At 46.0% G+C, this 144,179-nt stretch overlaps 2 protein-coding genes across 7 annotated transcripts in view; both read right to left on the bottom strand.

The window, feature by feature from the left end:
• PTGIS (prostaglandin I2 synthase) overlaps positions 1-19,722 on the bottom strand; it is a 125,453-nt gene extending 105,731 nt beyond the window's left edge. Inside the window, exons 1-2 of one of the 2 annotated variants that reach the window (XM_073580512.1) lie at positions 19,650-19,706; positions 8,848-8,938 (exon numbers count right to left, since the gene is read on the bottom strand). The gene's annotated coding sequence lies outside the window, so the exon portion shown is untranslated. Of the gene's footprint in view, positions 1-8,847; positions 8,939-19,649 lie in introns of both variants that reach the window. The other variant, XM_073580513.1, reaches the window with a different exon arrangement.
• A 19,932-nt stretch (positions 19,723-39,654) lies between these two features.
• Positions 39,655-129,424, bottom strand: B4GALT5 (beta-1,4-galactosyltransferase 5). 5 transcript variants are annotated; one of them, XM_073580505.1, is made up of 9 exons: positions 127,591-129,422; positions 62,545-62,682; positions 55,552-55,665; positions 55,305-55,426; positions 55,065-55,181; positions 53,057-53,244; positions 52,833-52,955; positions 52,483-52,584; positions 39,655-41,866 (listed from the first exon to the last, which is right to left on the bottom strand). In XM_073580505.1, the coding sequence occupies exons 1-9, from the start codon at positions 127,709-127,711 to the stop codon at positions 41,719-41,721; spliced, it is 1,173 nt and encodes a 390-aa protein (XP_073436606.1). In that variant the 5' UTR covers positions 127,712-129,422; the 3' UTR covers positions 39,655-41,718. The 5 variants fall into 5 exon arrangements, with proteins under 5 accessions (XP_073436606.1, XP_073436609.1, XP_073436607.1 ...); XM_073580508.1 differs by lacking the exon at positions 127,591-129,422 and adding an exon at positions 69,199-69,340; XM_073580506.1 differs by lacking the exon at positions 127,591-129,422 and adding an exon at positions 64,927-65,433.
• Between the last annotated feature and the right edge of the window lie 14,755 nt (positions 129,425-144,179).

Raw genomic sequence — 144,179 nt, 5'->3', positions numbered from 1 at the left:
CTATTTGTTATTTTTGGCATTTTACAGCATTTCAGGTCTACTGTCCTGAAAGTGGAAAACCCTTTACGTTTATAACAGAATTGACTTCTTGGTAAAAATATGTGCTCCCTTTTACAGATTGTTAGCAGTTGTATGTGACTAATTAGTGGCTTACAGTCAAGAAAGCTGCTGAAGTTAATCTTTTGTAGCAATGGTTACATAATGAATTCCCATCACATATCGCATCTACAGTAAGATCAGTTATGTGACATCACTATGGGTAGAGACGCCATAGCCCAGCAATGTCTCAGTGTTGTCCTGGAAAAACCTCTTCTCATCTGCAGTAAAATCTGTTTCCTCCCAAACATCGGAAATTTCAGGGCTGCATTTGTTCCATTCCCACAGTAAAATATATCGATATCTTCATCTCCACCAAATGGCTCCAACAACATCCGCTCTACAATATACTACACACTGCATAAAAAACAACAAAAAAGTGGTACTCTGTTTCTCGTACCTACAGAATAAGATAAATTATAATGTGCAGTGCCTTAATACAGAGACAGGTACTAAGCACTATGCTGAGAACTGCAACCACCATACAGGACAGAAGAGGTACTGTGCAGTGTATATGTAGAAAGATGGACCGGGCCGGTGGTACCTCTCTGGCGTCGGTTCATGAACTATTGGGGCTGTCACCATTGTTGCCGGGGGGAAAGCTTTCTGACCCGGACAGACCTTTGCACACAGACTACTCCACGTCACGTACACTGCCCCGGGAACGCAGGACCTCGCCTAGGAGAGCCAGGATAGGCTGCTTCCGTCAGGAGACAGTGCCTCAACTTTCTTCATGATCGAGCCAGAGACTTCACGTGTGGCGCCCCTGAGGCTCAGTCACCACAGAGGTACTGCACCTTCTCCTAAGCTGTAGTGCCCCACCAACTAGGTAAGTTGGGAACTCCTTTCTGTAGTGTCGTGATGTCGGCGATAAAGAATTCAGAGACGTACACTGATGTGCTGGTGCTTGGCTGCTAGGCCGTGCTTTTCTTTATTCCTTACTTCCTCCTTCCTCTCCACGTCCCTGCCCCCGACTCCTCCTCTCCCCTACATCACTGTTACTAGGCAAAGAATGCAAACAAGGGCAACAGCCCACAAACAACAGGAGATGTGACAACATCACACCTCTTCTTTTCTCACGACACAAAAAAATGAAACATTTGAAGAATATTGTCATTCAAACATTAAGTCTCACTGCAGAACATAGTCTGTAAGGTGGGCAGGTGGTCTGCGATAGGTCCTAGTCGGATAGCGGTGAGACAGCCCATCACCAGATAAGCCCTGAGTATCCCCGGAGACATCCCCTGTTAGGCTTACGGCATCTCCAGTCTCCGCTTCCTCAATAGGCGTGGTTTTTGGGACGTGGCCCCGGAGTTTTTTAAAGTGGGACACATTTCGTGTGACCTGACGACTTTGATTCCGGGCAGTAACCATGGTGCCCTTAACGCCTATAACTTGAAAGGGTTCCGGATGGTACGGTGACGCAAACTTGCTAGTCGCTTTTAACCTTTGTGCCAGGACCCAATCGCCCACCTGTATGGCCGGCTGTCTGCCTCGATGGTTGCGCTTATCTGCATACCGTTTCATCTTTTCCTTTGATATGGAGTCATTAATAGAAATCGGGGTCTGGACGGAGATTGCTGGAATGCTTGGAAGTTTGACCCGTAAGGGCCTGTTGAACAGTGCCGTTGCAGGTGGTATTCCCGTTGTAGAGTGGGGTGTAGCCCTGTACTGTCTGAGGAATGCGTTCAACTCTTGCTGTAAGTCCTTGTGCTCCATGGTAGCAATCCTTAGGGTCTTGTTGAGCGATTGCATGAATCGTTCGACTTCACCGTTGGCCTGAGGCCAGCAAGGAGTTATTTTCCGGTGTGTGAAACCCAGGTAGGTTGCGAAGGACTGAAAGTCTGTACTATTAAAAGGCGGTCCATTATCAGATTTCACGATCTCAGGTATGCCATATGCCGAGAAGATCTTGTCTAATTTTGGTAAAACAGCCTTGGCCGAGGTTGTAGAAACATGTTCGATGACTGGAAACCTTGAAAAATCATCCATGATCGCCAGCAGGTAGGAGCTATCTGGTAGACTGCAGAAATCGATGCTAACAGCTATCCATGGGCCGGCTGGCAGGGGTGTCATTTGTAATGGTGCACGTCTATGGGCAACTGTAGTGGCTTGGCACGGTATGCATGTTTCAACGAGTGCCTCCACCTTTTTGTCAAGTCCGGGAAACCACACTTTCTCCCGCAGTAGCTGCTTCATTTTCACGACCCCTTGATGATCTTCATGCGCCAGATCCAGTACCCTGCTCTGAAGTTTCTGAGGTATCACCAGGCGATTATCTCTTAAGAGCATATTTGAGTCTGATACTGATAGTGAATGTCTCGTGTTAAAGAAAACCTCCAGGTACCCAGCTTGATCAGTAGGGTGAAGGCGGGCCTCAGCGAGAAAACTGCTCCAGTTCTTAGACCGAACCGTCTCTATCACAAATTGAAGTTGGTGATCGGCATCCAGCGCTTGCTTAATTTCCTGTATGGTCATAGCTTTCGGTACCGAATGGGCGACGACAAAGTTGACATGCTCCTCCGCCAGAATCGTCGCGGGGATGTCGTCTGTGGTGGGCTGTGGTGCTGGGTGTCTCGAGAAATAGTCTGCGGGATTTCCAGCTCCCGCCTCGTATCTCAACTGGAGATGATAGTTCTGTAAGCGGAGCAACCAGCGTTCAAGACGCGGGGGAGGCTTTGAAGAGGGCTTATTGAAAATTGGAACGAGTGGCTTGTGGTCAGTTATCACTGTGAATTGATGTCCAAAAAGGTATAAATGGAAATGAAGGCACCCCCACACAACTGCCAGGGCTTCTCTCTCAGTTTGTGAATATCGCTGCTCTGTATCCGTTAGTGTCTTGCTGGCATATGAGATTGTGGATATGTCGCCTGCGCTAGACACTTGTGTGAGAATTGCCCCTAGGCCTACTGGACTAGCATCCACCAGTAGCTGTGTGGGTTTTGACGGGTCAAAATAGGCCATGACAGTGTCGCTGGTTAGGTTGGTTTTCAATGCGTCAAAAGCTGCTTGCTGCTCAGTGCCCCATGTCCACGGAGAGTCTTTCTTTGTGAGTTGTCGCAGAGGTTCAGAAACAGTGGCTAGGTCAGGTATAAATCGCCCACAGTATGTGACCAGTCCTAGGAAGCTGCGAACATCTGACACATTTTGCGGTGGGCTAGCCGATTTTATGGCAGCCACTTTCTTTGGGTCAGCTGAAACTCCTTGTTCAGAAAATATGTATCCAAAAAAAGTTAATGATTTTTGGTTAAATTCACATTTTGACGGATTGACAGTGAGATTGCAGGCTTGGAGTCTTTGAAATACTTGTTCTAGGCGATTGTCATGTTCCTCTTGGGTTGTGCCATAAATGAGAATGTCATCACTGACGTTGAGGACTCCTGCAATGCCAGACAGAACCTGGCTGACGATATTCTGAAAAATTTCTGCGGCCGATGAGATGCCAAAGTTCAATCTCTTAAATCTGCGCAGGCCCACATGCGTGCTAAAAGTTGTAATGTACCTGGAGCCTGGATGCAATTCAAGTTGATGATAGCCTGAGTTTAGGTCAATTTTTGAAAATACCTTCGCACCATTCAGGTCTGCGAGAATGTCATCAATAGTGGGCGTGATGTGCCTTTCTCTTTGGATCGCCCGATTGGCGTGGCGCATATCCACACATAGTCGGATTTTACCTGGCTGCTTCGGTTTAGGTGCAACAACGATTGGTGAAACCCAGGGGGTCGGGCCTTCAACTCGTTTGACGACATTGGACGCCTCCAGGTCTTGCAGTTCTTGCTCCACAAGCTTGCGGACATGAAATGGAATGCGCCTGTGGGGCTGAATAGAGGGCTGTACTGACGGATCTATATGCAATTTTATTTGAACATCCTTTAGCTTACCTAGGCCTTTAAAGAGATTTGGGTACTTCTGCATAATGTGGTGGGCCGAAGGACCTGTAATGCTGTTGACAAGGTTCACAAGACCCAGAGATATTGCACTGGTACAGCTGAGAAGTGTGTCCGCAGAGCATTCTACCACATAGAAGGTGTCAGTGATGGACTTTCCTTCAGCTGCTACTTCTGACTGAAATTTTCCGCACAGGGGCAGTGCAGCTGCTGAGCCATAAGGAAAAATCTTTATATTAGTACTTTGTAGAGTAGGTTTGTTTAGGAGCTGGTTGTAGACTGTATGACTGATGACGTTGACTGATGCCCCCGTGTCCACCAGGGCTTCTATTGGATTGCCATTTACTAGGATTACTCGTTTTGGATTAGTAACTGCGTGCACAGTATTAGATCCCTCTTCCGTCACGGAGAATAAATAGGTGCTGTGGGACTCGTCATTAATCTGCAGTGTTTGGATCTTCGGTGACCTAGGTTGTGCGGTGGTATGAGGAGATTGTGGCTTGGATCTACACACCTTTGCAAAATGATTTTGCTTTCCGCAATTATGACAAGTTCCTCCCTTTGCTGGGCAGACATTCTGGTGAGGATACGATCCACCGCAGTTGTAACATGTGGCTGCCTGCGTGCGAGGCACATTTGGTTTCTGTGTAAGCTTGGCTATAGAAGATGTCGCGTCTGGCTCATGCTCGATGTTCTCTATCAGTTTAGCTTGTTTGTCTGCAGCATCATTTATACGCGCTGTATCTAGCAACTTCGCCAACGTCATGGTGGGGTCTCTGAGTGCTTGTCTCCTTAACTTGGAGGAAATACATCCTTGTACGATCTGCATTTGGATTTCTTTGTCTACCTCCGCAAATTCACAGTGCGCTGCAAGATGTCGTAGCCGGACATGATACTCAGCCATGCTTTCTGTTGGCGACTGCTTTGACTGCCTGAACTTAAAAATTTCAAATGCCGGATTTCTGTGAGGGGAGAAGTGCTTGCTTAACGCAGCTTTGCTGAGCTCATAGTCCTTGTCCTCCCCTGTATTCGGCAGAGTAGTGAATATATCGTAAACCTGCTCCCCTGGGTAGTGTAATAGCATGGCTTTTTTCCGGGTATCATCAGAGACATTCATGGCTTGCAGAAATATCTCGAATCGCTTTAGCCATTTATCCCAAGATACTGCCAGGTTTGCTTGGGACTGATGTACATCAAAAGCGGGAAATGCGGGTAGACAAGCCATAGTGAGTGTTGATAGCCTTGTAGACTGTTCGTGGGACTGAAATACCTGTGGCTGATAAATGAACGCTTCCTCGTCGCCAGTTGTAGTGTTGTGATGTCGGCGATAAAGAATTCAGAGACGTACACTGATGTGCTGGTGCTTGGCTGCTAGGCCGTGCTTTTCTTTATTCCTTACTTCCTCCTTCCTCTCTACGTCCCTGCCCCCGACTCCTCCTCTCCCCTACATCACTGTTACTAGGCAAAGAATGCAAACAAGGGCAACAGCCCACAAACAACAGGAGATGTGACAACATCACACTTTCCACACTCCAACACCTGCATCCCACACACAGGATAGTTCAGTAGGTCCACCTAGCAGCTTCAGGCTGGGGGTAGCAGAGCACCCTTCGTGGAACCCTGCTTCGTAACACGAGATGTGCTGGGAGGTGGGTGGAGTTAGTATAAAAGAGGGGGAAAGTGGAGAATTGTAGGTCAGTCTGACGGGAGGTCAGGCGAGAGGAGTTCAGTTCTGAAGTTAGTTTTGAGTTCAGTTTGAGTTCAGTTTAGAAAGAGTGCTGCAGCTGCCTCTGTGATCTGAGCCAGCTGGCACGGGAAGGAGAAGAGAAGGAGAAGGACGTAGACCTGCAGCCTCAGCTTCCATAAGAGAGAGAAGGAACAGCGCGGAACGAAGGAGTAGGAGAACAGAGAGGAGTTGTGGGTTGAGAGAGTACCCTGCCTATAGGTTCTCAGCGCAAGGCCGGGGCCCGGTCCCCGAGGTTGTATGGAGGACACTTATGGTTCTGCAGCAGACACCGGTGGAGTGGTTGGCTGTAAATGCACTACTTCCATCAAAGACTTGAGACACAACAGCAACTGGATAGAGAGCCAGGACTTCTGAGAAGGAAGTCCCCGATAGAGGCTACAGCTGTCTGTCATACAAGTAAGGTTCTAGGAACATCTGACAGGAGGAATTCCAGAGAACTACGGTACTGGAGTTCTTCACACTAAAATAGAGGAGTCGTTCAGGAAAGGCACATGTTGGCGGAGTGTTGGAGAGGAGAACCCTGACTTGCCCGGGAGGTTGATTGAGTCTCTACCCCGGAGGACACGGCACGGAGGCGGGCACCAGTGGGTACCACGAACTGTGAGTAAAGCTTTGAAACTGCAAGCCCTGGTGTCCTCCATTCATTCGCCGTTAACACCTTCAGCACCGCTACATCTGGGTACCAGCATCTATACCATTCTGCGCATCTCCTCATCCATTGCACCTACACTGCCCTGGGACTACAGCTCCACCTGTGGGGAGCTACACCATCTTTGCTGCACCAAACCATCAGTCCCAGCGGATCTGCATCCAGCGTTGGCTTACCATCTGCCTTGCCAAACACCACGGGTGGCGTCACAAACTATTCAAATAAACTTTAACACCATTAACATCACCGCCATTGATATTGGGCGCCCAGGGCCACGAACCGGGTCACTGCTGCAGTGACACATTTTCCCCTGACACCGGCCCGGTACCGGGTACCCCGCTGCCCTGGGTGTGAGGGCGACCCACACGCGTCACTTGCGGCGCCACCGTGGGATTTAAAGCTTCCACAGCCCAGAAATCATTAGACTGATAAGTTTACCTGTTTCATAAACATTTGTTCTTACCCTGTTACAATACTCAGTTTTACTCTCCTCATAACTTATTCTCTCCCTGCGTTGAGTATCCCCTGTAATAAACCCTTTACTCTTTCTCTGCCTCCTGCTCGTCACTGCATCCCGCATACCTGCTATCTCACATAAACAGTATATACAGGATAATACAGATACTGAGAATTACACCCAGTATCAGGGCTGCCACTAGGAATTTCGGGGCCCCATTCTGGCAAAATTTTCGGGGCCCCCTTGAGACTCCGCCCAGGCTCCATCCAGTTCCGCCTCCACCCCTCGAACTGTCCACAGTCCTACCACCCTCTCGGAAAAACTCCACTTCTCACCTATCACACATTTACAGTTCCCATCTCCAGATCACACATATAGTCGGCAGCTTTTGTTTTGGCCAAAAGATTTTTTTAACCCGCCACCATAACACGGTAGACACTTTTGGCCAGGCTCTACTCTACTGTAATCACAAAAATTGCCCAGTAAATCACATAAATCCCCACTCAAGGGTAATATACCACCAAAAATTCAATATAACCTTATGGTAACCAATTCATTCAAAGAAGTCTGGTACCACACAATGGTATAAAGTTATAAAAATACATCTTTATTAATATATAATACAATACAACAAGAAAGGTGTCAGACACTAATTAGGGATGAAAAAAAGTCCATAGAAAATCCCACTATAGCAGATTAACAGTGACATATGGCAAACCTACATAGTATGAAAAATACTGGGGCAGTAGGGACGTCCATGAATCCACACCAGCTGACACTCACAAGGTATTTTATCCTTATTGCTCACTCTGCCTGCGGCTTGCGCTGGTTGAGCATAATTTGTTAGAGGGGGTCCTTCATCCAGCCATTAGTATACATATATGTCTGTTATAGACAATAATAATTGCTATATTGGCGGTATGTGGTGTTTCTTCCCCCCTCATTATTGCATACTATGTGGGTTTGCCATATGTCGCTGTTAATCTGCTACAGTGGGATTTTCTATGGACTTTTTTTCGTCCCTAATTAGTGTCTGACACCTTTCTTGTTGTATTGTATTTTATATTAATAAAGATATATTTTTATAACTTTATACCATTGTGTGGTACCAGACTTCTTTGAATGAATTGGTTACCATAAGGTGATATCTACTCTACTGTAACCTATTAAATATTTGTTAAAATATGCAATACAATTTAGGTATATTTTTATTTATTTTTCAATTTTTAAAATGAGCAATAATATCACATAGGCTAGTTTCACACTAGCGTTTCTGAGCGCAGCGACGGCCTGCGCACGGCCGCCGCTAAGCCCCGCCCCCTGCCGCGCCTCCGCCGGTAGCTCCGCCTACCGGCGCATGACGCTGCATGAGCCCTGCGTCCCCTATCTTTATCACTGGGGGCGCAGGCCGTGCGCAGTATGTGTTTGGCGGCGCATGCGCCTTTTTGACGGTGCGCCGGCGCAACCAAACTGCAGCACGGCCTGCGCCCCCAGTGATAAAGATAGGGGACGCAGGGCGCATGCAGCGTCATGCGCCGGTTGGCGGAGCTACCGGCGGAGGCGCGGCAGGGGGCAGGGCTTAGCGGTGGCCGTGCACAGGCCGTCGCTGCGCTCAGAAACGCTAGTGTGAAACTATCCATACAAGGAACAAATACCGCTACACCATGTCCAGACTACATATTACCACCACAGTGACAGAATAATATCACATACAAGGAACAAATACCACCACACCATGCCCAGACCACATATTACCACCACATGGTGACTGAATACTACAATACTGATCACTAATGAAAGAACATAATACTATCACCATAAGTGGCATTATCCACAGGAGATCTGTACTTAGTATGCAGCGTCTGTGTACAGGTAATACAGTGAACAATGACATTATATACAGGAGCTCTGTATATAATATACAGGTAATACAGTGATCACTGGTGGCATTATACCTTTGTATATAGTATAGAGTGTATAGTGTCAGTGTATAGGTAACACACTAACTCACCAGTGACGTCTCTAGGTGAAGTTCTTCATCTTCGCTTTTCATCTTTCATCCAGCACAGATCGCCATCACGTCTTCCAGCCAGGGCTTGTCTCTGCAGGAAATAACAGTTATCTAAAGCTCCGCTTGCAGAACATATTACTTATAATAATAATAAATTTTATTTCTATAGCGCCGACATATTCCGCAGCACTTTACATTTCAGAGGGGACTTGTGCAGATGATAGACATTACAGCATAACAATAATCACATATATTATAACAAATACCAAGAGGAATGAGGGCCCTGCTTGCAAGCTTACAGTCTATGAGGAAAGAGGTAGACACGAAAGGTGGGTGGTAACAGTTGCCATGATTGTATGGACCAGCCATAATGTTAAGTGTGTAACAGTACAGACACATAGGGCTAATGGATGCATAAAGCATGTGGGAACATGATGTGGGGAACATGGTTATGGTAAAACTTTTGGCTGTGCCACACAGGGATAGATTAGGTTAATGTGTTGAGACGATAGGCCAGTCTGAATAAATGCGTTTTCAGGGCACGCTTAAAATTGTGGGGATTGGGGACTAATCGTATTGACATGGGAAGTGCATTCCAAAGAATTGGCACAGCACGTGTAAAGTCTTGGAGATGGGAGTGGGAGGTTCTGATTATTGAGGATGCTAACCTCAGGTCATCAGCAGAACAGAGGGCATGGGTAGGGTGGTATACTGAAACAAGGGTGGAGATGTAAGGTGGTGCTGAGCCATGGAGGGCTTTGTGGGTGAGGGTAATAAGTTTATACTGAATTCAGGAGTGGATGGATAGTCAGTGTAATGACTGGCACAAGGTAGAGGCATCGGTGTAAAGATTGGTGAGGAATATGATCCTGGCTGCAGCATTCAAGACAGATTGGAGAGGGGAGAGTTTGGTAAGAGGGAGACCAATTAGAAGAGAGTTACAATAGTCGAGACGAGAATGAATAAGAGAAACAGTAAGAGTTTTTGCGGAGTCAAAAGTAAGAAAAAGGTCGGATTCTAGAAATGTTTTTGAGGTGCAGATGACAAGATCAAGCCAGTGATCGAATGTCGGGGGCAAAGGAAAGCTCGGAGTCAAGTATGACCCCAAGACAGCGGGCATGTTGCTGGGGAGTAATAGTGGAACCACACACAGAAATGGCAATGTCGGGTATAGGTACATTAGTAGTGGGAGGAAACACAAGAAGTTCAGTCTTTGACAGGTTCAGTTTCAGATATAGTGAGGACATGATGTTAGACACAGCGTTTAGACAATCGCCGGTGTTTTCTAGAAAGGCTGGCGTGATGTCAGGAGAAGAAGCGTGTAATTGGGTGTCATCAGCATAGAGATGGTACTGGAAACCAAATCTAATGATTGTTTGACTAATAGGGGCAGTGTTACTGGGGCAGTGTATTACTTATTTTTTCCCAACTTCTACATTACACCACATGAAGAAAAAAAGGCGACATAGTGTCGCACAGTAACAGGACCGCCCCCGCCCAGTATACTCAAAAAATTAAATACATCAATGCAGTAATAATATCCCTTAATTAGCCCCTATGGTAATAATATCCGCCATCCTGGCCCCCGTGTGTCTCCTGGCTTCAGCAATATGTTCTCCCATCCCACCCTCATGAGTATCCATTCTGCCCCATATGATCTCCCCATCTGTCTCCATCGTATCCATCCTGCCCCATGATCCTGCACAATCTGTCTCCAACCCTGCCCCATCTGTCTCCAATCCTGCCCCCAGTGTCTCCAATCATGCCCCCATGTCTTTCATCCTGCCCTGTGTCTCCAATCATGCCCCGTATCTCCAACCATGCCCCGTAACTCCATTCTGCCCCATGTCTCACATTCTGCCCCCTCCTGTGTCTTACTGTCACATTCTGCCCCCCCCTGTGTCTCACTGTCACATTCTGCCCCATGTCCTGCATTTTGCCCCAGTGTCCACGATTCTGCCCCCATTTCTGTATTCTGCCCCAGCGTCCAGCATTCTGCCCCAGCGTCCAGCATTCTGGCCCCATGTCTGCATTCTGCCCCAGTGTCCAGCATTCTACCCCCATGTCCTGCATTCTGCCCCAGCGTCCAGCATTCTGCCCCAGTGTCCAGCATTCTACCCCCATGTCTGCATTCTGCCCCAGTGGCCAGCATTCTTCCCAAGTGTCCAGCATTCTGCCCCCATGTCTGCATTCTGCCCCAGCTTTCAGCATTCTGCCCCAGCATCCAGCATTCTACCCTCGTGTCTGCATTCTGCCCCAGCGTCCAGCATTCTGCCCCGGGCCCCCCAGATCGCCGCTCTCAAAAATAAACAAGTTCTTCTTACCTGGCCATGCTCCAGCTGCAAAGCTCCGTCCCTCTACACAGCTGAAGAGCACACTCGCCGGCGACTGAGAGTGACAGACACCAGTGATGTGCGGCTGGCGTCTCTTAACTATTGACGTGTGGGCCGGTGAGCCCGAATGTCAATAGCATTTAGCTGCCGCAGCACCGTGCTAAGGGCCTGGTTTACCTGCCGGTAGGGGCCCGGTGAGCAGAGGAGACGGGCCCGATGCGAGCCCCCTCTGCCCACCGGGCCCCATACGCCAGTCAGGGCAGTAATACCCTGATGGCAGCCCTGCCCAGTATAAAGAACAGGAGAAGTGGTACTGTGCAGTGTATATATACAGGATAATACAGATACTGAGAATTACTTCTAGTATACAGGACATGAGAAGTGGTACTGTGCAGTGTATATACATGACAGGAGAAGTGGTACTGTGCAGTGTATATACAGAATAATACAGATACTGAGAATTACACCCAGTATACAGTACAGGAGCAGTGGTACTGAGCAGTGTATATATACAGATACTGAGAATTACACCCAGTATACAGGACAGGAGAAGTGGTACTGTGCAGTGTATATATATACAGGATAATACAGATACTGAGAATCACACCTAGTAAACAGGACATGAGAAGTGGTACTGTGCCGTGCATATATACAGGATAATACAGGTACTGAGAATTACACCCAGTATACAGGACAGGAGAAGTGGTACTGTGCAGTGTATATATACAGATACGAGAATTACACCCAGTATACAGGACAGGAGAAGTGGTACTGTGCAGTGTATATATACAGGATAATACAGATACTGAGAATCACACCTAGTAAACAGGACATGAGAAGTGGTACTGTGCCGTGTATATATACAGGATAATACAGATACTGAGAATTACACCTAGTATACAGGACATGAGAAGTGGTACTGTGCAGTGTATAAATACAGGATAATACAGATACTGAGAATTACACCTAGTATATAGGACATGAGAAGTGGTACTGTGAAGTGTATATATACAGGACAGGAGAAGTGGTACTGTGCAGTGTATATACAGAATAATACAGAAACTGAGAATTACACCTAGTAAAAAGAACAGGAGAAGTGGTACTGAGCATTGTATATATACAGATACTGAGAATTACACCCAGTATACAGGACAGGAGAAGTGGTACTGTGCAGTGTCTATATACAGAGAATACAGATACTGAGAATTACACCTAGTATACAGGACAGGAGAAGTGGTACTGAGCAGTGTATATATACAGGATATAAAGATACTGAGAATTACCTGTAGTATACAGGACATGAGAAGTGGTAATGTGCAGTGTATATATACAGGACAGGAGAAGTGGTACTGTGCAGTGTATATACAGAATAATACAGATACTGAGAATTACACCTAGTATATAGAACAGGAGAAGTGGTACTGAGCAGTGTATATACAGAATAATACAGATACTGAGAATTTCACCTAGTATAAAGAACAGGAGAAGTGGTACTGAGCATTGTATATATACAGATACTGAGAATTACACCCAGTATACAGGACAGGAGAAGTGGTACTGTGCAGGGTATATATACAGAATAATACAGATACTTAGAATTACACCCAGTACACAGGACAGGAGCAGTGGTACTATGCAGTGTATACACTCACTGGCCACTTTATTAGGTACACCATGCTAGTAAGGGGTTGGACCCCCTTTTGCCTTCAGAACTGCCTCAATTCTTCGTGGCAGAGATTCAACAAGGTGCTGGAAGCATTCCTCAGAGATTTTGGACCATATTGACATGATGGCATCACACAGTTGGCGCAGATTTGTCGGCTGCACATCCCTGATGCGAATCTCCCGTTCCACCACATCCCAAAGATGCTCTATTGGATTGAGATCTGGTGACTGAGGAGGCCATTTGAGTACAGTAAACTCATTGTCATGTTCAAGAAACCAATCTGAGATGATTCGAGCTTTATGACATGGCGCATTATCCTGCTGAAAGTAGCCATCAGATGTTGGGTACATTGTGGTCATAAAGGGATGGACATGGTCAGCAACAATACTCAGGTAGGCTGTGGCGTTGCAACGATGCTCAATTGGTACCAAGGGGCCCAAAGAGTGCCCAGAAAAAATTCCCCACACCATGACACCACCACCACCAGCCTGAACCGTTGATACAAGGCAGGATGGATCCATGCTTTCATGTTGTTTACGCCAAATTCTGACCCTACCATCCGAATGTCGCAGCAGAAATCGAGACTCATCAGACCAGGCAACGTTTTTCCAATCTTCTACTGTCCAATTTCGATGAGCTTGTGCAAATTTTAGCCTCAGTTTCCTGTTCTTAGCTGAGAGGAGTGGTACCCAGTGTGGTCTTCTGCTGCTGTAGCCCATCTGCCTCAAAGTTCGACGCACTGTGTGTTCAGAGATTCTCTTCTGCCTACCTTGGTTGTAACGGGTGGCAATTTGAGTCACCTCGAACCAGTCTGCCCATTCTCCTCTGACCTCTGGCATCAACATGGCATTTCCGGCCACAGAACTGCCGCTCACTGGATTTTTTTTCTTTTTCGGACCATTCTCTGTAAACCCTAGAAATGGTTGTGCGTGAAAATCCCAGTAGATCAGCAGTTTCTGAAATTCTCAGACCAGCCCTTCTGGCACCAACAATCATGCCACGTTCAAAGGCACTCAAATCACCTTTCTTCCCCATACTGATGCTCGGTTTGAACTGCAGGAGATTGTCTTGACCATGTCTACATGCCTAAATGCACTGAGTTGCCGCCATGTGATTGGCTGATTAGAAATTAAGTCTTAACACACAGTTGGACAGGTGTACCTAATAAAGTGGCCAGTGAGTGTATATACAGGATAATACAGATACTGAGAATTATACCCAGTATACAGGACAGGAGAAGTGGTACTGTGCAGGGTATATATACAGAATAATACAGATACTGAGAATTACACCCAGTATACAGGACATGAGAAGTGGTACTGTGTAGTGTATATATACAGGATAATATAGATACTGATAATTACATCCAGTATACAGGACAGGAGAAGTGGTACTGTGCAGTGTATAGATACAGGATAATACAGATACTGAGAATTACACCCAGTATACAGGACAGGAGAAGTGGTACTGTGCAGGGAATATATACAGAATAATATAGATACTTAGAATTACACCCAGTATACAGAACAGGACCAGTGGTACTGTGCAGTGTATATATACAGGATAATACAGATACTGAGAATTACACCCAGGATACAGGACAGGAGAAGTGGTACTGTGCAGGGTATATATACAGAATAATACAGATACTTAGAATTACACCCAGTACACAGGACAGGAGAAGTGGTACTGTGTAGTGTATATATACAGAATAATACAGATACTGAGAATTACACCCAGTATACAGGACAGGACCAGTGGTACTGTGCAGTGTATATATACAGGATAATACAGATACTGAGAATTATACCCAGTATACAGGACAGGAGAAGTGGTACTGTGCAGGGTATATATACAGAATAATACAGATACTTAGAATTACACCCAGTATACAGGACATGAGAAGTGGTACTGTGTAGTGTATATATACAGGATAATATAGATACTGATAATTACATCCAGTATACAGGACAGGAGAAGTGGTACTGTGCAGTGTATAGATACAGGATAATACAGATACTGAGAATTACACCCAGTATACAGGACAGGAGAAGTGGTACTGTGCAGGGAATATATACAGAATAATACAGATACTTAGAATTACACCCAGTATACAGGACAGGAGCAGTGGTACTGTGCAGTGTATATATACAGGATAATACAGATACTGAGAATTACACCCAGTATAGAGGACAGGAGAAGTGGTACTGTGCAGGGAATATATACAGAATAATACAGATACTTAGAATTACACCCAGTATACAGGACAGGAGAAGTGGTACTGTGCAGTGTATATATACAGGATAATATAGATACTGATAATTACACCCAGTAAACAGGACAGAAGAAGTGTTACTGTGCAGTGTTTATATACAGGATAATAGAGATACTGAGAATTACACCCAGTATACAGGACAGGAGAAGTGGTACTGTGCAGTGTATATATACAGGATAATACAGATACTGAGAATTACACCCAGTATACAGGACAGGAGAAGTGGTACTGTGCAGTGTATGTATACAGTATAATACAGATACAGATAATCACACCCAGTATACAGAGGACAGGAGCAGTGGTACTGTGCAATGTATATATACAGAATATTACAGATACTGAGAATTGCATCCAGTATACAGGACAGGAGCAGTGGTACTGTGCAGGGTATATATACAGAATAATACAGATACTGAGAATTACACCCAGTATACAGGACAGAAGAAGTGGTACTGTGCAGTGTATATATACAGGATAATACAGATACTGAGAATTTCACTCAGTATACAGGACAGGGGAAGTGGTACTGTGCAGTGTAAATATACAGGATAGTACAGATACTGAGAATTACACCCAGTATACAGGACAGGAGAAGTGGTACTGTGCAGTGTGTATAGACAGAATAATACAGATACTGAGAATTTCACCCACTATACAGGACAGGGGAAGTGGTACTGTGCAGTGTATATATACAGGATAATACAGATACTGAGAATTACACCCAGTATACAGGACATGAGAAGTGGTACTGTGCAGTGTATATATACAGGATAATACAGATACTGAGAATTATACCCAGTATACAGGACAGGGGAAGTGGTACTGTGCAGTGTATATATACAGGATAGTACAGATACAGATAATTACACCCAGTATACAGGACAGGAGAAGTGGTAATGTGCAGTGTGTATATACAGGATAATACAGATACTGAGAATTACACCCAGTATACAGGACAGAAGAAGTGGTACTGTGCAGTGTATATATACAGGATAATACAGATACTGAGAATTAAACCCAGTATACAGGACAGTAGCAGTGGTACTGTGCAGGGTATATATACAGGATAATGCAGATACTGATAATTACACCCAGTATACAGGACAGGAGAAGTGGTAATGTGCAGTGTGTATATACAGGATAATACAGATACTGAGAATTACACCCAGTATACAGGACAGGAGAAGTGGTACTGTGCAGTGTATATATACAGGATAATACAGATACTGAGAATTAAACCCAGTATACAGGACAGAAGAAGTGGTACTGTGCAGGGTATATATACAGGATAATGCAGATACTGATAATTACACCCAGTATACAGGATAGGAGAAGTGGTACTGTGCAGTGCATATATACAGGATAATACATATACTGAGAATTATACCCAGTATACAGGACAGGAGAAGTGGTACTGTGCAGTGTATATATACAGGATAATACAGATACTGAGAATTACACCCAGTATACAGGACAGGAGAAGTGGTACTGTGCAGTGTATATGTACAGGATAATACAGATACTGATAATTACACCCAGTATACAGGACAGGAGAAGTGGTACTGTGCAGTGTATATATACAGGATAATACAGATACTGAGAATTGCACCCAGTATACAGGACAGGAGCAGTGGTACTGTGCAGTGTATATATACAGAATAATACAGATACTGAGAATTACACCCAGTATACAGGACAGGAGAAGTGGTACTGTGCAGTGTATATATATACAGGATAATACAGATACTGAGAATTACATCCAGTATACAGGACAGGAGAAGTGGTACTGAGCAGTGTGTATATACAGGATAATACAGATACTGAGAATTGCACCCAGTATACAGGACAGGAGAAGTGGTACTGTGCAGTGTATATATACAGGATAATACAGATACTGAGAATTACACCCAGTATACAGGACAGGAGAAGTGGTACTGTGCAGTGTATATATACAGGATAATACAGATACTGAGAATTACACCCAGTATACAGGACAGGAGAAGTGGTACTGTGCAGTGTATATATATACAGGATAATACAGATACTGAGAATTGCACCCAGTATACAGGACAGGAGCAGTGGTACTGTGCAGTGTATATATACAGAATAATACAGATACTGAGAATTACACCCAGTATACAGGACAGGAGAAGTGGTACTGTGCAGTGTATATATACAGGATAATACAGATACTGAGAATTACACCCAGTATACAGGACAGGAGCAGTGGTACTGTGCAGTGTATATATACAGAATAATACAGATACTGAGAATTACACCCAGTATACAGGACAGGAGAAGTGGTACTGTGCAGTGTATATATACAGGATAATACAGATACTGAGAATTACACCCAGTATACAGGACAGGAGAAGTGGTACTGTGCAGTGTATATATACAGAATAGGGGAACATACTGAAAAATACACCCAGCATACAGGGTAAGCGTAGTGGTTCTAGTGCAATGTCCAGTCAAATTGGATAAATTGTAATTTATTAATATGATGTTGGGATGCTGCTAGTATGACTGCATGCATGGGGAGGGAGCAGTTAAGTTGTGGCAGAACACATATGCCACTTTGCTATGTAACCTGAGGATCCTGTTAGAAGCGCGGACTGCAGACCATCTCCTAGCGGTCACAGAATAACCAGGCCACACTAAGTAGAATTAATTTACAATTATGGTCACAATACAAATATTGTGGGTGGGTGCAGCAGTATATCTAGACAAGAAGACTCCATTCGGAAGATTCTATCCAACCTGATTCAAACAAATTAGTCTTTATACAGAATTACCTGAAAATGTCGGACGCAAGGCAGGTGTGCAGTGTCCTTACGGCTTCCACTTTTGGAATTGTAATTCTCCAGGGTATGTGATGGAAAGCTCCTACCTCATGAGCTGAATGAACCCATAAGTCCCTACTTCTGCGTATACAGAGTCCATTATGTCAGGAGGTATTTTTATTGTTTGGACTATTGTAGTCTGCTCTTACTGATATAGAAACATCCTGCAAAAAAGTATAGTGCCCACACAACAGTATATCTTAATAGCTGTGGTGCACACTGCAAATAGTACAGTGAGCATACACTATTTTTTTAGTGGGTCATCCATTTAAATAGATTGGGAACGGCCACACTACGCAAAGAGCGCTGCCAGTCACCGTGTGGACTGCTACATGAGTCCCTCCGACAGAAGGCTCAAACCTGATTTGCACTGAACCTAATGTTGCCTAATCATCTGCCCCACAAGCCTGACCTGCTCCAGTACCTATCCTACCTGCCCCCTCTAGATGCCAACATTGGTGTTGTAAATTGATGGCTGCTTTAGTCAAGTACCGTTTGTTACAGAACCACTCAGCACCCAGAATATGTTGTGCAGTTATATGTATATATAATAGGTTCCATGTGAAAATGCATCCCTAATGTATCAGCAGTGTTTGCCCTCCCCCTACCTTTGTAATTCCCACAGTAAACATCGGCAGGCTCCGGCCACCTGCGGCTTTTGTAATGCATGTCTTGCCTGACGCTTTTCTATTGGCCGGCCCTCTGTATCTGTGTGATATATTCTGTGTCCTGTGAGTAAAGTGTTGTCAGACTGGAAATACATGGAGAAGCAGTGATCTTTTATATGCGTCCATGCACTCAGAGGAATTCCAGCCAGCATCCTTCATTCAGACTCCAGCCAACGCAGAGCGGACCTCCGAAATCACGGGGTGGTACTGAAAGAGGTACCCCAGCTTGGAAGACCCCGTTACACCGTTCTTCAAGGGACTGCCTCAATTCCATAGGAAACGACGCGCTCTCGTGCGCACCAGGAGGGTTTGGGTTGGCTGCTTGGCAGCTCCCAACTCAGTGGCACCTGTGGGAGGCCAGTGGTCTGCTTAATGCTTCCATCCTTCTGACAGGCTTTTCCCAAGTGTTTCCTCTGGTCATAGTTTTGACTGTAGCCTCGTCCACTCCAGCTGTTCTTGGCCACAATGTAAATACAGCCTGTATCACTTCCCGCCGGTCTTCCTTCCACACTATTTTCCACTAGCAGTACACGATTCCTACACTGCTCATCCAATAATGGGAGGAAATAAGTGTGCCCTACTGAGGACAGCACAAATGGTAATTCTGCAATGACACCTGTCAGTGAAAGTCAGGTTCATTCACAGTCTGAGGTTCTGTTATTTTTAACTCATCCTTCCATTATTTCCCATTCCCTTTTTGCTGAGGCTATATCACATCCTTTATCATAGAAGCTGATAGCAGAGTCTATTACTACACATCAACTCCCTCGCCAACTATCCCATCAACCACCAATTACTACATCATACCAGTGTGTATGTTTTTCATGGTGCACGTCCCCTTCTCCTTGTATCCTCTTGGTCGATACAGCTTTTGAAAAATAACTTTCCGATTAAAAAAATCTGGTTTTGGACAGATAAATACGTGAATCAGTTTCCTGTCCTCATTATTCCTCCAAGTATTGTAACAACCCTGCTGGCATCACTACATGGCCTCCCATCCCCCGCACACCAACTTACTTTCTGCTTCAAGCCATGCTGTGAATTCTGTCTGTTGCCAGCTCTGTGCCTCTGCTCTCCATGTTTCCTGACTGTGTGTATAGGGGGGCGGCGCCGGAACTCTCTGGCTCTTATGCAGTCAGGGTGCACCTGGGTAATCTGTCCCTGACCAATCACCTGGAGCCCTTGACTATGTAGTTTCACCACTCCCACTGAAACATTGCCTGTGCAATGTCTAAACTCAGTTAGCTCCTTGCTGCTGAGCCAGCGAGGCCCTGTTCTGTATCTTGCCTTCTCTGAAGGCTCTTACTGTGTACTCTTGTATTTTGGTACCTTGCCTAGCATTTCTATGTCCGCCTGCCAGGAGGCAGAGTACCCTGACCCTTGAGTCTTGGTTCTTGTGTCTTTGTCTGTGTCTCTGTCTGAACTCAGTCTTACCTTTGTCTATCAGTCTCCCTTTCTCCTTGTCCGTGGCTCCCTTCCTTGCTGTGTTTTTCCTTGTGTCCTCCCTGTCTGTGCGTCTGCACCTTCGCAGCTTTATCTGTGCGTCTGCACCTTCGCAGCTTTATCTGTGCGTCTGCACCTTCGCAGCTTTATCTGTGCGTCTGCACCTTCGCAGCTTTATCTGTGCGTCTGCACCTTCGCAGCTTTATCTGTGCGTCTGCACCTTCGCAGCTTTATCTGTGCGTCTGCACCTTCGCAGCTTTATCTGTGCGTCTGCACCTTCGCAGCTTTATCTGTGCGTCTGCACCTTCGCAGCTTTATCTGTGCATCTGCACCTTCGCAGCTTTATCTGTGCATCTGCACCCTCACAGCTCTGTCTGCACGGCTCCTTAGCCGCTTTGCCTGCTCCGCACCTCCCGTGTGAACAGGTCTAACCTGTTCCTTCATATTCTACTCCCTCCTGCCTACACCTGCTGTGTGAACAGGTCCAAACCTGCTCTCTCATACACCACTCCCTCCTGCCTACACCTGCTGTGTGAACAGGTCCAAACCTGCTCTCTCATACACCACTCCCTCCTGCCTACACCTGCTGTGTGAACAGGTCCCTACCTGCTCCTTCTCATACCACGCCAATCTGTCCTGTGTCTCCAAGCCGTGCCCGCCTGTCCTGTGTCTCCAAGCCGTGCCCGCCTGTCCTGTGTCTCCAAGCCGTGCCCGCCTGTCCTGTGTCTCCAAGCCGTGCCCGCCTGTCCTGTGTCTCCAAGCCGTGCCCGCCTGTCCTGTGTCTCCAAGCCGTGCCTGTCGTGTCTACCTGCCTGCCTGTCTATAGCCTCTGTCAAAGTGACTTGTCCCCGAGTGGGACCAGCAGCCACAGCCAGATACCACCCTGGAGTGGCACCCGACAGCTATCTGCCGCACAAGCCTGACCTCACTATCAGAGGCTCCAGTGAAGACCGAGGTAGCTGTCATAGTCACGCCCCTTCCAGGATAGTCTGGTTTGTGGCACAGTGGGGCCACAACCCCCCGGCTCGCGCCATTCAGCCAAGGCGCGAGCGTGACAGTTTGCACAGGCCATGGTCCCCGCTGAGTCCCATGTCCTTCCGCTTGCAGAGCATGATGAACTCTCTTCCTGCCAGTATGACCAACCGGAAGAATTTGTTCCGCCTTGCGTGGTTCCAATTGTTGAGACGTCTGAACCACTCATTGTCTCCAGGGCTATGTATGAGCAACTTCTGGCCTATGAGGAGCACAACCCAGATGACCCGCCTAGGTTCTATGGGGACCCTAAAGAGTGCCAAGGGTTCCTGAAAAAGTGCCTGCACCAGATCCTGCAGAATGCAGCCTGGTTCCCCTCTGACCGGTTCAAGGTGGGATACATCATGTCCTACCTAGCAGGAGATGCTCTGATATGGATTACTCCCCTCTGGGAAGCAGGGGATCCTATTGTCATGAACCTAGGGGCCTTCCTGGTGGCCTTCCGTAAAGTCTTTGATGTGCCTCGTCCAGTTGCTCCTGTAAAGTCTTCCCCTCCAAGCTTCCAGAGACAGACCAGACAAGAGGAACCTGTGGGTGAAACGTCTCAACTACCTATGACCGTCCAGCCATCACCTGTTCCACAGTCTGCCGGTGCAGCCTCCCGTGCAAGATCCAAGAGGTCTAAAAAGAAGAAGCGGGCCAAGTTGCAACCGGAATCTGGCCTCTGCCCTGTGAAGCCTGTACTCCAGAACCCTGGGCCAGTAGAAGAGGCTGCCCCTGGCGAGAGTACTCCCTCTCTATTAAACTCTTTGACTGTTTGTCTGCCTTCAGGGAGCTTTAGTGTGTTTAAGTCACCAGTCAGACTGAGTCAGTGTGTGGTCTCTGTCATACAGCTCCCGAAGCCAGCGTGGGCGTTGTCTCGGGGTGGCCGAGCCCTATTGGAGAACAGTCTAGTCCTGCAAGGACAACTACAGCTCCAGGTCGGAGCTTTATACATGAAGAAGTTCATCTTCCATCTGCTGACTGGTATGCCCATGGGTCATTCTGAACCAGAGATCCTGATGCCCATTTATGTTTGGAGACCCAGCAAGGCACCACACTTGAAACAACCAAGGGACAAGAGGTGTCTGGTTCCCTTGCGTCGCATTCAGTCAGCAAGGTCGTCTTCTTCGCCTGGTTTGCTAGTCGCCGAGTCAAGGTGTGAGGATGCCTCTGAAGAGGGGGAGGTGGTCTCAGTCTCCTCACACATCCCCAGTGACTATACCAGTGTTCTGCTCCCAAGAGCACCCCTGCCTCTTGATTTTCTTCCCCAGGATAAAGGGCTGAAGATGGATCCAGAGTGTATGCCTTCAGCTCCCCTGTGGCCTAGGGGTGAAGGTCCCAAGACAGAGCTTCACTCATCCTCTAACCAGGAAGATGTGGTCCAGTTTTTTCAGGGTAACAGGCTGAAGTGGCTCCCTGTATGTATGCCTCCAGCTTCCATTTGGCAGGTGGGTGAAGAGGTTGGAACAATGACCTACGTATCTTCATTTCTCACCAATCGGGAGGAGGAGGTCCAATTTTTCTGGCATGTCGGGCTGAAGTTGGACTCAGTGAAGGTGTCTGCTGTTTCTAGTTGGCCGGCTGATGTAGGGGTCAAGTCTGAAGCTTCCAGGTCCCTGCCTTCTGCCAATCAGGAGGAAGAAGTCCTTGTACCCTCTGTGTTGGAGGCTGTTGGGCACCAAGAAACTTGGCACTCGGTGATTCCGGATGGCACACCTACTTCGTCTCACCAGAAGGATGCCCTGTCAGCCTGGACTGTGTGTGGTTCCATACTCCTTCTTCAGGTCATTCTGGCAGGCTTGAGGAAGAGGGGCCGTAAAGGAGGGGGTACTGTAACAACCCTGCTGGCATCACTACATGGCCTCCCATCCCCCGCACACCAACTTACTTTCTGCTTCAAGCCATGCTGTGAATTCTGTCTGTTGCCAGCTCTGTGCCTCTGCTCTCCATGTTTCCAGACTGTGTGTATAGGGGGGCGGCGCCTGAACTCTCTGGTTCTTATGCAGTCAGGGTGCACCTGGGTAATCTGTCCCTGACCAATCACTTGGAGCACTTGACTATGTAGTTTCACCACTCCCACTGAAACATTGCCTGTGCAATGTCTAAACTCAGTTAGCTCCTTGCTGCTGAGCCAGCCAGGCCCTGTTCTGTATCTTGCCTTCTCTGAAGGCTCTTACTGTGTACTCTTGTATTTTGGTACCTTGCCTAGCATTTCTCTGTCCGCCTGCCAGGAGGCAGAATACCCTGGCCCTTGAGTCTTGGTTCTTGTGTCTTTGTCTGTGTCTCTGTCTGAACTCAGTCTTACCTTTGTCTATCAGTCTCCCTTTCTCCTTGTCCGTGGCTCCCTTCCTTGCTGTGTTTTTCCTTGTGTCCTCCCTGTCTGTGCATCTGCACCTTCGCAGCTTTGTCTGTGCATCTGCACCTTCGCAGCTTTGTCTGTGCATCTGCACCTTCGCAGCTTTATCTGTGCATCTGCACCTTCGCAGCTTTATCTGTGCATCTGCACCCTCACAGCTCTGTCTGCACGGCTCCTTAGCCGCTTTGCCTGCTCCGCACTCCTGCGGCTCTGCCTGCTCCGAACCTCCCGTGTGAACAGGTCTAACCTGTTCCTTCATATTCTACTCCCTCCTGCCTACACTTGCTGTGTGAACAGGTCCAAACCTGCTCTCTCATACACCACTCCCTCCTGCCTACACCTGCTGTGTGAACAGGTCCAAACCTACTCTCTCATACACCACTCCCTCCTGCCTACACATGCTGTGTGAACAGGTCCAAACCTGCTCTCTCATACATCACTCCCTCCTGCCTACACCTGCTGTGTGAACAGGTCCCTACCTGCTCCTTCTCATACCACGCCAATCTGTCCTTTGTCTCCAAGCCGTGCCCGCCTGTCCTTTGTCTCCAAGCCGTGCCCGCCTGTCCTGTGTCTCCAAGCCGTGCCCGCCTTTCCTGTGTCTCCAAGCCGTGCCCGCCTGTCCTGTGTCTCCAAGCCGTGCCCGCCTGTCCTGTGTCTCCAAGCCGTGCCCGCCTGTCCTGTGTCTCCAAGCCGTGCCCGCCTGTCCTGTGTCTCCAAGCCGTGCCCGCCTGTCCTGTGTCTCCAAGCCATGTCTGCCTGCCCTGTGTCTCAGCCGCGCCTGTCGTGTCTACCTGCCTGCCTGTCTATAGCCTCTGTCAAAGTGACTTGTCCCCGAGTGGGACCAGCAGGCACAGCCAGATACCACCCTGGAGTGGCACCCGACAGCTATCTGCCGCACAAGCCTGACCTCACCATCAGAGGCTCTAGTGAAGACCGAGGTAGCTGTCGCAGTCACGCCCCTTCCAGGGTAGTCTGGTTTGTGGCCCAGTGGGGCCACAACCCCCCGGCTCGCGCCATTCAGCCAAGGAGCGAGCGTGACAAGTATGATGTCTTGTCATGGTTAGGACATGGTTAATGTCCTGTTCTGACAGGGTTAACATTGCCGGCCTCTCTTTGGATCTGGGAGGGGTATTTATGCTCACTCCATACAGGCATTCTCTGTCAGTTATACTGCTATTCTGGTGTGTCTGACCCCTGGTGTGTGTGTACTCTGCATTGTTTGTTTGCTTCCCATGTATGACCCGGCTTGTTCCTTCACTCTGTACTCCGTCTCTCGTTTTTGGTACCATTGTCTTTTCTGGTTCTGACCTCCTGGCTTGGCTATCGTTACTCCGTTACAGTTTACCCCTATTGTACCGTCTAATACCTGTTCTGGTTTTCTGATCTATTGCTACGTCCTGACTATTCTTTCTGTCTAAGCCCTTTGGTACTGTCCTGCTATCTCGTGCTTTGACCCGGCTTGATCTGGTGTCTGTCTCTGTCTATCCTCCTTGGTAACATTGTCTTGTAGTTACCCTTCTAGGAGTTTCCCTGCAGCTCCTAGCTCTGTGGAGCTTAGGCCACGCCCCCAGCAGTCACGTGATTCAGGTCCTGGAGCATGCATTGTCACCACTGCTGCTCGCTCCGCAGGTATCTTTGTGCACAGTCTTTGTACTCAGGACACGCGCCCTGGCTCAGTGAGCAAGTGCAGTGCGGTGTTCCTGACATTATAACTGACCGTTTCAGTTTTTTTTTCCTCTGAAAGAAAAAAAAAAAAAAAAAAAGTGTGTGTTATCCTCATGGATCCCATACAAGCCTTGGATGATCAGGTCAAGCACCTGACCCAAACGTTCCATAAACTCAATGTGGAACAGCGCACGATGGCCCATACCCAGCAACAGTTGGTGGTTACTGTGCAGGGGGCTGACGATGCAGGGGCTTCTAGTTCTGGGGGTAGGGATGTGTCATTAGCGTCCCCTGAATCTCCAGTCAAATTGCCCGATCCCTTCTCAGGGGATAAAAAGGAGTTCAGGTCTTTCAGAGAAGGATGCAAGCTTTCTTTTTCTCTAAGGCCCCGCTCCTCCGGGGATGAGTTCCAGAGGGTGGGGGTCATTATTTCCCTACTTCGGGGGGCTCCGCAAGCATGGGCTTTCTCTCTGTCTTCCTCTGCTCCTGAACGTATGTCAGTGAACTTGTTCTTTGAGGCTCTGGGGCACATTTATGACGAGCCTGATAGAGTGCGTCTGGCAGAGGATATGGTGATGAGTGTGACACAGAGAAGGCACTCTGCTGAATGGTTCTGCTCAGAGTTTAGACGTTGGACCGCCGAAGTATCCTGGAATGATGCCGCCCTGAGGGGGTTGTTTTGCAGGGGCCTTTCTGACCATCTGCAGGACGCTCTGGCATTATATCCGCCTCCTGATACCCTGGAGGACGCCATGATGCAGGCGGTCCGTATGGACCGGAGACTCCGTGCTAGAGGAATGATGCAACAAGAGACTCCCTTGTACCTCAAATTGTGTGACACTTCACCCGCATCTGAGCCCATGAACGTTGGGTCAGTCTTGGTTAAGGAGAAAGAGAGAAGGCACCGCAGAGACAACCTACTATGTTTTTACTGTGGAGCCTCTGGACATTGGAAAAGGAATTGTCCCTCCTGCCCTGCTTCAGAGAAACCTTCAGAGAAACAACTGAGTATAAAAATGGTCCTCCAGGTTGAATTGGAAATTGCTGGCGGTCCTGTTATGACCACCGCCTTTGTTGACTGTGGTTCCTCCATTAATCTGATTGATGCCCAAGTTGTGACTCTTAATAAGATAGGGACAGTCAGGTTAAAAGACCCTGTTAAAATTGTGGCTGTGGATTCATCCCCTCTTACCCGGGATGGAATTTGTTTTATGTCTGAAGTTTTTTCTATGAAAGTGGGTTCCACTCATGTGGAAAATTTAAGTTGTTTCGTTATGAATAATCTGCCTGCAGGACTGGTATTGGGAATGCTCTGGTTGCAACGCCACAATCCTCTTATTGATTGGGTGAAGGGGGAGATCACCCGTTGGGGATGTAATGATAATGGTCTGTGTTGTAACCCGGTTCCTTTTGTCAATCCGATAAAATCTGTATCTGTGTCATCTGTCGGTCTGGAGGGTATTCCGGAGTACCTGAGAGACCTTAAAGATGTGTTTTCCGAAAGCGAGGCCGAGGCGCTCCCACCACATAGACCATATGATTGTGCTATCGATTTAGTACCTGGAGCCAAATTACCCAAGGCTCGTTTGTTTAATTTGTCCGGGCCTGAGCGCCAAGCTATGAAAGAGTACATTAAAGAAAGCCTTCGCAAGGGGCATATTCGGCCCTCGGTCTCACCCGTGGCAGCGGGGTTTTTCTTTGTAAAGAAAAAAGATGGTGGGTTGCGACCGTGCCTCGACTTTCGAGAACTGAACAAAATTACTGTTAAGAACACGTACCCTCTCCCGTTGATTCCTGATCTATGCAATCAACTCACGGGGGCCAAATGGTTTTCTAAGCTCGATCTACGAGGGGCTTATAACCTTATAAGGATCCGGGAGGGGGACGAATGGAAAACAGCGTTCCTGACAACTGAGGGGCTGTTTGAAAACCTGGTTATGCCCTTCGGCCTCACTAATGCTCCTGCGGTTTTTCAGAACTTTATTAATGTTGTTTTTTCTGACTTGATTGGACGTTATGTAGTCATTTACCTGGATGACATCTTGATTTACTCTGAGGACAGTCAGTCACACTTGCATCATCTGCGTACGGTGCTTATGAGACTCCGGGAGAACCATTTGTATGCTAAGCTGGAGAAGTGCTCATTTTTTATGCAAGAACTGTCTTTTCTGGGTGTAATTGTATCCGGGGAGGGATTCCGCATGGATCCAGGGAAGGTTCAGGCCATTACAGATTGGGTGCAGTCTCATGACCTGAAGGGGTTGCAGCGATTTCTGGGCTTCGCTAATTATTATAGGAAGTTCATTAAAGGGTTCTCGCAGGTGGTAAAACCCTTGACGGACCTCACTCTTAAAGGGGCAGATGTAAAAAGTTGGTCTGTGGCCGCAAAAAATTCCTTCCTGGCATTAAAGAAGTGTTTTACTACAACCCCTGTGTTGGTACAACCCGATTCGTCAAGACCTTTTATCGTCGAGGTCGACGCTTCAGAGGTGGGGGTGGGGGCAGTATTGTCACAGGGTCCCTCTACCCTGACTAACCTCAAACCCTGTGCATCTTTCTCTAAGAAGTTCTCGTCGGCCGAGAGAAACTATGATGTCGGTAACAGGGAACTGTTAGCAGTTAAATTGGCCTTTGAAGAATGGAGGCATTTTTTGGAGGGGGCCGCTCATCCCATTACGGTCGTCACTGATCATAAAAACCTGGCCTATATTGAGTCTGCTAAGAGATTGACCCCCAGACAGGCTCGGTGGGCACTTTTTTTTTTTCTCGATTTCAATTTACCATCACGTTCCGACCAGGGTCTAAAAATGTAAAGGCAGATGCCTTATCCCGAAGTTTTGATTCTGTGTCCCCTCCAGAACCTCCTTCCTCCATTCTTCAACCGGGAGTGGTTGTAGCCGAAATCTCCTCTGAGTTACAGAGAGAAATTCTGGAAGCACAAGCTCCCAGGAATAAACCCCCAGGTAAATTGTTTGTACCCAAACAATTCCGTCCCACACTCCTCCAAGAATTTCATGACTCTATGTTAAGTGCACACCCTGGTATTGCAGCTACCCGGGGGGCAGTAGCTAGGGGTTTTTGGTGGCCCTCTATGGGTACTGATATAAAAAGGTTTGTGAATACTTGTGGGGTGTGCGCGCGCTCTAAAAGCTCTCAGGTCCGTCCGGCCGGGGAATTGGTGCCTTTGCCAATTCCGGATAAACCATGGACACACCTGTCCATGGACTTTATCACTAACCTTCCACCTTCCAAGGGCAACTCAGTGGTATGGGTAGTGGTTGATAGATTTTCTAAGCAAGCCCACTTTGTGCCATTACCTGCGTTACCATCTGCTGAAACCTTGGCTCGTTTGTTTATACAGCACATTGTTCGACTGCATGGAGTGCCTGTGAACGTGGTGTCGGACAGGGGTATGCAATTTGTGGCCAGGTTTTGGAGAGCGTTTTGTATGAAGTTGGGGGTCACGTTGTCATTCTCCTCTGCCTATCACCCGGAATCTAACGGACAAACGGAACGCACCAACCAGTCATTGGAGCAGATTCTGAGATGCCTGGCCTCCTCCAGACAGGAAGACTGGTGTGAGGTATTGCCCATGGCAGAATTTGCATTCAACTGTCGGGTTAATCAGTCTACCGGAAAGCCTCCCTTTCTGGTCAATTATGGGTTTGTTCCGCAGTTTGGGGAATTTTCCCGTATGGATTCGGATTGCCCTGGTGCCGAGGGGATGGTACAACAATTAAAAACCCTCTGGAAGGAGGTACAGGGGAACATCTCCAAAGCCCAGAAGATGTTCAAACATTTTGCAGACAGGAGAAGGGGGGTGGTTCCTGCGTTGAAAGTGGGAGAAAAAGTCTGGTTGTCCACTCGTAACATCAAACTTAAAATACCCTCTATGAAGTTGGGCCCCAAATTTATTGGCCCATACAAGATTGTAGAGGTGATCAACCCGGTGGCATACAGATTACAGTTGCCCACCTCCTTCAAAATCTCTAACGTCTTCCACAGGTCCCTATTAAAACCTGTGGGGACAGTTAGAGAAAATCCCTCATCCGTGGCTCCACCAGTGTTGGTAGAGGGTCAACTGGAGTAAGAGGTAGGGTGCATCATTGATTCGCGGTGGGTGCGCCGGAGACTTCAGTACCTTATCCATTGGAAGGGATATTCCGTTGAGGATCGATCGTGGGTTCCGGCCAGTTCGGTGCACGCTGATCGACTGGTGCGGACTTTTCATGCCAGGTACCCTGAGAAACCTGGGGGTCCGGTGGCCCCCCATTAAGAGGGGGGTACTGTCATGGTTAGGACATGGTTAATGTCCTGTTCTGACAGGTTTAACATTGCCGGCCTCTCTTTGGATCTGGGAGGGGTATTTATGCTCACTCCATACTGGCATTCTCTGTCAGTTATACTGCTATTCTGGTGTGTCTGACCCCTGGTGTGTGTGTACTCTGCATTGTTTGTTTGCTTCCCGTGTATGACCCGGCTTGTTCCTTCACTCTGTACTCCGTCTCTCGTTTTTGGTACCATTGTCTTTTCTGGTTCTGACCTCCTGGCTTGGCTATCGTTACTCCGTTACAGTTTACCCCTATTGTACCGTCTAATACCTGTTCTGGTTTTCTGATCTATTGCTACGTCCTGACTATTCTTTCTGTCTAAGCCCTTTGGTACTGTCCTGCTATCTCGTGCTTTGACCCGGCTTGATCTGGTGTCTGTCTATGCTCCTTGGTAACATTGTCCTGTAGTTACCCTTCTAGGAGTTTCCCTGCAGCTCCTAGCTCAGTCACGTCCCCAGCAGTCACGTGATTCAGGTCCTGGAGCATGCATTGTCACCACTGCTGCTCGCTCCGCAGGTATCTTTGTGCACAGTCTTTGTACTCAGGACACGCGCCCTGGCTCAGTGAGCAAGTGCAGTGCGGTGTTCCTGACAGTCTTTTACGTCACTTTGCTCTCCGTTGTCTTGAAAAACATTTATTTCAAGGCTTGCCATATGCCTGGCATTGTAAATGTGGTTGCTAATTCACTGGCTCATTTCCACTTCCAGGAATTCCATCTTCTTTTCCCCAAAGCCAATCCAGAGGGCTGTATTTGCCCCAAGGTTATGTGGAACCTAGTGGAGACCAATTGATACTACTCTTGAGATTTTCAGTTTCCCCTCCAACATGATACCTACTGTATATGGTAAGGCCTAGGCCACAGCCTTGGCTTCCCAGGTTTTGTAGTCCAACGACGTCTAGCGGGTATAGCATTCCATTTTAAAATGTTAGGATGGTCAGCCTTACTGTCAGCTGCCTTTAGTCTTTCCTTTTTGGGGGCCCGACATATTAGTGAACTGTTACCTCTGTCCAAAACAAAAGCAGGTGGCCTTCAGTATAATGATATTTCCCTCACGAAGTCCTGTTGACATATTTACATTTGTAATTCAAAACTGATAAATCAGCCATGAGTTCATGGACACTTGTTTCCTCAATATCATGCCATGCTTGCCCCATCAAACACTTATTACAATTTTAGCATTCTGCAAGCATGGTCTCACACTGTTTGTACATGGGGACGGATCTCCAAAGAATTTCAATCCCTTTTTTGTCGCTGCCTCGTAACGAGTGGTTCCGTTTCCCGTTTTATGGACTCTTAGAATTGGCACTGCCACAGAGGCAACCAGGGTGGGCCACCAAATTTGCACAATCAGCATATTAGTCACTGGCATTTAGCTTGCTTCATCAAATATGTTCACCCAGACCTTTTGCATTGTTAATTTTAATGTAACCTTACTGGTTCCTTAGCTCCACCAGACCCATCATGTGGATTCTTGACTACTCCTATGTATTGTGGGCTGTCCAGAGGGCTAAAGATCGACCTAGAGGCAAAAATGTGGGTTTCTACAGCTTGGAAGTCTCATGATAGTGCATTAGGGGTCTCAGATGGATGCAGGTCTTCTCAGAGGTAGTCAATATAAGCAGTCGTTTTGGAAAATGACATGCCAGGGGAAATGACCTATGTATCGTGAAGCTGGCTGAGCTCCTCACCGATACCATTTTGACCTAGACAGACCATTTTCCGTTTTTTTTTTTTTCTCCTAGCTCAGGATTGCGTGGTTGGAGATAGATCCTCAGTTCATCTGGCATGGTTCCCGAGATGCAGATTCTATCAAGCGGGCTTGCAGAACTGTGAATGCCCATATAACTCATTATATACTGTAAATTACATCCAGGTATGTTTTCAGGTATCGCTAAATGGACGGTGACAACAGTCATTTGGGTAAAAGTTCACTGAAGACAGACTTTATCTGTGAATTGATAATTTTCAGAATGAATTATCACTCCAGGACTAGAAAGAAACTTATTTCCCTAATACGTTACATTAGAACATTTCTTATTTTCACGAGTACTATTGATTTATGAAACAAAATAAATAAATGAATAAAACTATATACCAACCACCCATAATGGATAAATAGTGACTCACCATTTTTCACCCTGAACGTTTCGACCAAGCTTCATCCAAAGGTCCTTATGTTTTAAACTATTTGGTTCATATTAATTTTTATTACGATCATGAAGCTTTGACCAGTTATTTATATATTATCTCTCATTTTTACTGTGCCACCTAGTGGTCATACTTGATATTTACATCCTATATTATCTGTACTTATGCCACTGCTTTACATGAACTTTTTTTCCTCTCATTTTGAATTGATTTTAATTGCTGTGTTATGCTTTTTTTTATATAATAAATGACATTTTGCCATGCAATAACGTGCTAGTCTGTATATAATTTATAAAGGGAGTATATTTTTGGAGGATTGAGGCCTTATTTTTTTTTTTTTTTTGGCCAATTCCGAAAGCCTAATCTACATCAACATATTTCCAATTCTACAGTTTTTTCTTCATTTCTGTCACTGATTTACCTGAAAAGAGTTATTTTATTGCCTTCTTTGACTTATTCAACTATTTCTTCCTCTTTTGGAGTATTTTGTATTATGTTTTACAACTTTGTTAGCTTCACTTCTACTTTTTTTCAGACTTCTGTTTTTTTATTACTGTTTTAATTGTAGTTTATAAAATTGCAAACAGGGCAGAGAAGAGTAACCTTGTCATTGATGAGTTACACGGTAGCGTGCGATACAAAGGAATTGTAATGTAAATTGACCTATAGCCTAGGCTCTTTACTTGGGACCTGAGAATCATTTTTTTTACTATAGCACTTAGTAAACCAATGTGGTTTCCTCATCACTTTACTTCTGCTGATTTTGCCATTTACAATAAAGTCTACTGGGCTGTTTTATCTTACATTTTAAACATTTCCCAACATAGGACGCATTATGAATTTCTACGTGAGGTGCAGGTGTATAGACTTAGGAGTCCAGGCTTGGACTGACCCACAGGAGAACAGTGGAATCCTCCGGTGGGCCACCAAACTCTTATATGAGAGGTATTTGGCACTATATACTTGAATCACTATGTACTTTTACAAAGGCAGTCTACCCAGTTCATGGCTATCTGAATTTGTGATTAAGGATAATGTCACATTTCCATGAAGCTAAAAAGTGGGGCCTTGGCACTGCAGTCTGACACTGCTGCAGCCCCATACCCAGTAGGTGCCATCTGTGTTATATAGCCAGCAGGGGCGTAACTTGAAACTTGTGGGCATCAATGCAAAATTTTCATGGGGCTGCAATAGTATTGGTTTTGATGTATGGGGCCAAAGATACTAATTTGGGTCTCTTAGGCTCCGAGGTCCAGGTATGATGATAATTACGCCCCTGACAGCCAGCACCTGCAGCAACCAGGGCTATTAACCATTTAAATGCTACTATCAATCTCTGACATCAACATTTAAATGGATCTTTCATGAGACACAATTGTTATAGCGTATGTACCCAAAATTGGTTTGGATAAAATGTGAGCTCTGAACATAAAAAAAACCCTAAGCCTTCACAGAGCTCCATCGATGGAATAGTAAAAAGAAGTCAAGGATCTCAAAAAATGACTCCACAATTTATTTATCTTTTACAAACTCTGATTTTTTTTAAAAAAATTCTAAAAATATTAAAAAAAGAACTATACAATTCTTCTGACCTGGAGAACAACATTGCCAGATTATTTTCACCATACAATGAGTGGTGTAAAAAAAAATCCTAAAAATAATGGTGGAATTTCATTTTTTCCCCCATTTCACAACCTCTGGATTTTTTTTTACAGTACTTTATATGATGTAATGAACTGAGTTATTCAAACCTACAACTCGTCCTGCAAGAAGATTAGTCCTCATTCCGGCTATGCTGATGGAAAAATAAAATAAATGCCGGTTTCGGAAGAGGACATGAGGGGTCTGCATACTCATTGACTTGAGTAAGGAACCCAAATTGTCTCCTCCTGATACAGTAGTATTAGACCTGGGGTTCATTGCTCAAGATTTACTGTCCCCAACCTGTAAGCGCTCTACAGAGTGTGGAGTTGTGACGGAGTCAGCTTTCGCTGAGTCGTTTTCTTTAGAGTAGACCCTCTGGGTCGTGGCACCCACCCACCTAGGTCTAACCTTGTGAGGAACCACCCCCTATACAGGGAGTGTCAGGGGAAAGACCAAGGGGGTGAGCCACCACGACTGCTGGAACCAGACGGCTGGCTCAAGGAAGACACGAGTGTCTGACGACAAAGGACATGCAGGAAACAAGACAAGATGTGAATTCAAGGTATCTTCATTAAGGCAAACTCAGGGTAACAACAGGTGCAAAACGTGATAACAGGAAAACACAGCAAGGTACGTGCATGGCACGCCAAGGTCCATGGCATAGTACGTGCTAGATGGCACGCCTAGGTACAAGCAAGGCTCAATGGCATCGGACTCCGGACAGCTGGCAATGATCGTCAGGATCAGGGCATCAGGCTGCGGACATCAGCTCCGGACATCAGGCCGCAGTCGTCTGGCTTACAATCTCTGGCAGCGATCGGCAGGTTCCGGGCATCCGGCAGGCAAACCAGGGTTCAGGCAAGGAGGCACGACAGATCTCCAGACATGGTGCGTGTTAGGGAACACGCCAAAGTCCAAGGCAAAGTTCCAGGCAGGGTGCGTGCTAGGGGCACACCAGGGTCCAGGGCAAGGTGCAAGGCAAGGTACGTGTGTAGGGGACATGCCAGGTTCAAAGAACAAAACACGGTGCATGTGTAGGGGACATGCCAGGGTTCAAAGTTCAAAGTACAAGACATGGTGCGTGCGTAGGGACACGCCAGGGTTCAAGGTCCAAGGCAAGGTCCTGCGCGTGCCAAGGGACACGCCAGGGTCAGGGTACAAGGCAAGGTCCTGCTCGTGCCAAGGGGCAAGCCAGGATCAGGGTACAAGGCAAGGTCCTATGTGTGCCAAGGGACACGCCAGGGTCAGGGTTCAAGGCAAGGTCCTGCGCGTGCCAAGGGACACGCCAGGGTCAGGTTCAAGTCAGGGTGCGTGCTAAGAGACACGCCAGGGTTCAGGCTAGGGCCTGTGCGTGCAACAGGGCACGACAAGGTACAAGCTAGGGCCTGTGTGTGCAAGAGGGCACGACAGGGTACATGGCAAGACCTGCGCGTACTTTTACAGAAGCACGGGGAGGAATGCCAAGGAGCAGGCTAGGGCCTGCGCGTGCTATTAGAGAAGCACGCAAAGCACAGTGCAGAGACAGCGTGGGTGCAAGGAAGCACAGAGAATACGGCTGGGGCACTGGCTAGCTGGTCGGGCTGAGGCACAGACAGACGGGCAAGACTGAGGCGAACCCGGCTGAGGCATAACAGGCGACACAGCTGTCACTGGCCGACGAGCACGGCTGAGGCATAAGCAGGTGGGCATGGCTAGGGCGGGCACAGCTGAGGCACAGACAGGAGGCTAGGAAGGCCAGGCGCATGCAAAGGGCACACGAAGAAACAAGGTACGGAACAAGGAGCGGAACGTAGGCAGAAGCACAGAGCGGGGTCAGAGAGAGAAATGGGCTAGCAGCGGAGCGTAGGCCGAAGCCCAGAGCCGGGTCAAGGGAGAACCTTGAGACTAGCCATGAAATGTGCTAGAGAGCACGATAGGACAGAGTCTAGCAGCGGAGCGTAGGCCGAAGCCCAGAGCCAGGTCAAGGCAGAACCTTGAGACTCGACATGGAATGTGCAAGAGAGCACCATAGGGTAGAGTAAGGAAAACCAGGCAGAGACAGAGAACATGGAAGTACTACAAGGCTCAGAATAGCAAAGGCCAGACATGGTGAAACAAGCAAGGCAGAGAACAGAGGAAGGACTACAAGTCAAAGAATAGCTAAGGCGAGACATAGCAAACAGGCTAAGGCAGAGAACACAGGAAGGACTACAAGTCTAAGAATAACAAGGACAAACATGGCACAAAAGACAACACAAGACATGACATGAGACAAGAGGCAGAATACAAGCACAGAGCGTGTGCAGAGAAGCACTACAGGGCAGAGTGCAGGGGCACAGAATACAGGGAGCGACTGAGCAGACGAAGCAACCATGCAGGGAAGCAACACGATACTCAGGCCCCTGACCATAGGAAGGGGTGGTCTGATATAGCACCATAGCACCTGCACTTCCGGGTCAGGACCAGGGAAGGACTTCCGGTTCAGACCCACCAGGATCATAGAGAGCATTGCTAGATCAGACTGGGCTGGACCATAGGGAAGGTCACATGATCAGGGGCTCCAGAAACACTGAGAGGTTAGCTGGGTCAGACAGTGCTGGAACATAGGAAAGGTCACATGATCAGGGGCAGAACCACAGAGACAACCACAGCAGGCAGAGACGGGCGCACACACAGCAACGGCGTGCAGCCATGAGGTGTGCAGGCACACAACTCCAGGGATCATGCAGCATAGCAGACATGAGGTACGCGTGCACACTGCTCCAGGGATCTTGCAGCATAGCAGACATGAGGTGCGCGTGCACACTGCTCCAGGGATCTTGCAGCATAGCAGACATAGCGGGCATGACAGGAGTCAGCCTGGATGTCCACCTGTTCTAATCACACCGCCTGGGCATAAGATCTTTAGAGCACATAGCAAAGGTACATGAAGAAGGCAATTGTTTACTAGGGACTGACAAAACCCAACAGCAGAACTATAGCAAAAGAAAGAAAACTATTTTAGGGGTCCCCAAACAAGACCAGGACAAGTGATGGGCTGCTGTATGGGTTGTTACTTATGCATTACACTAGTGGTTTAAGAAAAATGCGCAAATGTGGAAGTTACAAATGACAGAAGTAGTCAGATATGTTGTGGAGGAACGCACCCAGACCCATTCCTCCCACGTCACCACCGTGACATAACTACACAGGCACAGCTCTCCGACGCCCCCTTTGTCTCTCAGGTCAGTAAGGGGACTGCTCCTAGAGCAAATGGTTGCCGGGGAGGAGGTCCTGTTACCCGCTGGGGGTTCTAACATTCGTGATCAGAGTAAAAGCATCAGCCCAAGATTAAGTTTATAGTTTAATTGCCTTAAGAGCGCACTAGATAATTACAGAAATATACAGTAAATTTGCAGTCAGAGAAAATATATAACAATAAGGGTACAAGACTTAAGATATTAAGCTGGAGGTCAATTTACCAGATTGTAGGGTCATGTGGGTGCTGGGGAGCTCTGCAGTCCACAGGTACAAGAATCTTAGTTGCCGGACAGACCCCCAAAGCATGGGCCGCTGCTCCCCTCGGCAGGTCTGTCCCCAGGTCCTTCTTAGATCGTCATCGTCTGGATCTTCCTTTTGAAGGAATGAATGTCCGCCAGGGCCTGCTAGTCCTTAAACATGCTAGGTTCCTCCCCCTGTGTCAGAGGGTGGGCTAATAATCCATGCTCCTAGGATGGAGCCAAAGCGTCTGAGACACACAAAGGACGTATATTCCTGCATCTGCTAGCAGGTACATTCTAATTTAAGCCCTAGGCTTTTTTCCAGCCCCCTGCTGGCACGGCTCCGTACCTGAGCTTTGAAGCTCTGTTTTGGGCCTATCCTCATTATCACACCAATGGCCCTGGCTATTTAGCATTGGAACACTAAATCCTGCTTGTATTTACAAAGTACACAGCACCTGGGTGTATAGAAGGCTTTAACTGCCTGTAATTCCTGAACTTAGACCAAAATGGATGCCAAGCTCAGACATGTGGCCCCATATCTAAGATGGCGGCTGCTCCTTCATCACATATGTCACCAACATTCCAACTATATTCATTACTGTAGGGAGCAAAGGCCATCGGGGGCGACAAGTTTCTCTGTACTAACATTTAGTGTAATACCACTACCAGCCTGTGTAGGTGCTGTATCCAGGGTTTTTGAGGCACTCCACAGGTTTGGTTAGGTGTAACGGAGACAACTTATTTGAAAGGTGGTTACATCACTTAGCTCTCTCTCTAGCTGTAAAAGTCGTAAAAGAATTGACTAGTTTTCTGCTCATGATCACATTACTCCTGGTCAGTGGAATGGACAGTAGTCATCACTGAGATCTATCAAACCCTTGTGTCCCCTTGGTAGGTGACTAAAAGGTTTAGGATACTGTTGGGAGTCTGGAGCCCTAGGTTCATTTCCATGAAGTTGGTGTGTATTGTCGCTTGTTTTTGTAGATCCAGGAGGGGCATTCAGGAGCCTGATGGTGGGAGTAGGAAGAACTTAGATTTGGAGCTTTCGTGAGCTTTTTCATGTCTGACCTTCTTTTTACAGTATTAAGACTTGTGTTTCGACATTCATAGCGGTCACTGGCCCGGAGAGCAGTAATTTGGGTGAAGCTGTGACTGCATGTACATATAGTGTATACAAATTGTGACTCTTATACACTGATATTGAGTATATACTGCATGGATGTAAATTCCACGTGTCTCTTACTGTGTTTAAGAAGGGCAAAGAGCAGGATTTGTGCTCATTCTCAGGGGGCTTGCAGCACCACATGCTTGGTTTGTGCCATCTGACATCAGCTTTTTACCACTATGAAGACACGTTCATTACAAACATGCACAGCGCCGCCCCCTTGAAATATATGATGCACATTTCCAATAAGGTTAAGGTACAAAAGTGATTTCACATTAAAACTTTACATTCCCTAAAGAATGCTTACTAAATTTACCTGTTGTCCTTTTGCATGTTTCTGCTTCCCGTCCTTCAATTCCAAGGCCTGTCTTCTTTCCCCCCAACATAGCCAACAATGCTTCTGAGCCTGTCCAATACTGCCAGCATTGGCCTTTTCCAGACTGACATCACTGCTCGAGGGCAGTCACTAGACTGGAGTGCTATTGGGGTTATTGTAGTTGGGGCATCTTAGTGTGTGTGTGTAGGTGAATTGAGTTGGCCGCCTGTTCCCTATGTCGTGAGCACATTAGGATTTCCAAGTAGGATCTAACTCAGTGGGTAAGGAGACTGAAAATCCTACAGCGTGCACTGTGGGTTCACAAGTCTGTAGTCAAATAGAGTGGCTGCAGCCTTATAGCCTAAGGTCGGACAACCCTTTAAAGGAATGTGCTCTTCTGACCATTTGGGGGCATCAAAACTCTAGACTGGACTTCAATCGGTGGACAATAGATCATTCACACTCCTCATCTATGAACTGTTCCAATATATACTTCCACAACTGTTTTTTGCCACCTCATTCTGATAATTCTGCTTCACATCGCTTGTCTTATTACTGCACTATTCTATGTTTCTGTTGTGTACTAGTATTTGACTCTTAATAGTTTGTGTTGATGTCAAATTATCAATTATCTGGGGTTACATGAAGGATTTGGACAAGCAACACCCACAGAAGATCTGTGGTTAGTTCCCAAGATGTTGGGAATAATCTCCCTACCGAGTTCTTTGGCCATGTGTACTTAGAAGAAGTGATGAAGGCAAAGGCCGGACACACCAAATATTGATTTGATTACGATGTTTCTTTTGTTCATTCACTTTGCTTTTTGTTGATTGATAAAAATACACTAACACTTCTATTTTTGTAAGCATTGTTACTCTGCAGGGAAGAAACAGTGGACAAGTGAGGGGGCTGCAGAAGACAAGGCAAGCATACCTTGCCTTCCTCTTAAGATAAGATAATCCTTTAATCGTCCCACCATGGGGAAATTCCTCTTCACTACTACACTGCATGTATTATCTGATCATCTGATAACCTGTAATTCAAGGGCACAGCACTTTCCACATTCCTGTAGCTGTGATAGCTCGCTCTGTATGTAACATATAATGGCTGACATTTACAGACTGGATGTTTATCTCTCAGATGGAGTGATCACATGTCGTTAAGATAAGGCTGCTCAATGAGCATAGAGTCTGGAAACTGAATAAAAATACTTCAAACTTTGGACTTGTTTGGAGTTTCGACTTGGGTTAATGTCCTTCACACCTTAGATACAGCATATATAAAGAGAATACCAGCGGCTATAAAGCAGGGAAGCCGCCCATATAAATATCTGCAGCTACAAGGCTGAGAACCCAATCGTACAAAGTATGGAGCAGCGGTGGCATCCCATGAGTTCACTGTATACTAGCCTCTTTTTTGGGGGGCACTGTGGACCCATCTTGAGGTTACAATAAAGAAAGTACACATCTTAACATAAATGATTTTGTCAATAAGAATTTTACTGGAAAACAAATTCATAAATTACAACATTTTACATTTCAGTGCAAGTCCTCCCCAACATTTGTCTTTAAATGCAAATGGTTGGGGCACAATATAAATATGTCACACAGGAGATGACCCCAAATGCCTAGAAGATCATTTATGGCTTGTTCAAGCATCAGTGTCTCTCCATGAACCTGGAGACTAACTGCATGTTCCCCTTCATTGGTCTGTGATGATATTGTGTAATGTAGACACCGCAGAATCTTCCATTATCTCGTATTTTACACATTGCACAGTCATAAGCACCAGAAAATGTAGATGAATCAACGGTCGAAGTCACTCCGAAAGAGTCACAGCAAAACAAAGCTCATGATCCCAGGGCACTGCAGAAAATGAATCACCTAAATTCTACTACATCCAATATCCTGCTAATCTCTGTGTTTACCTGGAGCTGGGTCCCCACTCATGCCCTGCTGATCCCTGCATCTACCCGAAATGTCCTGCTGATCCCTGCATCTACCTCAAATGTCCTGCTGATCCCTGCATCTACCCGAAATGTCCTGCTGATCCCTGCATCTACCCGAAATGTCCTGCTGATCCCTGCATCTACCTCAAATGTCCTGCTGATCCCTGCATCAGCCACTTAAGTCCTGCTGATCCCTGCATGAGCCACTTATGTCCTGCTGATCTCTAGATCCAACCTCTATGTACTGTTAGTCTCCAAGTTTCCCCCACAATCCTGATGATCCCTACGTTCACCTTGAAGTTCTGCTGACCCCTTCGATCACCCTTTATGTGCTGCTCTCCTCTGTGTCTCCCCCCAATGTCCTGATAAACACTGCTTGCACCCCCATTGACCTGTTAATCTCAGCATTCACTGGCAAATTAAAATTGCTTTCACCCCGATATCCTCCTAATCCATGTTTCCACCCCATAATGACTGTGTCTATTCCCAATGAACTACTAGGTCCAGCAGTAACTCCCTACTTTCCAGCTGAGAAATGCCTTCACCTCTAATATCCTGAAGATCCCTGTGTTCGCCCCAACATTCTGAGGTTCCCGCATCTACCCAAATTATCTGCATATACCTATACCATATACCATATATATTCTTTTCCTGCAGTATTGTCACAGAATTATCATTAAACCGAATACCTAAGCATACAATCATCCCAGCCGGGTTAAGGGCGGAAGCCGTTCCCTTAATTTTGGCTAGTGAAGATGGGGTCGTCCCGCTCCTGTCAGGAGGATCATTTACCCAGAAAAAAATAATAAAATACATCCAGTAATAACCTAACAGCACAGCACATTAATTCATCTTATATTACCCAGACATCAGTGCTTCACAACTATGACACAGGACATGTACTTCTAATACAAGTAAGGGGGTCCTGTCCGGCCATATTGTCATGCAGAGGGCTCAACGGAAGCTTACACTATGTATGTGATGTTCTTCAGAGCCTTCACTCTATAACAGGCAGCAAGAATTATGACATCATACCCTGCATGATGACATCACAGCCCTGTTAACAAATAAACATAAGTGAGGAAATTATTTGGCATTGCACAATTTGGGTAAGATACAAATGAAGACCCTGATGGTTGACAGTCTCATGGAGAAGCCAAACCTCATGATTGCAAATGAATGGAAAGGAGGACATGGGTCAGCACCAGCATCTCACTACATAACAGACAGCACTGGGGGGGATATAAGTACATGGGGGTCACCATTCAGCCAGCCAGCAGTAGTAAAATGCACCAATCAATGAGAAGACATTAATCAGCTAGGATTGATCCGGGAAAGTTTATCATGATGTTGCTTCTCAGTCCTAGTCACCCCCACAAGTCATAAAATGAATGTGGACCCCCTAATACTGATAACTGTAACCGGACACAGGGAAAAAAGCAGAGTGATGTCCGTGTAAACAGCAGGGATGAGAGGATTGTCCATATTCAGGGATTTTATACTGATATTGCCGGTGAACTGGAGATCTTTACTCGCCCTCATCATGTCGGCACAGCCTGCAGTGATGGAGGAGACACTGATTTCTAGGCCACATTCAGTAATCGCTCACCATGGCCAGCTCAGGGCTCAGATCTACGGTGATGTTTTTGTACAGGGCATCATACATGATATTTGGGTAGTAGTTCAGGTTATTGAGGCCATCCATTTTCTGACGTTCTTTGGATCTTCTCAGCAGTCCATACCTGAGAAGAGACACGTGTCACTGTTATGGAAGACGAAAACAATGGACACAACCATGAGCTGCACTTTAGTCTCTATTGTATATGTTGCCTGGTGCTTATAAGTTTGTAGAGGAACAGTCTAAAGTGTAAGACAATAAATTCATTTTGCATGGAAGGCACAGAGTGGGATTGTGTGCACCACTCTTTAACTTTCAACAAAGATGTTAATTTTTAACTGTTGAATATATAAAATTACAGAATTTGTATTGTAAAAACTGCGGTGTTAGATAATGAATTTTAGCCGACAGCATTATTCCCAACCTAACCATGCAAATGCACACTCACCTCACTCGGTGTGTATGTGTTTACTATTGGAAAGAATGACTAAGCCTATTAAGGGCTTACCTTCCATGAGAGCAAAATTATTGGTTGAAAATTTTTGGCAAATCCGACTCTAATGTGTATTTTGTGTCTGAAACCTGTAGAAGACAGTTAAATTTCCTTGCCAAGCAAAAGATCTGTTAAAATGGGAGATGATTGACCTTACATTGACAATCTACACTCGTTTAAAGGGTCAATGCAACCTGTATGGCGATGATAGTTGATATGTTACTTACTTTTAGAAAAAATACACTATATGGAGAAAAGTATTGGGACACACATCTTAATTATTGGATTCAGACTCTTCATTCAGACCCATGACCCTCAGTGTATAACATCCAGGACCTCGTCCTTAGTGTACAACATCTGGTCCACGCTATGCCGTCTGCCTTTACTAACATGTGACAGAACTACCGGTGGTACTGAGCTCCCTGATACCAGCGTGGTCGTAATAGGAGCTACTTGTGTAACAAGTTAGTTCATGACATTTCTTCCTTCTAAATATTCCCCCATCACCTGTGAGTGATATTATTGAGAAATGGAAAGAACCGTAACAGCTCAGCCATGAGGTGGAGACCACATAACGTTACACAGCAGGGTCACCGAGTGCTGAGGAGCAGAGGGCAGAAAAGTGACCAGCGCTCTGCTAAGTCCCTAACTGCAGAGTCCAAACCTCCTCTGGTATTAACATCAGTACAAAAACCTTGCCTCGCCAAGAGCTTCATAGCCGAGCAGCTGCATGAAGCCTTACATCACCAATCAAAATGCCGAGAGTTGTTTGTTTTAGTTTTAAAGCCGCCACCACTGGACTTTGGAATAGTGTAAACGTGTTCTCTGCAGTGGTGAATCACACATTATCTATCTGGCATCTGATGGACGGGTTTGGGTTGGTGCAAACCAGGAGAATATTACCTGCCTGACTGCATTGTGCCAGTTGTAAAATTTGAAGGAAAAGGTATAATGCTATGGGGGTGATTTTCAGGTGTTGTACTAGTTCTCTTAGTTCCAGGAATGGGAAATCTTAATGCATCAACATTCAAGACATTATGGAGAATTGTAGCTTCCAGCTGTGTTAATACAGTTTGGGAAAGGAATCTTTTCTGTTCCCCATGTATCTGCCCCAGTGCACAAAACAAGGTTAATAAAGGCACGGTTGGTAGAGTTTGGTGAGGAAGAACTTGAATGGAGATTGCGAGTCCATCCGTTTCCTCCAACATTAGTCTCTGACCTCACAAATGCTCTCCTGGATGAATGGGAAAAAACTCCCACAGACACCTCCAAACTCTTGCAGAGAAGACAGGGAAGACAGGGAAACCAACGCTATATTAATGTCTGTGAATTTAAAATGGGAGGTCATAAAAGCTCTGATAGGTGTAATGTGGGGGCACATAATCTTTATGTAGAAAAAAAGGATTTTTGGTTACTCACCATAAAATCTGTTTCTCTGAGCCTTCATTGGGGGACACAGGAAACCATGGGTGCATGCTGCTGTGTATGCTGCTGCCACTAGGGGCTGACACTATGCACACAAAAAATTAGCTCCTCCTCAGCAGTGTACACCCCACCGGCACCAGGTTAATCAATTAGTGAGAAAGCAGTAGGAGAAGCAACAAGTAAAAGAGAAGCAAACACACACTCAAACCATAACAATATAATACAGTAGAGATGTTAAACTTAGGAGGGTGCTGTGTTCCCCAATAAAGGCTCCGAGAAACAGATTTTATGGTGAATAAACAAAAATCCTGTTTTCTCTATCGATTCATTGGTAGATACAGCAAACCGTAGGACGTCCCAAAGCAGTCCCTAGGAAGAGAACAGCAGATACTCCATTCAGGTCAGAGAACTAACCACTGCCAACTGCAGCAAAATCCTTCTACCAACGCTGGCATCCGCCGAAGCGTATGTATGGACCCTGTAAAATTTGGCGAACGTGTGGATGGAGGACCAGCTTGCCACTTTGCAGGAGGCCCTCTGTTCATGATCCGGTATGCCTCCAAAATTGCTGTCCAGATCCAGCGAGCAATCGTAGCCTTGGAGGCTGGAAGGCCTCTATGAACACCCTCAGAAGTGAAAAAGAAAGAGTCTGTCTTCAGAAAGGGGGCGGTCATGCCAGATAGACCTGTATCGCCCTGACCAGGTCTCTTCTGTTCAGGGAACGCTCCAGAGGATGGTTCGAAGTCGGGCAAAATGAAAAGAAGACAATATACAGTACTTATTCAGGTGAAAGGCAGACACCATGTTGGGAAGGAAAGAAGGTAAAGGCCGCAAAACCACCTTGTCCTGGTGGAGAACCAGGAAAGGGGAATGACAGGAAAGAGCTGACAACTCCGAGACGCGAATAATGGAGGTGATGGCCACGAGAAACACCACCTTCCAAGACAGGACAGAGACATCTCGAAGTGGTTCAAAAGGGAGAAATCCTAAGGGCATCCAGGACTAAACTAAGGTCCCAGGGGTCCACAGGTGACCAGTACAGGGGTGCAGTGTGGGCTACCCCCTGGAGAAAAGTTCTGACCTGAGAATGGGAGGATAAGTTCTTCTAAAAAAGGATGAAAAGCGCTGACACCTGGCCCTTTAGTGAACTAAGAGCAAGGCCAACGTCAAGTCTCGCCTGAGGAAACGCCAGAAAAGAGAGAGCAAAGGACATAGGCGCCATATAATTAGACTCACAACAGCGGAAATAGGCTTTCCAGGTCAAATAATAGACCCGAGACGACGACAGCTTTCTAACCCTGATTTGAAAACCCGGACGCTTTTAGAACTGCGTTTCAACAGTCACGCCGTTAAATCGAGTGAGCGATAATTCTTTTGAAAGATCGAGCCTCAAGGTTGCGTCCAGGAAAAGATTGACGACCTCTGCGAACTAAGACCTCCTGTGCCAATCCAGTGCTATTAAAATGACCGGCACCACTTCCTCCGCCTTGTTCTTTTTCAACAGCCTGGGAAGGAGGGGGAGGGAGGTAACAGATAGGGAAGGGCAAACCGTGCCCAGAATATCGCCAGAGCGTTGGCTCCCATTGCGAGATGATTGCAAGACCTGGAAACGAACTGTGAAACCTTTCTGTCCAGCCAGGATGCCATGAGGTCTACATCCAGAGTGCCCCATCAAAGGCAAATCTGATGGAAGACTTCCTGATGTAGAGACCACTCTCCCACCGCAAGACCCTCCCGGCTGAGAAAGTCGGTGGCCCAGTTGCCCATGCTGGGGATATGCACTGCAGATATCACTGGTACCCTCACCTATGCCCAGAGTAGAATATTGGACACCTTGGCCATTGCCAAAGGACTCAAAGTTTCTCCCTTCCACCCTGGTGATTGACATATGCCACAGTCTTGGCAGAGTCTGTCTGAACTCCAATTACCAGGCCCCTGAGAAGCCTCTCCCAGTGGCAAAGGGACAGAAGAATGGCCCTTATCTCGAGAATGTTGATCGGCAGGGAAGATTCCTCTGCGGACCAACATCCCAGGACAGTCAGGTTGCGAAAGACAGCACCAAAGCCGATAAGGCTGGCATCCATTGTCACCACCTACCAGTAAACTGGAAGAAAAGTCTGACCCTGGAAGATAATAATATTTATTTATAATAATCTTTATTTTTATATAGCGCTAACATATTGCGCAGAGCTTTACAGTTTGCACACTTTATCACCACTATCCCCGATAGGGCTCAGAATCTAAATTCCCTATCAGTATGTCTTTGGAATGTGGGAGGAAACCGGAGTACCCGGAGGAAACCCACGCAAACACGGGGGAGAACATACAAACTCCTTTCAGATGTTGTCCTTGGTGGGATTCGAACCCAGGACTCTATCCACTGAGCCACTGTGCTACGGGGATGGCAGCCAGCACCTGTGAGACTTCTTGACTAAGAAGGAGATCCAAACCAGATGGCCCAGAGAGAGAATAGACTTGTTCCACTGTGATAGGATGGCCTGCTGAAGCAGTCTGGAGTGGAATTACGCAAAAGGAATTGCTTGCAACGCTGTCACCATCATTCCCAGGATCGCCATGGCCAAGCGGAAAGATGGAGGCCCAGGACCCTGCAGAGAACCAACCCCCTGCTGGAGGGTTGCCCTCTTCTCCTTGGGATGGGAAACCCTTGTCTGACGGGTGTTGAACAGCATGCTTAGAAAAATGAGGCGCTGAGTCGGGACAAGGCAAGACTTTTCCCTGTTGATTAGCCTGCCGAGTCGAGACAGGGTTTCGAGAACGATGGACAGACTTTCCTGGGCCTGGTTAAAGGACAGAGCCTTGATGATAATGTTATCGAGGTACGGGATGAGCACTACACCTCTGATCTGTATAGAATGGCCTTTACTGCTGCCATGAGCTTTGTGAAGACAAACTGAAAATGGTCCGGCCTCACCACAAAACGCAGGAATTTCTAATGCCCTGAGAAAATAGGGGCACGGAGATAGGCATCTTGGATAACTAAGGAGCACAGGAGCTCCTGCGACTCCATGGAAGCAATTACTAATGCAAGGGACTCCATTCTGAAATGTCACAGACACACCCTTTTGTCCAGTAATTTTAGATCGAGGATGGGTCAGACTGTGCTGTCCTTCTTCGGCAAGACAAATAGGTTCGAAATAAAACCCTGTGAAATGTTCCTAGGTTGGGACGGGAATGATGATTCCTAAACTGAGAAGGGAGGCAATGGACGTGAAGAACCAGAGAAGAATCTCTTGGAGGACGGGATTCGAAGAATCTATCTCAAGGCCGCAAAACAAATTCTATATTGTATCCTGAAGGTACAGTCATATGTTAAAGTTTGGGCACCCCTATTAATGTTAACCTTTTTTCTTTATAACAATTTTGTTTTTTGCAACAGCTATTTCAGTTTCATATATCTAATAACTGATGGACTCAGTTATATTTCTGTATTCAAATGAGGTTTATTGTACTAACAGAAAATGTGCAATCTGCATTTAAACAAAATTTGACCGGTGCAAAAGTATGGGCACCCTTATCATTTTCTTGATTTGAACACTCCTAACTACGTTTTACTGACTTCCTGAAGCACTAAATTGGTTTTGTAACCTCATTGAGCTTTGAACTTCACAGCCAGGTGTATCAAATCATGAGGAAAGGTATTTAAGGTGGCCGCTTGCAAGTAGTTCTCCTATTTGATTCTCCTATGAAGAGTGGCATCATGGGCTCCTCAAAACAACTCTCAAATGATCTGAAAACAAAGATTATTCAACATAGCTTTTCAGGGGAAGGATACAAAAAGTTGTCTCAGAGATTTAACCTGTCAGTTTCCACTGTGAGGAACATAGTAAGGAAATGAAAGAACACAGGTACAGTTCTTGTTAAGCCCAGAAGTGGCAGGCCAAGAAAAATATCAGAAAGGCAGAGAAGAAGAATGGTGAGAACAGTCAAGGACAATCCACAGACCACCTCCAAAGACCTGCAGCATCATCTTGCTGCAGATGGTGTCACTGTGCATCGGTCAACAATACAGCGCACTTTGCACAAGGAGAAGCTGTATGGGAGAGTGATGCGAAAGAAGCTCTTTCTGCAAGCACGCCACAAACAGAGTCGCCTGAGGTATGCAAAAGCACATTTGGACAAGCCAGTTACATTTTGGAAGAAGGTCCTGTGGACTGATGAAACAAAGATTGAGTTGTTTGGTCATACAAAAAGGCGTTATGCATGGAGGCTAAAAAACACAGCATTCCAAGAAAAACACTTGCTACCCACAGTAAAATTTGGTGGAGGTTCCATCATGCTTTGGGGCTGTGTGGCCAATGCCGGCATCGGGAATCTTGTTAAAGTTGAGGGTCGCATGGATTCAACTCAGTATCAGCAGATTCTAGACAATAATGTGCAAGAATCAGTGACGAAGTTGATGTTACGCAGGGGATGGATATTTCAGCAAGACAATGATCCAAAACACCGCTCTAAATCTACTCAGGCATTCATGCAGAGGAACAATTACAATGTTCTGGATTGGCCATCCCAGTCCCCAGACCTGAATATCATTGAACATCTGTGGGATGATTTGAAGCGGGCTGTCCATGCTCGGCGACCATCAAACTTAACTGAACTGGAATTGTTTTGTAAACAGGAATGGTCACAAATACTGTACCTTCATCCAGGATCCAGGAACTCATTAATAGCTACAGGAAGCGACTAGAGGCTGTTATTGTTGCAAAAGGAGGATCTACGAAATATTAATGTCACTTTTATGTTGAGGTGCCCATACTTTTGCACCGGTCAAATTTTGTTTAAATGCAGATTGCACATTTTCTGTTAGTACAATAAACCTCATTTGAATCCAGAAATATAACTGAGTCCATCAGTTATTAGATATATGAAACTGAAATAGCTGTTGCAAAAACCAAAATTGTTATAAAGAAAAAAGGTTAACATTAAAAGGGGTGCCCAAACTTTTACATATGACTGTACAACCTCCCTAACCCATGTGTTCTCCACCGAGGTGAGCCAGACATTCATAAAAAAACAGAGGCAGTCGCCAAGCCTGGGCGATACCCTGGGATCTGGAGATGAGTCATGCAGAGGAAAATCTGCCAGGTCTGGTCCTGGTTGATCTACCCTTCGCATTACGGAGATGCTGGGAGGGTGTGGGTTTAAAAGAAGCCCTTTTCCTCTCCTGGCAAGCTTGTGGCCTCTCTTGGCGGGAGAAATCTTCCATTGAAGAGAAACAGCGTAAGGGCCGAAAGGACTGAAACTTGCGCTTCAAAGGAGGATGGCGAAGTTTGGCCTGAGCGAACGAGAGAGATCATCCCTCCGGTGGCCTCCTTAATAATTTGGTCCAGCTTGGAGCCAAATAGATGGGAACAATGTTAAGGCAAGTTGGTAAGGGTCTTTTTGACGATAAGTCCGCCTGCCAAAGCCAAATGGTCTGTCAGATGGCCACTATATTGCTGGACACTTGAGCAGCACATGAAGCAGCATCCAGGGAGGTAGATACCATGTACTTCCCTGCATGAGAAATCTGGTCCGTGAGGTCGGCCAATTCCTCCGGTCGCACTCTGGAAAGAATGCCCTGACTGAACTGCTTAGCCCATGTGGCTTTAGACTTTGACACCCAGGTGGTGGCAAAGGCAGGGCACAATGTACAAGCAGCCGCTTCAAAGGCTGACTGTCATGATCCCAGTGCAGGTTTAGACCTGCACGCCAAGGGTTAATGTCTTGATCACAGTGCAGGCTCTGATCTGCACACCTGGGGTTAATTATTGTGGCCTCTCTTTGGTTCGGGGAGAGCTTCTTATAGTCCTGGGAAGCACCAATCACAGTCAGTTATACTTTTGCCTTTGGCCGAGTGTGGTGACCCCTGTGAGCCTGTGCCTGTCTTCTAGCTTGCTTCTATGGTTCCGACCCGGTTCTGTCCCCCGCTTTAAGTTTTCCTGTTGATTCTGTACTGTGTATCTGTCTTTCTGGTTTCTGACTCCTTGGTTACGTCCTGACTATCCGTTCTGTCTAGTCCTTTGGTATTGTCGTGCTCTCTCATGCTGTGATCCCGGCCTGATCTGGTTTATGTTTCTGTCTATGCCCCTTGGTAGGTAACGTCCCACAGTTACCCTTCTAGGAGTTTTCCTTCAGCTCCTAGCTCTCTGGAGCTTAGGCCACACACCCAGCAGTCATGTGCTTCAGGTCCTGTTGGTCTGAAGCACTTATCTTCATCGCTGCTACCTCGCTCCACAGGTATCTCTGAGCACAGTTTGTCTTACTCAGGACAAGCGCACTGGCTCAGTGAGCAAGTGCAGTGCTGTGTTCTTGACACTGACTTTGCAAAGGACTCTATGAGCCTGTCATTGGTGTCCTTGAGGGATGGACCATGTTGGCGGAAACTGGAGTGTCCACAGTCAAAGAAGCAGTCCAGTTGGCAGTGAGCTCAGAGGCTAAGGGATATAGGATGCCGAGGCGCTTCCCTCTTTAGAAGCGTCTGGTCGGATTTTCCTGTTCCCTGGAAAGTACCTCCTCAAATTCCCTATGAGTAGCAAAGACCTTAGGAGCTGGTCTCGACTGTCTAAACAAAACCGCCTGTTCTGCGGGTACCGTAGCGGTATCCTTAATGTTAAAAGTCTGGCTGGCCACCACAATGAGGCTCTGAACCATGTCTCTCATATTAGAGGCCTGGTCAGAATCCAGGTGTGAGTCATCCTCGGACAGTACATCTGAAACTGCTTTGGTGAATCAGGAGAGGAGGATCAAGAAGAAGCTATCTGCTGGGAGAGGCCAGGGGGAGGATGCTCCTGCCTAGATCTCTTACTGCGCATGTTGATAGGCACAGCCGGCGAGTCTTCCGCTGGCAAAGGCGGAGGAGAGGACAGCAGGGTCTGCGACACCTTTATGAGGTCTACCACAGATTGTGACAGAAATGTAGCCCACACTAGGATAGGGGCACTCTCCTGGGGCAGTAGGAGACTCCTAGTTAGCAGGTGCGGGGGAGTTGCTGCAGTCCTGACAGAGGGAAGAGAAGTGACCTGAAGGGAGTTTGCATTTACATGAAGAGCAAACAAAGTGACTGACAAGAGCAAAGGAGGAGGAGGAAGAAGAATGCTGGCAAGAGCGCTCTCCCTTAGGATTATGAATGATAGAAATCAGACCCACTAACTAATTCCAGAAGGTTAGGGGACAGATAGATATATGCTGAGGAGAGTGTCAGTCTGCAGAACAAAGCTTAATCGCAGGAAGATGCAGGTCCTGAAGTCTGCATCCAGGCTGTAGAGGAGCTCCAGGAGGAAAGAAGGGCTGCAGGGCGATTGCAGGAGAAGCTGCAGATTTCCCTGCAGAGAGAAGCCACCTTTCAGGTCCAGATGCCGGCAAATGGCAACCGCAGGGAGGAAGAGGAGGGTCTGAGAAAGCGTGTGCAGATTCCGTGCCACTGAGAGGAGGGGGCGTGTGCAGAAAAGCTCGATGAGGCTGTAAGGGGGCGGAGCTAATGGCTGGAACTGAAAGGAGGGGGCGTGACAGCAATGGGCGAGAGAAAAAGCCCGCACGATGATATCGGGAGGAGACGGAGAAGCTAACCGCCGAAAACAGGAAGAGGAGGCGTGCCAGCGACGGGCGGGAGAAAAACCCACCTGAAGATGCCAAGAGAAGGGGCAGAGCTAACCGCCGAGACTAGGCTGCGCTAAAGTTAAAGAGGCCGCTGAGACAGGTAAAGGCAATCTCTGAACGGTAACCCTGCGCCACCAATCTAGCTGGAAATAAAAGGAGCACAGGCCCCATATAGACCAAAAAGGTCTATACTGATAATATAAAGCCTTAGGACTAAAACCCTGCCCATACCTAAATACCCCTCAAATAAAAAGAAGGTTTAGGGGAGGCAGGAAGACCTTATTCTTCTTCTTCCACCCTCCTCTAACTTCATCCTGTCTTCATTATCTTCATCTTCTTTAACTTCTTCTTTATCTTATTCTTCTCCTCTATCACCTCTGGACCGGATCTGATGGAGAGAAAGAAAAGGAGATGTACCTATCCATCCTGAAGATGAGACCTTCATTAGCTGTCCGAGCCTCTTGGGAATGTGGGACATCCATGCCTCCTGAAACCAACAGGCTCGGGTGGGCGTGTGGGTAGGAGACAGAGGCCAGGACCATAGAAGTCACCTAAACACTCTTCATGTATTAAGGATTGGGGTCCTGCTTGATAGACGTATGAAGCCGTACTCATAGGCTCTACGTGGGAGTACAGTGTGACTGTTCACACTGTATCCCTCTACAGGTAAAGGAGAAGATCCATCTAAAAAATAAAAAAGGGAGACGTTACTGGAAAACGACGAAAACCGAGGTAGATATGGGTCTAGTAAAAGACCCGTGTCCACCTCCTACTAAGATAAACTGATTACCCTAATGCCAGTCGGTGGGGTGTACACTGCTGAGGAGGAGCTAATTTTTTTGTGCATAGTGTCAGTCTCCTAGTGGCAGCAGCATACACCCATGGTTTCCTGTGTCCCCCAATGAAGCGATAGAGAAAGTATTTACTGATTACATGAGATGTACTACCGACAATGATGATTTTAGGTCACAGAATAGATTTGTTTAGCCAGATACCAGCTTATCTCTGCCGAGTTCACACCAATGGCCAATGATCAGGTATGAGCCTTCTTACGAATGTTCTTTTGGGCTGATTATTGGCCCATATATAATCTAACGGTGACCAGAGTTAATACCCTATTAAGGGGCACCCCCACACATGGCCAGGGAGGGACTGGCAATAAGTTCTAAATAAAGTCAGCAAATATCTACTTGTCACTAAAGTTAAACAACACTTAGAGCACTTACCGACCAAGAAACTGGACTTCACCTCGGTGGTGGTGGGGGATGGACTTGTATTTCCCAATATCTCCTTCTGGCCGTGACACTGTGTACCCTGCATTCTGCACCCTGCGGATAGATGATTAGGGCATCCATTAGTAATACAACACTATTATGCCTATGAGGCTGACGTTCAGATCAGGGAACATCGCGGTCTGAACTTTAAATGTCGGTTGTTTGTTTAAAACTGGCCTAATTCAGAGACCTTAGTTACATTGCTCACCAAAAAGAGCAGCAGAAAACAAGAAAAGCTCAGATAAAATGCTGTTTCTCCCATTAAGATGAGGTCTCAGACAATTTACACCCCATTATATTACCTATTCCAGAGATCATCATCTTCCCCTCCCCAGCCCCAAAATGCATTGGGGAATCCATTAATGTTACGAAACTGCTCCACTGTAAGACCGCTAACGCCTCCAAAGAATTCACTGTACGGCAGCCTATGGGAGGGGAGCAGGGAACATATCGGCGTTACATCACAGCTCCACCATCTTCTGTGATGAGGTTTTGTAGGGCAGTGCACTACATGATGGTAACTTACAGGTACATGTATTTGTCCAACTTGGCAGCAAAATGTCGTGGCATATTCTGGCAGCCATAATAATTGCGGTCATTCTCAGGAATATGGTCGACATCATGAAATATCAAACAGTCCCATTCGAGGTCCTTCATGGCTTCAAGGAAGCCTATATTAAAAAGCATTGCTCGGTTAAATTGTTGATTCCCAGTCTGCAGAGATAAACATATAAGAAAAACCATGGTAAATGTGAACTGCTCCGTGACTGCAAGTGATATCCTGAACCCACTGTACATCCACAGGTGATCACTAAGATTAGTGCTATATCAACATAAAATGTCTAAGATAAGGATGAGACCAAAACTCTATTAGTTACAGACTGTCATAGGCAAAATATTATCCCTATTCAGCACTTTAAAATAATTTAAATTATATTAGTACAATTAATAATTTATAGTACCTATATATGTATACAGAGTATCAATTAACCACTCACACAAGAGTATAAAATTAATACAGTTTTATTAAACATTTTTAAAAAACATGTATTATATAAAAAGAGGACACATGTATGAGGATTTCAGCAAGGAGGATAAATCAAGTACAAATTTGATGTTGAGTCAAGTGTAATTTAGGGCATAGTTGCTACATCAAATCAAATGATCACAGAAAATGGTTGCCAAATGAACATTAAATAAATATACTGTATCTGTAGTAGGTTTCTATATAGTCAAGGGGGGGTTATTAATGGGGGAATCTTATATACGCCTCTCCATTACTAACCCCTGGGCTGGATGTCAGCTGACAATACAAAGCTGACATCAACCCCAACCCTATTACCCCACTTGCCACTGCACCAGGGCAAGTGGGAAGAGCGAGACTAAGCACCACATTTGGTGCATCTTATGGAAGCACCATTTCTGGGGCGGCTGATGGCTGATGTTGGTAGCCTGGAAGGGAGGAAGGCAATACCCAGGGCCCCTTCCCAGGCTATTAACATCAACCCACAGCTGTCTGTTTAGCTTTTGCTGGTTAGAATTTATAGGGTGACCCTACATCATTTTTTTCTGGGTTTCCCCGTCAAATCACCGGCAAAGGCTAAGCAAACAGATATGAGCTGTTATTAATTGCCTGAGAACCTTTTGGGATATTGCCTCCTTTCAAAGATTAGTAACAGCAGCCACCAGCCATGAGATTCCCCTCTGCTGGTTATCAAAATAAAGCGAGAGGTCACACTTTTTTAATTTAATTCTGAATACAACTATCACCATTGTTGCCTGGACACGCTGATCTTAGGGAGACCAGGCGACAATAATGAGCTCTGTCTTCAGCACCCGGTAACTGGGAACAGCGCGAACTGTACCGCTTTTTCCCAGTCGTCAATATGTGTCACACAGATGACACACAACTATCATCTGTATGCACATGCGCCGCAAGCATTTTGTCCGTGCTGTGCAAAAAAAAGGACATGTCTGTGGGTTTTCACATTTTCACTTGGTCCATGTGAAAAATCTGACATGTGCGAACCACCATTGAATACAATGGGTGTGCATATGTCCAAATTTGCGGACCTTAAAAACGGATTGCATACGGACATAAAAAACAGATGTGTGAAGGGGGCCTTAGGATGTTTAGGGACACATCTCCAATTAGTAACACCCTGATGTCATTTAATTCATACATTTCTAGGAGGAGTGTAGGGACACACCTCCAATTAGTAACACCCTGATGTCATTTTATTTATACATTTCTAGGAGGAAAACAGAGGAAAAGCACGGTTATAAAAATATGATCTAGAAATGATGCATTAAGAGAATACAATTAATTGGCAGCCTAATGATGAAGGGAGACTTCTAGGTGGCTAGTCCTGAAACTCTTGTAACATTAGGACCAAATGACAGCAGTAAAATAAAGGTAGAGTTTGAAGGAAAGCCTGCTGCAGTCTGTAGTAGAACTATATCTTGGAAGATTTCTTCACAGAAATGGCCACGAACAGCAATGGTCAATGTGAATGAGAATCTGTGACACTTACTTGCTCAATGACGTAGAAGGCAAATTGTAAACGTTGTTTCTGCAGCATTGGGATCAGATGTTTGAACAGAACGGGAAGATGCTCATGACGATTCCGGAATGGGATGAGAATGGCGACCTGGATGCACAGATATGAATATTAGACTGGATCCCTTGACAATACAGATAATGAATCCCTAACACTGCATTAATATACAAATATTGTCACATTATCGCATCTACCATCTTGTCAGGATTTTACCTTCCATGGAGGAACACAATCACTTGGCCTCCAGTGACCTCCCATTTTTATAAAGTCCTTGGCAAACATCTTGTGGACATCAGCCATGTCCACCTCACTCATGTTCACATCGACTGCACCTCCTAAATATTAATACAACCACCAGTAAGACGGAACTCCACAGCAGAGCAAAAGGAAAGCAATAGCTCCTGACCTGGAGCTGAAAAAGACAAGAGACCAGGTTCTACTGGGTACACTGCCTACTTACTCATGAAGGGGAGACGTTCCGGGCACAGTTGGTTAGGGAGGTAAGTGAAGAACGGAGGAAGGAAAGTTGTCGTCTGAATAAATGACTCATTTTGGTTCAAATTAATAGGGATTTCTGAAGGGACAAAAAACATAAACGAAGAGCAAGTGATTGCAAAAGACTTAGTGATTGCAAAACAAATTTGGGTGTCTACAAAGCAAAAATTCACGTCTTTTGGAGTAGCTACCCATTAAGGTTATGTCAGCTCTATTTTTTTTTTAGGAAGGCCCGCTTTGTGACCTACCTGAAAGCATCGACTAAACACTCAAGACAATGAACATATGTATTTCTCTTCAAAAACGACTTGCTGGTCATAAGTTCAGGCTTTTGAGCGTCTTTAACCACTTCACCCCGAAGCCTGTTTTCACCTTCCTGACCAGGCCAATTTTTTTAATTCTGACCAGAGTCACATTATAGGATATTAACTCTGAAATGCTTCAATGGTTCCCATTGATTCTGAGATTGTTTTTTAGTGACATACTGTATGTACTTCATGACAGTGGTAACATTTATTTGACGTGACTTACGTTTATTTGTGAAAAAATAGGAAATCTGGTGAAAATTTTGCACTTTTCAAACTTTTAATTTTCATGAAATCAACAATGTGAATCCAGGCAATCACCACCATCCATAGCACAAAACATGAACCATGAAAGCAATTGGTTATGTTTAAAATAATTTTTATTAATTAATATTAAAAGTTAATGAACCAATTTAACAGCAAAAAGTCATATATCGGGTGCCTCTAAATTTAAAGGAAACAAAACCACCATGCAATGTATACTATAAAGATGAATAGACCATCCAATATAGATTACATAGAAAAAAAACCTTTTTGTACTATAGTTGAGAAAGGTAATTAAATTAATAATTTATCTTCATATTGGATATCTTTCAAAGGCCTATGTATAGATGAAATCACAAATCAATGCGCAAAGTACATATAAATTGTCTTTTTGTGCTAAGAATTATCACTCAAGGTTAAAAGTTGACCAGCGATTTTATTTTTACAACAAAATTTACAAAAACAATTTTTTTTAGGGACCACATCACATTTGAAGTGACTTTGAGGGGCCTATGTGACAGAAAATACCCAAAAGTTGACACCATTCTATAAACTACACCCCCTAAAGGTGAACAAAACCACATTCAAGAAGTTTATTAACCCATCAGGTGCTTCACAGAAATTAACTGAAAGAATAAGGCAAAACTATACATTTTTTCACAAAAATTTTCGTTTAAACCCAATTTTTTAACTTTCACAAAAGGTAAGAAGAGAAAATGGACTAAACAATTTGTTGTGCAATTTCTACTGAGCACACCAATACCCCATATGTGGAGGAAAACTTTTTTGGCACACGGCGGGGCTTGGAAGGGAAGGAGCGCCATTTGACTTTTTGAATGCAAAACTGGCTGGAATAATTAGCGGAGGCTATGTCACTTTTGAAGAGGCCCTGATGTGTCTAAACAGTGGAAACGCCATACAATTGACACAATTTTGCTAACTAGAACCCTCAGGGAACTTATCTAGATATATGGTGAGCACTTTGAAACCCCATGTGCTTCACAAAAGTTTATAATGTTTGTCTGTGAAAATAAAAATAAACAATTTTCCCACAAAAATGTTTTCTAGTCCTAAATTTGCCATTTTCACAAGGGTAACAGGAGAAAATGGACCCCAAAATGTAAAAATGTATTGTGCAATTTCTTCTGAGTACACCGATACCCCAAATGTGGTCGAAAAACTACTTTTGAGGCACAGTGCAAAGCTCAGAAAAGAAGGAGGGCCATATTACATACAGTGCGGATTTTGCTGCACTTGTTTGAGTGTGCCATGTCACATGGGCCGAGCCCCTGAGCTGCCAGAACAGCAGAACCCATCATAAGTGACCACATTTTACAAGCTATACCTCTCAATGAATTCATTGAGGGATGCAGTGATCATATTGACACCACAGGTGTGTCACAGAATTTTTTTACCATTGGGCAGTGAAAAAAGTAATTTACATTTTTACCACCAAGACTGTGTGTGTTAGCCCCAGATTTTACATTTTTATACTGGAAAATGGGTAAAAATGGCACCAAAATTTGTCCCACAATTTCTGCTAAATGTAGAAATACCCCTTATGTGGCTTTACAGTATTGCTTAGCCAGACGGCGAGACTTAGGAGGGATGAAGCACTATTTGCCTCTTGGAGTGCAGATTTTCCTAGAATAATTTGAGGACTCCATATACAGAGCCCCTTAAGTGCTAGAAAAGCAGAATCTCTCCATAAGTGACTTCATTGGAGGGGGGCATTTGGATTTGGGAACACAGAAATTAGTGAATTTCTGTGAGCCATTTCGCTTTTACAGTGCCTTTGTACTACTATTAACATGGAAGTCCCTCTATATTTTCATTGACAAATTCAAGATCTTAATGGGCACTTGCTTTTTTTGTGGAATGAGTTGAAGGTTTTATTGGGAACATTTCATAGAACATTTTGGATCACATTTATCCTGCGCTCTACTTTGAGCATGTACTTTGGGGTTTCCATCTAAGTCTCCGAGTGACGTCACAGATGAAACCCCAGTGGGATCCATTCACTATAATGAGGCAGCAGAGTTACTCTGGACTCCGTCTGGCATCTGTTCAGCAGTGTCCTTTTCAGAAGTGCACAAAACTGTTGTTGACTGCACTTTTATGCTGGCCTAAAAAGATAGACACCACCTGATCACAGGTCCTATGGCGTCCCCAGTGCCTCCATCTGCTTCATTATTGGAAATCTTCCTCTGGGGGTTCCGTCTGAATAGCGTTCAGAGCAGAGCGCAGGATAAATGTGAGCTGAGTCTTACTGTGATCTTTGGGAGGCAGAATGAACAAATCAATAGCAGGTGAAAATTATTTTTATTCATTTTTTACGCAGTTCCTCGTGCGGTATAAGTGATTAGACAACTTTATTCTTCTGGTCGGTGTGATTACAGCAATACTAGATATATATTGGGATTTTATGTTTGGCAGCTGTCACATAGTAAAAGATGCTTTTTATTTTGTAAACCAGTTTTTCCAACACCATATTTAGACAGCTATAATTTTTCAATATTTTGGCCAACAGAGTCATTTGAGGGACGAGTTTACGTTTTTATTGGTACCATTTTCGGGCAAATGCATTTTTTGAAAGCTTTCTATTCGGAATTTGGGAGGTAGAATGAACAAAAAGCAGCAATTCAGGAGTTGTTCTTTTCTTTTTTTAATACCATTCCATGTGTGGTAAATTTGATTAAACAGATTTATTCTTCTGGTCAGTATGATTACAACAATACCACATTTATATAATTTTTTATGTTTTGGCACCTTTACACAATAACAACTATTTTATAGAACACATTATTTTTGCATCGATTTATTCTGAGAGCTATAATATTTTTATTTTTCCGCTTGGCGACTTGTTTTTTGCGGGATTAGATGACGTTCTCAGCAGTATATTTTCATTTACATTTGTCTTTTACACTTTTTAATAACTTTTATTTTACTTTTTTACTTTGTCAGACTATGGGACATCCTCCTTTATCTGAGAGATCGCTGATGTGATACTCTGCAATGCTTCTGCACTGCAGGGCATAAGAGCAACGTTTAACAGGCAGGAAGAATGCGTGTCAGCTCCTGCTCTTAGCAGGCGCTCACAGGCTACTGAAAGACCTCGTGGCCATCTTGCAGCCTGGGGTCACCATGGAGACCATCGGCACGACGTGATCGCATCACGTTGTGCCAGTGGAAACACACAGGGAGCTCGCTTCCTCTGCGATGCTCCTCGATGTCACTGTCACTATTAACAGCGGCATCAGAGGGGTTAAACGACAGCAATCGATGCTAGCACCAATTGGAGGCATTGCTGCAGGGTCTCAGCTCTCACACAGAGCTGACACCCGCTCCTGATTGCGGCACCATACATATACGGTGGTTTGCAGGAACACAGCTCCCGTGGCACTGTATATATGCGGCGCATGTTGGGAAGGGGTTAAACCACTTCAGTCTTCCATAGAAGCCAAGCAGATAAAAAAAGTGACAGGTCAATTCTTCAGGAGTTTTCTGTGCTGAAGACACTCTGTATTTTACAATACAAGTCATTGAGAAGCTGAAAAGATCCTCAGAAGGGTGTCTTTTGAGCGTTTTGCTGACGTTTTTGCTTGAAAAAATTAAATTAAAAGTTAAAAATGTCCAGAAAACGCAAGTTAGAAAGATGCCCTAAAACACTTGAAAAACACTAAAAGACATTTTGTTCACATACAGGTGATGGTATTATTATCAACGCATCAGAAATTGCCACAGCTTCTGTGCAATTGTGGCGCCCCTGGGGCTCAGTCGCCACAGAGGTACTGCACCTCCTCCTGAGGTGTGGTATCCCACCATCCAGGTAAGGTGGAGACTCCTGACCACGCGCCAACACCTGCACCCCACACCACAAAGTAGTGTAGCAAAGCTCCTTCGGCGGCTCCCTGCTTGGAGTATAGCAAAGCACTCATTGGTGGCTCCCTGCTTGGAACACGAAACGTGCTGGGAGGTGGGTGGAGTTAGATTACATTTTAAGGAGCAGGAAGCGTTTGAGTTAGTTAGTCAGTAGTTGGTTGGAGAGAGAAGAAGATCCCTAGAGAGAGGGATAGATGGATGGAAGTGCTGCAGCAGATCCCAGTGATCTGGGTCTGCTGGCACGGGAAAGAGAGAAAGAGATAGCAACATGGACTGAAAGCTTGACTCTCCATAGAAAGAAAGGATTAGTACGAGTACGGAACGTGAGGAGTAAAAGAGAACAGAGGACGTGGGTGAGAAGAGAACCCTTCCTAGAAGTTCTAAGCGCAAGGCCGGGGCCCGGTCCCCGAGGTTGTACGGATACTAATGGTCCTGCAGCAGACACCGGAGGAATAGAAGTAGTGACCACTTTATTCCCACACAAGACTTGGGGGCACAACAGCAACTGGATAGTGAGCCGGGACTTAGTAGCAAGGAGTCCCCGAAGCAGGCTACAGCTGTCTGCCGTACAAGTAGAGTTCATAGGAACATCAGACAGGAGGAACTCCAGTGTAACTCAGTACTAGGAGTACTTCATCTAAAGGCGCTATAACAGGAGACGTTCAGAAAGGCACAAGTTGGCGGAGTGTTGGAAAGGAGTATTCCATCTGGCCTGGGGGGTTGACTGAATCCCAGACCCGGAGGACACGGCACGGAAGCGGGCACCTGTTTGTACAACAGACTGTGAGTAAAGCTTTGGAACTACATGCCTTGGTGTCCTCCACTTATTCCAGCTTCAACCTGCCCGGCACTGCTACATCCCCTGCGCCTGTCACTACACCACCTAAGTGTCACCATATCTACTCTGCCCTGGGACTACAGCCCTGTCTGTGGAGGGCTATACCATCACTGCTGCACCACAACATCTGTCCCAGAGGATCTGTCTGCAGCGTCGGCCTAACATCTACATTGCCGAACACCACAGATGGCGTCATGACTTATTCATTCACACTGAACATTTACAATGGGCGACCAGGGCCACGGGCCGGGTCACAGCTACCGTGACAAATTCCATTGAGATCCACCGGGCCTAGTACCGAGTACCCCACAGCCCTGGGTGTGAGGGCATCCCACAATCCTAAGGAATCCTGAAAACATCCGTTGGGGGCCTTAAAGACTGGAGTCTGGGAAATACTGCCATAACACATAAACTGTTAATCCAATTATTCAAATTAATTCAAAAGTATGTCACATTTTTCCTTTCAAATTGTCTCTTCAGAGAGGAAGAGGACTAGAAATCAATGCCACCTATTGGAAGTAGCAATCCTAAGAGTCAATGTCGACCCTTTAACGAGCCTTGTCACATGACTTAGGATAAAAGCCAAAACCAGAATCTTAACTTGCAGACACTGTTTCGGAGTACTGCCCCTCATCAGTGCAAAGCATGAGATCTGGTTTGGCTGTGTGAGAGGCGTCTGTCCGATATCCAAGAAGTATTGTTTCTCCTTGCGGAGAATGACATGTTAAGCATGTCGAGATGAGGAGACTTAAAGCAATGCTCCTCTGAGAATTATGCAAATTGTCTCTTCAGACAGGAAGAGGACTAGAACTCTAGTGCCACCTATTTGTTAGTAGAAATCCTAAAAGTCAATGTCGACACTTTAACGAGCATTTTTACATGACTAAGGATAAAAGCCAAAACCAGAATCTCAATTTGCAGACACTGTGTTCCTCATCTCGACATGCTTAACATGACTGCAAATTGAGATACTGGTTTTGGCTTTTATCCTAAGTCATGTAACAAGGCTCGTTAAAGGGTCAACTTTGACTTTTAGGATTGCTACTAACAAATAGGTGGCACTAGAGTTCTAGTCCTCTTTCTCTCTGAAGAGACAATTTGCATAATTCCCAGAGGAGCATTGCGGCTTTAAGTCTCCTCATCTCGACATGCTTAACATGTCATTCTCCACAAGAAGAAACAATACTTCTTGGACACTTTTCCTTAACACTCAATGCCCTATAATAAAAGTAAGACCTATGGAGCAACGGGAGATAAATTTAGGCACAACCCTCTCTTAAGAACACGGGCATCGCTTCTGTCGTACCCGCTTTAACATTACCGATCAAGTCTCTTTGAGTCTCTGTTTAACTACTATTCAGGAACTTATTACATTCTTACCTGCCTTCATAATTTATTCCTCCAGTATCAGAACAATGCTTTGAAGCATGTGACGTACCTGGTAATATTTGGGACATATTGTGGACTTGTCCACTGTAGTTTCTCTATTACGTAACCTAAAACTTCTAATATTTACAGCCGAACCTCATTTGTAGCCCAATAACTGCCTGTGGATGTGGTGTGCACACTGTTACACGCAGGTCGCTGCAAGAAACTGCAAGCTATACAGGTCATGTAGGACTGCAGATTATGGTGGTCAACGTGTAACTGCAGGAATCGGCACACAAACCTGTGTCATTAATGCTGCTGTTGTTCCTCAAAGCGTAAGCTCCACGCACCACTTGTTCATACATCTGGACTCCCATCGTCCGTATGTTCTCCCGGATTATCATCCCATGAGCTTGCATCATAAAAAGGTAAGTGTTCACTGTGAAGATAGAACATGGATATACAATGAATTAATGGTGGTCCACGTGTTAATCCACAATAGGCTTTATTGTGGGGAATACTCCACCAATGTACACCAGTGATGGACCTCATGTTCTCCTCAGACACCTATGTGACTTCTCCTGCCTCTTACGCATCAGTATAACCATCAACAGTAGACATCTTAAGCTGGACATAGACATAAAACTATGATCAGCCAAAACCCATCGATCAATCACCTGTTGGATGCATGCCATACATGTGTAGTTTCAGAGAGCCACAGTCCAAAAAGAAAAATCCAATTAGTCAGATCACATTTTTGGTAGAGAATAGGCAGCCATTGGTCACTTAGAAAATCGTTTGTATATAATTTACAAATGATTGTTGGCCAAAATGATCAAAATTTGCTATTTCCATGAATTTGATCCAATGTGTATAGGCAACTTTTGGAGCAGCGCGTCATCTTTACAGCATAAATGATCCTGTGATTTTATAGTCTTGTAATTCTTCTAAAGAGTAATTTTGTGCAAATATAAATAAAGAATAAAGAAGTGCAGATAATCCCACATCCTGTGCTAACAGATACGGTAAACTGATCCTCATGCTAATCCATCTGCAGAAGAGCAAATAAATAGGGGAGCTAGGCAGTCAAGGCAGAAATCTGCTCGTAGTACAAAAAGTGAAGTTTACACCTAAGGCCGGCGTCACACTAGAGAGGAATACGGACGAGTGAGAGGCGATAAAACAACGCATTGCACATGGACCAATGGGGTAGCTCCCATCAGTCGTATTTTTCAATCGTATTTTCTACGGTCCGTGCCAATTGCAGCATGCTGCGATTGTCAGCGTATTACGACCGTAGTACGCCAATGCAAGTCGATGGGTGCATTACACACGGACCACCCGTGTGACTTGCGAGAAATACGCAAGACTTTTGCTGGTGACAGGAAATGGGCCAATCCATCATCAGGAAGCTCAGACATGCTAATTAGCTCAAAAAGCGCTCCAGACATTCAGGAAGTATGCACCTGGTCCAGACCCAGCAGAGCCACCAGCAGCCAGCAACTTAGAAGACCCTGGCAACAGCAGCAGTCCTACTGGCCGTGTTGAGGCGTCCCCCCAGCCTGCAGCCGTAGGCCGCCGTGGGAGAAGGAGAAGGGACAACACTGGCTCTGATATCCGGAGGCAGGGAGACACAGGTGTCCTAAATTACCTGTCCAGGGCTGCCCAGGATGAGGGTGAAGAGGCATATTCCCGAAGTCTGGCCCTGTACCTCCGTCCTCTATCCCGTGAGGTGAGGTTATGTGTGCGAGGATCCATTCAGATCCTAATTGATGCATGCACAGACCCCAATGACCCATATGAGTTGTTTGAGTATCTTGAGAGGTGGCAGATCTCAACCAGTAACCATCTCCGCCTTGTCCGACAACCAGCTGTGCATGCTCAATTAGGATCTGAGTGTCCGCCTGCACGTGTGCCTACACCTCCACCCATTCCCCCGCAAACCAACCTTGGCCACAACAGGGCCAAATGGCAGCTTATAACCAACCTGCTCAATATGGCCACTTGTACAGACATGGTGTTGGAGGCTGGCCCCAACCTGGGTTTGGATGACATGGTCATATTGGGGGTATGATGGACGTGGCTACAATCAGCCACAGGATTATCATCGACAGTATCCTTATGGTCTCTTTGGTGCACAGCTGCAGGAACATGGGCACATCTTCCCACAGGGTCAAGATCATCCACCCCAACAGGGTGATGGTCAAGCTGGGCACCCCAACCCCCAACAAAGAGATGAAGGCCTCCTGCCATCACCTCCGCCAAGCTACCAGCAGTTATAAAATAGCTAATTGTTTTGTAAAAAATTTTTTGGTGGTATTTATAATTTCTTGTTACCTCTTTGTGTGTCAAAAAATTACAATGTTATATACAGAAATGGCTAAATGGACTGGGCAATCTCTGCCATATGACAAAAATATGGTACACCGTATTGTAAGCTATTTTTTTAATTTATAAAAGCTTTGAAAATGCATCTTTGCCCTTCTTCCTGAATTATTTGAGGCATTCGAATAAGTAAGTCAACTTTATCACATACAAACAGACAACACAAATCAGAGAAGACCAAACAAAAACAAATTATATACACACACATATAAGAACATCACAACATAGATACTGCCTGATCTTGCCAGGTAGAAGAACCATGAGGTGAAACAAAATACTGGGTGAACACATCACGTACTTTGAGTCCTGAGAGAGGACGCTGTAAAGGGAGCTCATGTGGTGTAGGCCTAGCCCCATTGTCCACCACACCTTCAGTCACATCAGATGAGGAGCAATCATGCTGTCTAGTGAAGTTATGGAGGACCACACAAGCTTTGATGACCTCATTGACGTTGGCTTCACTCAGCTGAATGGCAGACTGGAGGACACGCCATTTGGCACAAAGAATGCTGAAGGCGCACTCCACCAGACTTCGGGCACGTGAAAGGAGCACATTAAAAATCCTGCGCCGGTGGTCAAGGTTTCTGCGTGGGTATGGCCTCATGATATGCCTGGTCAATTGGAAGGCTTCATCCCCCACTAGGACATAAGGCACCGCTTCTTGATTTGAGCCTGGCAGCTGACGTGGTGGTGGTAGGTCCAACAGGTTATTGCGCAGCCGCCAACCCATAATGGAAGAACTGAAGACTCTAGAGTCTCCAGTTCTTCCATAAGCCCCAATGTCTACAATTATAAACCTGTAGTTTCTGTTAACCAGAGCCAACAAAACTACAGAAAAATATTGTTTATAATTACAGAATTGGGACCCTGAGTTCAGCGGCTTACGCACAAGGATGTGTTTCCCATCCAGGGCTCCAATACAATTGGGGAATTGGCAGTGCAACTCAAATCCCCTGGCAATCCTCAACCAGTCTACCATCTTGGGCTCTGGCATGACCAGATGATGAACTCTGGACCAGATTTCCGAACATGTAGCACGTACGATGCCGGATATTGTCGATCGCCCAATCAAAAACTCCAGATGGAGTGCTGCATAAGAAAGGCCAGTTGAGAGGAACCTACAATTAAACAAATGTAGAAAATATATACATTAAAATACATGCTCAAGGATGCACACATTACATATAGATCACCAGAACAGTGTGTAAGTAAGAAGCTAGGCGAACAATTACATATACACTTGTCCCATGGCTATGTAATGTGGAATAACACATCAAAGTGTTCTACGTTTCAGAGCATATATTTGGTACCAATACCTAATGTTTCTTGGCCAAAAAGGGGTTACTCAGTAAGAGAATTAGTTGAGAAAATAATCATCTACATATATTCTGTAGCTGAGAAATAAATACCGAAATGTAAGGAGAAGGCGCTCCTCCGCAGAGATACATTTGCGCATCTGGGTGTCCTGGAAGGTGATCCCTGGGCGCACTGTCTCCAACAAAGCATCAAAGGTAGAAACGGTCATCCAACAATAGAGGAAAAACTTGTCAGGATGTGTCCTCAGAGCTGCATAAAGCCTGTGAAAATGGCCTTTATTGAGGCGTTGTCTCAAATGCGGATGCACCCACATGTGTCTCCTCCTCCTCGGATCCACAATCACTGAGTATGGCTGGCCAAAGCGCCTGAACAAAACCCAGTTGAAGAGAACACGGTCAGTTGGGGTGAGCTGAAGTGTGTCAGACATGTTTGCTAACAACCAGCAAGACACCAACACAAGCACAGCACCAAAATGGGCAGATTGGAGGCTGCCACCTGATGTTGAGGCAATAAATAGGGTTGCTGCTGATGATTTAAATTATGTGCAGGCCTCAAAACCGTTAAATGTCAATTTTGCAAGGTTGCAAGAAAAAAACGGGATACAGATGCCATACGGATTACATACGGATGCTTACATGAGAAAAATACGCGGCCACACCCTGACAGCGGATGACATATGGAGCACTATTTAGGGACCATTTATGCATATTACGGACGTAAAATACGGTCCATATTTTTCTACCTTGTGTGTGACTCCAGCCTAACAATAATAACGATTAGAAGCCAATGGTCCCTGAGACTGTTACCAGAATTAAAGGTCCTTAAACCATTACTAACCTAAGGTTATGTTCATGTGACACTATTTTTCAGCGTTTTTTTGGTATATTTTTCCGATAAGAAAAGAAGCTGCATTTTACAGTACGATTAAAAACTTTGAGATTTCAGAAATCTCATGCACATGCAGCTTTATTTTCCTGACTGAATTGGAGCATTGCAGCATTTTTAAAAAATATGAAGCATGTCAATTCTTTGAGGGATTTTGTAGCATTTTTTAACCCCTTCATGACCAAGCCTATTTTGACCTTAATGACCAAGCCATTTTTTGCAATTCTGACCAGTGTCCCTTTATGAGGTAATAACTCTGGAACGCTTCAACGGATCCTAGCGATTCTGAGAATGTTTTTTCGTGACATATTGGGCTTCATGTTAGTGGTACATTTAGGTCGATAATTTTTGCATTTATTTCTGAAAAAAATCAGAAATTTGGTGAAAATTTTGCAATTTTCAAATATTGAAATAAACCAGAGAGTTATGTGACACAAAATAGTTACTAAATAACATGTCCCACATGTCTAATTTACATCAGCACAATTTTGGAAACAAATTTTTTTTTGCTAGGAAGTTATAAAGGTTAAAAGTTGACCAGTGATTTCTCATTTTTACAACAAAATTTACAAAACCATTTGTTTAGGGACCACATCACATTTGAAGTCACTTTGTAGGGTCTATATAGCAGAAAATACCCAAAAGTGACACCATTCTAAAAACTGCACTCCTCAAGCTACTAAAAACTATATTCAAGAAGATTAACCCTTCAGGTGCTTCACAGGAACTAAAGCAACGTGGAAAGAAAAAATGGACATTTTAATTTTTCCAACAAAAATTTTCTTTTCGCATCAATTTTTTCATTTTCACATGGGCAACAGGATAAAATGGATCCTAAAGTTTGTTGGACAATTTCTCCTGAGTACACCGATACCTCATATGTGGTCACAAACCACTGTTTGGGCGCATGGCAGGGCTCAGAAGGGAAGGAGCGCCATTTGACTTTTTGAATGGAAAATATGATGGAAAATTTAGCGGTTGCCATGTCGCGTTTGGAGAGTCCCTGTGTGCCTAAACATTGGAGCTCCCCCAAAAGTGACCCCATTTTGGAAACTAGACCCCCCAAGGAACTTATCTAGATGCATAGTGAGCATTTTGAACCCCCAGGTGCTTCACAAATTGATCCGTAAAAAAAAGTACTTTTTATTTCACGAAAATTTTCTTTTAGCCTCAGTTTTTTTATATTCACATGGACAACAGGATAAAATGGATCCTAAATTTGTTGGGCAATTTCTCCTGAGTACACCGATACCTCATATATGATCATAAACTACTGTTTGGGCGCACGGCAGGGCTCAGAAGGGAAGGAGCGCCATCTGACTTTTTGAATGGAAAATTAGCTCCAATCGTTAGCGGACACCATGTCGAGTTTGGAGAGCCCCTGTGCGTCTAAACAGTGAAAACCCCTACAATTGACACCATTTTGGAAACTAGACCCCTTAAGGAACTTATCTAGATGTGTAATGAGCACTTTGAACCCCCAAGTGATTCACAGAAGTTTATAATGCAGAGCAGTGAAAATAAAAAATCATTTTTTTTCCCTCAAAAATTATTTTTTAGCCTGCTATTTTTTATATATTATTTTTTCACAAGACTAACAGAAGAAATTGGACCACAAAAGTTGTTAACAATTTGTCCTGAGTACACCGATACCCCATATGTGGGGGAAAACCACTGTTTGGGCACATGGGAGAGCTCAGAAGGGAAGGAGCGCCATTTTGAAATGCAGATGATGGAATGATCTGCGGACATCATGTTGCGTTTGCAGAGCCCCTGATGTGCCTAAACAGGAGAAACCCCCCACAAGTGACCCCATTTTGGAAACTAGACCCCCCAAGGAGCTTATCTAGATGTGTAGTAAGCACTTTGAACCCCCAAGTGTTTCACAGTAGTTTATAAACACAGAGCCGTGAAAATAAAAAAATCATTTTTGTCCTCAAAAATGATTATTTAGCCCGCTATTTTTTATTTTCCCAAGGGTACCTGGAGAAATTGGACCACAAAAGTTGCTGTCCAGTTTGTCCTAAGTACACTGGTACCCCATATGTGGGGGGAACCACTGTTTGGGCGCACGGCAGGGCTCAGAAGGGAAGGAGCGCTATATGACTTTTTGAAAGGAAAGTTAGCTCCAATCGTTGGCGGACACCATGTCGTGTTTGGAGAGCCCCTGTGTGCTGTGAAGTAGCGCTGTCATGTAAGTAGGGGATTCTCGCTTGGCAGCCACAAAAATCACATCCGGCACCAGGATTTTCATATACCATCACAGTCCATATGGTTTATTGTTCAGCATAAACCAGCGTAATCAACATACAAGTCATTTCAGCATAGCGTCCATTAGATAGGCTAATCAGCCTCAGCGTTATCTCACCCGTCAGGGTTCCTTATACGGCTTCACCATCGCATACGTTAGTTCCCTCCAGGGAGCTCTCAGGCACACATCGCCATTGCTCACACACAGCCGCTCCACAGGCTGTTAGTGAGGAGATCCTTCTCCTCACGGGACCTTCCAAACTGGACCAATCAGGTCCCAGCATTCACCCATGTGACCTACCCTGGCCACCATATATGGTCCGTAGCCACGCCCACCGGGTCACATGGCTATGACCTCATCACAGGTCATTCACATACTCACATAGCCTTTTACTATAGGTGTTATCAGACACACCCCTGGGTGGATTTGTAGGCAGCTAGAACCCGCCCATCTCTCCAGCTGCCTGAAGGCTTCTCCCTAACACATAGGCACGAAAGATCAGCTCTGCAGATCAGCACATAACCAAGCCTTCATCTCAAAGTCACCCACTTTGAGATACACAACGGCCACTCAATATTCTGCCACTCATCCTCTCTCTTGGGACATCCACACAGCGCCCCCTAGTGGACACAGTGGTCATTACACCACAGTGCCTAAACTTTGGAGCTCCCCCACAAATGACCCCATTTTGTAAACTGGACCCCCCCAAGGAACTTATCTAGATATGTGGTGAGCACTTTGAACCCCCAAGTACTTCACAGAAGTTTATAACGCAGAGCCGTGAAAATAAGAAATCATTTTTTTCCCTCAAAAAAATTATTTTTAGCCCGCAATGTTTTTTTCACAAGGGTAACAGGATAAATTGGACCCCAAAGGTTGTTTACCAGTTTGTCCTGAGTACGCTGGTACTCCATATGTGGAGGGGGAACACTGTTTGGGCACACGTCGGGGCTTGGAAGGGAAGTATTGACGTTTTTTAAATGCCGAATTGATGGAATGGTCTGCGGGCGTCATGTTAGGTTTGCAGAGCCCCTGATGCGCCTAAACAGTAGAAATTCCCCACAAGTGACCCCATTTTGAAAACTAGACCCCCCAAGGAACTTATCTAGATGTGTGGGGAGCACTTTGAACCCCCAAGTGCTTCACAGAAGTTTATAATGCAGAGCCATGAAAATAAAAAATCATTTTTTTTCCTCAAAAAATCATTTTTTAGGCCGTAATTTTTTATTTTCACAAGGGTAACAGGAGAAATTGGACCCCAAAAGTTGTTGTCCAGTTTGTCCTGAATACACTGTTACCCCATATCTGGGGGGGAACCATTGGTTTGGGCACACGTCAGGGCTCGGAATTGAAGTAGTGACGTTTTGAAATGCAGACTTTGATGGAATGGTCTGCGGGAGTTGTTATGTTTGCAGAGCCCCTGATGTACCTAAACAGTAGAAACCCCCCACAAATGACCCCATTTTGGAAACTAGACCTCCCAAGGAACTTATATAGATGTTTGGTGAGCACTTTGAACCCCCAAGTACTTCACAGAAGTTTATAACGCAGAGACGTGAAAATAAAAAAATCATTTTTTTTCCACAAAAATCATTTTTTAGCCCCCAATTTTTTATTTTCCCAAGGGTAACAGGAGAAATTAGACCCCCAAAGTTATTGGGGTAAACCACTGTTTGGGCACACGTCAGGGATTGGAAGGGAGGGAGCACCGTTTGACTTTTTGAACGCAAAATTGGCTGGAATCAATGGTGGCACCATGTCGCGTTTGGAGACCCCCTGATGTGCCTAAATAGAGGAAACCCCTCAATTCTAACTCCAACCCTAACCCCAACACACCCCTAACCAAAACCTTAACCCCATCACATCCCTAACCCTAATCCCAACCCTAACACACTCCTGTTACACCCGGTCCCCATGCTGGTTTTGCGCCCTGGTCTGCTGCTGCACCCTATTCTGGCTGCTCACTCCCTGGTCTGCACGCTGTCCCTGTACAGCAGTGAGCTCCCTGTCTGCCTCATGCTGCTCCTCGGCGTCCTATTCTCTCCCCCTCCTCCATCTCCTGGTGTCTGGTCAGCAGGTCTCCAGGCAAAGCTATTAGAGCACGCGCGCGCGCTCCCCTGGCTTCATGAAGAGACAGTGTGCATTTTTCAAATCTGCTAATTATCCAATGGCAGCGCACTGGCTGCTATTTCTGGTCTCTCCTCCATAGGGAGAGCGCCGGAGCAACGTGTATCTATCATTGCTACATCCGGTTCTGTTCCTGACATGTCTGTGCTGCGTTAGCAGTCTCTGTGCATTTTCTCATGCTGTCTCCACAGATTATCTGCATCCTGTTAATCCTGGCACTTTCTGCAATCATCTGTGCAAGAGCCATCCCGTTCCGCCAAGAGCCATCCGAGTCTGTGGACCGTGACAAGGTTAATGGAGCCTGCTAGCTACCAACTGCCTGGAACCAAGACCAGTCTCACCTGTGCATCTACTTCTCTACGGACTCAGCTATTGTATCTGTTATCCCTTTTGGTCCCACTGCGACAGCTGCCACGTGTCCGGGGTCTAACTGGAGGTAGCACCTGTGTCCTCTGGGTATTCCTTTCTGGTCCTGTTCGAGGGACTTTACTATGGGTACCCGGGGCTCACTAGTTACTCCCCCTTCGGAGCCCCTCAGACCGTGGTCCCGAAGTTCTACTTTAAAAATAAAAAACAAATGTGAACTTCACTATCTCTGCCTCCGCTTCCATTCGTTACAGATTGCTCCGGCCATGGAATCCGCTGGACCCCAGAGGCCTCCGACTGTGGAACTGTGCCAAGACGTGACCCGTTTAACCCCTTCACTACCGGAGCATTTTTCGATTTTTCGTTTTTGTTTTCCACTCCTCTTCTTTCCAGAGCCATAACTTTTTTATTTTTCTGTCTATATGGCCATATGAAGGCTTATTTTTTGCGGGACGAGAAAAAATTCCAAGTGCGGTGAAATTGCAAAAAAAGTGCAATCCCACACTTGTTTTTTGCTTGGCTTTTTTGCTAGGTTCACTAGATGCTAAATCTTACCTGCCATTATGATTCTCCAGGTCATTACGAGTTCATAGACACCAAACATGTCTATGTCCTCTTTTATCTAAGTGGTGAAAAAAAAATTCCAAAGTTTGCTAAAAGAAAAAAAAAAAATTTGCGCAATTTTCAGAGACCCGTAGCGTCTCCATTTTTCGTGATCTGCGGTCGGGTGACAGCTTATTTTTTCCATGCTGGGCTGACGTTTTTAATGATACCAGTTTTGTGCAGATACGTTCTTTTGATTGCCCGTTATTGCATCTTAATGCAATGTCGTGGCGACAAAAAAAACGTAATTCTGGCGTTTTGAATTTTTTCTCGCTACGCCGTTTAGTGATCAGGTTAATGCTTTTCTTTTATTGATAGATCAGGCGATTTTGAACGCGGCGATACCTAATATGTGTATGTGGGATTTTTTTACTGTTTTATTTTGATTGGGGTGAAAGGGGGGTGATTTGAACTTTTAGGTTTTTTTTATTTTTTCTTTTATTTTTAAACATTTTTTTTTTTACTTTTGGCATGCTTCAATAGCCTCCATAGGAGGCTAGAAGCATGCGCAACCCGATCGGCTCTGCTACATATGGGCGATGAGCAGATCACCCATATGTAGCAAATTTACTCCTGTGCTTTCAGCGCCGACCACCCCAGGCAACATGACGCCGACCCCCGATCACATGACGGGGGTCGGCAATGAGGTCAATTCCGGCCCGGCGGCCGGAAATGCTATTTAAATGCTGCTGTCAGCTTTGACAGCGGGATCTAACTAGTTAATAGGCGTGGGCGGACGGCGATTCCGCTCGCGCCTATTGCAGGCACATGTCAGCTGTTCATAACAGCTGACATGTTGCGGCTTTGAGGTGGGCTCACTGCCGGAGCCCACCTCAAAGCGGGGGACCTTACCGATGACATACTATTCCGTCATCGGTAAGGAAGGGGTTAAGAGATCAACAGGACAGGATCACGACTTATCTATGCAACTTGTCCAACTGCATGGATTCTCTGCTGACCTCGGCTGCTCCTGATTCAACTACCAACATCCAGGTACCTGCCTTCACGGCAAGCAAGGGCCCTCGCCTGGCGGCTCCGACCCGCTTCCATGGTGATCCCACCCAGTGTCGGGGTTTTCTCAATCAGTGCACCCTACACTTTGAAATCTTGGGCATATGTTTGCTTCTGACCGAGCCAAAGTGGGCTTCATTTTGTCACATCTAGCAGGAGAAGCTCTTGCCTGGCTAAACCCGTTATGGGAGAGAGGAGACCCGCTGGTTAATGATCTTCAATCTTTCCTAGAGACTTTTCGCAGAACCTTCGATGAACCCGGCCGTGTCACATCGACCGCTTCTGCCTTGCTTCGCCTACGCAAAAGGAACTCTCACGGTGGCTCAGTATGCTGATAAATTGTACACTGTCTCGTCTAAGTTATCCTGGAATGATGAGCTGGTGGGACGGAACAGGCCTACCACCTTGGATGATCTGATATCCTTGGCAACGCGGATTGACCTGCATTTTCAGGAGTGTTCCATGGAGATTAAGCAAGACAAGAGGTCCTACCACCTCGACCCTAGTTCTTCCAAAATGGCTACCTCACCTCCGTCTCCCAAGGCTATGGAGGTTGACCGAGTAAGTTTGGCCAGCCGCCGCCAAGAGGCGCGTCGCAAGGAGGGAAGTTGTCTCTATTGTGGTAGTCCCGAACACCTGATCCGCTTCTGTCCAAAGAAGTGGGGAAACTCCAGTGCCTAGGTTCGGTGGGAGAGGCTACCCTAGGTAGAGAATATTCCTGTCCTTCGTTGCAGATCTCGGTCTCCGTGTCCCACAGAGCAATAAAATTTTCTGGACTCTGTCTGTTCGATTCTGGAGCGGCCGGGAATTTTATTCAGCAGGCGCTTGTGGATCATTACCTCTTACCAGTCCAGTCTCTTCCTAATCCATTACAAGTGACCTCTGTCGATGGCAAGCCACTGACCGAACCCGTCCAGTGCCATACCGAGCCATTGGAACTCCGGGTAGGTCTAATGCACTCTGAAAGAATCTGTTTTTATGTGTACCCTGGTTTGTCTCACCCCTTGCTTTTAGGTTTACCATGGTTCCAGAAACACGAACCAGACCTTAATTGGAGAACAGGGGAGATTCTGTGTTGGGGAGATTCCTGCTCGGACCAATGCTTAACCCGGATTGAACCAGTTTCATCCCCGGTCTAACTTGCTACCCTGCCAGGGTTACATCCTCATATTGGTCCTTCTCGGATGCCTTCAGGAAAAAGGAGGCTGAGAAACTACCTCCCCACAGGTCATATGACTGTCCAATAGATCTTCTTCCCGGAACATCTCCTCCCCATGGAAGAGTTTACTCTCTTTCCCAAGCAGAGACTCAAGCTATGTCGGACTACATCCAGGAGAATTTAGCCAGAGGGTTTATCCGAAAATCATCATCTCCGGCAGGAGCAGGTTCTTCTTCATGAAGAAAAAGGACGGATCCTTGCGGCCCTGTATCGATTACTGGGGCCTTAGCCAGATCACGGTAAAAAACAGGTACCCATTGCCTCTCATTTCAGAACTGTTTGATCGTCTCCGAGGGGCCAAAATCTTCAACAAGTTGGATCTCAGAGGCGCCTACAATTTGATCCGAATCCGGGAAGGAGAAGAATGGAAAACAGCCTTCAACACCCGTTATGGCCACTACGAGTACCTGGTAAAGCCGTTAGGCCTAAGCAATGCACCCGCTGTTTTTCAGGAGTTTGTCAATGACATTTTCAGGGATCTGTTCTATACCTGTGTTGTTGTCTACCTGGATGACATTTTGATCTTTTCATCTAACTTGGCCTCGCACCGGAGACAAGTACGTCTAGTCTTACGGAGACTCAGAGAAAACAGATTGTAAGCCAGTTTGAGAAATGTCTCTTTGAATAATCATCTTTGCCTTTCATTGGTTACATTTTTTCCTCCACAGTATTGAAAATGGATCCAGAGAAGTTGTCGGCCGTACTCAAGTGGCCTCGTCCATCTGGGCTGAAGGCCATACAGCGATTCCTGGGCTTCACCAACTACTACAGGCAATTCATTCCTAACTTTTCCACCCGAGTAGCACCCATCTCAGCTCTGACCCGGAAAGGTACAAATCCCAAGGATTGGTCCCCTGAGGCAGAGGAGGCTTTTTTTTCTCTCAAAAAAAGCCTTGGCTGCCGCACCTGTCCTCCATCGTCCTAATGCTAATGAACAATTTTTTCTTGAGGTTGATGCTTTCTCAGTAGGTGCGGGAGCAGTACTTACCCAGAAGTCGTCTACTGGCTGAATGAACTCATGTGGTTTTTTTTCCAAGGTTTTTTCTTCCGCAGAAAGGAACTATTACGTTGGAGATCGGGAATTATTGGCTATCAAATTAGCTCTGCAGGAATGGAGGCATCTTCATGAAGGAGCTCTTCACCAGGTAGTCATATTCACCGGTCACAAAAACCTTGCTTACCTCCAAACCGCACAAAGGCTGAATCCCCTTTAGGCCCGCTGGGCCTTGTTTTTTGCTCGATTTAATTTTGTTCTTCATTTTCATCCTGCTGACAAAAACATCAAGGCAGACGCACTTTCCAGAGCCTTTTTGTCTCCTGATCAAGAGGAAGAACCTCAGCACATCATAGAACCCTCAAGGTTAGTCACTGTTGCTTCTGCTGATCTTACCCAGCTTCCCCTTGGGAAAACTCTTGTGACTGTTCCTGAACGTAGTCGTGTCCTTCGGTGGGGTCACTCTTCCAAGTTGGCTGGTAACGCTGGTCAGAGGAAGACTTTGCAACTCATCACCCGTTACTACTGGTGGCCTACTATGGCTAAGGATATCCAGGAGTATGTCGCAGCATGTCCTTCCTGTGCCCGTAACAAGACTGTCAAATGCCTGCCTGCAGGTAGGCTTCAGCCTCTTCCAATTCTGTCCGCTCCCTGGCAGCACATCGCGATGGACCATCACAGATCTTCCAATCTCGTCCGGCTGTTCAGTGGTGTGGGTAGTGGTGGACCGCTTCTCTAAGATGGCTCACTTCATTCCGCTACCCGGTCTTCCAACTGCTCCAGAACTAGCGGATCTATTCATCCGGCACATCTTCCGTCTTCATGGTTTTCCTCTCCACATCGTGTCCGACAGAGGAGTCCAGTTCACCTCAAAATTCTGGGGAGCAATTTGTAAACTGGTAAAAATAGAACTGGATTTTTCCTCAGCATACCATCCTCAATCTAATGGACAAGTGGAGAGGACTAATCAAATTTTGGCTGGATTTCTGCGTCACTTTGTCAATGCACATCATGACGACTGGGTAGACTTACTGTCCTGGGCAGTTTTCCTACAACAACCAAGTAAGTGAATCTTCAGTTAAGTCTCACTTTTACATTGTCTTCGGTCTGCAACCCGGAATACCTCTTCCCATCTCTGGATCATCTGGCGTTCTGGCTGCCGATATTATCTCAGAAGGTTTTTCGAAGATTTGGAAGGATACCAAAGCTGCCCTGGAGAAAGCCTCCCAACGTATGAAAAGGCATGCGGACAAGAGACGTCTGGATGAGCCTACCTTTCGCCCCGGAGACAAGGCATGGCTCTCCTCCAAGTACAGTATATCCATCTGAAGTTGCCATCCTACAAATTAGGTCCCCGGTTCATTGGGCCTTTTGAAGTTTTGAGACACATTAACCCGGTCTCCTATAAAATGAAGTTGCCTTCTTCTTTACGTGTGCCTAACTCCTTTCATGTTTTTCTCCTCAAACCAGTGGATTTGAGCTCCTTTTAGGATCCGGGTACCACTCCTGACCCTGTCTCAGAGGATGATGTTTTTGAGGTAAAACATATCCTGGCCATTAAGAAAGTAAGAGGTAAGACGTATTACTTGGTGGACTGGAAGGGCTTTGGTCCTGAGGAGAGATCTTGGGAGCCTAGAGAGAACATCCAGGCCCCTCTCCTTCTTAAAAGATTTCACGCAGGTTTAAAAAAGAGGGGGCGCAAAAAGGGGGATACTGTTACACCCAGTCCCCATGCTGGCTCTGCACCCCGGTCTGCCGCTGCACCCCGTTCTGGCTGCTCACCTCCTAGTCTGCACGCTGTCCCTGTACAGCAGTGAGTTCCCTGTCTGCCTCATGCTGCTCCTCGGCATCCTATTCTCTCCCCCCTCCTCCAACTCCTGGTGTCTGGTCAGCAGGTCTCCAGGCAAAGCTATTAGAGCATGCACGCGCGCTCCCCTGGCTTCTTAAAGGGACAGCGTGCATTTTTCAAATCTGCTAATTATCCAATGGCAGCGCACTGGCTGCTATTTCTGGTCTCTCCTCCATAGGGAGAGCGCCGGAGCAACGTGTATTTATCATTGCTACATTCGGTTCTGTTCCTGACCTGTCTGCGCTGCGTTAGCAGTCCCTGTGTATTTTCTCATGCTATCTGTCTCCACAGATTATCTGTATCCTTTTAACTCTGGCAATATCTGCAATCATCTGTGCAAGAGTCATCCCGTTCCGCCAAGAGCCATCCGAGTCTGTGGACTGTGACAAGGTTACTGGAGCCTGCTAGCTACCAACTGCCCGTAACCAAGACCAGTCTCACCAGTGTGTCTACTTCTCTATGGACTCAGCTATTGTATCTGTTATCCCTTTTGGTCTCGTTGCGACAGCTGCCACGTGTCCGGGGTCTAACTGGAGGTAGCACCTGTGTCTTCCGGGTATTCCATTCTGGTCCTGTTCAAGGGACTTTACTACAGGTACCCAGGGCTCACTAGTTACGCCCCTTCACCACCTCTGCCTCCGCTTCCATTTGTTACACTAACCCTAACCATAACCCTAACCACAACCCTAACCCTAATCCCAACCCTAACACCAACACACCCCTAACCCTAATCTTAACCCTAATTCCAACCCTAACCCTAATTCCAACCCTAACCCTAATTCCAACCCTCACCCTGATTCTAACTCTAATGGAAAAATAAAAATATTTTCTTTATTTTATTATTTGTCCCTACCTATGGGGGTGATAAGGGGGGGTGATTTAATATTTTTTATTTTGATCACTGTGAGAGTTTATCACAGTGATCAAAATGAATGAATGGAATCTGCCGCTTGCAGATTTGACGGGCAGCAGCTGCTCATTCAGGCACTTCATTGTAGCTACAGGACCTTCCGTCACGTGACCAATAGGACCTGCGGTCACGTGACTCGCAGTGCACACTGGGAGTCACGTGACTGCAGGTTCTATTGGTCACATCATGGAAGGTCCTAAACCTACGTGAACTGCCTGAATGAGCAGCTCCTGCGCGCACCCTCGCAGGAGGAGGATGTCAGTACAGACATAGGAAGAGCCACGGTGGGAGCTGGGAGCAGGAGCAATCATAGGAAGGTGACTATAGTGATGGGGGGGGAGTGAAGGCACATGCAATATGCACTGCTCCCCTGTCTACCAACTTGGCGCTGCTTCAGCACCGAGGTGATGGACAGCGTGCGCAGTGAATATTACATGAGCCTAACGAGCGGGAGCACAGAACCTCCCGCTGTCTCTGCAGCCAGCCCACCCCAGCTACCTGACACCATGCCAGAGGCGCCCCCCTCCTCTACAGCACACAGATTCGGATTATAAAACGCACCACCCACTTTCCCAATAAATTTGGGGGAACAAAAGTGAGTCTTATAATCTGAAAAATACGGTAATTTCTTGAAATGTATCTCTTAAGTAATTTTTCAAATCACTGACACTTTTTGGTTTTCGACTATAAACTTTGTCCTTGAGTACTGCCCAAAAGAAAAAATCCATTGGGGTCAAGTCTGGTGAACATACCGGCCAATCAAGTGGGCCTCTTCGGCCAATCCATTTATTAGGAAATGTTTCATCAAGATTCTCACGGACTACTCTTGAATAATGTGGAGGGGCCCCAGCTTGTTGAAAATAAAGGTCATTTGAATTAAGGGGTTTTTACACGTAGCGATATTGCTAACAATATCGCTAAAGCATCACCGATTTGGTGACACAGCAGCGATATCGTTATGTGTGATATTTACCTCCAAACGGCTCCCCCGCTGTCCATCGCTGATTGCGCAGCTCCATTTCTCACCGGGCGCTTCCTGCCGGGCCTCCTGCTGGCGCCGACGAGCGACGTGTGGACGCGGATGGGGGGACGTCAGGATCGCCGCGTCTGAAAGGTAAGTAATGACCACTGTATCGCTGCTGTATCACTGCTGAATCGCTGTGAGATCTTCTTGTGTGGAAGCTCACTAGCGACCATTTAGCGATGCACCAGCGATCCTGACCAGGTCGTATCGTGGTCGGGATCGCTGGTGCATCGCTAAATGTAAAAGGGCCTTTAGGCTGTTGCTGTAACTGGGGAACAACTTGATTCATTAGAATTTTGAGATACTTATCTCCTGTGACTGTTCCATAAAAAAAAATGGTCCCAAAACACCAAAACTTGAAATACCACCCCAAACTTTGACAACAGGCTCATTTAGTTGTTGCTCTAATGTTAAATGCATGTTCTCATTATACCAGTAAATACAATTATGTCTGTTAATATGGCCAGATAATTTGAAAGAATCTTCATCACTTCACATAAAGTTATCTACAGTCATGGCCAAAAGTTTAGAGAACGACACAAATATTATATTTTCACATGATCTGCTGGCCTCTGGTTTTTATGTGTGTTTGTCAGATGTTTTTATCACATACAGAAATATAACTGCAATCATATTATGAGTAGCAAAAGGTTATATTGACAGTTAGAATGAGTTAATGCAGCAAGTTAATATTTGCAGTGTTGACCCTTCTTCTTCAGGACCTCAGCAATTCTCCCTGGCATGCTCTCAATCAACTTCTGGATCAAATCCTGACTGATAGCAGTCCATTCTTGCAAAATCAATGCTTTTATTTTGTCTGAATTTGAAGGTTTTTGTTTGTCCACCCGTCTCTTGATGATTAACCACAAGTTCTCAATGGGATTAAGATTTAGGGAGTTTCCAGGTCATGGTCCCAAAATCTCTATGTTTTGTTCCCTGAACCATTTAGTTATCACATTTGCTTTATGGCAAGGTGCTCCATCATGTTGAAAAAGGCATTGTTGATCGCCAAACTGCTCTTGGACGGTTGGGAGAAGTTGCTCTTGGAGGACATTCTGGTACCATTCTTTATTCATGGCTGTGTTTTTAGGCAAGACTGAGAGAGAGCCCATTCCCTTGGCTGAGAAGCAACTCCACACATGAATGGTTTCAGGATGCTTGACAGTTGGTATGAGACAAGACTGGTGGTAGCGCTCACCTGGTCTTCTCCGAATAAGCCGTTTTCCAGATGTCCCAAACAATCGAAAAGGGGATTCATCAGAGAAAATGACTTTTCCCCAGTCCTCAGCAGTCCACTCCCTGTACCTCTTGCAGAATATCAGTCTGTCCATGATGTTTTTTCTGGAGAGAAGTGGCTTATTTGCTGCCCTCCTTGAGACCAGGCCTTGCTCCAAGAGTCTCCGCCTCACAGTGCGTGCAGATGCACTCACACCTGCCTGCTGCCATTCCTGAGCAAGCTCTGCACTGCTGGTAGCCCAATCCCGCAGCTGAAACACTGTTAAGAGACGGTCCTGGCGGTTGCTGGTCTTTCTTGGGCGCCCTGGAGCCTTTTTGGCAACAAGGGAACCTCTCTCCTTGAAGTTCTTGATGATGCGATATTGTTGACTGAGGTGCAATCTTTCTAGCTGCGATACTCTTCCCTGTTAGGCCATTTTTGTGCAGTGCAATGATGACTGCACGTGTTTCTTTAGAGATAACCATGGTTAACAGCAGAAGAGAAACAATGATGCCAAGCACCAGCCTTCTTTTAAAGTGTCCAGTGGTGTCATTCTTACTTAATCATGACAGATTGATCTCCAGCCCTACCCTCATCAACACCCACACCTGTGTTAATGGCGCAATCACTGAAACGATGTTAGCTGGTCCTTTTAAGGCAGGGCTGCAATTATGTTGAAATGTGTTTTGGGGGATAAAGTTCATTTTCTAGGCAAATATTGACTTTGCAAGTAATTGCTGTTAAGCTGATCACTCTTTATAACATTCTGGAGTATATGCAAATTGCCATTAGAAAAAATGAAGCAGTAGACTTTGTAAAAATTAATATTTGTGTCATTCTCTAAACTTTTGGCCATGACTGTAAAATGACTGGATTTTCTTCAATTTCGTTAAGCATAATCTCACTAAATTGCAGCCTCCTGTCTGTATCATCCTCCAATAAACCATGAATTAGATGTGGACCGATAAGCTTTCCACCCAATAGATTTCAGGATTCGCATGATGGAAGCTCGCGAAATTCCCAATTCTAAAGAGACTCTTCTGGTGGACTTTTTTGGACTCTGAACAAATGTTTCAGCAACAAGTTGGTTATTATTTTCTGTACAGGCTGTTTTGGGTTGACCAGTTTTTGGAGTATGAAGGATTGAGCCAGTGGCATTGAATTTGTCACAAATGCAGTAAATGGTTTGTCTCTTTGGGGCTTGAGTACCAAATGTTTCAACCCAATTTGCTCTAACTGTTTCAGCATTTGGAGATTTCCAATAATCTTTTAAAATCCATTTTCTTTGATCTGTATTTAAATTATTTGCCATTATGGGTTATCTGAATTATCTAAAAAGAAAACAGATTTGGGGGAGATTTATCTGTGAAAACCGGATCTGTGAATCTGACTCAGTTGCCCTTAGCAACCAATCAGATTCCACCTTTCATTTTCCAAAGAGTCTGTGAAGAATGAAAAGTGGAATCTGACTGGTTGCTAAGGGCAACTGAGTCAGTTTCACTTTACACCATGTTTGATAAATCTCCCCCTTCATAACCCTATTACACATACTGTCCACCTACTTTTGGACCACCCAGTATAATTAATTAGGTTCATTAGCTCAGTACAGTATGAGCTGGAAATTTTGTCATAAGAATGAGAAAGTTCTGAAATGATCTAAGGATCTCGGCTGTTAGTGGAGATTAATCAATGCTGCACTTTATGTCCATGCTCAGTAGTGAGGCAGGGCTGGCGAGTCGGGGTCATGAAGTCATAGTTGGAGTCGGGAGTCAGGAAATGGAGGAGTCGGAGGTTTGGCTTACCATAGTCCTGCTAATTAGCTGGCTGAGACACAAGTGAGTATAAACTTGTGCATACCAGTCATTTTTTGGCCACTGACATCCATCAATAATCTCTATCAGCTTCCATTGCGTAGTTCTAAGAAAGTCTTGCTGGTTTCTACAGTGCCTCTACTGAACTATGTTCACCACCAGCTACAAACTAGATGTCCTTGGTCATTTTGACAATCCAGCAGAAATGTTACAGACATTTTAAGTTATCTGGAAATGGCAAAATAAGTTTGGTTTCCCTAAAATCATAAATTCTAATCCCTTGCATCCTCAATGACTTTGTTACATCATGTCACTTCGAGAACTGCGTGAGGAATCACTTGTTACCTGGAGGTAATTAAGTCATGAGGGAAGACCGGGCACTGTGCTAGAAATGCAAAACAAAACCCAGCATCTCAAGAGGAAACCAGTTCTTGTCTTTGCAATCCCAGAACTATCATTACCTTTGTGTTTTCCAGGATCTACTGATAAAAACACCTCCGATAAGAAAACTCCTCACCTTTTCTATCTGACTCCCTTATTCACCACTTACGTCTTAAAAGTACAAAAACAAAATGGAGTCAGATATCTAAGGGTTTTTAGATATCTCGGCACCAAGATGAGATCTCCATCTGTGCATGTGCCGCCCCCGGCAGCCATTTTCCCGGAGTCCACCGCAAAGGAAACCATGTAACTGCGGGGGGCTCTGGCCTTTCACAAAATGTCGGCAGAACCCCAGCAGCAGCACCGGACACCCACAGCGGCATGCCGCACATATGAACATCCCCTCATCCCAGCCTGCAGCAACGCTCCATTCTTTCCTCCTCCAGCTGCAACCCTGCTGCACCGCAGCCGGTAAGGTATATCTGCATTATAAGACTCACCCCCATTTTCCCCCCAAATTTGGGGAAAAAAAGGGCGGCTTATAATCAGAAAAATACAGGACCTTATAGCTGCTGCAATCACTCACATCTATCTTCCTTTTACATACTCTGAGCACTCGATCCATACCAGCCCCTCTCTCTTCCTATGTACAGCTCTCATGCTATTTTCACAATCTTAAACCGCACTGATCCATTCACTCACCATGCAACACAAGAGACGCGTTCAAAAATCACTCAACCATTTGCTCTCTCTCTCTAATCTCCTTTTCCTAGTCAGAAGAGCTATTGCTCCTAACCCCGGCCCCTCTTGTAATAGCAAATTTAACCCTCCTCTGATACACTCAAATATCATTAATATTCCTTGCATGCCTTCTGTCTCTTTTAACTGGGCCCTCTGGAACACATGGTCAGCCTGTAAAAAACTCTTCTAGATCCATGACTTTTTCCTTTCAAATTCCCCTAACCTTGTGGTCCTTACTGAAACCTCGATCTAGCAGTCAGACCCCACCGCCGCTGCTGCGCTCTCATATGGTGGCCTACATTTTCACATACCGCCAGACCTTACAACAGACCAGATGGAGGTGTTGGTCTGTTCCTCTCATCACAATGTACTTTTCAGTTTATCTCCCCAATACCCTCACTTATCTTCCCTTCTTTTGAGGTCCACACTGTAAGACTCTACTGGCCCTACTCCCTGCAAGTGGCGGTTGTGTATCGCCCTCTGAGCCCCTTCAGTCAGTTCCTGGATTACTTTGCCACCTGACTGCCACAGTTCCTATGCTGTGACATCCTCACCCTTATCATGAGGCACTTTAACATACCCACTGATGATTCCCTTTCCCCAACGGCCACACACCTTTTATCTCTAACTTCTTTCCTTCAGCCTTTCAGAGTTTACTAAGTCTCCTATACATGAAGATGGGAATATTCTGGACTTGATCTCCCGGCTCTGCTCAGTGCATGATTTTACTAAATCTCCTCTCCCTCTCTGACCACAACCTTCTTTCTTACTCTGTCAAGAACTGTTACTCGCTCAGGACACCCCCCACTTAACCACACATATAGGAATATACATGCCATTAACACCCAGAAACTAGCAAAAAATTTGCTAATGACCTAGACTAGCATACTCAAAAATCCGAACCTCCCACTCCCATCTGTAAGACTTCTATGCTTTGCCAGTTCTTTGGAATGCACTACTGAGGACAATTCGATTAATCCCCAATATCCACAGTTGTAAGCATGGCCTAAAAATTCATTTCTTTAGAATGGCATATCACCACACCACACTTATCTAAGTATACCTGTTTAGCCCATACAAAACTTTCCTCAAAATCAGGACCCTCTTAGCATATGTTCACACTCACACACCATCCACTCACTTATTAGCCCTCTGTGGCTGGTGACTGGTTCATGCAGAATTGTGAATCACTCTATGTATTTTATCACGGCAATACAAGCATTTTTTTTACCATTCTCCTTTCTCCCCAATTTCCTCATAGATTGTAAGCTTGCGAGTAGGGCCCTCACTTCTTTTCGTATCTGTTGATTAATATGGTATTTTGTAATATTTAAACTTTATTGTCTAAGTCCCCTTGAAAATGTAAAATGTTGTGAAATATGTTGGCGCTATGTAAACAAAAATTATTATTATTCTGTCCATTGTCTCCATTCTTGATTTCCTCATCATGGGCATCTTCATAAAAGTCTAATTAAAATTCAAAAGTCATCTGTTGTTTGAGATGTTTTCAGTAGCCATGCTGCTCTGTTGTCCACTTAGGCGGACAGTAATGGAGGTCTGGCAGTTTTGCAATTATTGCTCTGTTTTTAGGTGGCTTCCATGAGACACACACAGATCTGACCTATCACACAAAATTTCCATCCCGTTTAGCCTCCTTTGGAAGAACAACCTCCCATACAGATCGGATGTGAATATGTTGATACTTGATGTAGCACCTCCATCTCACTCATCTTCATCATATAATGTTCACTTCTACTACTATCCACATCATTTGCTCTTTAACTTTTCTATCCAACTCTCTAATTCTTCATTGTATATCTTTACCTCTTCTATTAAACGCCATCATTTTCACCGTATAGGTAGAAATGAGGGAATTTGTTCGTATTCGGTTCCGAATACGATCGGAATTGAATATTGTTTTTGCAATATTCGTCGAACACAGCCGAACGTCATTAGAGTCAATGGGAGTATAAATTCGGTTCCGAATATGTTCGGAACTGATCTTAAGACATACATTTGGCACGAATTGTGTTCGAACATTGCTCAAATAAGTCAAAATGAGATTTGGGGCGAAAATCCGAACAAATTCGCTCAGCTATACGTATAAGTAACCTCTTCTATCAAACTTTGTCATCTTCATCTTATATTTTTCATCTATTCTATCACACTTCAACACCTTCATCAAACAATGATAACCTTTTCTATCAATTTCCATGATCCTTATGAAAAACTATTCACCTTTCTTATGTAACGTCAGCTTCATGTCTATCAAACTCTCTCAGTTTTCAGTGTATACTCAGTTATCACCTCTTCTATCAAACTCCGTAATCCTCTTCTAATAGTCTTTATCTATTTTGTCGAAGTTCCTCCCTCATTCTTCACAGTATATAGTTCTCATCGCTTCTATTTAACCCATCATTCTTCTCCTGGTAAAATGAAGAATTCAATTCTATAAAGTTGATCTTTCCAGGATGCAGTAAAGCAGTTGTAAACCAGAACATCTCCATCAACAAGCTTTACAGTAATTTCAGGTTAAATGTTTGATGTGCCTTCTATTCCCATTAGCTCCTTAGTCCACAGCTTATTGTTCCAAAGGTCCTGCTGCAACCAAGCTGCTCATAGGTAATGTTTAGTCTTCACCTGAGTTTTTTTGCAGACTGGTGGCCTCCTTCCAAACCTTATGTAGATGTCATAGTAGATGTCATATGTACGATGTAGATGTTGTTCTTCTCTCTAATGGTTGCCTCCAGCATCGTGAACTCATTAGAGCCAAGAGCCTGCATTAGTTCCCTGGATGATGATTGGACCTTCTTAAAAGAAGTCTTCCTGTATCTTATATTCTGATCCAAACATTCCCGGTCCTTCTGGTCCTGCAGTCTTGCCACACACTCGATTACACTTATTGTAATAATTATACTGGAGGGCTCAAGAGTCTTTTTGCGTGGAGCAAAACAATTCAGAACACAGTTTGTAGGTGAAATATTATAAACACACGATGCCTCAAACAAGTGCAGAGAAAATCAAGTCCATAACACTTAGAATAACTACTTAACAAGTCTGTGGGAAACCTACGAGAGAAATGCAATCAGCAAAACAGACTGTGAAGAGCAATTTGCACTTGAGAGTGCTGGAAACAAGTAGGTCCGTGTCTAGTCCATGCACAGATAAGCAAGTCCAAACAAGGTGTTAGATTATCCAGGGAGGCCAGGGTAGGAAGTCTCAGATTAAGCAGAGCAGTCCCGAGCTTTGCAGCTAATTAAACAAAGGCAGAACCAAAGCAGCAGTCAGCTAATGTGTTGCAGGTAAAGGTCAGTGGCACCGAGGAAGCAGCACAAGTAGTCAGGAGCAGGAGGAACACTGGCACAGATGAATACAGCAGAACTCAGAGAGCGAGGAGCAGGAGATTCACACAGGTTTTCAGGAGCAGCTAGAAAGCCAGGAGACCACCAGGAGCAGAACACAGGCAGAATACTCTAGCACAGACTGAAGTATGGGGTGGAGTTATAAGGCAGGAAGACAAGGGGCACATGAAACAAAAGACACCATCTTAAAAAAGGGCAGGTATGCCCAAAAGGTAACCAAAAATATTCCTGACACTCCTATGTGATGTTGGCTCATGTTCTCACGTCTCCTTAGCTACGTCCAGCAACCCCCTCTGATGCCTGCTATACAATAGCTCAAAAGGAGAGAAACCCATGGAAGCCTGTGTTACCTCGCTGATAGCAAACATCAGATAGAGCAATAACATGTACCAATCCCTCCTGTCCTTGGAGACCACCTTTTTTAGCATGGACTTGAGGGCTTTGTTGAAGTGCTCAACTAACCCGTTAGGTCTGGGGGTGATACACCAACGTGCTTAATTGTTTTATCTTGACGAGCTTGCACAGCTCCTTCTTCACCTTGGACATAAAAGGAGTCCCCTGATCAGTAAGGATCTCCTTCGGTAGCCCAAGGCGACAGAACATGGCAAACAACTCCCGGGTGATAAGCTTAGCCAAGATGCACCGAAGCGGAATGGCCTCCGTGTACTGGGTATCGTAATCTATGACCACTAATATGTGCTGGCGGCCCTGGGCGGATTTTACTATTGACCCTACCAGATCCATCGCAATCCATTCAAAAGGTACCTTTATAATGGGCAGAGGCCCCAATGGACTCTGGTAGTTCGCAGTGGGTGAGGTTAGTTAGCATTCCGGACACATATCACAGTACCTCTGGACCTCCGCGTAGACCCCAGGCCAAAAAAATGCTGCATTATTCGCTCCTGCGTTTTTTTGGCCCCCAAGTGCCCTCCCAGCATAAAGGGTGTGAGCCATTTTGAGTACCGCCCGATGGAAGGATTGGGGCACTACCAGTTGTTCCACCACCTCATTCTGGATTTTATCCACCCTGTATAATAAATCCTGGTGGATAGCCATGCAGGAGAAAACTGCCTTGACACCCATCTGCTGAGCCACTCCATTCACCTCTATCACCATTTCTCGTGCCTGGGCCAGAGTGAGATCGTGGAGCTGAGCTGTCTCGAACGCACCAGGGGACACTTTCAGCTTGGGGATCAGTGGGTTCTCCTCGATATGGCAGGTATCCGTGACTCAGGATCTTCGGATTCCACGCCTGGAAAAACATTTACCCTGGGAGGGCTAATCCTGGTCTCCCACAGGGACCAGAATAGGGGCAAGTCTCTTTCCAACACAGTACCATATGGAAGGGTCGTCACCATTCACACCACATATTTTATTTCTTCACACGGTGTGGAAAATGTAATCTCTGCGGTCGGGTACTCTCGGAGTTCCCCATGTATACATATCACACAGCCACTTTCCATCCATTGGGGTTGTCCCACAGTAACAAGTGACCCATGGACCAGAGTCAATAAGCTCCCTGAGTCCAAGAGAGCCTCCGTTTGGTACCCTTTGACGAGTCCCTGGCACAAAAGTGAATGAAAAATGAACACCAAAGTGAGCATCCGTTTCTGCTTTGTTCGCAATGAATTCAGTTATATTTAAAGGGAATCTGACAGCAGCTTTTTACCATGTAATCTGGGAGCAAGATGAAACAGCTACACACAGCCTAGTAAGTCACACATCTCTGGAATCAGGGTCTCTGCCTCTACATCATTTTGCTCCCAGATTACATGGTAAACAGCTGTTGTGAGATTCCCTTTATAAAATTACTAAATCAATGGCGAACACAGCAAAAATGGATGCATATTTTGGTGTTCATTTTTCATTCACTTTTTGTCTCTGAATAACCTCCCCAGGACAGAAAATGAAACAGCGCCTCCTGAAAATTATGAACCACAGATTCCTGATTTTGTGGCGCAATCAGGAATCCAATTTGACACTACCGGCCACACAGAAATTGACTTTTTCAAAGTCTTTTTCTCTGAGGATTTTGTAAATCTCATGGTGTCCCAGGCAAATTTGTACACACAATTTTTATTTGCCAACTGGACCCCAGTAGACTCCACAGAAATGATGACGTTTTGGGACCTGGTTCTTCACATGGGAATAGTGAAAAAGCCATAAATTCAGCAATGTTGGAGTGTTGACGTTTTGTATAACACTCCATTTTTCTGCATGGCTATGACCTGGACACACTTGAGGCCATCCATAAATTTTTGCATTTAGTGATAATGAGCAATGTCCTCTCCGAGATGACCCCAACTTTGACCAACTTTTCAAAGTTCGGCAGGTCATTGATCACTTCAGCAACAAGTTTGTTGAGGTGTATGCTCCTCAAACGGACATCTGCGTTGATGAGTCCCTAATACATTACAAGGTGAGGTTTAAATTCCGACAATACCTACCCAGTAAGAGGGCCAGGTATGGAATTAAGTTCTAACAACTGTGCGAGAGTACCTCAGGTATCACACACAGGTTTAAGGTTTATGAAGGAAAGGACACCCAGATGTAACTCTCTGAATGCCTCCCTGTCCTGGGAGTGAGATGGAAAATTGTGTGGGATTTGGTGCACCCAATGCTAGATCAAGGTTATCACCTCTATGTAGATAACTTTTATACCAGCATCCCACTCTTCAAGTCCCTCTCTGTGTGAGCTACCACCACATACGGTACTATTCGCAAAAATCAGAGAGGCCTCCCAAGGACATAACTTGGCAACTGTACAGAAAGGGTGAGAACAGAACCCAACGTAGCAACAACATCAGGCACATCTGGGGCTCTCCAAATGCAACATGGCATCCGCTGTCAATTTCAGCCAATTTTGCGTTCAAAAAGTCAACCTGTGCTCCTTCAATTCCAAGCCCTGCGGTGTGCCCAATGTATCACGCTGTAACTGTACATTAGGGAAAGGGGCCCTGCACCGTCCCTGGAGCCCTAGCTATCCCTGCTCCCAAAGGTACCTCTAAAGGTGAGATAGTTTGGGCCCCCAACCTTACTATTCTCCTGTTATACCCTAATCTGTTCTTTCCCTCTCCCTCAGGAAGCCTGGGACACAAATGCTAGTGTATAAACACGTAAGACAAACAGGGATAATAAAAAGTAACTAACATACAAAACACTCACCAAAGGTAGAGAGGAGTAAGGGAAGTGAAAGAATGTACAAACAAAATAGGAATAGGACAATAAGGAAAGCATAAACCCAAAAACAGCATACAATAATCTCCAGCAGCAACAACGATCTCCAACTTCAGCACAGGAACTCCAGCAAACCAAGAAGTAAACTTTCACTGGCACGGAAGAGAAGGTCTGACCAGATTTTATAGAGAGAGAAAAATGAGCAGGTCAGGAGCAGCTGTGAGATGGAGCTGAATGATTCTAACCAGCATAGAAACAGTTGTTAACCTCATCAGCACCAAAAGAAAATTAAATCCATTTAATATGGGGAGCAAGACACACAGGCTAAACGGAAGACTTGCGATTCACAACACATAATGATTTCCTAACTTCCTGATCTTCCACGAGAACGTGACACACTTGTGAGACAAACAGTAGTTCCCCCCCCCCACATGTGGAGTATCAATGTACTCAGGAGGAATAGCACAACAATTTTTTAGGTCCAATTTCTCCCGTTACCCTTGTGAAAATAAAAAAAATTGGGGGTTAAAAGAACATTTTTGTAGAAAAAAACTGTGATTTCTTACTTTAATGGCTCTATGTTATAAACTTCTCTGAAGCACCTGGGGGTTCAAGTTGCTCACTACACATCTAGATAAGTTCCTTGGGGGTCTAGTTTCCAAAATGGGGCACTTTTGGGGGTGTTCACACTGTTTAGGAACATCAGGGGCTCTCCAAACACAACATGGCGTCCGCACTTGATTCCAGACAATGTTTGCGTTGAAAATGTTAAATGGTGCTCCATCCTTTCCAAGCCCTGCCGTGCGCCCAAACAGTAGTTTTCTCACGCTTATGGGGTATCAGCTTACTCAGGAGAAATTGCCATAGCTTGTGAAAATAAGAAAAATTGGGACTAAAAGAACACTTTTGTGGAAAAAAATAGATTTTTCTTATTTTCACGGCTCATAGTTATAAATTTCTGTGAAGCACCTAGAGGTTCAAGGGGCTCACCACACATCTATATACTGTAAATTTCTTGGGAAGGTCTAGTTTCTAAAATGGGGTCAGTTGTTGAGGGTTTCCACTGTTTAGGAGCATAAGGGACTTTCCAAACGCGACATGGTGTTCGCTATTGATTCCAGCCAATTTTGCGTCCAAAAAGTCAAATGGTGCTCCTTGCCTTCCGAGCCCTGATGTGCGCCCAAACAGTAGTTTTCTCCCACATATAGGGTACTGGCATACTAATGAGATATTGCACAACAGTTTTAGGGGTCCATTTTCTACTGCTACCCTTATGATAATAAAAAAATTGGGGTCTAAATTAAAAATTGTGTGAATAAAGTTATATGGTAATTTTTTTCCCTCTACATTGCTTCAGCTGCTGCGAACTACCTGAAGGGTTAATAAACTTCTCAAATGTGGTTTTGATAACCTTGAGGGATGCACTTTTTAGAATGGTGTCACATTTGCATCATATAAGCCTCTCAAAGTCACTTCAAATGTGATGTGATCCCTAAAATAGAAGCTTTTTAAATTTTGTTGGAAAAATTAGAGATTGCTAGTCAACAATTAACACTTCTAACGTCCTTACAAAAAAAAATGTGGTTCAAAAGTTGTCGTAAAGTAGACGTGGGAAATGGTATTAACTATTTTGTGTGAAATTTCAAAATTTTCACCAAATTTGTGATTTTTTTTCATAAATAAACGCCAAAGTCATGTTGAACAAATTTTGCTACTACCATGAAGTACAATATGTCACGAGAAAACATTGTCAGAATCACTAGTGTCATGATTCAGGACGGGGTTTTGTCTTTGGCCCGTCCTGGTCAGACGGGTTAATTGTTTCTGCCTCTCTCTGGCAGAGGGCGGCTATTTAGTGGCCACTCGACCTAGGTCCGGTGTCAGTTATACTCCTGCCCTCGGCTGAGTTAGTTGACCTCTTGCGTACGTGTGCCTTGTGCCTGATAACTTGTTGCTTGTTCGGTTTTGATCCGGTTCCGTCCGTTGCTAGTTCTGCCTGTCCCTCTTGTACTTCGCTACCCTCTCTGTGTATGACTCTCTGCCTGTGACTTGACTATTCTCTGCTCGTCCCTCTGGTGCCGCGCCGCCTCTCCGTGTATGACCTCTGCTTGTCTGACCTGCGTTTTCCTCTCCTCTACTACAGTATCCCTGCAGTAAGTATTTTACATCATCTGCAGCAGTAGGACGCTAAGCCCCGCCCCCTGCAATCACATGGTCGTAGGTCCTTGTACTCCTTACTACTTTCAGTGTCGCAGGTCCTGTCTGCTTGAACTTTCACTGCAGTATCGGACCCCGGGCCCTCCCATAGTGTGGGTAAGTCACCCTGCTCAGCCGTGGCAGTTTGACGATGCTGACAGGATCCTGACATTATAACTGACCGTTACCTTTTTTTCCCTTCTCATGTGTGTGTGATGGATCCTATGCACGCTCTTTCTGAGCAGGTAAAGCATCTGACTCAGATGTCTCAGAAACTCATTGGGGAACGAGTCCTGGCTCAGTCTCAGCAGCTGATCGCTGACACTGTGCAGGGGATTTTATCATCAGGGGCTCAAGATGTTACATTAGTTTCCCCTGAGTCCCCGGTTAAATTACCGGATACCTTTTCTGGAGATAAAAAGGAATTTAAAATTTTCAAGGAGGGCTGTAAGCTTTTTTTGTCATTAAGACCGCACTCTTCTGGGGATGAAATTCAGAGAGTGGGGGTCATTATGTCTCTGTTAAGGGGAGCCCCCCAGGCTTGGGCTTTCTCCCTTCCGACCACTGCCCCTGAGTGTATGACTGTGGATGCATTTTTTGAGGCCCTGGGGCATATTTATGATGAGCCTGATCGGGTGCGTATGGCTGAGGACATGGTGATGAGAGTATGTCAGGGGAAGCACTCAGCCGAGTGGTTTTGCCCAGAGTTCAGACGCTGGGCTGCTGAGGTCTTCTGGGATGATGCCGCCCTCCGGGGCTTGTTCCGTAGAGGCCTGTCTGAACATCTGAAAGATGCCTTGGCACTCCACCCTCCGCCTGATTCTCTGGAGAATGCTATGACACAGGCCATCCGAATGGATCGCAGGCTACGGGCGAGAGGAGTGATGCAGATTGAGACCCCGTTATTCTCCCAAGGAAGGGGAGCCAGTCCTACATTGGAGACCATGGAGACGGGAACCATCGATCTCAAAGAGAAAGAAAGGAGACGACGGCGCTTTGGAAAACTGTGTTTTTACTGCGGTGATTCTGGACATTGGAAAAAGGACTGCCCCTCCTGCCCACTGACTAACAAGCGGCTGAGTCTGGGTGATCATCTTGGAGGTCACTCAAACTCTCAGGTACCCATTTCTTCATTTTCTAAGATACTGTTTAAGGTGGAACTTGGTGTTAAGAACTGCTTTTTCCCTACTTCGGCTTTTGTGGACTGTGGGTCATCCTTGAACCTGATTGACTCCAAGCTGGTGGCCAGCTGTAGATTAGGGACAGTTAGGTTGGAGACTCCTATAAAAATAATGGCCATTGATTCTACACCTCTCACCAAGGACGGTCTCCATTTTGTTTCTGAGGAATTCACCCTCAGGGTGGGGGCCCTTCACCAGGAGCGTATGTCATGTTTTGTTTTGGATAACCTCTCTGCTGGCCTGATGTTAGGGTTTCCCTGGTTGCAACGGCATAACCCGATTATTGATTGGGGTTCCCGGGATATTGTTAAATGGGGACCTAATTGCTCTGAAAGATGTCTTGCTACTGTGTCTGTGTCGTCTGTTGGTCTGGAAGGTATTCCAGGGTCCCTGAAGGACTATACGGACGTTTTCTCTGAAAAAGAGGCTGAAGTTTTACCACCACACCGCCCATTTGATTGTGCCATTGACCTGGTTCCAGGTGCTAAATTGCCCAAGGTCCGCTTGTATAACCTTTCGGGTCCCGAGCGGGCTGCTATGAAAGAATACATTTCCGAGAGTCTTCGTAAGGGACACATTCGTCCTTCTGTCTCTCCCGTGGTGGCGGGGTTCTTTTTCGTAAAGAAAAAAGACGGTGGTTTGCGCCCATGCCTCGATTTTCGAGAGTTAAACAAGATAACTGAGAAATACTTACCCCCTCCCACTTATTCCTGATTTGTACAACCAGTTGTCTGGGGCTAAGTGGTTTTCAAAATTAGATCTACGGGGAGCATATAACCTTATCCGGGTCCGGGAGGGAGATGAGTGGAAGAATGCTTTTCTCACTGCTGAAGGGTTGTTTGAGAATTTGGTCATGCCGTTCGGTCTGACCAATGCTAGAGCAGTCTTCCAAAATTTCATCAATCATGTGTTCTCTGATTTTATTGGACATTTTATGGTTGTGTATTTGGATGACATTCTTATCTACTCACCTGATAAACAGGCTCACATTGGCCATATTCGGGCAGTTCTCCAAAGGCTCCGGGGGAACTGTCTCTTTGCTAAGCTAGAGAAATGTTTACTTTTTGTTCAGGAACTGTCTTTTCTGGGGTTCATTGTGTCTGCTGAGGGGTATCGCATGGATCCTAATAAGGTGCAGGCCATTGTTGATTGGGTTCAACCTTGTGATTTGAAGGCTCTGCAGCGTTTCCTAGGATTCGTTAATTATTATCGCAAGTTTATAAGGGGCTTCTCACAGATATGACTCAAAAGGGGGCCGATATCAAGAATTGGTCAGCCGCAGCGATAGACGTTTCATGTCTGCTCCGGTTCTTATTCAACCGGACCCGTCTGAACCATTTATTGTTGAGGTGGACGCCTCGGGGGTGGGGGTGGTGTTGTCCCAAGGACCCGCCACTTTGACTAATTTGAGACCCTGTGCCTTTTTCTCTAAAAAATTCTCCCCTGGGGAGAGAAACTATTATGTTGGGAATCGAGAACTTCTGGCCGCGAAGTTGAAGAATGGAGGCATTTTTTGGAGGGGGCTGTCCATCATATAACCGTAATTACAGACCACAAGAACCTAGCCTACATTGAGTCAGCTAAAAGGTTGACTCCTAGACTGGCTAGATGGTCACTTTTTTTTTCCCGATTCCAGTTCTCCATCACTTTTCGGCCAGGATCCAAAAATGTCAGAGCTGATGCCTTGTCACGCAGTCTGGATCTGGTTTCCCCCCCCCCCCGAACCTCCATCCTCCATTCTTCAGCCTGGGGTGGTGGTGGCAGTTATTTCTAATGTGTTGGAGCGGGAGATTCGGGAAGCTCAGTCTCTTGCCCCTCCAGCTAAGCCGGTGGATAAACTTTTTCTACCAGCTCAATTTCATCTCAAGGTCCTTCGGGAGTTCCAAGACTCAGTTCTGGGTGGACATTCAGGGATCTCGGCTACTCGGAAGGCCATTGCTAGGATATTCTGGTGGTCTTCTTTAGCCTCTGATGTTGGAGAATTTGTGTCTGCTTGTGTGGTGTATGTACCCGTGCGAAAACCCCACATAACCAGCCGGGGAATTGGTGCCACTGCCAATTCCTGATAGACCATGGACCCATTTGTCCATGGATTTCATCACCAATCTTCCCCCTTCCAAGGGTAATACCGTCATTTGGGTAGTGGTGGACAGGTTTAGTAAGCAGGCACATTTTGTACCCTGGGCGGCCCTACCTAATGCGGAAACGTTGTCCAGATTGTTTGTTGAGCATGTGGTGCGGTTGCATGGGGTACCCTTGAATGTGGTGTCTGATAGGGGGGTACAATTTGTTTCCAGATTTTGGAGGGCATTTTGTAAGAGGTTGGGTATTGGTCTGTCTTTTTCATCCGCTTATCATCGAGAGACTAATGGACAGACTGAGCGGACCAATCAGTCTCTGGAGCAAATTCTGCGTTGCCTGACCTCAGCCCGACAGGATGATTGGTGTACTGCGTTACCTTTGGCCGAGTTTGCGTTTAACAACCGCATTAACCAGTCTACGGGTACATCTCCCTTTTTCTGCAACTATGGGTTTCATCCACATTTTGGAGAGTTCTCCCGTTTGGACTCTGGTTGTCCTGGGGCGGATGAGACTATCCAGCGGTTAGGGGAGGTATGGCGGGAGGTCCAGAGTAACATTACGAAGGCTCAGGCTAAATATAATTTTTTTGCAGACAAAAAACGGTCAGTGGGGCCGGTGTTCCAAGTTGGGGATAAGGTATGGTTGTCTACCAAGAATATAAGGCTCAAGGACCCTCTGCGAAGTTTGGACCTAAATTTATTTTTCAATTTATTGAAATTACTGAAGCGGTTAACCTGGTGGTTTTTCGGTTGAGTCTCCCGCCGTCCCTACGGATCCCCAATGTGTTCCATTGGGCCCTTTTGAAACCTGTGGGGTCCTGTGGGGAGGGATCATTGTCTTCCCCGCCACCGGTTTTGGTAGCCGGGCAGTCTTAGTACGAGGTGGAACAAATTGTTGACTCTAGGTTGGTCCGTCGTGCTCTTCATTATCTTGTGTATAGGAAAGGCTATGGTCCTGAGGACCGGTCGTGGGTTCCTGCCCGATCGGTTCATGCGGATCGGTTGGTCCGGGCCTTTCATGCCAAGTATCCTGAGAGACCCGGGGCTCCAGTGGCCCCCACGTTGAGAGGGGGGTACTGTCATGATCCAGGACGGGGTTTTGTCTTTGGCCCGTACTGGTCAGACAGGGGTTAATTGTTTCTGCCTCTCTCTGGCAGAGGGCGGCTATTTAATGGCCGTTCGACCTAGGTCCGGTGTCAGTTATACTCCTGCCCTCGGCCGAGTTAGTTGACCTCTTGCGTACGTGTGCCTTGTGCCTGATAACTTGTTGCTTGTTTGGTTTTGATCCGGTTCCGACCCTGTTAAGAGTTCTGCCTGTCCCTCTTGTACTTCGCTACCCTCTCTGTGTATGACTCTCTGCCTGTGACTTGACTATTCTCTGCTCGTCCCTCTGGTACCGCGCTGCCTCTTCGTGTATGACCTCTGCTTGTCTGACCTGCGTTTTCCTCTCCTCTACTACAGTATCCCTGCAGTAAGTATTTTACATCATCTGCAGCAGTAGGACGCTAAGCCCCGCCCCCTGCAGTCACATGATCGTAGGTCCTTGTACTCCTTACTACTTTCAGTGTCGCAGGTCCTGTCTGCTTGAACTTTCACTGCAGTATCGGACCCCGAGCCCTCTCGTAGTGTGGGTAAGTCACCCTGCTCAGCCGTGGCAGTTTGCCGACGCTGACAGGATCCTGACAGCGCTCCAGAGTTATGACCTTATAAAGTGACAGTGGTCAGAATTGTATTTGGTCTGGTCATGAAGGTGAAAACAGGCTTGGAGATGAAGGGGTGAACATTAGATTTATGACAAATGGATGGCAACTGGACATGTGAACAGAGTCTTATTGATGTTATGTATCATATGGTTGAATTATGTTTTGGGTCATATTTAATGTAATGTTTTGCACTTTTATATAAATAAAAAAGCTCCAGAAATCTTAAGCTCCTTAACCCCTTAACGACCACCGATACGCCTTTTAACGGCGGTAGTTAAGGGTACTTAAACCACAGCACCGTTAATTAACGGAACTGTGGAAAAAGTAAATAGCGCCCCCAGAGTTGGATTTTCTCTGAGGTCTCTGCTGCCGGGGTAGCTGAGACCCCAGAGAACATCATTCGGGTTGGTTTTTACCGACCCCGCTTTTGCGATCACCGTTATTAACCGTATAACAGCGACGGCAAAAAAAAGCAAAATGCAATTTTGCATTTAATTTCTCTCTGCTCTGATGTGATCGCACATCAGAGAAGAGAGAAATAGGGTCCCCGATCCCCCCCCGGTACTTCCCGGTGGTCCCTCCTGGTCCTCAGGCCCTTCTGCCTCCTCCGGTAGGTGCCACCATCTTGGTCCAGGAAGGAAATGGCTGGTGCATGCGCAATGCGCCCACCGAATCTTCTGAAATTAGGGTTAGGGTTAGAATTAGGGTTGGAATTAGGGTTAGGGTTGGAATTGGTTAGGATTAGGGTTGGGATTAGGGTTAGGGATTAGCATTAGGGTTGGGATTAGGGTTAGGGTTGGGATTAGGGTTAGGGGTGTGTTAGGGTTAGGGTTGGAGAGAGAATTGAGGGGTTTCCACTATTTACCAACTTTGGGGGTCTAATTTCTCCTGTTTTCTCCTGTTACCCTTGGGAAAATAAAGAAAATGGAGGCTAAAAAATCACTTTTGTGGAAAAAAAAGATTTTTTATTTTCACGGCTCTGCGTTATAAACTTCTGTGAAGGACTTGGGGGTTCAAAGTGCTCACCACACATCTAGATAAGCTCCTTTGGGGGTCTAGTTTCCAAAATGAGTTCACTTGTAGGGGGTTTCTACTGTTTAGGCACATCAGGGGCTCTGCAAACGCAACATGACGCCCGCAGAACATTCCATCAAAGTCTGAATTCCAAAATGGCGCTCCTTCCCTTCCGAGCTCTCCCATGCGCCCAAACAGTGGTTTCCCCCCACACATGGGGTATCAGCGTACTGAAGACAAATTGCACAACAACTTTTGTGGTCCAATTTCTCCTGTTACCCTTGGAAAAATAAAAAATATTGGGCTAAAAAATCATTTTTGAAGAAAAAAAATGATTTTTTATTTTCACTGCTCTGCGTTTATATACTTCTGTGAAGCACTTGAGGGTTAAAAGTTCTCATCACACATCTAGATAGTTCCTGGAGGGGTCTAGTTTCCAAAATGGTGTCACTTGTGTTTTTTTTCACTGTTTAGGCACCTCAGGGGCTCTCCAAACGTGACATGGTGTCCAATCTCAATTCCAGCCAATTCTGCATTTAAAAAGTCAAACGGTGCTCCTTCCCCTCTGAGCTCTGTCGTGCGCCTAAACAGTGGTTTAACCCCACATATGGGGTATAGGCGTGCTCAGGACAAATTGCACAACTTTGGGGGTCTAATTTCTCATGTTACCCTTGTAAAAATAAAAATTTGGGGTCGAAAAGACCATTTTTGTGGAAAAAAAATGATTTTTTACTTTCATGGCTCTACGTTATAAACTTCTCTGAAGCACTTGGAGGCTTAAAGTGCTCACCACTTATCTAGGTAAGTTCCTTAAGGGGTCTAGTTTCCAAAATGGGGTCACTCGTTGGGGGTTTCCATTGTTTAAGCACATCAGGGGCTTTCCAAATGCAACATGGCGTCCGATCTCAATTCTAGCCAATTCTGCGTTGAAAAAGTCAAATGGCGCTCCTTCCCTTGCCAGCTCTGCTGTGCGTCCAGAAAGTGATTTACCCCCACACATATGGGGTATTGGCGTATTCAGGAGAAATTGCACAACAAATTTTGGGGTTCATTTTATCTTTTAACACATGTGAAAATTTTTATGGAAAAAAGTTAAATGTTAATTTTTTCCTTCCACATTGCTTCAGTCCCTGTGAAGCACGTAAAGGGTTAATAAACTTCTTGAATGTGGTTTTGAGCACCTTGAGGGGTCCAGTTTTTAGAATGGTGACACTGTTGGGTATTTTCTGTCATGTACACCCCTCAAAATGACTTTAGATATGATATGATCCTAAAAAAAATGATTTTGTAAATTTTGTTGTAAAAATGAGAAATCGCTGGTCAACTTTTAACCCTTATAACTTCCTAACAAAAAAAATGGTGTCTCCAAAATTGTGCTGATGTAAAGTAGACATGTGGGAAATGTTATTTATTAAGAAATTTGTGTGACATATCTGATTTAAGGGCATAAAAATTTAAAGTTTGAAAATTGCACAATATGTCATGAGAAAACAATGTCAGACTCACCAGGATCCGTTAAAGCGTTCCAGAGTTATAACCTCATAAAGTGACAGTGGTCAGAATTGTAAAAATTGGCCTGGTCATTAAGCTGCAAAATGGCTCTGTCACTAAGGGGTTAAACACTTTAGAAAGTTGTTAGCTGGATGATGATTCAGCAATCTTGCCTGACTCTCCAGTAGTGCGCCCTCTGCTGGGCATTCCTGTGTTCAGTATGAGAAAGCTACAGCCAGACATCTCCAGGTGGCATCTTATCACGGGGAGAAGAAAAGAATCAACTGTCCAAAATCAAACATTCTTGATCCTTTTCATCCCTGGCATTATCCGTCGGTGGCACCAATACACGTTAGACAATCGATATTTTCCGGATCGGCCAATATCAGTCTAATATGTAAGGGAAAAAGACATCTCTGCAAAGCATCTTAGCTGAACAATCTACATAAAATGCAGACAGATAAACTGACTGAGATCATATTTTCCTATGGACAGTTTAGAGATTTCTATCCACAGCCTACATTTTGTGCAGAAAACCCTACACCGACCTACTGTATGTACAAAGGGCTATACAGGAAATAATAAGTCACATGCTGATATTGCAGCCATAGGATTATAGCTGGTGCATTGTGACCAAATCATGTGTAGACCAGTGTGAAATCTCACTGAATGTGATGGAGACAAAAGCTAAATAGCTGAAGCTGCTGAAGACCTGTTGATCCCGTTAAGGCCTAGTCATGCTACTCTGGAGCAGAATATATAACATTTCTGTTCATGGAACATGGCTTTTATATCAGCAGATCTGAAGGAGGTTCCTAAACTTTCTCTGAGGGCAGACATGACAGGAAACACAATCTAGCCTCCTTCAAGACATCCTTTAGTTCAGGTCACCACCTTGTGACCTGTGTGTATATCTGTGTGTATCCCCCCAACATTCACACATACAATCCTGATGTATGGTTATTTCCCGCTTCCGCCATTGATTCCTACATCTGCTTCCTGACACTCTTAGATGATTGTCTACACATCACTTTATTGATTTTGAAGAAAGGATTTCCTCAGTTCTGAGAATGGTAAAGTAACCCTAATCCAGTTCCTAAATTCACACGAGCCAACAGTGGCTAATACAGCTCAAGGACTTCACATCAGCAGAGTAGGGACATCTTCACTTCTACACTCATGACCTTGTGACTTTGGATGCAGATTGTAGAAAACTAGAACACAGATCATCTTCACTTGCTAAAGTTTAACTGCAACGTCAGAAAACTTTTGACATGTCGAAATAGAGATATGTCGGAAGAGTTGACAAGTTGCGATCTAGTTGCTGAATCCCCCACTGTTTGCTAAAACAAAGGAACAGTGGCACTCAGCTGAATCAGATGTTCCAAAAAAGAGAAACAGATTCGGCACCGCTGCACCACCGTGGTCTCTTAAACAAATCTAAAGAGGCCCTTCACACACTATATGAACACCACATACCCCAAGGAACGGGTGCTCAATCCTGAAGAAATATAACAAAATCCAATAGCACGATGAAAGAAAAAATGATGGCACTCACCGTTACCAAAAGTAGAAGTCTTTATTTCATGGATAAAAATGCATGGGCTCGGGAGCAATGCAGAGTGCGGACGACGTCCGTTTCGCGCTCCTGCGCTTCAACGGCCGTCGTCCACACTCTGCATTGCTCCCGAGCCCATGCATTTTTATCCATGAAATAAAGATGTAACAGGGTCTTCCAAGCTGGGGTACCTCTTTCAGTACCACCCCGTGTTTTCGGAGGTCCGCTCTGCGTTGGCTGGAGTCTGAATGAATGACGCTGGCTGGAATTCCTGGGTTACATGGGCGCATATAAAAGATCACTGCTTCTCCATGTATTTCCAGTCTGACAACACTTTACTCACAGGACACAGAATATATCACACAGATAGAGAGGGCAGGCCAATAGAAAAGCGGCAGGCCAGACATGCATTACAAAAGCCGCAGGTGGCCGGAGCCTGCCGATGTTTACTGTGGAAATTACAAAGGTGGGGGGAGGGCGGACAAAAGGGGAATGCTGATGCATTAGGGACATGCATCTCTCATAGAACCTATTATCCATACATATAACTGCACAACATATTCTGGGTGCTAAGTCGTTCTGTAACACGTAACAAAAGACTTCTACTTTTGGTAACGGTGAGTGCCATCCTTTTTTCTTTCATTGTGCTATTGAATCAGATCTTCTCCAAGACTGGAAACGGTCTCAGTACAAAATCTATGAGCCCCTCTTTAGTCTACAAAAATAGTAGAGAGCAGTGCTTGGCTGAGCGCTAGTGACTGTTCAATTTAGTGACTGGTAGGACTACTGGTAGCCAGTACCCAAAAATAAAAACTTCACTGACCAGACATTGATCCCTGTACTGATCAGCCATAGATCTGAGCTTCCACTGACCAGACATCGGTTCTTGTACTGATCAGTCCTAGATCTGAGCTTCCACTGACCAGAGATCGGTTCTTGTACTGATCAGTCCTAGATCTGAGCCACCATTGTCCAGACATCAGTCCCTGTACTTCCCCATCACTAACTGACATCAGTCTCTGTACTGATCCATCAGTGACCACACATTAGTCTAAGTACTGATCCATGACTGACCAGACATTAATCCCCTAACTGATCCTTCTGTGATTAGACATCAGTCCCTGTACTTATTCATCACTGATCATTCCTAGATCTGATCTACCACTGTCCAGACATCAGTCTCTACACTGATTCACCACTGACCAGACATCAATCCCTAGGCTGAAACATCAAAGATCAGACATTATTTTCTGTACTGATCCATCACTGACTAGACATTTGTCCATGCATTGCTACTGTACATCACTGACCAGACATTAGTCGCTGCACTCACACATCACTGACCAGAAATCGGTCCCTGTATTTTCACTGATCATGAGTCTCTGCAATTATTATCACTTAAATGGGTAATCCCATCTCCAAGATCCTCTCCCAATATGTAGTAGGTGTAATAATAATAATATTAGCAAATACCTCCAATTAGAAATGAAGTATAGTTCTGATACAATGTATTGTACCCCAGGACATTGCAGTAGCTTACAGTCATGGCCAAAAGTATTGACACCCCTGCAATTCTGTCAGATAATACTCAGTTTCTTCCTGAAAATGATTGCAAACACCAATTCTTTGGTATTATTATCTTCATTTAATTTGTCTTAAATGAAAAAACACAAAAAGAATTGTCCTAAAGCCAAACTGGATATAATTCCACACCAAACATAAAAAAGAGGGTGGACAAAAGTATTGGCACTGTGCGTAAAATCATGTGATGCTTCTCTAATTTGTGTAATTAACAGCACCTGTAACTTACCTGTGGCACCTAACAGGTGCTGGCAATAACTAAATCACACTTGCAGCCAGCTGACATGGATTAAAGTTGACTCAACCTCTGTCCTGTGTCCTTGTGTGTACCACATTGAGCATGGAGAAAAGAAAGAAGACCAAAGAACTGTCTGAGGACTTGAGAAACCAAATTGTGAGGAAGCATGAGCAATCTCAAGGCTACAAGTCCATCTCCAAAGACCTGAATGTTCCTGTGTCTACCATGCGTAGTGTCATCAAGAAGTTTAAAGCCCATGGCACTGTGGCTAACCTCCCTAGATGTGGCCGGAAAAGAAAAATTGACAAGAGATTTCAACGCAAGATTGTGCAGATGTTGGATAAAGAACCTCCACTAACATCCAAACAAGTTCAAGCTGCCCTGCAGTCCGAGGGTACAACGGTGTCAACCCGTACTATCCGTCGGCATCTGAATGAAAAGGGACTGTATGGTAGAAGACCCAGGAAGACTCCACTTCTTACCCCGAGACATAAAAAAGCCAGGCTGGAGTTTGCCAAAACTTACCTGAAAAAGCCTAAAACATTTTGGAAGAATGTTCTTTGGTCAGATGAGACAAAAGTAGAGCTTTTAGGGCAAAAGCATCAACATAGAGTTTACAGGAGAAAAAAGAGGCATTCAAAGAAAAGTACACGGTCCCTACAGTCAAACATGGCGGAGGTTCCCTGATGTTTTGGGGTTGCTTTGCTGCCTCCGGCACTGGACTGCTTGACCGTGTGCATGGCATTATGAAGTCAGAAGACTACCAACAAATTTTGCAGCATAATTTAGGGCCCAGTGTGAGAAAGCTGGGTCTACCTCAGAGGTCATGGGTCTTCCAGCAGGACAATAACCCAAAACACACTTCAAAAAGCACTAGAAAATGGTTTGAGAGAAAGCACTGGAGACTTCTAAGGTGGCCAGCAATGAGCCCAGACCTGAATCCCATAGAACACCTGTGGAGAGATCTAAAAATGGCAGTTTGGAGAAGGCACCCTTCAAATATCAGGGACCTGGAGTAGTTTGCCAAAGAAGAATGGTCTAAAATTCCAGCAGAGCATTGTAAGAAACTCATTGATGGTTACCAGAAGCGGTTGGTCGCAGTTATTTTGGCTAAAGGTTGTGCAACCAAGTATTAGGCTGAGGGTGCCAATACTTTTGTCCGGCCCATTTTTGGAGTTTTGTGTGAAATGATCAATGTTTTGCTTTTTGCTTCATTCTCTTTTGTGTTTTTTCATTTAAGACAAATTAAATGAAGATAATAATACCAAAGAATTTGTGTTTGCAATCATTTTCAGGAAGAAACTGAGTATTATCTGACAGAATTGCAGGGGTGTCAATACTTTTGGCCATGACTGTAGCTATCCATGGCCACTGATATAGTGACAGTTAGTTGCTAGTGGCCGTAACCATGGATATCTAAACTACTGCAATGTGCCCTGCACATGGGGTAAGCGACATAGCTTATCAGAAGAACTATACTTAATTTCTAATTGGAGGTATTTGCTGATATTATTATTATTTTTTTATTATTATTTATTTATATAGCACCATTGATTCCATGGTGCTGTACATTATTATTACTATTATGATTATTACCACTACACCTACTACTGGTACATATTGGGATAGGATCTAGGAGATGGCGATACCCCTTTAATGATCTGTCAGTGACATCAATCACTGGACTTAGAAACGACCATAATCCATATACTGTCTGGCTTTTGCCGAACCTTGAAGCTCTATAGGCACAGGAAGCTCCCATTGCAGTTCAAAAAGAGAGGAAATAGTTAGCTGATGAATTAGACACCTTGAGAGGGACTACAAGTCAAAGCAGAACCTGACCATGAAAAGATAGAGCGTCCCGACCTGTCACAGTCTTCCCACAATAAACACGGCATTGTATGTAAAATAATATAGACACAGATTCTCGGTTGTACGTAGGATCCTTGATTAGAAGCTCGGTCCACGTCACTATATGCGGCGAATTATTAGGACTCCACATCTGGTATAGAACATATAATACAAACAGGTGCATCTCGCAAAATTAGAATATCATCAAAAGTAAATTTATTTCAGTTCTTCAATACAAAAAGTGAAACTCATATAGAGTCATTTTAAATGAAGTGATCTATTTCAAGTGTTTATTTCTGTTAATGTTGATGATTATGGCTTACAGCCAATGAAAACCCAAAAGTCATTATCTCAGTAAATTAGAATAATTTATAACACCAGCTTGAAAAATGATTTTAAAATCCGAAATGTTGGCCTACTGAAATGTATGTTCAGTAAATGCACTCAATACTTGGTCGGGGCTCCTTTTGCATCAATTACTGCATCAATGAGGCATGGCATGGAGGAGATCAGCCTGTGGCACTGCTGAGGTGTTATGGAAGCCCAGGTTGCTTTTTTTTTTTTTAAATTCATTTATTGAACCAAAGGCAGGATATACAATATGCAAACCGACAGTGATGAAAATATCATGTGACACACATACATATCAGAGAGCATCAATATCAAACAGCGTATGCATATCAACTGTGCATAGAATAAAACATACCGTCAATTGCCTTACATTGGTCTATGTATTTTTTTTTTTTCAAATAATAAAGCCTGCCAACTTCTAAAACATTACTACTACTACAAAACAACTATTTGCAGCCCATGTCTATATATTTATCTCTTTATCATGCGATGTCTCCGTCCTACAACGTGAGACGAGAGGAGTTCCACCCCTCCCATATCTTTTAAAATTTACCCGGGCACCCGCTATTTTGGTAGAGCATGCGCTCGTATGGTATAACTGAGTTCACCAATTCTATCCAGGCCCTAAGGGAGTGATCCGAGCCCCCCATCCACCGCAGCGCCAACACTTTCCATGCCATGAACAATGTCTCTCGTAAGAAAATCCCCGTATAATGTCCCCATGTCTCATCATCCCACACCCCAAACAGACAAACCAATGGCTCAAGGGGAACAGGAATCTGCGCCAGGGAGGTTAATAATGGCGTTACCTCTTTCCAGTAGTGTACTATAATCGGACATTGCCAAATCATGTGAATAAAATCTGCATCGGATGTATGGCATCTCAGACACTCCGAAGATTGAAAACGGCCCATCTTGAAGAGTCGAGTCGGAGTCAAATATGATTGGTTTATAATATAAAGTTGTATCATTCTATTGTTAATTGACGGGGACACCTTAGTTGGTGACTCCAGGATTTCCTCCCACTCTCCCTGTGTATCAGGGATGAGCCTTTCCCATTTCCCCCTAACCAGGCATATGGCAGATTCCGTCCCCACCGATAGCATGTGTGTGTACAGAGAGGAGATGAGACCCTGGGGACCCAGTGATTTAAGAATGCCTATCAAGGGTAGAGACGAGATGGCACCATTCATACCGACATATCTCATGTGCGATTGAGGCTATGTGCACACGTAGCGTTTTAAAACGCTTACTAAAAACCGGACTCCTTCCCAGAAATCGCGCGGTTTTTTCCGATTTCACCGCGATTTTACCGCGATTATGATCGCGATTTTGCCGCGATTTTCGCGTGCGATATTCAAGCACTTTCCAAGCGATTTGAAGCATCGCTTGGAAAGTGATTGACAGGTTGGTCACACTCGTCAAACATAGTGTTTGACAAGTGTGACCAGGTTTTTACTATTGAGGCCGCCTATGCGGCTTCAATAGTAAAAGATAGAATGTTAAAATGCTAAAAAAAATAAAAAAATCGGGGTATATTTACCTTCCGACGTCCAGCGCAGTCTCAGCGACGCTCTCGTTCCCAGCGATGCCTTGCGAGACCTGTGATGACGTTGGTCTTGCTTTGCTATAGTGATCTCACGAGACCACTAGAGTCACGCGAGACTACGTCATTACAGGGCCTTGCCGCAAGGCATTACTGGGAACGCTGAGGCCTGGGAATGCAGCGCGAGACGCCGGAAGGTAAATATACCCCGATTTTTTTTATTTTTTATTCTTTTTTTACAGGGGTATGGTACCCAGGGCCTGGAGGACAGTCTCCTCTCCTCCACACCGTGGGTACCATCCGCACATGAGACGCTTAACTTCCCGCATGGTGGGCATAGCCACATGCGGGAAGTAAGCGATTCTCATGCATTCCTATGGGTGCGGAATCACGGCAATTCTTTGCGATTCCGCACAAAGAATGAGCATGCTGCGATTTTTTCCGCGATGCGATTCCGCAGCGGAAAAAAGCGCAGCATTAGCACAGCATGTGCGGAATGCCATAGGAATGCATGGGGGGCGTCATGTACGAGTTTTTTTTAAACGTTTTCGCGCCGTAAATCACGGCAAAAACGCTTAAAAATCGCTACATGTGCACACAGCCTGAAGGGCTGATCTTAATTGCAAATATCGGAAGAATTGTGACCTCGGGACATTGCACTTAGCTTGTAGTTGTTCAAAAGATAATAGTGTCCCACATTCATATATATCCCCCATCGTGGAGACATTGTACTAAGGCCAGAATTCAGCAGATGGGTGAGCAAGCAGTGTCGGAAAATAACTATTATTCCATAAGGGCATTTCAGATATGATATCACTAAATCCAACCACCCTCTTAATCTGCCGCCACACTAATCTTGCCAGACGAAGCATGGGTAGCAGACGTGGAACTTTTACTTTCTCCAGCTCCGAAAACCCCAACGGCAATCAGCATGTGCGGCATGAAGCAAATGACACTCAGAATTAGGAAGACAATTACCGGGCATCCACTTACTTATGGCTCTTGCCTGTCCAGCCAGATAATATAGAAAAAAATCCGGTAGCGCTACCCTCCCCCTTTTTTTGGCCTTTGTAGGGTGGATAGCTTAAGTTTTGGCCTAGTTTTCCCCCATATGAAAGACGTAATCTGGGAATTCAAGTTAGTGAAAAAAGACTTAGGCACCACCACAGCACTATGTTGGAGAAAATAGCTGATCTTGGGGAGTAGTATCATTTTAATTAGATTAATGCGTCCAGCTACAGACAGCGGGAGTTTACTCCAAATCGTAAATTTAACATTGACCATCTCTAGTAACGGATATATATTAAGTTGCAGATCAAGTGTGTTAGATTGAGAAATATGAACACCCAGATATTTAAAATGTGATACAATGGGCAATAAGGAGAGAGTCCCAAGTTGCGGCATCGGGGCATGAGAAAGAGGCACCAGAGCAGATTTCTTCCAATTTATATACAGGCCGGAATATCTACTGAATTCATTTATAGTGGCAATCACCCCCATCAATGTTTCCTCCGCTCTATCCATAAATATTACCATATCATTGACGCCCCTTAATAAAGCTACCTCGAAACGCGCCTCGGGGTCTTCCTGCCCGCACCCTGAGGTAATATACACTCATTATATCTTCTATCTGCTGCTTGAAAATGTTTTTTTAGGGTCTATCACCGCCATACTTTGCACAGGCTTATACCGGCTATATGATGCCCTATCTATCTACTTCTTCTTATGCTTACTGACTTGTTCACACCATTATATTTTTTTGGGATATGTTTCATCTGTTTTGTACTGATCTATGCTGACCACTATATGTCTATATGTTTTATATATGTGCATTTGCATTTTTTCCTTTAAAATTCATATTTTGTAGGAATGCACCAGCATTTATTTGAATGAGTTACTAGTCTTATGCACAAATATTATTTTTCAAGCACTCTTCATATATACTCATACTTATATGTTTTTTTCGTGCATGTTACCTCTTGTTGTGGTGATTTTTTTTGTAGTGCCCTCACTTTTAATAATCATGCTGATATTTTTATAGCATTTTAATCGATTTCAATAAAGATTCCAATATTTTAGGCATGGCTTCTTCTTGCTTTTTCGATGATTTATTATTGAAGCTGTTTGTCTTCTAGGCTATTCTCATTTTATGAATGTGAATTCGTTTATAGTGGCAATCACCCCAGTCAATGTTTCCTCCGCTCTATCCATAAATATTATCATATCATCGGCGTACAGGCCTATGGTGTTTACCCGATCTGCTATCTCTATACCCATAATATTAGGAGAAGTTCTCATGCGAATTGCCAAAGCCTCTATTGCAAGAGCAAAGAGGGCCGGGGAGAGGGGACACCGCTGACGAGTCCCCCTGTGCAGAGAAAAGGACTCGGAAACAGAACCATTTACAATGACCCGGGCTTTAGGTTTCATATATAATGTACTAACCCATTTTAAAAATCTATCTCCAAAACCGTATTTCTGCAAGTATGCATGGAGGAAAGGCCACTCAAGGGAGTCAAAGGCCTTGGCCGCATCCAACGACGCCAATGCCCATCTATTGTCTGGCATCAGGGAGCTATATTGAACCACCGATTGAACCCGTCTAATATTAATGGAGGTGCTTTTCCCAGGCATAAAGCCAGTCTGGTCAGGATGTACAAGTTCCAAAATAATTGAATTCAGCCTAGTTGCCAAGATCTTCGTGGAAATTTTGTAATCCACATTTACTAAAGATATGGGGCGATAAGATCCACAGTCCAGAGGGTCCTTCCCTTCTTTCTTAAGCACTATTATATTAGCTTTATAGAAGGACTCCGGCATGGCCCCCCCCCCAAATCCCCCAGAACACCGACAACAAAAGTGGCGCTAAGATCTCCCGGTATTTCCTATACAGCTCAATAGGAAACCCATCTGGCTCAGGGGCTTTCCCAGAGGCCATATCCCTCATGGCATCTTCTATCTCTTCCAGAGTGAACTCAGCGTCCATAAAGGCTCGCTGAGAAGCACTTAGTGTAGGAAACGTTATATCTGATAGTCTTGACACCCCTGGTTACCAATGTCACTTCTTGAACTGTACAGTGAGCTATAATAATCATGGAAACATCCCATTATTTCCTCCGTCGAGGACACCACTGTACCATCTGAGCTGCGGATCTGTAATATTGTGTTAGTTGTATTGTGCTGCCGCACCAAATAGGCCAGAAATTTACTAGATCAGTTCCCTAGTTCAAAGTAGGATTGGCGAGTAAAAAATAATTTACGTTTAGACTTGGAGTCTATATGTTGAGTATCTAATCTTTGGGCCGTTAACCACTCCACTCTAGTACCACTAGTTTGATCAGATATGTAAGCGGCCTCTGAATCTTTCAATTGTTGCTCTATTTCGTCATCCTCCCCCGACGTCACCCGTTTGATGTAGGAGATCGTGGAAGATATGCAGCCCCTCAAGTACGCCTTAAGGGTGTCCCAAAATAAATTAACATTCCGGGGTTCGGGGTGAGAGGACACGAAAACACGCAACTGGTCAATTGTTCTGTCAGGTGACCTAATTAATTTTAGCCAGAAAGGATTTAATTTCCATGTTATCCTATTACCCGGCGGACCATATCTGAGTTTAAGGATGATTGGCCTATGATCTGAAATCCCTTTGCTTCCATGTTCAATACTATCCACCCATAGTGCCAGACCACTAGACCCAAAAATGTAATCTATACGAGATAAGGAACGTCTAGTGGAGGAGTGGCAAGTATACTCCCTCGTTTCTGGGTGATGTGTTCTCCATAGGTCTAACCATCCACTACCCTCTATAAACTGTGATAATTGGGATGTAACTGCCGATGGGGTCCCACCCTGTGTCCCGTCATCTCAATCTGTCGAGGCAATTATTCATCACCAAATTAAAGTCTCCCATACAAATGACATCCGCGTCTGGGTAATTCAAAGCAAAGCTCAATGCTTTCTGGAGAATTGACGTACCCGCTGGAGGGGGATTATAAACACACAGAATGACACACTTCCTAGAATTAATCAGTGCATACACAAATATGAAGCGCCCTTCCGAGTCTCTCCGGGCCTCCCGGACCTCCCACCTAACATCCTTGTGTATTAGTAATGAGACCCCTCTGGAGTAGCTGGTGTGAAATGCGTGTATATGTGAAGTACAGTATTCAGATGTACAGGACATCTTGTTCTCCGGGATCCATTTTTGTGCTTGCGACGCCATTTTGCTGTTTACGAGTTAAATTTTGTAACTTAACTAGATGAAAGTTCATGGCTGTTATGAAACCAGACTCTTCCAGCTTGTACAAGATATGAGATATGAGATGAGACCCTAAAAGAATGTGCTATTGTTCTATATTCTGCGTCACGCAGCTAGGGACATATTCCGATTTTCTTGCAATACTATTGGCTTAAATGTATTACGATTCTATTGGTAGCTGTATACTTTGCATAATTAAGCAGAATGCTATGTAATGTGAGATTCAGTAAAGGGGCTCAGTGATCTGCCTCGATCCTCCCGTACAGAGACCCCCGTCTCCGTGTGGTCATTCCCAGTTGCTAGCAACATTCTGTGAACTAATTTGGAAATCACTGGATCAACCGTGAAGGGTTAATTTAGCCCTACCTCAACAGCTTGGCGCCCAATGTGGGGCCCCCGAGTAGGGACGTCTCTGCCCCCCGGAGGACAACAAGACAAAGGACCCTCGGAGCGGACACAGGTGCTGGAAAATTGGGACTGATCACCCCCCCACGACAACCACGGTAAGTTGGCAGTTATACTGTTCAGACTGACCGTTGGTGTTGTTTTCCTGTGCTTGTTGCTGCAAAGAGGATCTGAGGTTTGTCCCCGTGGTGGGGTGATTCATGGGTGGAATCATATAGAGGTGTAGTCCCGTTGGGGGCCCAGTGCTCGAACCGTACCTCATAAGGGACGGACACCTCGGATTGACCAGTGATTGTGACTCTCTTTATAGTCAAAATATCCTGAAATCCTGAATTCACTGTTAGTAATCAGGCGTGGTGAGTGATCGAAGACTGGGTAGGATACGTAACTCAGGTATATATAGAGATATATATATATATATATATAACCAGAGGTGTCCGGAGGGATAGTCTGAGACGCCCTCCTCCTTTCACTGAGTACCACGAATTTTGGGCAATCCCAGAGGGGGATTATTGACCCTGTGGAACAAACTGTACGGCCGCTCCAGTATTGTGCACAATTTGTCAGGATATTTAGCTCTAAATGAGAGAATCCGTGGAAGGAAAAGAAGAATTTTGTGGCTTGGCACATGAATTGTGTGACGAAGGTGTTAGGAAGAACCGAGAAAGTGAATTCTGATTGTTTCTGTTACTGCTATGTTGAAGAAGGAAAAATTGTCTATTATTATGGAAAAGACGGATTGTTTGTGGTTCAAGCAAGTGACTGTGGTGTGAGAATGTGATTGATTAAAGAAGGAACTAAGATCCAGACAATGTGTCAGGCAGTCGAATAGTTAAAAGAATGATTTGAAAGAAGAGGTCTCCCTGCTAGATGACAATTGTACAAGGAGACCGAGAGTCGCAGCCCCCACCTTTGCTGCCAGCCTCAATCCCCATTCACCCGATCCAGAGGAAAAAGAAAAAAAAGTTTTCAGAAGAATTTAACCCGTCTGTTCAGCGTACAGAAAAAAAAAAGCAAACAGCAGCCTCCAGCCCCCAATGCAGCTGCGAGCACACAGTGTGCCCTTCAGCCCACACAGCAAACTCTCGCTCCCCCCAGACTTCAGCTACTGGTAACCCTGCTCCTCAGCCCCTCCCTGCTAATTATGGCGCTGTGCCAGACTCGAACACATTCAGAGATTGTCATTCTCCTGCTGTTTTGATCGGAGTAGATGGTAGACCCAATTAATATTCTTTCATAACCCCTATTTCTGTGGGACCTTTTCCCAAGGTTACTGTTCAGTTCGTAATCTCTCCCACATGTCCAGTAAATTTACTAGGGGCAGATTTATTATTACAGTTCCGCTCCGGAATACAATTCCAAGATGATGGTCAGATGGTTCTTATGTTATAAAATCCCTATGTAGATGAAGACAGTGAGGAAATCTGTATTTTGCATGCCCTTCCTACAGTTATGATGGCCCTGATAGGCTCAGATCCACCCCCAATATTGCCTGAGGATCAATGACTCACCCCATACCTCTCAGAGATACTATCTAAACTCTGGTAAAAAAGGGCAAAATGATATAGGGAAAATGCCTGTAGAACCAGTAAAAGTGTTTCTCAAACCTGATGCCTAATCCTCATACTCTTTTGTCCCAAATACCCCAGGATGCTGCTTGGTTTACAGTTATTTATCTTACCAATGCCTTATTTAGCATTCCGTTACACCCAGATTGCCAGTTTCTATTTGTATTCACTTTTCAGGGACGACAGTTAATATGGACAGTTATGTCACAAGGGGCCCAAAACAGTCCCAACCAGTTTTCAAAAAATATGAGCCGGTGTCTTTTGCCATTTCTGCCATTGCTAGCCTCCTTAAGTATCTGGCAGCACTGAACTGTCGGGTTTCGGCCTCGAAACTTCAGTTCTGCCTTGGTCAAGTGATCTTCTTGGGTCACTGTCTCCTCCAGGGTGTCAGACACCTCGCAGAAGAAAGAAAAATAGCTGTCAGCTCCCTTCCTTTCCCAAAAGATGAAACTGAACTCCAGCGTTTTCCTGTGCACTTACTGTCGTCAGTGGATACCGGATACATCCCGCATAATGCAACCTCTTTACAACGCCTTGAAAGACGGCATAATGAACTATAAGGGAAGATGGCAGTGATGAGGATTATCTCCAATATGATTGTTCCCAACTTCTGACTGAAGAAACAGCTACTCCACCAAATGTCAGTGAGAATCCACTTCCAAATCCTGCTCTGGTGTTATACACGGATGGTTCAAGATATGCCGATGAGTTTGGTAGATTCCACACGGGATACGCTGTTACCACAGAGGACACTGTAGTGCACGCAGCTGCGCTCCCGCCCTCACAGTCAGCACAAGAAGCAGAACTCCAGGCTCTGTCTACTGCATATACTTTGGTCAAGAACAGACGGGCTAATATATACACGGACTCACGGTACGCATTTGGTATTGCTCATGATTTTGGGGCTCTATGGGCCAATCAAGGGTTTATTACTACTGCTGGAACCCCAGTGAAAAATGCTGAAGCTGTTAAAACCCTCATGGACTCGATCAAATTACCTACTCAGGTGGCCATTATCAAAGTTAGGGCGCACGGTCCTAGGAACAGCCCACAAACTGTTGGCAACGCATTTGCGGATATGCAAGCAAAAGCCGCTGCTCTCTTACCCGTTGAACCAACTATGGTGACCACATGCTCTCAGCGTAAACAGTTACAAGAAGCATTGACCCTACAAGAACCTGATGATCTACAACAGACTGAAGTTTTCTGTCGGACCCCGCGAGACCGCTTAATGACAATGCAGAGAATGTCTCCAAAGGAAGAGGTGAAGCAATGGAAGACTGATGGGGCACGTATGGATAATGGTCTCTGGAAAAAGGACCAACTCTTGTGTCTCCCTAAGCGGATGTACCCTGCTATTGCCACATGGGCACATGGATCTACACATCGAGGAAAGAATCAGGCCCTCGCACTGGTGCAAAAATTCTACTGGGCCCCGGGAATTTCCACAGTTTTGTCAGCGCTCAACCGTGCCTGTAATATCTGTCAGACTTGCAATCCCGGTCAACTTCAACGTGTGCCCCCGAAGCATCTTGCTAAGCCCGACTATCCTTTCCAAAGGCTCCAGGTGGACCATATCACGTTGCCTAAGTCTGGAAGGTATGAATACTGTTTGGTTGTTGTTGACATGTTCTCCAGTTGGCCGGAAGCATTCCCTGTTACCAACATGACTGCAAAAACCACAGCAAAGAAACTGGTGATGGAAGTTATATGCAGATATGGGGTTCCAGAAGTTGTTGAAAGTGACCAAGGCCCGGCCTTTTCTTCTCATGTGTACCAAGAAGTTCTGACAATGCTTGGATCCACTGTAGCCCTCCATACTCCGTACCACCCACAATCCAGTGGGAAAGTTGAGAGGTTGAATGGCACACTGAAGGGACAATTGACCAAAATGATGCAGACTACGGCTCCATGGCCAGAGCTCCTACCCATTGTACTATACCATATTCGTACTACCCCTATTGTAAAATATGGTTTGTCCCCATATGAGATATTGTTTGGTGCTAGGCCCCCAGTTGTAAATTTCCAGCCCCAGCAGTTATCAGAAGAAACTGACCGTGCTGTTCAATGTGTTATTTAGCTTAGTAAAAATCTTGCTAACACCTATGTTCTAGTTTTCTTCTCTTTTCCAGATTCAGCAGAAACCGACACCTGTCATAACCTGAAGCCTGGTGATTTGGTAGTCGTGAAGAAGCATGTCAGGAAGCACGGACTAGAACCCTTGAATGACGGTCCCTATCAAGTTCTCCTCATCACCCAACAAGCCAATCGCAAATGAAGGGGACATAATGTTTTGGCTTTTCGCATTTTCCATATTATTATTGGTAGAAGTTAAAAGTTAAAGTTAGAAGATATTCAAAGACTCAGAGATCAATACAATAAAGACAATGATCGTACTAAGGACAGTTGGTGGTCAGACACCTTCTCCTTTCTCAATCCAGCCAATTGGTTTAAGGGAATTGGGGGCTGGATAGCTGGGATCTTACAAAGCTTGTTACACACCTGTATCCTTGTTGTATATGTGATACTAAACTTGTTCTTTGGTGTATTTCTGTATGTATTAGGAAAGTGTACACTAAGTCAGCTAATGATGATACCAAAGGTGTCGTTGCCCCTGCTCTTCTCTGCACCGATCTCAAAAGGCTACTTGATGAAGATGTTGAAGCCAAGCACATGGCTACTTACAAAAGATCTCCACCTCTGTCATCAAAAATTGTTATTCGTGAACTGTAGTATACAGGGGGGACGGGTGCGCCGCGACAGCCATGACTGGTAACACAGCATCAGTCATGTGAAGACCAGTACCCCTCAAGCTGTTAGCTTGGGATAGCACCTCTGATGCTGCATGTGTGTTATCAAAATTTATCTAGGGGGGAATTGTGAAGTACAGTATTCAGATGTACAGGACATCTTCTTCTCCGGGATCCATTTTTGTGCTTGCGACGCCATTTTGCTGTTTACGAGTTAAATTTTGTAACTTAACTAGATGAAAGTTCACGGCTGTTATGAAACGAGACTGTTCCAGCTTGTACAAGATATGAGATATGAGATGAGACCCTAAAAGAATGTGCTATTGTTCTATATTCTGCGTCACGCAGCTAGGGACATATTCCGATTTTCTTGCAATACTATTGGCTTAAATGTATTACGATTCTATTGGTAGCTGTATACTTTGCATAATTAAGCAGAATGCTATGTAATGTGAGATTCAGTAAAGGGGCTCAGTGATCTGCCTCGATCCTCCCGTACAGAGACCCCCATCTCCGTGTGGTCATTCCCAGTTGCTAGCAACATTGTGTGAACTAATTTGGAAATCACTGGATCAACCGTGAAGGGTTAATTTAGCCCTACCTCAACATATAGACCACTGAACCCACGGTTTCTGCACAGTCCGAGCCGTATCTCTGGTCAAGTGAGTCTCGACCAGAGCCACAACATGAGGGTGATAGTGCCTGATTTGTGAAAAAACTTTAACATTTTTTCGGGGGGTCTTGATACCCCTCACTTTCCATGTCATGCATATTAAATCAGTACCCATCTCCACTTATCTGGATATGTTGCGCATCGGCGCCTATGTAGAACTGAGAGACACCACGCAAATAGCAAGACTTCCATTGGCTGCAATTTCTACCTAAATAACACTTAAAGCTAAAATTCAGGCTGTGTGCCCACGATGCGATTTTTAAGCGTTTTCGCTGCAAAACGTTTAAAAATCGTGTACAGAACGCCCCCCATGCATTCCTATGGTATTCCGCACATGCTGTGCTAATGCTGCGCTCTTTTCCGCGGCGGAAACAATCGCAGCATGATCATTCTTTTGTGCGGAATCGCAAAGAATTGCCGCGATTCCGCACCCATAGGAATGCATGAGAATCGCTTACTTCCCGCATGTGGCTATGCCCACCATGCAGGAAGTTAAGCGTCTCATGTGCGGTTGGTACCCACGGTGTGGAGGAGAGGAGACTGTCCTCCAGGCCCTGGGTACCATACCCCTGTAAAAAAAAGAATAAAAAATAAAAAATCGGGATATATTTACCTTCCGACGTCCCACGCTGCATTCCCGGCCTAAGCGTTCCCAGTAATGCCTTGCGGCAAGGTCCTGTGATGACGTAGTCTCGCGTGACTCTAGCGGTCTCGCGAGATCGCTATAGTAACGCGAGACCAACGTCATCACAGGTCTCGCAAGGCATTACTGGGAACGCTGAGGCCCGGGATGGCAGCGCGGGACGTCGGAAGGTAAATATACCCCGATTTTTTTTATTTTTTTATCATTTTTAACATTTTATCTTTTACTATTAATGCCGCATAGGCGGCCTCAATAGTAAAAAGCTGGTCACACTTATCAAACACTATGTTTGACGAGTGTGACCAACCTGTCAATCACTTTCCAAGCGATGCTTCAAATCACTTTGAAAGTGCTTGAGAAAATCGCTTCAAAATCGCGAACAGAATCGCTGTAAAATCGCGGTGAAATCGCGCGGAAAAAAACGCGCGATTTCTGGGAAGGAGACCGGTTTTCAGTGTGCGTTTTAACACGCAACGTGGGCACATAGCCTCAAGCTTTTGAAAATAAAATAAAATATAAACTTAGTAACATAGGAGCAAAGTCCTGCTCCTCTATCGAAAAACAAACAAGGGGGTACCATCACTAAACGTAGTGTCCGGTATTGTAGATATCTGGGTGCCCGCCAGGAGAGCTCCGACCAAGCCTGCAGTAAAAGGATCCAGGTGAAAGTATACATTCTAGGATTCCTTTGCAGGAGATCCTCTATGGGACCGCAGCCACTCGGTAGCCTCCGCCAGATCCGTGAAAAATTCGGAGGAACCCCCGTGGACAACCCGAAGCCGAGCTGGATAAATCATGGAGTATGCAATGTTCTTTTCCCTGAGCCGCTTCTTGATGTCAATGAACTGCGCACGTTGCTTCTGGAGTTCCATGGAGAAATCCGGGAAGATTGAGATCACGGCGTCGTTGAACTTGATGGGGCTCTTTTGTCGTGCGAGGCGTAGAATGGTGTCTCTATCTTTATAGTTGAAGAGACGTGCCAGGAAAGATCTAGGTGGGGCTCCCGGTGGTAAAGGTTTGATGGGGACTCTGTGGGCTCTCTCAATGGCGAACACCGAGGAGAACTTATCTCCCAGAGAGGTCTTAAGCCAGCTTTCTAAGAATTGTTCAGGGTGTTGACCTTCAGAGCGCTCAGGCAGACCGATGACACGGATATTATTCCGCCGCATTCTGTTTTCTAGGTCGTCTGCCTTTTGCCTCCAGGCGTTCATAGATCCCGCTACTTTATTTAACTTAGCCTCCATTGGCGTAATGGTGTCCTCCACCTGGGACACTCTCGCCTCCACCTCCGTGATGCGCCCTCTCATGGCCTGCATGTCGTGATGGAGTCTCCCCACCTCGGTGTAGACATCTTCTATTTTCTCCGTCAAGGATGTCCTAGTGAGGGAGATAGCCTGCATCAGCTGTTCAGATGCCTGTTTAAGGGTCATTTCCTCCTGTTCAATCTCCTCTCCACTTCCTGAGGTACGATTTTTACGCTGAGATTACGAGGGGGCATTTCGTAAAGTGCGTGCACTCTCAGAAGGGTCAGATCTGGCAAATTCCTTCAATTTTTCTGCCGCTGTCGATCCCTTAGATCGGTTCATGATTAAGAGCCGTGAAATACCCCGGTATAGCTGACGTTATACAGTCCAGGAGTCTTCCTGCTGAAGTTATATATGCACAGTAGGAGCCACACTTATTAATTGCAGACTGGGAGCAGAATCCGTATGGATACAGTCAGAATGTCACCAAGGCTCCTATGGCAGGGGGGAAAGGGGGAGGAACTTCCACCCTCATAGACAGCAGCAATGGGAGGGGGAGCAGTATAGTGACACTAGCAGGCCAGCAGTTCAATTCACAGAAGAGGGAATCATGCGGGGCCCATTTTCCAGGGCACTCGCCACACTCCTCTTGAATCCTGCAGGATATGAGACGCTGCCCCCGCAACGCTGGAGACTGGACGCCGCGATCCCTCTGATAGAGCGTGTGTCCAAGATGGCCGCCGCTCCCAACAGGCCCCGCTGCCTACCCCTGTCTTCCAGGGCTCCTGCCCACCAGAGCCATCCAGCGTCTCTCCTCTGAGCTCCCGGGGGGTCTCGACACCAGCGGGCACCAAGCGCTGCCAAGTCCTGTGCTCAATACAGGCGGTAAGCGCAGGATGTACTCAGGATTAATGGGAGCTCCCGCAGCGTGCATCCTTCTCTCAAGCCCAGGTTGCTTTGATAGCAGCCTTCAGCACATCTGCATTGTTGGGTCTGGTGTCTCTCTTGACAATACTCCATAGATTAAGATCAGGCGAGTTTGCTGGCCAATCAAGCACAGTGATACTGTAGTTTATAAACCAGGTATTGGTACTTTTGGCAGTGTGGACAGGTGCTAAATCCTGCTGGAGAATGAAATTTCCATCTCCAAACAGCTTGTCGGCAGAGGGAAGCATGAAGTGCTCTAAAATTTCCTGGTAGACAGCTGCACTGACTTTGGTCTTGATAAAACACAGTGGACCTACACCAGCAGATGACATGGCTCCCCAAACCATCACTGATTGTGGAAACTTCACACTAGACCGCAAGCAGCTTGGATTGTGTGCCTCTACACTCTTCCTCCAGACTCTGGGACCTTGATTTCCAAATTACCGTATTTTTCCGACCATAAGACGCACTTTTTTCCCCCCAAATTTTGGGGGAAAGTGGGGGGTGCGTCTTATGGTCGCAATACACGGTACTAACCTTCTAGCTGGTGCGCTAGTGGCAGCGGGCGGGGCTCTGCGGTGCGGTGGTGGCAGCGGGCGGCGCTCTGCGGTGCGGTGGTGGCAGCGAGCTGTGCTCCGCTGCAGGGGGACGAGATCTCGTTGCCGAGATTTGAATCTCGTCCGAGATCTCGGGACGAGATCTGAACCCGCGCATGCGCCGTCCCCGGACCGGCGGCCATCTTCCCGGCGGCCATGCTCCCGGAGACCACCGCAACATGGTGGCGGCCAGCAAGGGATGTGCGGGGGCCTCCGGGCTGCGAAGAAATGCCGGCGGAGCCGCTGCCCCTGCAGCGGAGCACAGCCCGCTGCCACCACCGCACCGCAGAGCGCCGCCCGCTGCCACCACCGCACCGCAGCGCAGAGCCCACCTGCCCCAGCACAGCTGCCTCAGCCCCAGCACAGCTGCCCCAGCACAGCTGCCCCTGCCCCAGCACAGCTGCCCCAGCTCCAGCACAGCTGCACCTACCCCAGCACAGCTGCCCCAGCACAGCCCACCTGCCCCAGCGCAGCTGCCGCAGCACAACCAACCTGCCCCAGCACAGAGCCGCCACCGCACGAGCCTGGACCACTGAATGACCCCTGTGACTACTTCTCCACCTGTGCCGGATCCCTTCCCAGGTAAGCTGAATATGGAACGGAAATACGGACCCCCATTTGACACATTATTTTTTTTTTCCTCTATTTTCCTTCTGACAATTGGGGTGCGTCTTATGGTCCGGTGTGTCTTATAGTCCGAAAAATACGGTAAATGCAAAATTTACTTTCATCTGAAAACAACACCTTGGACCACTGAGGAACAGTCCAGTTCTTTTTGTCCTTGGCCCAGGTGAGTCGCTTCTGGCGTTGTCTATTGGTCATGAGTGGCTTGACACAAGGAATGCGACACTTGTAGCCCATGTCCTGGATACGTCTGTGTGTGGTGGCTCTTGAAGCAATGACTTCAGCAGCAGTCCACTCCTTGTGAATTTCTCCAAAATTTTTGAATGACCTTTTCTTAACAATCCTTTCAAGGCTGTGGTTATCCCGGTTGCTTGTGCACCTTTTTCTACCACACTTTTTCCTTCCACTCAACTTTACATAAATATGCTTGGATACAGCACTCTGTGAACAGCCAGCTTCTTTAGCAATGACCTTTTGTGACTTACCCTCCTTGTGGAGTGTGTTAATGACTGCCTTCTGGACATCTGTCAAGTCAGCAGTCTTCCCCATGATTGTGGATCCTACTGGAACAGACTAAGGGACCTTTTTAAAGGCTTAGGAAGCCTTTGCAGGTGTTTTTTGTTAATTATTCTAATTTACTGACATAATGATCATTGGCTGTAAGCCATAATCATCAACATTAACAGAAATAAACACGTGAAATAGATCACTCTGTTTGTAATAATATGTGAATTTCACTTTTTATATTGAATAACTGGAATAAATTAACTTTTTGATGATATTCTAATTTTGTGAGAAGCACCTGTAGATCCCAGCCTCTACATCTTTAAGACCCCTGAGTATAATGACCAGGACAGAACACGTAATACATATAAGACCCCTGAGTATAATGACCAGGCCAGAACATATAATAAATATAAGACCCTTGAGTATAATGACCAGGACAGAACTTATAATAAATATAAGACCCTTGAGTATAATGACCAGGACAGAACATATAATACATATAAGACCCCAGAGTACAATGACCAGGACTGAACATATAATACATATAAGACCCAAAAGTATAATGACCAGGATAGAACATTGTCAGGGATTTACTTGTCAAGCCAACTTTCCAGTTCCGGTTAGGAACTTGCAGCTCTCTGCCGCCCCCCTTACCCTCAGGTCAGTCTGGGAACTACACCTAGGATAAGTAGTAGCAAGAATGGATGCCTTGCAGTGTATTGGCTGGCTATTGGGCACTCTGCAGTGAGGTCGGTATGTATATTCCCAGTCTCAGGCAGGAAATACACACATAAACCTCCGTTCCATCACTGCCAGGGTCTCCCAAATCTCCCAGAACACTTTGCTGCCATCAGATCCTCATTTGATATTAAAACCAATATCAGGTCAGGGGCCCACCCACAAGGTAGCGTAATTTAGCGCGGAGGACGTGGCGGTTCGTCATAGTGCAAGGAAAACGAAACTAGTAAATTTTATAGATTTACTCCAGAAAATATAGGCAGTGTTTGCAAAAATACAAAATATGTTACAAAAGAGACAAAATACAATATATACAGATAGTTAGAAATAAAAGGGATTAAAATAAGCACTTACACATCTCGGTCACTGGTACGCCGTGTGGATGAGGGGGGAGGGGAAACTTCCCAGAACAGAAGAGTACAAATGCACAGCTGGCTGCAGCTGATTCCCCATGCAAAATACAACTTCCTAATTGAGCATCCTAAATTTATACCTTTCCCTTGCTGACCTCACTGGGGGGGCTGAGCTAGAGGATATATGCCCCCTTCTTCTTAAAAACTTTTACTTGTCATAACTCTGGGTGGAAACCTTGGAAAGAGACGACGGGTACCATTTTTCTTATTATGACATTATCTTTCATTTAAGACCAGACAAAACGTGTCTGGGTGGTGCAGGCAGGCAGAAATCCATTTCTCGGTTTCTGGCATCCCTATAGGCTACAAAACACTGCTGTGAATAGCTCTAATTATGCAGATTCCGCTAATATATTTGTCCTGTACCTATGACTATTCTGTGTTGTTAAATTCGAGTTTGAATGAACAAAAAAACGTGCTTAAACAAAGCCGGATTTACAGGTCAGGAGCTCACATTACACAAAGCTGGTATACCTGCAGGGAGGGGCGAGTGGACATCCCATCAGGGAGAACGAGGGGGCTAGTGCAGCTGTGAGGGGGATATTTGTGAGCTGTGCCTGAACATGGGGCTTTGTGTGTACACTGCACAGACCTAATGGGGAAGGGGGAGCATGTCCTTCAAAAAAGGTGATGGGAAGTCTGGATAGGTGCTTCTGTTACTTATGCAAGAACGTATATTTTCCTGACAAACATGTAACACATATAAGACCCGGAGTATCATGACCAAGAGTGATAATGTAATACATATCACCAGGCCTCTACATCTGTAGGACCAGTAAATATATATATTGACCAGGACTGTATATCTAGTATAGATAAGATAATACATACCACCACGACTCTATGGCCCCGATTCATCATTGCTGGTTCCCCAGTTTTCCAGAGTAATTTCCTTTTTCAGTGACTGTAATTTTTCCTCAACAAATTTTTCTTATACAGATGTTTTAGGCAAATTCATCAAATGCAACTTTTACAAAATGTCTCATTTATGGGGGGCACATCTCACTCCTGACCCCCCCTCTTCCTGGTGTAACGTTTCTAGAGGAATTTTCAATTTGGCAGGTTGTTTTTTTAAGACAAACATGCGACTTTTTAAAAAGTTGGTGACTTTTTGTGCTAAAAGATCACAAAAAGTTACATTAAAAGATACATTTTTGACATTGCGCCAAAGTTTATTAACCATATGCTCCATTTTCAAGAGACTAGTGGTAAAAAATTGTCAATGAATACCAAAATAGTCAAAAAATAGAAATGTGGCTTCAATAAATCACAAACGATGAATGGGGCCCTATGTCTTTAGGACCAGTGAATATATCTCATTAGGAGTACGAACATCTTGTGAAAAATATACAATATTCCCCCAGGACTCCACAGCTTTAGGACCATTTACCAAAGTTAATGAACAAGACTGAATATCTAGTAAAGAACATGTAATGTATGACACCAGTACTCCGTGGCTTTAGGACCAGTTACCATAAACTATGACCAGGCCTGAATAAACTCATAAAGAACAGGTAATACATGCCACCAAGACTCTACGATACCATTTACAATGACCAACACTGGATATCTCATAAAAACAGATAATATATGCCACCAAGACTCTACAATACCCAGAGGCGTATCACGGAGGGGGCAGCTAGGGCATGTGCTCTGGGCGCAGCCGGCGGGGGGGGGGGGGCGCAGTCGGGCTGCCTAATGCAGCAGTCCGCAGTGTCTGCCCCCGGCGGCGGCATTCTGCCGCCCCCGGCCTGGGAGTCAGCCGTTCTCTTTATCGGCTATCAAGCAGACAGCCAGCGCAGAGAAGCTGCCGTCTGCCGACTTTCAGAGAGCAATTGTACTGGCGTCTATACAGGCGCCGGTACAATTCAAGCTCTGACCGCCGGGTCAGAGCGACGTCAGCAGCGTAATCAGATGATGTGATCATGCTGCTGACGTCACTCGCCGGTGCCCAGGATAATGGTGGTAAGTGTGCTCCACTCTGAAGCTGAAGAACCACCGAAGATTAAGGGGGGGATACATAAAGTGTGGGGGTGTTGGAGTGGGGTAGGGAGGCACTTTATGTGTGGGGGAGATTTGGAGTGGGGATGGGTATATTTAATGTGTGGGGGCATATGGAGTGGGGATGGGGGGGTTATTTAATGTGAGGGGGCATTTGGAGTGGGGATGGGGGTTATTTAATGTGTGGGGGGATTCGGAGTGGGGATGGGGGGTTATTTAATGTGTGGTGGGATTTGGAGTGGGTATGGGGGTTATTTAATGTGTGGGGGCATTTGGAGTGGGGATTGGGGTTATTTAATGTGTGGGGGCATTTGGAGTGGGGATGGGGGGTTATTTAATGTGTGGGGCAATTGGAGTGGGGATGGGGTATTTAATGTGTGAGGCATTTGGAGTGGGGATGGGGGTTATTTAATTTGTGGGGCATTTGGAGTGTAGATGGGGAAGTTATTTAATGTGTGGGGGATTTGGAGTGGGGATGGGGGGTTATTTAATGTGTGGGGGAATTAGGAGTGTAGATTGGGAGGTTATTTAATGTGTGGGGGATTTGGAGTTGGGATGGGGGGTTATTTAATGTGTGGGGGGATTTGGAGTTGGGATGGGGGTTATTTAATGAGTGGGGCATTTACAGTGGGGATGGGGGTTAGTTAATGTGTGGGGGGATTTAGAGTGGGGATGGGGGATACGTAATGTGTGGGGGATTTGTCATGGGGATGGGGGGATTTAATGTGTGTGGGGGGATTTGGAGTGGGGATGGGGGGATTTAATATGTGTGGGGGGATTTTGAGTGGGGATGGGGGGATTTAATGTGTGTGGGAGGATTTGGAGTGGGGAAGGGGGGATTTAATGTGTATGGGGGGATTTGGAGTGGGGATGGAGTGATTTGGAGTGGGGATGGGGAAATTTGAGGACACAAAATGAAGAATATGTATGAGGAAACAGTATGGGGGTGAGTGGGGGGATGGGTGCAGACAGTATGGGGAGCGAATGGGTAAATGTATGTGGACACAGTATGAGTAGTGATGGGAAAAATGTATGTGGACACAGTATGGGGAGTGAGGCTGATGGGATGTGTGCACAGTATGGAGAGTCAGGGGTATGTGTGAGCAGACAGTATAGAGAGTGAGGGGGTAAATATATGAGGAGACAGTATGGTGAACAGAGGGATGTTAGAGGAGACAGTATGAGGAGGGAGTGGAATAGTGTGAGGAGACAGTATATTGCAGATATTTTTATTTAGGAGCATTATAATGACACTTCTATCTTTAAGGGGATCGTGTGAAGATTTGCTGCAGAAGACCGGAGAAGATGGAAGTCTGCAGAGACGAGATGTGGATGAGAAAACTCATCATGGGGTCTGGACAAGAAGAAGAAAAGGAGAATGACTGCAGAGACGACGTCATCTATAAGGTACCTGGATGTAAATATTATTTGTGATACTAACTTATTCTCATGTTTTTATTTGTTAGGAGCATTAAAGGGGTTGTCCAGGTTTGTACTGAGTCTGCAGTCATTCTATGTGACTGCAGACTTCTGAATTCTCACAGTGCTCACTGAACGTTGTAAGGATTCTCTCGTGTCGGTAATTTACATACATGCGGTCACATGCGGACTAGACATGTGTGGCCTCACTCCATGAAAATTAACGGAGTGAGGCCGGGCACGTCTAGTGGGAATGTGGACAGAAGTATATAAATCACATACTTGTGCTGACATGACTGTACATCGGCAAGGGAGAATCCTAAAAGTGTGCAGTGCATTCGTTGTGAGAATTCAGAAGCTGCAATGTCAGGATTCAGCGCTGCAGGTTCCAGTAGTCATCACACGGACACTTCACTTATATACGATTTTCATACTTATGGTCCTGTGACAACGAGCTTCTCTTCCTGCTTCTCTCAGTTTTTCACTGAACATTGAGAGCATTAGGGAGAGCAGCTCGTGGGTACATGACTAAAGGCCCCTTTTGCATTTATCGATGCACCTGCGATCCCGACCAGCGATATGACCCGGTCAGGATCGTTGGTGCATCGCTAAATGATCGCTAGTGAGCTGCCAAACAGGAAGATCTGACAGCGATGCAGCTGCGATACAGCGGACGATACTTACCTTTCAGACGCAGCGATCCTGATGTCCTCCATCCGCCTTCACGCGTCGCTCATCGGCGCCAGCAGAAAGCCCAGCAGGAAGCGCCTGACGAGAAATGGAGCTGCGCGATCAGCGATGGACAGCGGGGGAGCCGGTCGGAGATAAGTATCACACATAGCGATATCGCTAGCGATATCGCTATAACGTCACAAAATCGGTGATGCTTTAGCGATATTGCTATGTGTAAAACCCCCTTAACTGTGCAAATCACATGTGTGCTCGGGGGGGGGGGCGCCGAACCAAAGTATCGCTCCGGTTGCCAGAAAACCTAGCTACACCTCTGACAATACCATATACAATGACTAGGCCTGAATATCTCATACAGAACAGATAATACATGCCACCAAGACTCTATGATACCACTTACAATGACCAGGACTGAACATATGGCATATAACAGGTGACTGGTCAAGTCCTATTTGGTCAGTATTAAGGCTCATACAAACATGCGAGAAACTCGGACGATTCTCGCACGTCAATACCCGACACTGCCGCCGGCACTCGGATCGGAGCGTTCAGCTGCATGCATTTCTATGCAGCTGACCGCTTCGATCTGAGGTTCGGCGGCAGTGCCTGGTATTGACGTGACTCGTCCAAGTTTCTCACATGTGAGTATGAGCACCAAGTATGGACTGGGGCTGAAATTCAGCACTGGCATTTGAAATCACACAGGCCCAGTCCCCATCCCCAAGCACCAGATGGGATATATTACTAATATTAGGCTAGTTTCACACTAGCGTTTTTTGCCAGCAGCGCACACCGCCGCTAAGCCCCGCCCCCTGCCCGTCCCCTCCGGTCATCTCTGCCTAGTATCGCACACGGCTGCATGCGATCTGCACACCCTATCTTTAGCATACAGCGCGCAGACCGTGTGCTGACCGTGCGCTAGTAGAATTTAGTGTGCGCTGCGCCCTTTTGACGGTGCGCGCCGAACGCACCATGTTGCATTTTGGCGCGCTCGGCGCACCGTCAAAAGGGCGCAGCGTACGCTAAATTCTACTAGCGCACGGTCTGCGCACCCTATGCTAAAGAAAGGGTGTGCAGATCGCATGCAGCTGTGTGCGCTACTAGGCGGAGATGACCGGAGGGGGCGGGCAGGAGGCGGGGCTTATCGGCGGCGTGCGCTGCTGGCAAAAAACGCTAGTGTGAAACTAGCCTTACCCTGGATGGAGGAAAGCAAGATTTACTACAAAACCAATATTTCTAATGATACCTGTGGCCTGCTGGGGTAAGTGACGGAGTCAGCGACTTTGTGCTCCATCACAACTCTTAACAGTATGGGTGTGTTGAGAACACCGATTCTGCTAACATAGCAGACAAGGCAGCCCATGACCAGACAGGCCCTTCTGGCATTTGCCAGAATTGCCAGATGGCCAGTCCGGCCCTGATACACACCCACTGACAACACCCACTATTTCACACCGCTCATGTCTCTTACCTATGCCTGGGGCAACGTATATGAAGTAAAGGAATGAAGATGACAACGAGAATAGGAAAAGGATTGCAATGGCTGATCGATTTTGGATCTGCAAGATCTTCTTCATGGTAGGAAAGACCATAAAGCAATGGGGAATGTCAATGGAAAATGTTTCTAAAAGTGTAGAGCAGTCACAAAGACCCCTGATCACTTGGATCCCAAAGTGAAGGAGGCCAAAAGTTTCTCTAAGTCACTGGAATCATAAAGACAAAGGGGATTGTGTACTTCTCTAAATCATTGTGATTATGGCAAAGCTACTTCTCCACTCCAGTGGGATCCTTAAAATGTGTAGGATTTGTAGTTTTCCAGATCACAGGGATCCTAATAAGGAGAAGATTGTCCACTTCTCCAGATCATTGTGACCCTTAGGAAGTGTACTTCACTAGAACATTGGGACACTTAAGATGTCTAGGAAGTGTACCTCTCCAGATCACTGGGATACTACAGAGGAGGAGGCTGGGTACTTCTCCAGATCATTGGGATCCCACAGAGCAGGCTGTGTACTTCTCCAGATCATTGGGATCACACAGAGCAGGCTGTGTACTTCTCCAGATCATTGGGATCACACAGTGGAGGTTGTGTACTTCTCCAGATCATTGGGATCACACAGTGGAGGTTGTGTACTTCTCCAGATCAGAGCAGGCTGTGTACTTCTCCAGATCATTGGGATCACACAGTGGAGGTTGTGTACTTCTCCAGATCATTGGGATCACACAGAGCAGGCTGTGTACTTCTCCAGATCATTGGGATCCCACAGTGGAGGTTGTGTACTTCTCCAGATCATTGGGATCACACAGAGCAGGCTGTGTACTTCTCCAGATCATTGGGATCACACAGTGGAGGTTGTGTACTTCTCCAGATCATTGGGATCACACAGTGGAGGTTGTGTACTTCTCCAGATCATTGGGATCACACAGAGCAGGCTGTGTACTTCTCCAGATCATTGGGATCCCACAGTGGAGGTTGTGTACTTCTCCAGATCATTGGGATCACACAGAGCAGGCTGTGTACTTCTCCAGATCATTGGGATCACACAGTGGAGGTTGTGTACTTCTCCAGATCATTGGGATCACACAGTGGAGGTTGTGTACTTCTCCAGATCCCTTGGATCCAGATGAGGCTGAGTACTTCTCCAGATCCCTGGGATCCCACAGAGCAGGCTATGTACTTCTCCAGATGACTATTGGATGCCTATGAAGAGGGAGCTGATACTTTCCCAGAAGATAGACGTCCTGGACAGTTGGAAGCTGGGCTCTTCTCTTGGTAATCTAGATCCTGAGTAGAAGCCCAGGACCCTGGCACCCACCACTATGGCCCCGGCTTTGGAGGCTGGATGGTTGAGCCCAGGAGCCCGGCATCGGAGGCAGGTGACATCTCCAGCACTGGCAGCTGGGCGCCCTCACCCAGGTCACAGGGACTTCAGCTCTGGAGGCAAGCTAGCTCCCGAAATGACATGGGGACCTGCTATTAAGCCGGACTGTTCCTCTGATCAGGAGGCTGCTGGTGCTTAGGTCGGATGGGTGCCCTGATCGCAAGGGCCCGATTGTAACGATGTGTAATTAGTCCAGTGATGTCAGCGACTGCGATCCGTAGCACTGGCTCCAAAATTAGAGAGGACGCTGTGGCTCCAGGCAGCTCGGAAGCTGCTGGTACAGGCGGACCCTGGGAATCACCTTGTGAAGGGAAAGCAAAGAAGACGTGACACCGCGATGCCGATGCCAGGCAGAGGAGAGCATGAATGGGCAGACAGGCGAGGAGAAGGCGGAGCGGGGGCGAGGCGAGGACATGATGGTGGGCGGAGCCAGTATTGCCGGGGGTGTGGTCTGAGGCGAGGGTTTACCTCAGTCAGTGACTGCTCACAGAGAGCGGCGGGCGGTCGCTCTCACCGCTCTCCCCCGACTCTGCCTCATCCGCATCATCCCCTGCCCTCAGCTATTCTCCATGTCCACTATGTCTCAACTTCATCGCTTACTGATGTTCCTCCACCGTCCTCCTATTATTCTTCCACTTTTTCCCTGGTTTTCCGGTTATGTATCTGCTTTTTACATAATGGTCGTGTTACTGTTCTGTTTCTTCATTGTCCTGTTAACTTTCCCACTTGTTTTCCTTCGTTGTCTTCTGTGGTGTTCCTCGCTTCTTCCCTTGTCCTGTTATTTCTCCACTTTTTCCATCATCCTCCTTTTTATTCTTCCTCTGCTTCTTCCCTCATCATCATGTTATTCCATCCAGTTTTTTCTCTGCTTTTATACTCATTTATAGTTTTTGCCTTCTTTTTTCATTCTCTTTTCTTTTTTTTTCTCATTCTTTATTTTCTTCTTTAATCATTGTCATATTATTATCGCCTTGTTATTCTCCGCTTCTTCCCTCATTGTCCTGTTATTCTCCGCTTCTTCCCTCATTGTCCTTTTATTCTCCGCTTCTTCCCTCATTGTCCTGTTATTCCTCCACTTCTTCCCTCATCATCCTGTTATTCTTCCTCCGCTTCTTCCCTCATAGTCCTGTTATTCTTCCTCCGCTTCTTCCCTCATAGTCCTGTTATTCTTCCTCCGCTTCTTCCCTCAGCACCCTGTTATTCTCCGCGTCTTCCCTCATCGACCTGTTATTCTTCCTCCGCTTCTTCCCTCATCGCCCTGTTATTCTTCCTCTGCTTCTTCCCTCCTCGTCCTGTTATTCTTCCTCCGCTTCTTCCCTCATCGCCCTGTTATTCTTCCTCTGCTTCTTCCCTCATCGTCCTGTTATTCTTCCTCCGCTTCTTCCCTTATCGCCCTGTTATTCTTCCTCCGCTTCTTCCCTTATCGCCCTGTTATTCTTCCTCCGCTTCTTCCCTCATCGTCCTGTTATTCTTCCCTCAGCACCCTGTTATTCTCCACTTCTTCCCTCATCGACCTGTTATTCATCCTCCGCTTCTTCCCTCATCTCCCTGTTATTCTTCCTCTGCTTCTTCCCTCATCGTCCTGTTATTCTTCCTCCGCTTCTTCCCTCCTCGTCCTGTTATTCTTACTCCGCTTCTTCCCTCATCGCCCTGTTATTCTTCCTCCGCTTCTTCCCTCATCGTCCTGTTATTCTTCCTCCGCTTCTTCCCTTATCGCCCTGTTATTCTTCCTCCGCTTCTTCCCTCATCGTCCTGTTATTCATCCTCCGCTTCTTCCCTCATCGCCCTGTTATTCTTCCTCCGCTTCTTCCCTCATCGTCCTGTTATTCTTCCTCCGCTTCTTCCCTTATCGCCCTGTTATTCTTCCTCCGCTTCTTCCCTTATCGCCCTGTTATTCTTCCTCCGCTTCTTCCCTCATCGACCTGTTATTCTTCCTCCGCTTCTTCCCTCAGCACCCTGTTATTCTCCACTTCTTCCCTCATCGACCTGTTATTCATCCTCCGCTTCTTCCCTCATCGCCCTGTTATTCTTCCTCCGCTTCTTCCCTCATCGTCCTGTTATTCTTCCTTCGCTTCTTCCCTCATCGTCCTGTTATTCTTCCTCCGCTTCTTCCCTCATCGTCCTGTTATTCTTCCTCCGCTTCTTCCCTTATCGCCCTGTTATTCTTCCTCCGCTTCTTCCCTTATCGCCCTGTTATTCTTCCTCTGCTTCTTCCCTTATCGCCCTGTTATTCTTCCTCCGCTTCTTCCCTCATCGTCCTGTTATTCTTCCTCCGCTTCTTCCCTCATCTCCCTGTTATTCTTCCTCTGCTTCTTCCCTCATCGTCCTGTTATTCTTCCTCCGCTTCTTCCCTCAGCACCCTGTTATTCTTCCTCCGCTTCCCTCATCGCCCTGTTATTCTTCCTCTGCTTCTTCCCTCATCGTCCTGTTATTCTTCCTCCGCTTCTTCCCTCATCGTCCTGTTATTCTTCCTCCGCTTCTTCCCTCAGCACCCTGTTATTCTCCGCTTCTTCCCTCATCGACCTGTTATTCTTCCTCCGCTTCATCCCTCATCGCCCTGTTATTCTTCCTCTGCTTCTTCCCTCATCGTCCTGTTATTCTTCCTCCGCTTCTTCCCTTATCGCCCTGTTATTCTTCCTCCGCTTCTTCCCTTATTGCCCTGTTATTCTTCCTCCGCTTCTTCCCTCATCGTCCTGTTATTCTTCCTCCGCTTCTTCCCTCAGCACCCTGTTATTCTCCACTTCTTCCCTCATCGACCTGTTATTCTTCCTCCGCTTCTTCCCTCATCGCCCTGTTATTCTTCCTCTGCTTCTTCCCTCATCGTCCTGTTATTCTTCCTCGGCTTCTTCCCTTATCGCCCTGTTATTCTTCCTCCGCTTCTTCCCTTGTCCTGTTATTTCTCCACTTTTTCCATCATCCTCCTTTTTATTCTTCCTCTGCTTCTTCCCTCATCATCATGTTATTCCATCCTGTTTTTTCTCTGCTTTTATACTCATTTATAGTTTTTGCCTTCTTTTTTCATTCTCTTTTCTTTTTTTTTCTCATTCTTTATTTTCTTCTTTAATCATTGTCATATTATTATCGCCTTGTTATTCTCCGCTTCTTCCCTCATTGTCCTGTTATTCTCCGCTTCTTCCCTCATTGTCCTTTTATTCTCTGCTTCTTCCCTCATTGTCCTGTTATTCCTCCACTTCTTCCCTCATCATCCTGTTATTCTTCCTCCGCTTCTTCCCTCATAGTCCTGTTATTCTTCCTCCGCTTCTTCCCTCATAGTCCTGTTATACTTCCTCCGCTTCTTCCCTCAGCACCCTGTTATTCTCCGCGTCTTCCCTCATCGACCTGTTATTCTTCCTCCGCTTCTTCCCTCATCGCCCTGTTATTCTTCCTCTGCTTCTTCCCTCCTCGTCCTGTTATTCTTCCTCCGCTTCTTCCCTCATCGCCCTGTTATTCTTCCTCTGCTTCTTCCCTCATCGTCCTGTTATTCTTCCTCCGCTTCTTCCCTTATCGCCCTGTTATTCTTCCTCCGCTTCTTCCCTTATCGCCCTGTTATTCTTCCTCCGCTTCTTCCCTCATCGTCCTGTTATTCTTCCCTCAGCACCCTGTTATTCTCCACTTCTTCCCTCATCGTCCTGTTATTCTTCCTCCGCTTCTTCCCTCCTCGTCCTGTTATTCTTCCTCCGCTTCTTCCCTCATCGCCCTGTTATTCTTCCTCTGCTTCTTCCCTCATCGTCCTGTTATTCTTCCTCCGCTTCTTCCCTTATCGCCCTGTTATTCTTCCTCCGCTTCTTCCCTCATCGTCCTGTTATTCATCCTCCGCTTCTTCCCTCATCGCCCTGTTATTCTTCCTCCGCTTCTTCCCTCATCGTCCTGTTATTCTTCCTCCGCTTCTTCCCTTATCGCCCTGTTATTCTTCCTCCGCTTCTTCCCTTATCGCCCTGTTATTCTTCCTCCGCTTCTTCCCTCATCGACCTGTTATTCTTCCTCCGCTTCTTCCCTCAGCACCCTGTTATTCTCCACTTCTTCCCTCATCGACCTGTTATTCATCCTCCGCTTCTTCCCTCATCGCCCTGTTATTCTTCCTCCGCTTCTTCCCTCATCGTCCTGTTATTCTTCCTTCGCTTCTTCCCTCATCGCCCTGTTATTCTTCCTCCGCTTCTTCCCTCATCGTCCTGTTATTCTTCCTCCGCTTCTTCCCTTATCGCCCTGTTATTCTTCCTCCGCTTCTTCCCTTATCGCCCTGTTATTCTTCCTCCGCTTCTTCCCTTATCGCCCTGTTATTCTTCCTCCGCTTCTTCCCTCATCGTCCTGTTATTCTTCCTCCGCTTCTTCCCTCATCGCCCTGTTATTCTTCCTCCGCTTCTTCCCTCATCGTCCTGTTATTCTTCCTCCGCTTCTTCCCTCAGCACCCTGTTATTCTTCCTCCGCTTCCCTCATCGCCCTGTTATTCTTCCTCTGCTTCTTCCCTCATCATCCTGTTATTCTTCCTCCGCTTCTTCCCTCAGCACCCTGTTATTCTCCGCTTCTACCCTCATCGACCTGTTATTCATCCTCCGCTTCTTCCCTCATCGCCCTGTTATTCTTCCTCCGCTTCTTCCCTCATCGTCCTGTTATTCTTCCTCCGCTTCTTCCCTCATTGTCCTGTTATTCTTCCTCCGCTTCTTCCCTTATCGCCCTGTTATTCTTCCTCCGCTTCTTCCCTCCTCGTCCTGTTATTCTTCCTCCGCTTCTTCCCTCATCGCCCTGTTATTCTTCCTCCGCTTCTTCCCTCATCGTCCTGTTATTCTTCCTCCGCTTCTTCCCTCATCGCCCTGTTATTCTTCCTCCGCTTCTTCCCTCATCGTCCTGTTATTCTTCCTCCGCTTCTTCCCTCAGCACCCTGTTATTCTTCCTCCGCCTCCCTCATCGCCCTGTTATTCTTCCTCTGCTTCTTCCCTCATCGTCCTGTTATTCTTCCTCCGCTTCTTCCCTCAGCACCCTGTTATTCTCCGCTTCTTCCCTCATCGACCTGTTATTCTTCCTCCGCTTCTTCCTTCATCGCCCTGTTATTCTTCCTCCGCTTCTTCCCTCATCGTCCTGTTATTCTTCCTCCGCTTCTTCCCTTATCGCCCTGTTATTCTTCCTCCGCTTCTTCCCTTATCTCCCTGTTATTCTTCCTCCGCTTCTTCCCTCATCGCCCTGTTATTCTTCCTCCGCTTCTTCCCTCATTGTCCTGTTATTCCTCCACTTCTTCCCTCATCGTCCTGTTATTCTTCCTCCGCTTCTTCCCTCATCGTCCTGTTATTCTTCCTCCGCTTCTTCCCTCAGCACCCTGTTATTCTCCGCTTCTTCCCTCATCGACCTGTTATTCTTCCTCCGCTTCATCCCTCATCGCCCTGTTATTCTTCCTCTGCTTCTTCCCTCATCGTCCTGTTATTCTTCCTCCGCTTCTTCCCTTATCGCCCTGTTATTCTTCCTCCGCTTCTTCCCTTATTGCCCTGTTATTCTTCCTCCGCTTCTTCCCTCATCGTCCTGTTATTCTTCCTCCGCTTCTTCCCTCAGCACCCTGTTATTCTCCACTTCTTCCCTCATCGACCTGTTATTCTTCCTCCGCTTCTTCCCTCATCGCCCTGTTATTCTTCCTCTGCTTCTTCCCTCATCGTCCTGTTATTCTTCCTCGGCTTCTTCCCTTATCGCCCTGTTATTCTTCCTCCGCTTCTTCCCTTATCGCGCTGTTATTCTTCCTCTGCTTCTTCCCTCATCGCCCTGTTATTCTTCCTCCGCTTCTTCCCTCATCGCCCTGTTATTCTTCCTCTGCTTCTTCCCTCATCGTCCTGTTATTCTTCCTCGGCTTCTTCCCTTATCGCCCTGTTATTCTTCCTCCACTTCTTCCCTTATCGCCCTGTTATTCTTCCTCTGCTTCTTCCCTCATCGTCCTGTTATTCTTCCTCCGCTTCTTCCCTTATCGCCCTGTTATTCTTCCGCAGCTTCTTCCCTTATCGCCCTGTTATTCTTCCTCCGCTTCTTCCCTCATCGCCCTGTTATTCTTCCTCCGCTTCTTCCCTCATTGTCCTGTTATTCCTCCACTTCTTCCCTCATCGTCCTGTTATTCTTCCTCTGCTTCTTCCCTCATCGTCCTGTTATTCTTCCTCCGCTTCTTCCCTCAGCACCCTGTTATTCTCCGCTTCTTCCCTCATCGACCTGTTATTCTTCCTCCGCTTCTTCCCTCATCGCCCTGTTATTCTTCCTCTGCTTCTTCCCTCATCGTCCTGTTATTCTTCCTCCGCTTCTTCCCTCATCGCCCTGTTATTCTTCCTCCGCTTCTTCCCTTATCGCCCTGTTATTCTTCCTCCGCTTCTTCCCTCATCGTCCTGTTATTCTTCCTCCGCTTCTTCCCTCAGCACCCTGTTATTCTCCACTTCTTCCCTCATCGACCTGTTATTCTTCCTCCGCTTCTTCCCTCATCGCCCTGTTATTCTTCCTCTGCTTCTTCCCTCATCGTCCTGTTATTCTTCCTCGGCTTCTTCCCTTATCGCCCTGTTATTCTTCCTCCGCTTCTTCCCTCATCGTCCTGTTATTCTTCCTCTGCTTCTTCCCTCATCGCCCTGTTATTCTTCCTCTGCTTCTTCCCTCATCGCCCTGTTATTCTTCCTGCGCTTCTTCCCTCATCGTCCTGTTATTCTTCCTCTGCTTCTTCCCTCATCGCCCTGTTATTCTTCCTCTGCTTCTTCCCTCATCGTCCTGTTATTCTTCCTCCGCTTCTTCCCTTATCGCCCTGTTATTCTTCCTCCGCTTCTTCCCTTATTGCCCTGTTATTCTTCCTCCGCTTCTTCCCTCATCGTCCTGTTATTCTTCCTCCGCTTCTTCCCTCAGCACCCTGTTATTCTCCACTTCTTCCCTCATCGACCTGTTATTCTTCCTCCGCTTCTTCCCTCATCGCCCTGTTATTCTTCCTCTGCTTCTTCCCTCATCGTCCTGTTATTCTTCCTCGGCTTCTTCCCTTATCGCCCTGTTATTCTTCCTCCGCTTCTTCCCTTATCGCGCTGTTATTCTTCCTCTGCTTTTTCCCTCATCGCCCTGTTATTCTTCCTCCGCTTCTTCCCTCATCGCCCTGTTATTCTTCCTCTGCTTCTTCCCTCATCGTCCTGTTATTCTTCCTCGGCTTCTTCCCTTATCGCCCTGTTATTCTTCCTCCACTTCTTCCCTTATCGCCCTGTTATTCTTCCTCTGCTTCTTCCCTCATCGTCCTGTTATTCTTCCTCCGCTTCTTCCCTTATCGCCCTGTTATTCTTCCTCAGCTTCTTCCCTTATCGCCCTGTTATTCTTCCTCCGCTTCTTCCCTCATCGCCCTGTTATTCTTCCTCCGCTTCTTCCCTCATTGTCCTGTTATTCCTCCACTTCTTCCCTCATCATCCTGTTATTCTTCCTCTGCTTCTTCCCTCATCGTCCTGTTATTCTTCCTCCGCTTCTTCCCTCAGCACCCTGTTATTCTCCGCTTCTTCCCTCATCGACCTGTTATTCTTCCTCCGCTTCTTCCCTCATCGCCCTGTTATTCTTCCTCTGCTTCTTCCCTCATCGTCCTGTTATTCTTCCTCCGCTTCTTCCCTTATCGCCCTGTTATTCTTCCTCCGCTTCTTCCCTTATCGCCCTGTTATTCTTCCTCCGCTTCTTCCCTCATCGTCCTGTTATTCTTCCTCCGCTTCTTCCCTCAGCACCCTGTTATTCTCCACTTCTTCCCTCATCGACCTGTTATTCTTCCTCCGCTTCTTCCCTCATCGCCCTTGTTCTGTCCCCACTTAATGGCGATTAAAGGTATGCAGACATGTAAGCGAGAGAAGTTCCTACCTTTGTGTATCCAATAAGCCAGGCAGACATGACCCTTAGCAGCTTCTCAGATAAGCATACACGCGTTGTGATGAAGAACAATGTTGGTTTATTCCGTAGATAACGATCCAAACATTACATTGAGTCTCTTGCATGGAGCTTGTCTCTGGAGTCGCTACTTGCGGGTCAAAAGACTTTGCTTCCTCAGCTCATGAGGGAGAACAGTTCTCTCAGGTAAGATGTCTGCCGATGACTGAGCAAACAGGAAGAGAAGAGGCTGAAGAGAAGCCCCTCCCCATAGGCTGAACAAGGAAAGACCGAGGAACTAAATGGTCTGGCCAGTAGATGGCAGCAGAGACAAGCGAAAAAACATAAATACATTTCTTTAACTAGAAACATGCATGGAACAGCACACTCCCCGTCTGGAATTCACTATGGGGATTCCACTATTGTCCATAATAATAATAAACCTGAAAGAAAGGGCATGTTAAATGCAACAATTAAAGTTCAAAAAATCAGAAAAACGGCCAAACTTCGGGTGCAGAACGCTCATCCCGTAGTGGCGCTCTCGATAGGCAGTAAGAGGACGAGTTCATGGATTGGCCTCGCAAAGATCTTCGTCTCACCCTTCCTAAAGACCCTCAGCTCCACCTTCCGCACGTTGCCATCCTGGCTAGGCAGTGTCCTGGTAACAAGTCCCAGAGGCCAGTCAGTCCTTTCATGATGATGACGGATCAGTAAGACTGTAACGTGGTGTTTGTTGGGAATGATGAGAGGATTTTGCTCTGCGACACCGAAACGAGCCTGGCTTAAACGACCGCCAACCCTCAGTAAGCCGAAGCTGTCCATTACTGGGTTTAAATTGGCGAGGGGGCTTCTTAATGGAATCTGCTGTTTGTTATTTAAGCACTTCCATTCGGTGGCGAATTCGCTCTGTTGGAGGTGGCGTATAATGAGGGACTCACTACGGGAGATGTCCTCAGCAGAAAGAGGTCTGTGGCATACATGCCAGCGATGACAGTCCTTGTCTTTAAAGTCTGCACGATAACATCTGGCGATGTGCACTAACCTGGCAACAGTCCTGACGAGTCTTAAACAGCTGGAGAAGCGTTCAAAACGTTGGCAGCCGAGGTTGGATGTTTTCTCAGCACTGGTGGTCAGGGTATGGACCTCAGTTCGGACATCTGGATCGTTGTCTGGATCTAGGATGCTGAAGTCTTCCTGGACACCTTCTTCTGACTGTCTCAGCAGGAACTCTGGACCTGTAAGCCAAGAAGAGTTAACGAAAGAAGATATAGACATGGGTCTGGTTGCAAGATCTGCTGGATTCAGCTCCGATGGTACGTAACGCCATTGTTCCGGTTTGGAGGATCTCCTGATCCTTTCGATGCGGTTACTGACATACACGTAGAATCGTCTCGATGTATTGTAGATGTAACCCAAAACGACCTTGCTGTCGGTGTAGAATTGGACCTCATCTATTTCGATACACAGTTCTTGTAGTATGAAGTCAGCAATTTCCACTGCCAAGACGGCTCCACAGAGTTCGAGTCTGGGGATGGTGTGGTCGGGCTTCGGGGCTAGCTTCGCCTTGCCGAACACCAATCCGACGTAGCTTTGCCCGCTGGCGTCCATCACCTTCAGGTATGCAACCGCCGCTATGGCTTCTGTGGAGGCGTCTGAAAAGACGTGGAGTTCTTTCCTTCCGCTAGAGGCAAGGGAGATTTTGGTGTAGCATCTCGGGATGTGAATATTGTTCAATCCGCACAACGACTGTTTCCAAGTTTCCCATTTTTTCTCTTTGTCGGAGGGGAGCGGGGTATCCCAATCCTTGACAGTTTCAGATAGTTGTCTCAACAAGGATTTGCCTTGTATGGTGATGGGCGCCACGAACCCCAGCGGGTCAAATAAGCTGTTCACTATGGAGAGGACACCACGTTTTGTGAACGGTTTGTCCGAGCAATTCACTTGAAACCCGAAGGAGTCGGCTGCGAGATCCCATCTGATGCCTAGGCTCCTCTGCACGGGTGGGCTGTCTAGCCCCAAGTCAATGTCCTTGAATCCAGGGGCGTGATCACCCGAATCAAAGGCTCTCATTACGGTCGGGCTGTTTGAAGCGATTTTATGAAGCCTGAGCCTTGCCTGGGCCAGCATACCTTGGGTCCTCTTGAGCAAATCAATGGCTGCTTCTTCAGTGGGCAGTGATTTGAGCCCGTCGTCTACATAGAAGTCTCTTTCAACGAAGTCTCTTGCGTCTGTGCCATACTCAGACTCTCCCTCTGATGCGGTCCTTCGGAGACCGTAGGTTGCTACTGCGGGTGAAGGGCTGTTCCCGAAGACACGGACTCTCATTCGGTATTCCACCACCTCTTTGTTGGTGTCGTTGTCCTTGAACCACAGGAATCTGAGGAAGTTCCGGTGGTCCTCCCTGACTAGGAAACAGTGGAACATCTGTTCGATATCGGCAGTGATGGCGACGAGTTCTTTCCTGAACCTCAGCAACACTCCTACTAAGTTGTTCGTCAGGTTGGGACCTGTGAGGAGGACATCGTTGAGTGATACGCCTCCATGTTTGGCGCTGGAGTCAAAGACAACCCTGATTTGGTTCGGTTTCCGTGGGTGGTAGACACCAAATGAAGGCAGATACCAGCACTCTTCGTTCTTCTTCACGGGAGGAGCGGGTTCCGCGTGGTTGTTGCGAAATATTCTGTCCATAAAGGCGACAATATGCTCCCTCATTTCAGGTTTGTGGTTCATTGAACGTTGAAGAGAGTTGAATCTGTTCTGAGCTTGGTCTCGGTTGTTTGGCAGTCTTACCCTGGTGGATCGGAAGGGTAATGGAGAGACCCAGTGGTCGGTTTTGTCCTTAGAGAACTCACGGTCCATTATGTCGATGAATTCTCTGTCCTCCACTGACAAGGCTACTTTATCGTCGTCCTTGGTGATGTGAAAGACTGATCTTCCCAAGTTGTCGGTACGCAGAGAAGAAGCGATGTCAGGCAGCTGTATTGAGTCTGGGGGCTTCTCTTTCACTTCATAGTGATGAGGACATGGCCTTAGGCAGGTTGTGCGTCCGTCTCCATGGATGTAGGTCCTGAAGGAGTCGATTTCTGATCGATCAACGCACACGTTTCCTATGACTACCCATCCGAGGTCCAGTCTCTGGGCGTATGGTGCGTAGTCAGGTCCGTTGCACTGTTGTCGCACCTTGTGTACCCTCAGGTTGTCTCTGCCGAGCAGGAGTAGAATCTCCGCGTTGTTGTCCATAGGTGGGATGACGCTTGCGAGGTGCTTCAGGTGCGGCTGATGAAGTACAGCTTCTGGGGTAGGAATTTCACTCCTATGGCTGGGTATTTGGTCACATTCAACTAGCGTTGGCAGAGGTATTTCAGTCTTCCCGTTGATAGGAGAAGCGATGAATCCCTGGGCTCTCCTGCCGCTAGTCTCTATGCGGCCTGAGCAGGTGTTCAAGGTGTAGGGCTCTGATGGTCCACTAATTCCGAAGGCTTCAAAGAATTTGGCTCCTGCCAGGGACCGGTTGCTTTGGTCGTCTATGATGGCATACACCTTCATTGCCTTTTCTGGATGTCCTTCGGGGTAAACCTTGATGAGGCATATTCGGGCGCAACATTTCTCCATGCGGCCCTCTCCACATACTTCTGAGCATGAGCAGGAGACAGTTGTGGCGGTGTCGGTCTGATTCTGTGGCTCCCCGCCATGACTTGGAGCGGGAGCGGTGGTGACTGCAGCCGGTGTGTCTCTAGCTATTTGGGTTGAGTGCATGGCTGAAACATGCTTTTCGCTGTGGCACTCCCCACACTTGACTGTGGATTTGCAGTCCTTGGCCATGTGCTCAAGTGATGCGCAGCATTTGAAGCAAACCCCGAGCTCTGTGAGGATCTTCTTGCGCTCCTGTAGGGTTTTGGATCTAAACCCTTTGCACTTGGTCAACGAGTGTGGCTTCTTGTGGATGGGACATTCACGATTAAAGGATTTATCTCGTGATGAGACGATGTTCTGTTCGTCTGTGGGCGTTGCAGGTGACGGTAGCTCGGTCTTCCTAACGCTCACAGCTCTCTTAGTGTCTCTGCGTTTGTATGTGGTGTTTTCATACCTTGGCGCAGGAGTTGGTGCGGCTGTCGAAGCGTTGGACTCTAGGAAGTCGAGGCAGGGGTCATTCCTCATCTGGGCCTGTTCATCGATGAACCTGCAGAAGTGGATGAATGGAGGGAAGGTAACGTCGTTCACTCTTTTGTATCTTGATACTGACATTGCCCACTTTTCCTGCAGGCTGTATGGCAGCTTCACCACGATCGGGTTTACTCCATGGGCTGAATCCAGATAGCACAGCCCAGACAGACGAGGGTCTCTTTTGGCGAGCTCCAGCTCCATTAGCAGGTCACTTAGGTCTTGCAGCTTGTGGACGTCTTTAAGGTTGATCTTTTGGAAATCCTGCAGTCTCTTGAATAAGGCTTTCTCTATTGCCTCTGCGCTGCCAAAGGTGCGTTCCAGCCTTTGCCATGCGGCAGCGAGACCTGCTTCTGCTTGTCCCACGTGGACCGCTCTGAGGCTCCTGACGCGGGTTGAAGAGCTTGGACCTAACCACTTTATCAGGAGGTCAAGTTCCTGTTCTTCAGTTAGGTTGAGATTGGCGATGGCTGCCTTAAAAGGTTGCTTTCCAGGCCCTGTAGCTCTCTGCACGATCATCAAACTTCGTAAGACTGGTGTTGATTAGCTCTCTGCTCACCATGAACCTGGCGAACTCGGACATATCCGACTTCTCACCACTCGTTGCCACGACGACTCGTGATGCCCCTGGGGCGTATGGGCCGCCTGGTGTGAATGGATGAGCTGTTCCCGGATAGAATGATGTTGCTGCAGGGTTGAGCTGTGGTTTAGCCCTTGAAGAATCTGACGAATACCGCTTGAGCTGTAAAGGTGGGTCAGGAAACACTTGGTTGCCATCTTGTGGTGACTGTGTTTGAGAAGGTATCTCTGGGAGTACGTTGGAGGTTTTGGTGTCGTCGACTTGGACGGTACTGTAGACCGGGGTTGCTACAGGTAGCTGGTTTAGTACATAGTCTTTCGTGCGATTGACTGGATCGTCTGATTCCAGTGGTGGCAAGTTAGCTGCATCAGGACCTTGGATCAACGCCTGCTCAAGTAGTCTCACTTTAGCTAGTGCGACCTCCTCTTCCATCTGTGACCGAAGAATCTTCAGCTGAGCCTCCGCTTCTGCTTCTGCTCTCTTGGCTTCCACTTCTGCCCTTTTTGCTTCCACTTCTGCCCTTTTTGCTTCCATGTCTGCTTCTGCCCTTTTTGCCTCTGCCTTAGCTTCTCTCTCAGTGAAAGAACGTCTCACTCTGGATTCCTCTGCCTTTATGCGGGCCTCTAGTATCCTGTCGCTCATGGTTGAACTTCTTGAGGACGATGCCCTGGATGACCGAGAGGAACGTTTAGATGAGGTCGATCGGTGTGACCTGGTTTCTTGCAGGTGAGAGATACGGTGTTCAGCCTTGTTTATGGCATGTTGGACCTTGGCGTCTCTCTCCTTGTCCGTCTCTAGCGCCTCACTGAGGTCTGGAAGAGCTTCATCAGAATTAAAATCTTTTAGAAGAGCGATGTACTTTGTTGATAGTCTCTTGTACCTTTCACGGGCGGTGTTCAGCCGCTCCATGACGGATTGCAAGCTTGCGGCGTTGCCTGATGAGGATTCGAGTCTTGACATATAAGAGGTGACGCATTCCCACTGTTCTTCCAGGTGATCACATAGCTCATCTTTCATATTGTGATAGTTTTCAAGCACCTTTATAGTTGGTTTGGCAGAACGTTTTGGTCGGGTGACTTGGTCTGCTTGAGATGTGGGGTCTGCCTCCTGGGCTTCATCGTGGACGGTATCAGGTTGTATTTGCACTGTTTCATCAGTAGGGACCTGTCCGAGGTCTTTTTCGGCCATTTTGAATAAAGGTGTACTGTCTCTTTAAAAAATTCAACTTTTGAATCGGGGTCCGAAAATCGCTGTGCGGCTCTGCGGGAGGTCCCGGATGAGATTCCCAGAGTGGCTTTGGCGAAACTTGGGGGTTCGCGGATCGCTGATGCGCGGTAATGAGGTATGGAGTACTGCAGGCCTTTAGGAGCGATGTGGCCAGAAGGAAACAGCAGGTGCATAAACAGTCCTCATTAACAGTACGAGCAGAGTTATTGCAAGATGTGGCAGGTGGTGGAGCTACTTCTAGGCTTGTCCAGACGTGCACTGCTGCAGGCAGACTGGTGTGCGAGGCTTGTTGCTGGGCAGATTACACATAGGGAGACGGGGCAGATGGAGATCTGTAGCTGGGGTGCTGGGCTATAAGGAGGTTTTCTAGCTGCTTATGAGCTTTAAAAGTAGTCTTCTGACTTGTATGGGCCGGCAAGCTAGTCTTTTGACTTGTATGGGCCGGCAAGCTAGTCTTTTGACTGTTCTGTCCCCACTTAATGGCGATTAAAGGTATGCAGACATGTAAGCGAGAGAAGTTCCTACCTTTGTGTATCCAATAAGCGAGGCAGACATGACCCTTAGCAGCTTCTCAGATAAGCATACACGCGTTGTGATGAAGAACAATGTTGGTTTATTCCGTAGATAACGATCCAAACATTACATTGAGTCTCTTGCATGGAGCTTGTCTCTGGAGTCGCTACTTGCGGGTCAAAAGACTTTGCTTCCTCAGCTCATGAGGGAGAACAGTTCTCTCAGGTAAGATGTCTGCCGATGACTGAGCAAACAGGAAGAGAAGAGGCTGAAGAGAAGCCCCTCCCCATAGGCTGAACAAGGAAAGACCGAGGAACTAAATGGTCTGGCCAGTAGATGGCAGCAGAGACAAGCGAAAAAACATAAATACATTTCTTTAACTAGAAACATGCATGGAACAGCACAGCCCTGTTATTCTTCCTCTGCTTCTTCCCTCATCGTCCTGTTATTCTTCCTCGGCTTCTTCCCTTATCGCCCTGTTATTCTTCCTCCGCTTCTTCCCTCATCGTCCTGTTATTCTTCCTCTGCTTCTTCCCTCATCGCCCTGTTATTCTTCCTCCGCTTCTTCCATCATCGCCCTGTTATTCTTCCTCCGCTTCTTCCCTCATCGTCCTGTTATTCTTCCTCTGCTTCTTCCCTCATCGCCCTGTTATTCTTCCTCTGCTTCTTCCCTCATCGTCCTGTTATTCTTCCTCCGCTTCTTCCCTTATCGCCATGTTATTCTTCCTCCGCTTCTTCCCTTATCGCCCTGTTATTCTTCCTCCGCTTCTTCCCTTATCGCCCTTTTATTCTTCCTCCGCTTCTTCCCTCATCGTCCTGTTATTCTTCCTCCGCTTCTTCCCTCATCGCCCTGTTATTCTTCCTCTGCTT

The sequence above is a fragment of the Dendrobates tinctorius genome, unplaced genomic scaffold (assembly GCF_039654945.1).
Source record: "Dendrobates tinctorius isolate UK_male_01 unplaced genomic scaffold, ASM3965494v1 ptg000065l, whole genome shotgun sequence".
NCBI lineage: Eukaryota > Metazoa > Chordata > Amphibia > Anura > Dendrobatidae > Dendrobates > Dendrobates tinctorius.
This window is presented reverse-complemented; position numbering and strand designations above follow the sequence as displayed.

Bases quoted from the DNA above. Each gene is read 5' to 3' on its own strand.
- B4GALT5 (XM_073580505.1), bottom strand. From the start codon at position 127,711: ATGGTCTTTCCTACCATGAAGAAGATCTTGCAGATCCAAAATCGATCA. The intron at 53,245-55,064 runs GTAAGTGTCACA...TTATCTCTGCAG, and splicing joins CCTTCTACGTCATTGAGCAA to ACTGGGAATCAACAATTTAA. The intron at 52,956-53,056 runs GTAAGTTACCAT...CCCCTCCCATAG, and splicing joins TTGGACAAATACATGTACCT to GCTGCCGTACAGTGAATTCT.